The sequence below is a fragment of the Apium graveolens genome, chromosome 1 (assembly GCF_009905375.1).
Source record: "Apium graveolens cultivar Ventura chromosome 1, ASM990537v1, whole genome shotgun sequence".
Classification (NCBI taxonomy): Eukaryota; Viridiplantae; Streptophyta; class Magnoliopsida; order Apiales; family Apiaceae; genus Apium; species Apium graveolens.
In genome coordinates this window covers 204566194-204710372 of record NC_133647.1, presented here as the reverse complement: position 1 = coordinate 204710372, position 144179 = coordinate 204566194, and the positions used below count along the sequence as shown (strand labels likewise).

At 34.6% G+C, this 144179-nt stretch overlaps 4 protein-coding genes, 2 long non-coding RNA genes and 1 pseudogene across 9 annotated transcripts in view; 1 reads left to right on the top strand and 6 right to left on the bottom strand.

Annotated features, from left to right (window-relative positions):
- The window catches only part of LOC141679375 (disease resistance protein RPV1-like), a 19989-nt gene extending 5250 nt beyond the window's left edge, over positions 1–14739 (bottom strand). For 2 of the 3 annotated variants that reach the window (XM_074485883.1, XM_074485888.1), the window contains exon 1: positions 13917–14730. In XM_074485883.1, coding sequence (XP_074341984.1) covers positions 13917–14383 — 467 coding nt within the window. In that variant the 5' untranslated portion in view covers positions 14384–14730. Of the gene's footprint in view, positions 1–13916 lie in introns of all 3 variants that reach the window. The other variant, XM_074485876.1, reaches the window with a different exon arrangement.
- LOC141679399 (uncharacterized) lies at positions 8856–12544 on the top strand. Of its 2 annotated transcripts, XM_074485905.1 has the most exons (7): positions 8856–9344; positions 9784–9843; positions 11124–11294; positions 11600–11641; positions 11838–11934; positions 12175–12336; positions 12418–12544. In XM_074485905.1, exons 1-4 carry the CDS (start codon positions 9207–9209, stop codon positions 11618–11620), a joined length of 390 nt encoding a protein of 129 aa, XP_074342006.1. In that variant the 5' UTR covers positions 8856–9206; the 3' UTR covers positions 11621–11641; positions 11838–11934; positions 12175–12336; positions 12418–12544. The 2 variants fall into 2 exon arrangements, with proteins under 2 accessions (XP_074342006.1, XP_074342002.1); XM_074485901.1 differs by lacking the exon at positions 11600–11641.
- Positions 14740–15123: 384 nt separating the features above from the next.
- Positions 15124–18965, bottom strand: LOC141679393 (E3 ubiquitin-protein ligase RING1-like). Its single transcript, XM_074485897.1, has 2 exons — positions 17908–18965; positions 15124–15362 (listed from the first exon to the last, which is right to left on the bottom strand). Exon 1 carries the CDS (start codon positions 18896–18898, stop codon positions 17918–17920), a length of 981 nt encoding a protein of 326 aa, XP_074341998.1. The 5' UTR covers positions 18899–18965; the 3' UTR covers positions 15124–15362; positions 17908–17917.
- A 33138-nt stretch (positions 18966–52103) lies between these two features.
- On the bottom strand, positions 52104–62833 carry LOC141724531 (uncharacterized). Its single transcript, XR_012576726.1, has 8 exons — positions 62516–62833; positions 61996–62099; positions 61142–61216; positions 60890–60962; positions 53037–53117; positions 52615–52702; positions 52454–52530; positions 52104–52371 (listed from the first exon to the last, which is right to left on the bottom strand). It is a non-coding gene; the product is annotated as an uncharacterized LOC141724531 (long non-coding RNA).
- Positions 62834–66764: 3931 nt separating this feature from the next.
- LOC141718150 (fatty acyl-CoA reductase 2, chloroplastic-like) lies at positions 66765–89425 on the bottom strand (annotated as a pseudogene).
- A 470-nt stretch (positions 89426–89895) lies between these two features.
- Positions 89896–93663, bottom strand: LOC141679371 (uncharacterized). The gene is made up of 2 exons (XR_012558101.1): positions 93443–93663; positions 89896–90216 (listed from the first exon to the last, which is right to left on the bottom strand). It is a non-coding gene; the product is annotated as an uncharacterized LOC141679371 (long non-coding RNA).
- Positions 93664–101122: 7459 nt separating this feature from the next.
- LOC141718139 (uncharacterized) lies at positions 101123–101626 on the bottom strand. The gene has a single exon (XM_074520520.1). It carries the CDS (start codon positions 101624–101626, stop codon positions 101123–101125), a length of 504 nt encoding a protein of 167 aa, XP_074376621.1.
- Between the last annotated feature and the right edge of the window lie 42553 nt (positions 101627–144179).

Here is a 144179-nt window from a genome sequence, read left to right as displayed (position 1 = left end):
CCCGTATACATTCTAAACAATTATCCTCTGGAGATCAAAGATATGCAGAAGCAAAGTCAAATAAAACAGCTGGGTTAGCTGGGTTAGTAGATAAGATAAATAAATATACAGTAGCCGTGAGATAGAAGTAAAAAAGAAAACTACAGCTATCAAAAATTACATACTACAGCTGTATATGCATGGGAAAAGAAGATAGAAACATCAGCTAAAAGTCAATAATATTGTCCAAGATATATGGTAGGCTATCTACATGCAAGGCGGTAAAAGCGTGTGCTCTCTCTGGTCTTTGTTCAAAACCTAAATAAAAGGTGGGCTAGACACATGAAACTACAGTAAGCTCAGACTAGGAGAAATAAAATGGTCATGCAGCTAGCTATAATAAATATGAAGAGTGATGTATGCCATGATATTAGCTTGTATTCTATAGTCTATAAATAGGGCGTTTATGTATTACATTTATAATTACAGAGTGAAGAAAAACTATAGAGTGCAAGAAAAAGAGCTGAAGCTCTTTGCGAGAAAAAAGAAAGGAAAGAAGTTGTAGCTTTGTGTTTGTATTACAAAATAAAACCGAGTTACTATAAACAGTTGTGTTTAAACTATATAAAGCTTTTAGTTATATTTTCATAAAGCCCATTCACGTTTCCAACAAGTGGTATCAGAGCCAAGGTTACGTTTCTAAAAATGGCGAATATGGTGCAACCCAACATTCCAAAATTTGACATCCACAAATTACGTGAATTGGAGTATCCAAATGAAGGTGTTACTCGGTTCTTACGATAATTGGGAAATTGTTGAAAATAGGTTCAACGAGCCCGCTATTGCAGCCGCTGAAGCAGCATTTCCAAATGCCGAGAAGACGGCGTTAAAGGAGATCCGGAAAAAAGATAAAAAGGCGTTGTACACAATTATTCAAGGTGTTGATGAATCAACCTTTGAAAAAATTTCTGGAGCAAAAAGGGCAAAAGAAGCGTGGGAGATTTTGCAAAAATCATTCCAAGGAGTTGAAAAAGTAAAAAAAGGTGCGGCTCCAGGTGCTACGCGGGAGTTCGAAAATTTAAACATGAAGAATTCAGAAAATATTGGTGAATTTGTTACGCGTTTGAAAGCTGTGACAAATGAGATGAAAAGAAATGGTGAAAGTCTCGACGATGTTCGGGTCATGGAAAAACTCCTCCGTTCACTGACCAGAAAATTTGATTACGTGGTTACTTCTATTAGGAGTCAAAAGATTTGTCAACAATTTCGATTGACGAGCTGGTTGGTTCACTTCAAGCGCATGAGCAGCGAATGAACCAGTATGATGATGCAAGCCACTTGGAAAAGGCGTTGCAAAGTAAGGTGTCCATTGGTGATAGTTCTGGGAGTAGTGGTTCTGTACGTGGCAGAGGTGGCTTTAGAGGTGGCTACCGAGGTGGACGAGGACGTGGAAGGCAGTCTTTCAACCGAGGCCAGAATTCTGAAGGTTTAAAATCATCTGGTCGTGGTCAGAATTTTAGAGGCCGAGGAAGAAGTGGATTTCAACGAGGTGACAAATCTCAATTTCAATGTTATAATTGTAATAAATTTGGTCACTTCAGTTACGAGTGTAGAGCACCAAAAGTGGAAGACATGAGTCACTTTGCTGCAGCAAAAGAAGATAATGATGATGGAACTGCTATGTTCCTCACTTATAAAGGAGACGAGCAGAGCAAGAAGAATGTTTGGTATCTTGACTCAGGAGCCAGCAATCATATGACTGGCCATAAAGATTTATTTATGCAGATAGACGAGACCATCAGTGGAGAAGTTACTTTTGGTGACTCGCAAAGATTCCGGTCAAAGGGAAAGGTACAATTACAATTGTGTCAAAGAATGGTGAGAAAAAGAATATAAATGATGTTTATTATATACCTGCTTTGAAAAGTAATATCATCAGTCTTGGCCAACTTGTGGAGAAAGGATATAATATTCAGATGGAGGATAATTCTCTTACCATCAGAAATCAAGTTCGAGAATTGATTGCGAAAGTGGAGATGTCAAAGAATCTCCTATTCACAATCGATATGCAGACAAAGGTGCAGAAGTGTTTGAAGTCGGTCATTAAAAATGACTCATGGTTATGGCATTTGAGGTATGGTCATCTTGGATTTTCTGGCTAAAAATTATTGTCAAAGACAAAGATGGTGGACGGTTTTCCAGAAATCAACGAACCAGAATATTTGTGTGAAGCATGTGTCAAAGGGAAGCAACATCGACAAATCTTTCCGGTTGGAAAATCATGGAGAGCCAGGAGGCCGTTGGAGATTGTTCACACAGATATAGCTGGTCCGTTTGATATTCCATCACTTGGAGGTAATAGGTATTACCTAACATTTATTGATGATTTTAGCAGGAAAAGTTGGGTGTATATCATCAAAGAAAAATCGGAGGCTCTTGATAAATTCAAGGAATTCAAAGCACTTACAGAAAAACAAAGTGGTCAGTATTTGAAGACACTCAGATCAGACAGAGGAGGCGAGTATACTTCAAACTTGTTCAGAAGCTTCTGTAGGGCACATGGCATAAATCATCAGTTAACAACGACATATACTCCTCAACAAAATATCGCACTATTCTTGACATGGCAAGAAGCATAGTGAAAGCAAAACACTTGCCAAGAACTTTCTGGGCGGAAGCTGTTCTATGTGCAGTTTATTTGCTGAATCGCTGTCCAATAAAAAATGTCAGAAATAAAACTCCAAATGAAGCATGGAGCGGGAGCAAACCATCAGTTGGACATCTCAGAATTTTTGGGTGTATTGCTTATGCCCACATTCCCGATCAGAAAAGGAAGAAGCTGGATGATAAAGGCGAGAAATGCATCGTTACCGGATATGACAAAAGGAGCAAGGCGTATAGACTCTATAATCCCCTAACGAAGAAATTAATCATTTCTCGAGATGTTGAGTTTCATGAATCAGACTACTTGAAATGGAGCGAGGAAGAAAGAAAAGTTGCTGGTTTATTTTTCAATGATGATGATGATGACGACGGTGATGACTCCAACATTGAAGATGACGGAGATGATGATCAAACTCCTCCACCAAGTCTAAATCAACAAACTCCTGGATCGGCACCATCCACGGGAGGAAGCAGGAGTACTGGGGGAACACCACGAAAGATGCGAAGTCTGGATAATATCTATGAAGCAACAAGTCCGGTACAAATAACCTTTGATTATTCTATATTTTGTTTAATGGCTGAATATGATCCAGTTACATTTGAAGATGCTTCTGAAGAAAGCAAATGGAACAAAGCCATGGATGAAGAAATTGGCGCAATCAAAAAGAAGGATACATGGGAGCTCACAGATCTTCCAGAAGGACACAAAGCAATTGGTGTCAAGTAGGTCTATAAAACCAAGACAAATTAGGGTGGAGAAGTGGAGAAATACAAGGCAAAGTTGGTGGCTAAAGATTAAAAGCAGAGATATGGCATTGACAATAACGAGGTATTCGCTCCAGTTGCAAGAGTTGATACCATACGACTTCTGATAGCAATTGCAGCTCAGAAGCAGTGGAAAATATTTCAGATGGATGTCAAGTCAGCATTTCTCAATGGTTATCTTGAAGAAGAAGTCTATATTGAGCAGCCTCCCGGATATGTTCAGAAAGGCCGAGAAAACAAAGTCTACAGACTGAAGAAAGCCTTATATGGTTTGAAACAAGCTCCGCGAGCATGCACTACGCCATAAGTGGGCTACTGTAATTCAAATGTTACAAGGAGCGTTACATTAAATAAGAGATTTCAGGCCTATTGTAACACCTCCCTTGGAGTGTTACAATAGCTATAAAACTAGTGTTGCGGATAATTTCCGGTGTTGCACAACATGTAACACCAACAACTGGTGTTACATTAGATACTTTTTAATTTTTGAAAATATTAAAATAGAAATATAATCATAAATTAATATTAAATTATATTCTGATTTACTAGTAAATGATCAATGTAACATATAATATAATTTAAATCTAGAATTTCTCATACAAAAATTCAAAGACTTTTTTATTTTCCTATTTAATCAATAACAATTAAATAATAAAAAAAACTAAAATTTAAAACTAAAATGAAAAATATGCACGATTTTACTAAGTGAAATATTTAGGCAGTATTTTCCCCCCCAAATGAAAACACAAACTTCGACAAATCTCTTATCTCTTTCAAACCCTCACTCTCAGCCCCCTATCTTGGCGGCTTCTCTCTCTCTCTCTCCAAATTACACACACCCTCTGCCCCTTGCGAGTTTGACGACCTCGTCTTCATCTCAGCCGCCAACGCCCCTGTATCTCAGCCGCGATCCTTCGGAAACCCTAACTCGAGGTTATTTACTTCAACAAGCTCTAATATTTATTCTATGTGCTTAAATTTCACATATATTGTCTTCTCCTTGCCACTCTGTTTTTTTGCAGCACTTCTCCGACTTGCAACTGTAAAAATGATGATTCTGATGCTAATTCAGCACACATAAGTGTTTGAACCAATTGTTAATTGGATTGAATGTATATGTGTTTTATGAGAGAGTGAGAGAGTTTTATTGAGCTTATAAAAATGTTTTAATTGTGGAGAATGATTAAGTGTATCTAGATTTTGTGTTTGTGTGTGTTCTGAAATTATACTTGAAGAAATTTGATGACACTTAATAATTAAGTGTTATATCTATCTAGAAACAAAGGTTCTTGCATTTTTGTAGGGGGTGGAGTTTTTTATGTGTACATACATGACAAGACTTTGATTAATATGAAGACGTTTTAATTAGGTGATTACTTGTTTTTCTTTTGATGGATATACAGGTTATGTTTGGAGTTTATGATGGGCATGGAGGTGCAAAGGTTCTTGAGTTTGCTGCTACCAACTTGGATAAGAATGTTGTTGACCAAGTAGAGAAGATGGGTGATCAAGATATTGAGGCAGCTGTCAAGCTTGGGTATTTGAGGACTGATTCCGAGTTTCTTAAGGAGGGTTCTCATGGTGGATCCTGTTGTGTTACTGTTTTGATCAGGAAGGGAGAGCTTGTGGTTTCAAATGTTGGTGATTGCGGTGCTATTATTTGTAGAGGTGGAGATGGTGTGGCCCTCACATCTGATCACAGGCCTTCGAGGGAGGATGAGAAAAACAGAATTGTGGCACTCGTAAGCTTTTAATCGCCTTAACTTCTCAGTTTTATCATCCTTTGCTGTAAGGTGCTGGTTAAACTCATTAAAATGTTTACATGTTTATGCAGGGTGGATATGTAGATTGTAGCTGCGCAGGTGTTTGGCGAATTAATGAATCTTTGGCTGTGTTTAGAGGAATTGGAGATGAGCACCTAAAGCAATGGGTGACAGCTGAACCAGAAACAAAGGTTCTTGCAATTGAACCTGATTTTGAGTTCCAGATACTTGCTTCTAATGGTTTATGAGATAAGGTATTAGTTTATTACTCTAATAAATTTTTTATATAGTTTATGTTTTTCAAGCTAGGCCGCCTAACTTGTATTTTCAATTGACAGGTTAATAATCAGGAAGCAGTTGATGTAGTTCGTGCTAATGAGGCAAGCATGGATAAGCTTGGAGCACTTGAAGTGTGTAAAAAGCTAGTGAAATTATCTGTTTCGCGAGGCTCACTTGATGACATCAGTGTTATGCTAATCACTTAATTATTAAGTGTCATCAAATTTCTTTTTACTTGGCTTCTCTCATTATTGAGTTCCTACGCAGCTAAACCCGATTTGATTGTCTTCTATACTTGGTATCATTAGCTGGTTTTGTTTGTATTAATTCAAATGAATAGCATATACTGGCGGCTCTTGATTGTGTTTGCAACTATGCATACAGAAATACGATGAAAATACTAAGTAACAATATCAAAAAATATATATAGATTTGGCATCTCTGTAGTCTTTGCCCAAATTTGTTATGTTTTTTTCCTAGAGGGGGGAACAGGGAGGGGTCGGGAATGATAACTAAGGAAGAGAGGTTATCATTTCTGTGTATATGCTCACTATATAATGATTTTTCGTTAGAACAACAGTGCTGTTGAACAAGTCTTATATGTTAATATGTGTCTGATCATCGGTATGGCGGCATGTATCTTCCGACTTTTAGGTTCCATGTATTTGGAAAAGTGATTATATAAGTTTGATACATATACACATACCAATAAGGCAGCACCTAACCAAATGATGTGAGAAACGGCAGGTGAGACCAGTGTTCCAGATAAGTTCTGATGAAAACCTCCCACTATAAATCAAACTCAATTAAACTTTAGAGCTGGTAAACTGTGCTGAGTTACAGAGAATAAACTCCCAGTTATAATCTAAATAATCTACTTCCCTAATTTAAATCCATGTCTTAATAATAACTTCCAACCCTAAGTGATAATTACTAGGCATGTTGTTCAAATATAATGGATAATAACTATTTTGTCCAGTGTCAGGCTTTCTTCTTTTTGATTCAGTGTCAGGCCTACTACAAGTTCATCATAGTTATTAATAGATAATAACTATTTTATTCAAATATAATAGATAATAACTATTTTGAAAAGAAGCAGTCACCTTGAAATAGAATCTGATATTTGTTCAGGATGGCAGACTGTGGGTGAATATAGAATTGTAACAAAAACAACAACTAGAATGATAATTAGAATAAGTTTCAGTGGTTGCATCTTCCATTTTGTTGTCTTCTCATGGATAGGAATCTAAAAGGGCTTCTCAATATCTTTGACTTTGCTTCTTTGTGACATTCTTTTTTATACGTCCTCACTAATTAAGAAGCATATGTAGTACTCATTAGAAGCTAAACAATTGTCAGGGCAAGGAGCATTAAGTTAGGGAGTGGAAGCAAGAATTTACATCTTAGCTTCGATGTAGTGCACTTGAGACACAAAATACGAGTAGAAGAAAGTAGTATGTAAAAATCAGATATGCGTCTTAAAAACTAATTAGAAACCTAAGCCAAATGTGTACAAATTACAATATATTTACTTCCATTTTAAAGATAAAATGTATTCTAATATGCAAACATTGCTTAGAAGCAGACTGCTTAGCCCAATGCCGCCACAAGCATAACCAAATTGCATAAAGCATATTCTCCTGTCAAGGAATATATTTGTACCAAAGAGATTTTAAGGTTGATATTATACCAAAACAGTCCCTAAATAGCTTGAAAATGTAAGACGAAATGTCTCTCTTTCTTCTAGCAATTTGATTTATTAATTTCTTATTTTTTCTCATCTCATGAAGAGCAGAGGAGCACACTCACTACTGCTATGTGTTATACCTTAACAGAACTGAAATTTAAGCAGTCTTCTTTTTGATTCAGCGTCAGGCCTCAAGCACGAAGTAGGCTTGGCTTTAGAGTGGTCTGTTGATGAGCAGTACAAGTTGGAGGAAGGACTTGCCAAGTAGTTAGCCTCATCAAAATTAAATAAGTTTTGTGTGTGATCCTTACTTATTTTTCTTTTAGTATATTTTAATATAATTCGCGTAGCTAGCATCTATTACAAAATCCTCGTTTCCCCTTTCTATGTCCAAAATGCATTTTGTATTAATTCTTATGCAATTTGGTGTGACTTGTGTACAGGAGCAAGGAATGGTGAATGAGGGAGAACAAGTAGCTCTCTGCTGGTTATTTTGTATCCAGATCAGGAAAGTGTAGAAGAGCAAAAAATGCTTCTCTGCCTGGTTATTTTGTATAATTTCATATCACAGGATAGTCGACGAGTAGTTTTTTCCTATCCAAGGATAGCTTGGATTTTATGTTTTAGTTATTGGAGTTAGAGATGAGACTCTTATGTAGTGGTATGATTTGGAGAATTGAGACTGTTATTTAATAGTTTGATTCGAAAAATTGAGTCTCATGTATGCAAATTTGATATTTTATTTATTATATATGGGATTGTTACATTTGACTATTCTAGTGTAATATATATTTACATATAGTGTTATATTACATATGCTAGTGTTACTTAATTACAAAAAATTGGTGTTACAATAGATAAAACAGACTGTTACAATAGGTTTTGGGACCCTACCTTGTGGGTCCCACTTATGCAATCTTGATCAAGCTATTGTATCACTCATTTTGTGTTACATTTGGGTCTGCTAGTGTTACAGTAGGTGCCTATTGTAACGTTTTCCTCTCTGTTACAATAGATCAGTGAAGTGTTACATTAGGGTGTCTATTGTAATGCTCGTATACGTAACGCCCTCTGGTGTTACAATAGACCTATTGTAACGCTTTTGGGGCCTATTGTAACACCATTTAGGCATTACAATAGCCCACTTATGGCGTAGTGATGGAACACGCGAGTTGATGAATATTTTCAGAAAAATGGTTTCATAAAGAGCCCATACGAGCATGCCCTCTATACGAAGACAAATTTAGGGGGATATATTATGATCTTGTGCTTATACGTGGACGACATGATATTTACCGGAAATAACCATGGTATGTTCAATGATTTTAAGAAGGTTATGACTAATGAATTTGAGATGACAGATATTTGTCAAATGTCGTACTTTCTTGGAGTAAAGGTGAAGCAAAACAAAGAAGACATTTTTATGTCTCAGAAAAAATATGCGGAGCAGATTTTAAAGAAGTTCGGAATGGAGGAATGCAAGCCAGTAAGCACGCCAGCAGAACCGAGCATAAGGCTCAGAGTTGATTTAACGAGGGAGTCGGTAAATCCGACGTTGTTCAAAAGTTTGGTCGGCAGTCTGAGCTACCTAACTTTTACTCGTCCAGATATTATGTATGCGGTTGGATTGGTTAGTAGGTACATGGAGAAACCAAAGCAAGATCACTTAAAGGCGGCCACTACGCCATAAGTGGGCTACTGTAATGCAAGTGTTACAAGGAGCGTTACATTAGCTAAGAGATTTTTGGCCTATTGTAACACCTCTCTTATCGTGTTACAATAGCTATAAAGCTAGTGTTGCAGAGAATTTTCGGTGTTGCACAACATGTAACACCAACAACTAGTGTTACATTAGATACTTTTATAATTTTTAAAAATATTAAAATAGAAACATTATCATAAATTAGTATTAAATTATATTCTGATTTACTAGTGAATGATCAATGTAACATATAATATGATTTAAATCTAGAATTTTTTATAAATAAATTCAAAGAATTTTTTTATTTTCCTATTTAATCAATAACAATTAAATAATTAAAATATAAAAAATATAAAAAATAAAAAATATGCACAATTTACTAACTGAAATATTTGGGCGGTATTTTTCCCCTACCCCCAAATCAAAACAAATTCTCAGACAAATCACTCTCAATCTCAAACCCTCAGTCTCAGCCTCCTCTCTGGGCTTCACTTGTTCCCTGAAGGTACTCTCTCTCTCTCTCCCTCTCACTCTCCCCTTCTCTCTCTTCATCTCTCTCTTGTACTGACTACAACAACGATTACAAACTTTTCTTCTTTATTCTGGTTAGATTTCTCAATTTTAGTTTTTTGTTTGATTTAGAGTAATATTTATGGTTTTGAACTTCTTAGCATCTTCTTCTCTCTGGTTCGATTAGTAATTAATTTGTTTTTGACTGATTAAGGTATTTGAGTTGGATGTTTGAGTAATTAGGGTACTAATTAGGTATTTTGACTGATTAGGTGTCTCAATTACCGGATTCAGCTGTGAAATTAGTTATACACCATTTTAAGTTGATTCTTGTTGAATTTTGATCTCTCTGTATTGATGTTTTATGTGATTAATTAATTTTATTCATAAATGTGTATGGTGAAATGAAACAGATTGGATTTTATACTTGTTAGGCACTTGCGGAGGAGGCGAAAGCAAGATATCAGGATGTTATCTTTAAAATTTTTGATTTGGTGAGTTTAAATATACAAATATATAAAGTATATTTGTACTTTTTACTAACTCCAGATGTAGATATTGATGAGCTTGAAAGTCTTAGGACTAGGAAAAAAGAGCTAGAATATGCAATTTCTGACCTTGAAATTAGTGTGAAAGTGCTTCAGAGTGAGAAAATACGAAATGAAGATGAAGCAGCTAAAGTTCAGAGGGAACGTGTAAGCCAAATGACCGAACATTGCACTATTATAGTTTAGCTAACACATATGTTAAGTTTTGCTTAGCTATGAATGTCAATTTATCCAACTCATTGTAAGCCAGAAAATAGGACATCTATTTATTTTTTACTTTTATAGTTTCGATAACTTGGTTAGTTTTGTTTTTTTGCTAAAATTCATTTTTGGACAGCAAAATCGAAAATGCAGTGGCATACATACATGTATCTGTACTAATGCATATCTGTGCCCCCACACCGGATTAAGTAGTTCTAAATTTGTTCTCATATATATATAGAACCAGTTTTAACACTGTATCAGATTTTCTCTAATGCTTAGTATGGTGGGATCACTTGCAACAGTAATAATTTTTCTTGTAAAGATATTGCTTTTTCTTTCTCTAGATGCTTATGTATGAGTTTCCATTAAGCCATCTAGTTAGTGCCTTCTTTTCTTTTCAAAAATAATATTATCTACTGATTTTAAATTAATGCTGAGGATATTAGTGAAAAGCCTAATAATCTACTATGGAAATATCTTTGATGCTTGTTCAGATTCGATTGAAGTTCGAATGAAAGGTTTCTTTACCAGGACTTTCTACACCATTCTAGCAAACATTAGCATCAATAATTTAGACAATCTTGATCTTGATGATCTTGAGGTAAGCATTATGCATTGAGTTGATTTCTCACTAATTTCAGAATTATTAGTGTTGTCTAGTCCCAAGCGTATCCTACTTCAATTGCATAACAAGGATGTACTAATAAGACGTGGTTTCATTTGGTACCATGGATTCATCATAGGTTGGACATTGCAATGAACACTACACACATGTAGTCACGTAGTTCTGCATTCTTATACCTTTGACCATTAACATTTTACTAAATTGTAATGTATATTGCTTCTTTCTCGGAACTTCGTAAGATATGTAACACAGTTTCCCTTATTACCTTGTCCATGTCGTGAAATGAGCAGCCATTTTTTTGTGCTTTAATTTTTTTTATTTTTTAGTTACATTTATTTAGATCTGATTCTGAATAATCTTATAGAATCTCAGTTCTGATTTTCTGATAATTGTGCAGTTGTATCCTTCATGTATACTTGTCCTTCTATTAGAGAACCCATTAATCATATTTGGGAGATACCGAAAAGATTTTCCTAGTACTATTCAACTTAAAGGCGTCTTGGCAGATATGAGAAATTTCTCAATAGAATTGAAGGTTCAAGAGGCGAAGGACATACCTCCTGACAAGGTAAATTGAGAACTCATGTCTTATGAAGTAGAGTCATTATGTTTTACCAAATTTTGATTTAATGTGGCTTCTTGAGGTCATTTAAGCTATAATAATCATCCACTCTTCAGATTAAGCGTGATGGTGTCCAGAGAGGCTTGGTTAGTTTTTTTCTTTTTTTTTTTACAGTTATTGCTTATTTTTTCATTTTTTTAATTGGATTTCTCTTATTTCCAATTGTTGAATTTGTGGTTTTTTTTTTGTTTTTTAGAATATACAAGATATTTATGTATTTTACTGGGTTTATGTTTACTTTTATTTTTCAGGAATTTGTTTTGATTTCTTAAAGCAGGGTTGTTGGAATTTTGGTAAAAACCTATGATCTTGATGTTGTTAATTTTGGGATTTTATATTAGAGATGGGTTTTTATTTACCATGGTTGTTTCAACTACTCGATGTGATTTGATTGTTCTGTGAAAATATAATTATGTGAAGAATTTATAAAGTAAAAGGTAACATAAAAAATAATTATGACAGTTACAAATTCTCAATGTTCTGTATTAGGGTGTTCAAGAAAAAGGCAGTCGTGATCAAACCAAAAATCAAAGCTCTAGGTTCAGGTGTTGAGATTAACGCAAGAGCTGAATGTTTATGTGATAAGGTACGATTGAAAGATAAGCGATTTCTTTCAAAGAATTTATTTACTATTCAGAATAGTCCAAAGCAGAACATATTTTTTTTAAAAAAAATACAGAATATTCATGAAAACAGTCAAGGTGGATCTGCTCAGGTCTTGCGTTCCCAACAGATACTTACCTATAAGCTATAAAGCAAATTTGATTTAATTTTCTTTGGTTTCAAGATATGATAAATGTTGGTTAATAAATATGTATATTTTCAGCAACCAAATCCTGTAGGTAATAACGGACAAGACGTTAGGGAGAATGATGTTACAGAGAAAATGACAGGGCTTGATCATAATGTTACACTATATTTTAATGCTGAACAAGTATGTGGGAAGTAACAAACCAAAGCATCTGCTGATTTTTGTCATTCATTGCAGGTAAAGTTTAAAAACTATCAATTTTCATTCTTTCCTTTGCTAGTTTGTGTGCCTTTTTCTCATTTGTATTCCAATGTGCAGATTCAGGAACAAGGTCAATACACATTATCACTTGTTTTTAGCAGTCATTTTCTTAGGGTTTACGCCGCAGTCACCAAGCTTTGATAATGAATTTTACTGATCTGTTGATTCAACTATTTTGAATTACAGTTGTAACTTTACTGATCGATCAAATTGTTGTAATTTTAGTTGGTTTTTGTGGTATTTTAGATATGTATTGGAGATTTTATTTTGGTATTGGGATTGTTGTATACACAGAGCATATATATTAAAAATTTTAATATTAACCGTTGTTTTTTTCTATTCTAGTATGAAGTATATTTAGATATAGCGTGGCATTATAAAATCTAATGTTGGTTAATTACAACAAATTTGTGTTACAATAGATACAATAGAGTGTTATGGTAGGGAATGTGGGCCCCACTTATGCAATCTTGATCAAGCTATTGTATCACTCATTTTACATTACATTTGGCCCGGTTAGTGTTACAGTAGGTGCCTATTGTAACGTTTTTCCTCTCTGTTACAATAGATCAGTGAAGTGTTACATTATGGTGTCTATTGTAATGTTTGTATACGTAACGCCCCCTAGTGTTACAATAGACCTCTTGTAACGCTTTTGAGGCCTATTGTAACACCATTTAGGCATTACAATAGCTCACTTATGGCGTAGTGGGCTAAAAGAATTTTGAGATACATAAAAGGTACGCTTGATCATGGCTTATTTTACACGCATTCTCAAGATTCAAAATTAGTTGGCTACTCAGACAGTGATTATGGCGGTGATTTGGATGACGGGAAAAGCACATCGGGATATGATTTTCATATTGGTTCAACAATATTTTCGTGGTCATCAAAGAAGCAACAGACAGTTGCTCTCTCAACATGTGAGGTAGAATACATCGCAACAGCAGTATGTGCATGTCAAGCTATGTGGTTAAGCTATATTTTGGGCGAGTTAAATCTTGCCAAAGAAGATCCGGTTACTATTTACCTGGATAATAAATCTGCTATTTCACTAGCGAAAAATCCGGTGTCACATTGTCGCAACAAGCACATCAATATTAAATATCATTTTCTTCGTGAACAAGTAAATGATAAAATTGTGAAACTGGTGCACTGCAAAACGGAAGAAAATCTAGCGGATATTTTTACGAAGCCGTTGAAGCCACAGATTTTTTATAAAATGAAAGAGAAGCTTGGAATGGAAAGTCGGGTTTTAGGGGGAGTGTAATAAAATAATGTGACATGCAGCAGCTCTCTCTGGTCTTTGTTCAAAACCTAAATAAAATGTGGGCTAAACACATGAAACTACAGGAAGCTCAGACTAGGAAAAATAAAAGGGTCATGCAGCTGGTTATAATAATAATAAATAAGAAGAGTAATGTATGCTATGATATTAGCTTGTATTCTATAGTCTATAATAACATGCATGTATGTGCAGTAGAAAGAGTAACCGAACATCTCATAAAATGGTAGTATATTTTTTTAGATAAAGAACTCATAGTAAAGAGACTTACTTGTCTGCTTCTTTTTTCAAATGGAATCCTGCTAGATCTGCGAGTTCAGCAAGAGCAGATTTCCACTTCTCAATCGTATCAACAGAATAACGCTTCTTATTACTTTTAAGAGGTTCACAAAAACTCCCTTGCTGGTTTCGTAGATCTGTTGGATCAACGTAAAAAAACACGGGAAACACCTGATTTGTTTTTTCCTTCAAACTAAGGATCTCTACAAGCTCGTCAAGGCACCATCGTGATTTAGCATAGTTCTCCGAGATCACAACCACAAACTTCTTCGAACTTCTGATTGCACTTCTTAATGCTGGTGAAATTTCTTCACCCTTTTCCAGTGCAGGATCATCTTTGAAGGTTACAATTCCTGCTCCATCTAATTCTTTATAAAGATGCGATATGAAATTGTTGCGAGTGTCCTTGCCATAAAAGCTCAAGAAAACATCCCAGACACGAGATGAACTAGAAGCCATTGATTAATGAACTCGAAGAACCAAGGCTTTAACTTGATGCAGATGAGAATGTTTTCAACCGATAATAATGTAATTGCTATTATACTTTCAAGTCTCAAAATACGTGGTCTGTATGTCTTATCTTTATAAGGTGAATTTGAATTTCATTTTAAACCAAATTTAAGAAATAAATTTAGAGTTTGTCGTGAAACTTCTCCCATTTCCGCCACAAAAACTTTTACAAATTTCATAATAATTTCCTTGATGTCTCCGTATTCTAAAACTCGAACAAAAACTTTATAGTAATTTCGTAGTAATTTCCTTGATCTCTAGTCTCTTAAGTCTTGACAATTTCACAGTGAAATTTCCCTGAACTTGCCTAAATTTGCTGTACTCTGCTTTGCAAAAGACTCAGAAGATTTTTTTCTAATTATAAAATTAGAAAATGATTTATTTTTTAAAGTTCATAACTACATTTTAAAAATTTATAGAAAAGTGCTTTTTATCGGTATTTTCCTAGATTTCCATTCAAGTGAAAGTAGTTCACTAGCTTTAGAAACATTACATTCACGGTGTCAATTTAAAAGATATATATTAAACCGTTATCTTATAATTATTTGAACGTAATTATAAAGTAATATAACCTATGAAGATTCATGTTCACAAAACCGTAGCTGTGCCTCTACTGGTGGTTCTAAAGCTCTGCACTGAAGGAGTGCAAAGAACCATGCACAAAACTGAGGAATTAGTCACACAAGCAATTCAGATAATGAATCTTCAACATAACAGCCAAAACTTAAAATTCCCGAAAATTTCAATGTAAAACTTTCTGGCAGAATTGACGCAAAGGGAGGTATAAAAGTTGACATGTATGTAAGCAATGTTAATTGCTCCCCAGAAAAACTAAATTTAATATCACTGTCTACTTTGTGCAATAATAGCCCTATACTCATCTACACCATCACTGACGAAATCCCAGGCCTTTTTCTTTGTGCACAAGCTGAAGATCATATTAAGAGAATAGTTAGTCAATTTGATAATTATTCCAAAAATGGAGCACGAAAATATATAGAAACTATTTAATGAATAAAAATGGAAATATTGACCATGCTACTACAAAAATAATAAAGAAATATGTTAACACTAATCAAGATTCAATGCACAAATCCATTGGTGAACCCTCCATTCTATAACAGCCGTGACGATGAATCTGACCCAAAATAGTAAACCAAGATAACTCATACCAGCACTGTAAAAATGAAACATGGGAGGGAAACAACAAATGTAGTATATTCAGCTGAAACATAAATCAGGAATATCAAAGAGGTATAACGAAGCAGTGAACTTGTCCTTTGGTCCTCTGGAAGTATTTCAAATCCTATTCAGGGATTCCAATTTATGTGCCCTGTTATATTCCACTACTAGTGTTTTACTGGTTCATCAAGTGACAAGGAAGATACTTTAGATGTACAAGTATCTGTAATCTGAATGCTACTCGATGTAAACTCTGTAATATTTTAAAATTTAACTTGAAATAAATTTATTTATGATGCATTTAAATACATGTCTTAAATATATATATTTAACAAGCAAGATGCACACATCTCAACTGCTAAGGCAGGGGCGCAAGACACTCATTAAAGTGAGGCCAATTTGAATGTTTTTAGGAAATAAGTTGCGGATCGGGTTGATAAATTCTCTCTTTCTTCCTCCGTTCTTCTTCTAACACGCTATGCTTATTCTTTCCTAAGTGCCTTATGTTAAATACAGACAATGCAAGTATATATATCATATATGTTATGGTGACATTTTAGTTCAATGTAGTTTCTCATTTTTGTTCTGGAATACGATTATAGAGATTAGAATCACTAGTGCAATTATAGGTAATTAAGTTCTTCATTTAATATGTTCATTCGTGTATGTACTTGCTATTGGTTCAAAAATTACTTGCTAATATGCTTCATCTATTACTTGCAGATCGGTATCAGCATTTTTTTTTTTTTGCTAAACCGGTATCAGTATTAATATATATAAGAATTGTTATGTATATACATTTGAGTATTCTCAGTTTTAAAGTTTCTGTCAAGTGACCAACTCTACTTAAACCGTATACTCAACACTTTTTAAGTATGTAATAAAACAGTTTATAAGATTTATTTACTTTAAAGCATCTGTATGTATTCTTTTCATGTCATTAAATACATAATTTACCTATTGAATTAATATAGTTTCTGTAATAAACAAAATTTTAAAACATTTCAGGATATATGATAAAACATTAAAATAAGAAAATAAAACCCACCATTCAAACTAGAGCCAGAGGAAACACGTAGTCTAATACTCGATACTAATTCAAACGGCCCAACTATAATAATTATAATATGAACATATCAAATTTTGGAAATCTATATAAACAAACTTTGAAAAAAAATATCAGCTTAAAAAAGTTTGGAGGGAATCTTGTGGTTAAAAAATAACAAAAGACATATCAAGGAAATACGAGCATAGATAGTTCGAAATCTGCAAGAAAATAGACTAAATACAAATGTATGGTGGTTACACCTATATGATTTTTATTAATCATGAAACAATCTGAACTTTACCGGAAGTGAGTATGCACAGTTGCACCCAACAAAGGATAAATTCAGGTTTTATCATTCACAAGAAGGAATATTACACTGAAGAGTCGAAGGCCGAAATTCATCAAAATGAATTTGAAATTCCACATAAATAAGGGAAACAAAGATTGCCCATTCCCTAGATATAGAAGTTGGCTATCCACGAGGATATTTATAACCAACCTACTCTCAGAGGCATTGATCTGAATGCAACACGAAAAAACATAGGCAAATGAACAGGAAGACCTAAGATGTGAATGAACACAAGTAATTTGACAGAATCAAGGTCTCCAGTTTTTCAACACACAGGGTAATCATGGTATGACATATTTATATATACACATAATTCCTTTGCGGTTGATACCAGCTCAATGTTTTAGAAGAATTACACAAGATTCAGGAAAAGGTATTGATAGATCAAATAAAATGAAAACTAAGTTCAGCAAACATGAAAGGAAATGTAGACTTCCAGTCCGAAAGTAGGTAATCCAAACGCACATCTACTCTTGGAAATTGCACTAAACAAGGTCCTTGTGAATTTCGGAAATTTACTAATCTTAAAATCTTAAACAATCAATTGAGAAGACAGAGTAAAAGTTCATTTTCTTATATTCAGCTTTCTTTCACGGGATACATTTCTTTTCCGCCTCGATCCATCAACCAAACTAAAAAAAATTGAAATCATCTATCTATAGGAAAACAAGAAAAGCACACCTCATAAGCTCAGTGAGTTCCATGCTTAAATAAAATCAATAACAAACAGAAACACATTCGCATAAACTACAATTCAATGAAACATGCACAATTCATCACGGTCACCATAACTACCCCATAACTACCTTACGGGAATGCATTTCTCTATAAACATGAAATAGATGGGCAAACATAACAAACCACAAAGAAACACTACATATGACAAAAGCTTACCTAATTTGTATCAAGGACCACCAGAACCAGAACCCCCACCATTATTATCAGACCTTGACCTGCGAGGCCTAAACATGATACTAAAAGTCCGCTCCACAAACCCCCTTAACGGTGCACCTTCCTCATCATCCCCAGTATCAGTCCCCGAACCCGAAAGCCCAAACCTCACATTACCACTAGACTCATTTCCACCACCCGAACCAGCATTCCCCCTAGCCCGATTCTCGTAATCAGGGTCATCAGTAGGCAACTCATACCTACAAACCGGACAAGAATTATGCAATTCCAACCACGGTAACAAACACTCGGAATGATAAACATGCTTACAAGGCATCTGTTTAACAACCATATCTTTCTCGAAATCATCTTGACACACAGCACACTGTGCCAAATCAGAGCCTAACAACTTATCATCAACAACAACATCAGGAAGCCCTTCAACAGCAGTTTTCGAAGCAGGAGGGGTTCCGTATCGATTCGGGTCATTCTCAGCCAATTGTTGAATCAATTGCTCAAGCCCTTGTCCCATAAAATAATCCCCTAAATTAACAGGCAAACCCTCACCATCACCACCACCACCACCACCACCAGGATGATTCTCAAACACAAACTGAATGTTAGCCCCACCAGCCCTCAACCCCCCAACATAATCCTGAAAAAACGCAAACGGGTCGAACTCGGATCTCCCTTCCGGGTTGACCCGACCCGACCCACTCGACCCGGAAACCCGAAAAACCCTCCCAGTACTTGCTGGGGTTCCCAGATTTTCAAACGGGTGTCGAGAATCACTGAAAAAAATGGGAAAAGTTGAGAGGAAATTCGCCAACGGCTCAAACGGGTCAACATTCGGGTTCGGGTCATCGATTTCTTCAAGAAACCCATCGTTACAAGAGGGGCAAATAGGATCAACGTTGGGTATGATATTGATAGTCACGTTGTGACTACACTGATGGCAGAAAAAGAGTTGCAGAGTTGTTTCGGCGGTAGCCATAGTTGATTATAGAGAGATATAGAGACAGAAGTTGTGTATGTATAGCAAACTGAAAAACCCATGAGGCTGGACTTGTTTCAAATTTATATAGTACGTGTCGGTCTGTATTTTCATGTAAATTGCTATTTTGTACCTAGTTATTTAGTTTTTTTGCTTATTAAGTACCTTGTTTTGTAATTTTTTCATTTGCCTCCTTAATTGTTTTCTTTTCATACAGATGTAAACAAATAATTAAACTGAATATATTTATTTTAAAATTTTTGAAATATAAAATATCATGAATATTATATAATTTAGTTTTTCAATTACGATGTAATAAAATATTTCATATGTAAGAATGTTACATTAACCCTATTTTTTATTAATTTTTCATATCTTAATATCTTTTATGAAAACTGAAAAAAAACTCAAATCAAATTGTATACAAATGTAGTTTATAAACAAATGTTTTATGTACGAAGTTTGAAGGATAGTTTTGAATTATAGAGTCTATTGCAGATTTATTTAGCTTTTGAAATTAATTATAGAGGTGTTTGAAATGAATTTCTAATTAATAAGCACTTTAAAGTAAATATAATTAGAAAAATTGGAAGAATTTAGCTAAAATTTAAAATTATGTTAAATCTCGTGTTTTAGTGATAATCGTACTTGGCGACAAATTCAAGAATTATCTTAGAAAAAAGAATTATCTTAGGTCTAAAATGTTAAATTATCTTTTACTTACTTAAAAATTGGGAATGCATACGCATTCCTTATCTTATTTTTATTAATATAATATCCATTTATAACCTTTTTCACACTTCTTTTCTTACTCTTTTTCCTATGCTTTAAGAATATGACTAAGAATGGAGTTGAGCTCCCTTAACTATAACAAGAATCCTATTAATTAAATAATATTTAAGGAACACTCAAGGACACCATTTACATGTGCATTCTTTGTTATTAGATGCATAATATTTTATTTTCTTTATAGTGATATCGTTGATTTTTTTATATATATATATATATATATATATATATATATTAAGCAACTATTTGATGAAGAAAGGCTATATAATTTGCTATATTAAACCTATAAAGTAAATAATGATCCGAGGACAAAGCTAAAAACCAAATCACAGCAGCCATGCTACACAATTTAATAATATCAGATAGATTGGTCCCTTTATAAGAATTGAAACAATATAAAAATGAAAAGGACAAAAATGACTACTATTATTAGTAAAAACTAAAGAGTAACAAGAGAAACTTAATATAAGTAAAGATAAACGTTTTGATGCATTTCTAACTTCTTTTTCAATTATCCCCCGCCAATTAGTGAGACTGAGTTGATTTGAATGTTTGAACAAAGGTAAGGATCCTAACTTGTTAGTATTGAGTGTGCATTTTGATTATTGATAGGATTTTGATGGGAACATTAGCTACATGTTTATTAAAAGATGTATATATAGTTGTAATTCCTTCTGCTTGTTCCTTGACATAATGCAAGTCTAATTTAACATGTTTATTGCCTTCTTTAAGAACCGAAATTGGATTAATAGAAAGTGTAGCTTTTTATCACACTTCAACACAAGAGGAGGTAAAATTTTGATTCCATGATCTTTCAACAAAGAAGATAAATCAGGGCGTGGTTAGAATTGCAGTAGGCTAGAAGAGAGTTTCTTGGGGCTTGTTGTAATACCCCAGTTTCACGTCGAGCAGATTTGAGACTTTTTTAGTTTATAAGGCAAAATATACTACTACTACTACTACTACTACTACTACTAAGGAAACCAACAAGTCATGATCTTTTTGGGGGCTTGTGATGGCTTATTATTTACCTAAGTTGGATGCATTTGGCCAAGTAGGCTTTGACTTATTTCAGGCTTGCATTCGATACTTGAATCGATTTTTGAAAAAGACTCAAAATTTGACCCGGGTTGTCACATATGGCATCGGACCCAACTCTCGAAAGTTTAATTTGTCAAATTACCGGAAGTGAGGACACGAAGGCTTGTGATATTATCCACAATGGACAGAGATCCGGAGGTGGGGATTAGAAGCCATATAATATTATCCCACAATGGCCAGAAAGGAACGATCCGGACCTATGGGCTGTTTGTTCAGACTTGACGAGGACGTTGTGAGTTTAAGTAGGGGAGTTTGTAACACCCAACCCTACATCGATGATAATTGAGACTTCTATTTAGTTTAAAGGCAAAGTACTACTATTATATGTACCAACAAATCATGATCTTTTGAGGACCTGGGGAGGGCTTGTTGTTTACCCAAGTTGCCTGCATTTACGCCCATAGGCTTCGACTAATATTGGGTTCAGATTCGGGACTTGATCTGATTTTTAAAAAAACTCGAAATTTGACCCGGGTAATTGTCACACTTGTTGCAACCGATATAAAGACCTCTTGAGTTTGCATATCAAAGTACTTAATGAAGATACCAACTAATTAATAACATAAATCATAAATAACTCTACAACCAAAATGAATGTAGCTCGGTTGCATTTTCATGTAAACATCCTCAAATAAATTAAAAAGTATTTGAAACATCCATTTGACATGTAATCTATTTTTTTCGTAGCTGCAACTGCTAAAAGAGTTCTCACAGTAGTTAATGCGGTCACAAGAAAAAAGATTTCTTCAAAATCTTTCTCATACTTTTGTTGAAATCAGTAGATATAATGGATGGAGTATTTACAATGATAAAGTCATTCATCTATAATGGAGGTCTATGAGTTTTATAGGATTTTCTAGGTGTAGTCGATGGAGTTTACTGAAATGACTTAAGATAATGAGGTGTAAAATGCTTGAGATTGATGTTTATGGTTCTTTTGAATTTTCATAAATTTCTTTTTCTTTATCAGTTAAAGCATCACTTACTTTAAGGAAGACATGATAATAAAATGGTAGTATGGGTGTCATAAACATGCTAATATCAATAGAATGAAATTGAAAAATAATTCATTAAAATGAACTTCTTTTAATATAAAGTATTTATCGGTAATCTCAATATAGAGTGTACACCCTTTTTGTAATACATGATATCCTACAAACACACATGTCACTCCTCTATGGTCAGATTTATCAGAAATTGTTGAACGAATTATGGCAAAAGACAAATAATAGGTGTTAACAATCTATTTATTAGGTACACAATTGTTAAAAAATAGTTACCCTAAAAATAATAAGTAGACCGACCTAAAATCTTAAGGTCTTGACAAGTTTCAGAATGTGACCATTTTTTTCAACTCTTGTATTTTTTTGAGTTCTATTCACGCCTGAAGTTTGATGAATTACACGTTATTGAAAGAAGAATTTTTGACAAGGAGAACTAGTTTATTCAAGGGCATAATCAGGTCTGATCATTTTGATTGTGGTTGTGAATCGATTTTCAATATAATTCAATAAAGTTTCAAATATATCAAGAGATTTTTATTTTTTTGTGACAAAAAGAAAATCCAGCTATGCCTTAAATGGTTTGTTAGGTCACACACACTGTAGAAGGGGGTTGAATACAGTGTATACTACAATCAAATCGAATTAAGAACACAAGTATGAAACACAGAATAATCTTATTAATAAAACAGTATTGCAATGGAACTGTTCTTTCTCAGTGATGAACAAATATCACGAGAGCTGCTAGGGTTACAATGATTAATATTCTCGATTAAGATAACACATTTAGTTAATCCCTATGCTCTGTTTATATACTACACAATTACAAGATAATCTTCTAATTGATATCAAATACGATTCTGCATTCTAAAATATATCAACTAGTTATCTTTTCTTCCAAGTCTTCTATTCTTCAAAGAATTCTTCTCCATACATATCTTTTCTTGTTTTAGTCTTGATCTTCTTTCAATCAGCCGCCTTCCTTATCTGAAAGTCTTCTTAAGTCCTGATATTATCTTCTGATAAATATCTTCTGATATCTTAAGTTCTGATAACTTAAGTTCTGATATCTTAAGTTCTGACTTCAGTATAAGTACTGATTTCCAGTTAAGTCCTGATTTGTCCTATTAGTCAAGATCTGAAAACTAAACACAAATCACTATTAGACATGACATCACAAATATATCTAACAATCTCCCCCAACTTATAAATTAGCATAATATACAAGTTCAATGGATATTTGATGATGTCAAAAACATTAGGTACAAATACATATAAGAATTTGACTAGATAACTACAACTCATAGTCCTTGTAGCTTTTACCATCCTTAAAGTCTGATATCAGCTTTAGCATGTATATCCTTCAGAATTTAACAGTTGTAGTCCTTGACTTGGATTTAGTGTGTGATCTCTCGAATGTCAGGAGTTGTTCTGAGATAGTTCTTTAACAAACTTCTCTCAGCATATTCAAGTTCATTCTGCATCCTCCTTTTTGCATCTTTAAGTTCAGTTGTATCTTCTCCTGTCTGAAAGATAGCAGTCCTGAGATCATTAATCTTTGCTTTCCTTATTTCCTGATCCAATCTGATCAGATAAGCTTTGTCAGACTCCAGATTAAATTCCAGTCCCTTAATACCCAAAAATGTAGTGATTTTAGCAGTATTAGGCTTCATCTCAACTAGTTCTCCATTGTGAGCTCTGTACTTTGGATAATATGGTCTGTCAGACTTTACAGAGTAAAGTTTCTTCTGTCTTTGAATATTAGATTTTAAGTAACTGGCAGCACCATCTGTTGATCGGTTCTTCACTTGAAGTAGAAATAGCACATGTTGCAATTCTTCAAAATACTTCAATCGAATAGCATCCTTTCTTATTTGGAATACCGTCCCATCTGTCATGAAATATAGCATGATATCTTCTTTTAGCACAGAGTGGTAGACCATTTGTACAGACTCCAATTGATTTAGTCTTTTTGGAGTTGTCCCTATTGCTGGTTCAGAAAGAGATGTAAGATCTAAGGTAGAATTGTTTACTCTTCTCTCATCTGCATTACCCAGTCCTGTTTTATCTCTAACTTCCTTTCCTTGAAGCAATCTACCCTTAAAAACATTTTTTGAAGTCTTCATTGGTTGAGCAGATTGTTGAGCTTTAGTAAACCCATGTAGTAGAATTTTTGAAGGTTTAACATGAGCAATGTCAGAGGTTTTCTTTTCTTTATCTTCTGATATCAAGACAACTTGAGCTCTGTCAGAGGTTGCTTGCTTCATTGTCATATCAGAACTTACTATATCTTTAATCTGAACAACTTGAGCCATGTCAGAGGTTGATTGAGAAATCTTCTTTTTCTTCAGAGTAAGACTAGTATCTTCTTCATCAATTATTTCTTCATCCATGGTTGGCAGATAGATTTTTACAGAATCATCAACTTTAGCTTTGCCCTTGAACCTTGGATCTACCTCTACTTGTGATTTGGCTTTGGATTCAGATTTGGTTGCCTCAGAGTTTGTCTTCTCTTTAATCACAATGCCCTTAGGCTTTGGAGGTTTCTTTGCAGTAATAGAAGCTTTAGACTTGGATTTGACATTTTCTGCTTTAAGTCTGGCTTCTTCTTCCTTCAGACTTTCAAAGTCCATTACTGGATTGTCTTTGAGAAATAGTCTTTTTGAAATTTCTTCATCCAGCTTCTGTATTTTGGGGTCTTGATAGTAGACTGTTGTTTCCTTCCCCTTGAGCTTCAGTGTCTGCATAAACTTCTGTGATTCTTGACTTTCACCTTTTATCAGAACATCAGGCTTAGTCAGAACTTGTTTAGCAGAACTTATTCTTCTATCAGCATCAGAGCTTGATCTTTGTGTAGAAGTTCTTGCTTTCTTGGATGAAGAGCCTTTGCCTTGACCATGACCTCTACCCTTTTCAGAGTTTCCCTGGTCATCATTTCCATCATCCTTTTTCTTCAGTGCTAAATCAGTAGAGCATTTGGACTTAATCACTTTCTCCCCCTTTTTGGCATCATCAGGTAGAAGGAGAGAGAGAAGTAGTTCCACTGAATATTGGATTTCATTTAGTTGAACTTGCTTAGAAGCTTGATTCTTTAGTACTTAGCAATCTAAGCTTGCTGTTTCTCCTGAGCTTTCTCAATAGCCTCAACTCTGTTAAAGGCAGGCTTGAAAAATCTGTTTTTATCCAGTTTAACATTCATGTCTTGCTGAATCAGTGTTTCTTGAATTTTGTTCACCTTGGCTTGTGTTATTGAGTGTTGACCTTGAAGGTTCCTGGTACTCAATGCAGTAACTCTGAGCTATGTTTTGAAGTCATCATTCACCAGCATCTCATCAGCTTTAGCCAGGTGCTCAGCAAGAATATTTGCAGTAGGAACAAAATCAACTTTGTTCCACTCCTTGATCCATTCTCTTCCTCTGGAGGTTTCACTCCAAGGTACTGGTGCATCCTCTCTCACAAACTTTTTAATCAATTCAGCTTTATCAACTGTTTGGGGAGGTGCATATCCTGAAGGACCAGCTGCATCAATATTTACATTTGTAACAGCTTCACCAATATTGTCAGCATTTACTTCAACAGAACTTGCAGAATCTTCAGTATCAGCATCTTGTGATAGAAGAACTGTATGTGAAGCAATAGAAGATTCATCTGCATGAACATCAGCATCTAGCAGTGGAGTTGCTGGTGGAGTTTGCTGAGGAATGGTTGGAGCTTCCAAGTATAGAACCTCAGGCACATTCAAGTTGTGAATGTCTATTTCAGCACTTATACCTGGTGCATCTGTATGTAATGGATCATTAAGTGGAGACATAGAAGGTGTAGGCACTCTTTCTTGAGCAGTTTCTTCAGCTTGAATTGGCGACAGTGGAGGTGTAGATTCAGTGGCTTCAGCAAATTCTGGTTGTGTAGATGGAAGAGATTCAATCACAATTGGCTCCTTTGGGATCAGAGATTCCTGATCCCCTTCCTTAGCTGCTGCTTCCACATATTCTGAATCTGACTCAGCTATGTCCCTATTAGCTCTTTGTTTCTTCAATCTTTTCAAGGGTGGAGAGACTTTGGGAGCTTTGTCATCAGAATTTATCTTTTTAAGCCTTTTGAGGGGCCTAGAACTCCCAGTTTCTTGAGCTTTTTGAGAAAATACCTTCTCAGATACTTGAGCAACAGGTTCTGATTGGTGAACCTGTGCTTCAACTTCTGATTCATCTCTCAGAATCATCTTCCTTCTCTTTTGTTGTGTCTGAGGTACAGTCTTTATCCTCTTTGCTCTAGAAGAAGAAGGCTGCAATGTAGGTGCTGATGGTTGATTGGTATGTGCTGCTGTTTGTGGTTGCTGTGTTTGGGTGGTGGTTGGTTCTGATGGCTGTTGTGTGTTGGTGGGTTGAAAATCAGGATATAGCAATGAATAGGTTTCATAATCAGCATTTACCAGAGCTTGCTTTACTGATAAAGAAATTCTAAGGGGTCTCAAAACTCCCTTCTTGTTGTCAGCAGTTAAAAGATCAGTAAAAGCCCTTTTTGCTAACCTAAAATTTTCTATGAGTTCACTTGCTAGTTGTGGTTCATCTGATGTACAGTAACTGTAAATTAACTGACAGAACCTAGCAAAGTAAACTACATTCCTGTCCTCTTTCATTGTATCTCCTATAAAACATAACACAGTCTTTACATAATCAAAATGTGATTGGTTTAAGAGTGCATACCCAATTTGTTGTGTCAGAATAGGAATGGCATCAAAATTTGAGCACTTGTTGGCAAACGTCTTCGTGATGTAATCGAAGAAGAAGCTCCATTCCTTTCGAATATATGGGCGTTTGAGTTGACCCAACTTAGCCAAACTCTGTTCATACCCAAGATTAGCCATCATTTGCTGTAGCAATGGCTCCTCCACAGCAGAACTGAATTGACAGTTTTCAGGTAGGTGTAGAGCTTTTCGAACTGTTGCCGGAGTGACAATATACTCAACCTCCTTTGCTATAAACACGATGTTTAGAGTCCCATCCTTACCACCATCATCATAAAGTCCTGTTCACCAGAACGTCAGAACTTGAGTTCCAGATAAATAGGATGGTTGCGTCAAAGAGAACCCAATTTTACTATGAGATAAGAAATCCTGTATAAAATGAAGTTCCGAAGGAGCTTCACTCTTAGTGAGAATGGCAACATAGTTGGTGGGGACGAACTTTGCTCCATTAAAGATTATATCCTTGGGTGCCATTGAGAAATAAGTGAGAAAGAAGAAGTGCCTGAAAGGTGTTTGATAAAATGTATGTATAGAAAACCGTCAGATAGAGATTAAGATAAAAGAGAGAGAGGATAGAAAGAAATGTAAATAAAAGATTTTTAAAATATTTTATCTCTTTTACTTATACACTCCACTTGACATCAGTTATTGAGAAGTGGAATAGACGTTACACCTGTCAGCCTTGCAGCAGTTAAGACAAAAGTTAATGGGCACAGGAAATAAGTAATGATTGCTATGCACATGCAGTTTTTCAAAAAAAAAATGTTCCCACTAAACAGATGATTATTACTGTCTTTATCTCACTTAAACCAATATTCTGATAAAATATAACCGTTGAAGTATTGACCTAAAAATAAATCAAGGAAATAAATACTGCCACGTAAGCATCAGAACTTGATTATTATCAGAATTTAAAAGTCATCAGAATATGGCTCCTTTACTCAAAAAGTGAATGTTTATTTCTGTAATTTTTCACACAAATACGGATATGGTTTCCTCAGAACTTAATCATCAAAACTTCCATCAGAACTTGTCCTCAGAATTTAAGGTACTTGAAAATTCTTTTCAAAGCTATTAAGTGAGGTTCTCTTGGATCTGCTTGAAATCTTGCACAAAGATAGGTAGCATACATGATATCAGGTCTACTTGCAGTTAGATAGAGTAATGAGCCAATCATACCTCTATAGTCAGTAATATCTACTGATGTACCAGTATCCTTATCCAATTTTGTTAGAGTGGTCATAGGAGTGGATGCACTTGAACAATCTTGCATTAATCCAAATTTCTTCAACAAATTTCTGGTATACTTAGATTGACAAATAAAAGTTCCTTCTTCATTCTGCTTGACTTGAAGGCCCAGAAAATAGCTAAGTTTTCCCATCATACTCATTTGATATCTTGACTGTATTAGCTTGGCAAACCTTTTACAAAGTATGTCATTTGTAGAACCAAAAATGATATCATCAACATATATCTGCACCAAAAGCAAGTCCTTTCCATGATTGAGGTAGAATAAAGTTTTGTCAATTGTTCCTCTGTTAAATCCACTTTCCAGAAGAAACTGAGCTAATGTCTCATACCATGCTCTTGGAGCTTGCTTAAGGCCATAAAGTGCTTTATCAAGTCTGTAGACATGGTTAGGAAATTTTGAATCTACAAAGCCTTCAGGTTGTTCAACAGATACTTCTTCTTCCAATTCTTCATTAAGAAAAGCACTTTTTACATCCATTTGAAAGACTGTAAACTTTTTGTGAGCAGCATAAGCCAAAAATATCCTTATGGCTTCTAATCTAGCAACTGGTGCAACTGTTTCATCATAATCAATTCCCTCCTGTTGAGAATATCCTTTTGCAACCAGCCTTGCTTTATTCCTTGTAATTATGCCATCACTATCAGTTTTATTTCTGAACACCCACTTTGTACCAACAACAGATCTATTCTTTGGTCTTGGCACTAGGGTCCAGACTTTATTTCTTTTAAATTCATTTAACTCTTCCTACATTGTTTGCACCCAATCAGCATCTTGTAGAGCTTCTTCCACTTTCTTTCGTTCAGCCTGAGAAAGAAAAGAATGATAGAGACATTCATTTGATATTGCTATTCTAGCTCTAATACCTGCTTCAGGATCTCCAATAATCAAGTCAGGTGTTTCTGCTTTAGTCCACTTCCTTGCAGATGGAAGATTATCTCTAGAACTGGATGCTCCCCCATGATCCAACGCTGTCTCCATCAACATTTTCTGATGCTTCCCTTGAAATTATGCTCTCTGAGTTGGATTCTTCAGTGTTTGAGTTTCCAGAATTATCAGAACTTGGCCTATCAGAACTTGATGAATCAGAATTTGAGTTTCCAGAATTATCAGAACTTGGCCCATAAGAACTTCATGAATCAGAACTTGAAGAGCCTGTTCTAGGTTCTGATACCTCTTGAGATGTGGTTGGATCTTCAATATGCTCCCCCTGTAAAGGTGCATTTTCCTTTGGCGTAGTCACCACAGTTTCAATAACTTCAGAGTTTAACCCATCAGAGTTTGCAGTATCAGGATTTAGACTATCAGAATTTACAGAATCAGAATTTAAAACCTCATTCTCAAATCTCAGCTGATCATGATCATTAAAATCTTCAAGTCCAGTAATCTTCTTATCATCAAAAGAGACATTGATAGATTCCATGACAACCCTTGTTCTTAAATTGTAGACTCTGAAGGCTTTTGTGGAAAGTGAATATCCAACAAAAATTCCTTCATCAGCTTTTAGATCAAATTTGGATAGTTGTTCAGGATGAGTCTTAAGAACAAAACACTTGCATCCAAATACATGAAAATACTTCAGATTTTGCTTCTTTTTCTTCACCATCTCATATGGTATCTTTCCATGCTTGTTGATAAGTGTTGCATTCTGAGTAAAACAAGCAGTCTGCATAGCTTCAGCCCAAAAGTAGTTTGGTAATTTTGCTTCATCAAGCATAGTTCGTGCAACTTCAATAAGAGTTCTATTCTTTCTTTCAACAACTCCATTTTGTTGTGGAGTTCCAGGAGCAGAAAATTCCTGCTTTATTCCATGGTCTTTGCAGAACTCTTCCATGATCAAATTGTTGAACTCTGTGCCATTATCACTTTTTATGATTTTCACAGAGTCTTTGACCAACTTATCCAGTTGTTTGAAATGATCAATCAAGATAGATGCAGTTTCACTTTTTGTGGGCAAGAAATACACCCATGTGTATCTGGTAAACTCATCTACTATGACCATAGCATATTTCTTCTTTGCAATAGACATGACATTCACTGTACCAAATAGGCCATAGTTCAGAGTTCAGAGTCAGTCTTAGAATCTTAGGCCACAAAATCAGGAGTTCTTCAAAATCAGGAGTTCAGAGTCAGTCTGTTAGATATAGGCCACAAAATCCTTGTTTTCATTGTGGTAGTATATGGCATTCTATTTATACTTGTAAGGAATATCATAGTCTGTACAATGATTATTATCAAATAAAACCTTCTTTGAAGAAAGTTAGTATTGTTCCTTCTAGTATAAGTTCTGATGCAAAGTCTGATACTGTAAATTCTGATAAGAAAATTGTTGACATAAACTCTGATGCTAAATCCGCTGCAAATGTTAACAAACTTAATAAGGCCAAAGGATCCAAGAAAGTCTGGATCCTCAAAACTAACCATTAGTGGTCTTTGTGATTGCAGGGCAATAGGAAAAACATCCTAGTTCTAGACAGTGGATGCTCAGGACATATGACTAGAAATAAAGCCCTGCTATCAGAATTTGAGGAGAAAGCTGGCCCAAGTGTTTTTTATGGAGATGGCAACATGGGAAAAACTCTAGGATATGGCAATATCAATCTTGGGAATGTCATCATTGAAAAAGTAGCTCTGGTCTCAGGACTTAAACACAATTTGCTGAGTGTGAGTCAAATCTGTGACAGAGGTTATCATGTGGGTTTCTTTGAAGAACACTGTGAAGTTGTAAGCAAATCTACAGGCAAATTTGTTCTGAAAGGATACAGACATGGTAATATTTATGAAGCTAAGCTTTCAACAAAATCTGATGGTTCTACAATCTGTTTGTTGGGCAGAGCATCAATTGAAGAAAGCTGGAATTGGCACAAGAAACTCTCTCATTTAAATTTCAACAATATAAATGAGCTTGTCAAGAAAGATCTTGTGAGAGGACTGCCAAAGTCAGTATTTGCTCCTGATGACCTTTGTGATTCTTGTCAAAAGGCAAAACAAAGAAAATCTACTTTCAAGAACAAGACTGAGTCATTAATTCTTGAGCCTTATCACTTACTGCATGTTGATCTATTTGGTCCAGTGAATGTCATGTCTATTTTAACATAAGTAAATTCTGATATTGAGCTTAGTTAAAGTTTACTTTGTGTATCTTATTACTAAGTCACAAACTAGAATAGTGATTCTTAATAGTTAAGTTCTGATGTTAGTAAATCTGATGGATGTACTAAGTGCTGATAATCCTCACTTATCAAAAGAAAAAGAAAAGAATCGAAATAAATATTAGGTACTCCTTTGAGATCTAGAGAAAAATAAATGTGGAAGGGAAGACCCAAGTGCATTGCTGGTATTAAGTAATATGTATTAGAAAAGCAAATTAAAATTTTCTTGGTGACTTTTCACATTCTCTGATTACTGGAGAAATACACTGATAAACAACATAAATTCTGATAAACAGTCGTGACTCACTTTCACTGAGAAGCCACTGTAAAAAGGAATTTCAAAAGATGCATAAAATGAGCACAAAACAGTTGAGGTGGACTCATGTATGAACTCATTTTTTAGTAGACTTCAGACTAATGACAGATTTTGAGCAAAATTCTTAGTTATGCCTTATTTCTAAGATGTACTGAAGTGAATCAGACTTTACTCCTTGTCTGATATTTAGCTGAATGCACATACTTACACTCCATATGAATGATGAAAATTACTGTGGTGATCAATGTTGTTTTAGATGAACAGTTAATGTGTCAGTTGTATATATTCTGAGGACAAGTTATGATGGAAGTTCTGATGATTAAGTTCTGAAGCACGAAATCAGAATTTGTGTGAAGAATTACAGGAATAAAACATTCACTTTTCGAGTTATGAAGCCATATTCTGATGACTTTTAAACTCTGATAATAATCAAGTTCTGATGCTGACATGGCGGTATTTTTTACTTGATTTATTTTTGGTCATTACTTGAACGGTTGTATTTTTACAGAATATTGGTTTATGTGAGAGAAAGCAGTAATAACCATTTATGGGATTACTTGGTTAGTGGGACGGTTTTTCTTCTTGAAAAACTGTATGTGATACGTAATAATTACTGATTACCCATGCCCATTAATTTATTTTTTAACTGCTGCATGCCTAACAGCTGTAAAGTCTGTTGCACGACTTAGTAACTTCTGTCACGTGGGATGTGTAAGTAAAAGGGGTAAAAGATTTTCAAATCTTTTATTTTTATTTCTATTCTATACTCTCTCTCTTTTTACTTCTACTCTCATATTCTCTGACAATTTTCTACACAGACTTTTTCTCAAACACCTTATAGGCAAACTTTTTCTCACTTAATTCTGATGGCGCCCAAAGATTTAATTGTTGATGGAGCCAAGTTTGTACCGAATAACTACTCTGCAATCCTTAATAAGGATGAAGCTCCATCAGATCTACACTTTGTTCAAGAGTTCTTGGCACAAAGTGAGATTGTGTACGCTTTAACTGAACCCCAATCTATTTCTGGCAGACAAGTGTTGACGTTCTGGCGAACTGGGTTATATGATGATGGTGGTGCTGCTGGTTCTCCAAGCATAGTTTTCACATCAGGAGATGTTGAGCATATGGTTACTAAATCGGCTGTTCGCAAAGCTCTCTATTTACCTGAAGACTGTACATTCTCAACAGTGGAGGAACCGGTTTTACAGTAGCTTATGGCAAACTTGGGCTATGAGCAAAGCTTGGGAAAGCTGGGTAAACTGAAAAGACCACATATCAGAAAGGAATGGAGCTTTTTCTTTGACTGTATCACCAAGGCATTCGCCAATAAATGCTCCAACTTTGATGTTATTCGCATTCTGAGTCAGCAAATTGGGTATGCCCTTATACATCAAACTCATTTTGATTTTGCAAGTGTTGTGCTAGGTTTCATAGGGGGTAGGATGACAAAAGATAGGAATGTAGTCTATTTTGCTAGATTCTGTCAGCTTATATACAGTTTTTGTTGTGCTGATGAACCCCAACTAGCCAGTGACTCAATTTCACCCTTTAAACTTGCAAAAGGGCCTTTAATGACCTGTTAAATGCTGATAACAAGAAAAAGGTGCTGAGACCTTTACAAATTCCTCAGTCAGTAAAACAGGCCTTGGTAAATGCTGATCCAGGAACCTATACATCTATATATCCTGATGTAAAACCATCCCAAATTCCATCAGAACATCCAACCACTTCACAACAACAACCATCAGAACATACCACACTTACACCTCAAACTTCTCAACCTCAACCTACTCAACCCTCAATCAGAACATATTTCAAACCTTCACAGACATCAGCACATCCTGTGAATCCTTCATCTTCAAAGCCCAAGAGGACAAAGACTGTCCCTCAGATACAACAGAAGAGAAGGAAGATTGTTTTGAGAGATGAGTCAGACAGTGAGGAACAGGTTACGGTATCAGAACCTATTACTAAAGAAGCTGAGAAGTTCTCTTCTAAGAAGGATACTGGAATTGGGGATTCAAAGCTTCTCAAAAGGCTTAGGAGGATGTATTCTGATGAAACTCCCAAAGTCTCTCCACCTTCAAAGAGACAAAAGAAACAAAGGGCTAAAAGGGACATAGTTGAGTCAGTTTCAGAGGAAGTGGAAGCAGCAGCTAAGGAAGGGGATCAGGAATCTCTGATCTCAAAGGAGCCATCTGTTATTGAATCTATTCCTTCAGACTTTGCTGCAGATAAAGAACCTGCTCAGAACAAGGAATCTACAGCTCCTATGTCTCCTATAGTGGATCCAGTACATGCTAAAGACCCAGGTACAAGTACTGATATTGATATTGACAACTTGGTTGTACCTGAGGTTCTGTACTTGGAAGCTCCACCAACTACTCAACCTTCTCAGCACATTCCTTCAGCCACTCCAGTGTTAAATTTTGATGATCTTGGAGGTGGATCTCAAATTGCTTCTCATACAGTCATTTTATCGGAAGATGATGATAGTACAGATTATGCTACTTCTGTTGCACTACCTACTGATAATGTAGATGCAGCTGGTGCATCTGGACATGCACCTCAACAAGCTCCATCAAAAGCTGATCTAGTTAAGAAGTTTGTTAGAGGAGATGCTCCAGTTCCTTGGAGTGAGACTCCAAGAGGGCGAAAATGGATAAATGACTGGAATAATGTTGAATTTGTTCCAAATACAACTGTTCTTTCTGAACATTTGACAAAAGCTGTTGAGATGTTTGCCACTGATGATTTCAAGACACATCTTCAAGTTACAGCACTGAGTACAAAGCACCTTCAAGGTCAACACTCAGCAACTCATGAACAACTGGACAAAATTCGTAATAAATTACAGGAGGAAGCTGAGAAGATCAAAGTCAAGAAGCAGAGGTTTTTCAAGACTAACTTTGATCATTTGGTAAATATTGAAAAGTCTCAAGAGAAGCAGCAAGCTCAAATTTCTGATCTTTTACACAATCAAGCTGCTCAGCAAGCTCAGCTTAATGAAATTCAAAATTATGTGGAATTGCTTGTCTCCTTGCTACTTTCTGATGATGCCAAAAAAGGGGGACAAAGTAATTATGTCTAAATGCAAATCTACTAAATCACAGAAGAAGAAAGATGATGAAAATGAAGATCAGGGAAACTCTGAAAAGGGTGGAGGTCAACGAAAAAGCAAATGATTTTTATCAATTAAAGCTAGAATTATAAGTCAAGGAACAAGTTCTGATGTTGGGAGAAGAATAAGTTCTGACATTGGCAAAAGGAGAAGTTCTGCTGATCATCTAGAACTTGATGAAGAAATTTCAAGACAATTATTTCTTAAAAAAATCCAGGAATGAACTTTGAAAGTCTAATGGAAGAGGAAGCTAGACTCAATGCAGAATGTGTCAAGACAAAATCTAAAACTTCTGTTAAAAACAATTTCCAAAGCTTAAGGGTATTCTTAACTCCTGACTTAGAAGGTAAGGAGTTTATATTCTTATTCTTCCTGCAAAAAGAAGCCAGATGGTTAGAATTTCCACAGTTATAGCATTTCTTTCTAGGAGTATGAGGAATAGGCATATAATTATTGCTTTTATTCACACCTTCCTTTCCATTCCTATTTTTCCTAGGTGGCTTTACCTTATTTACATTCTTAATCTCTTTCAGCTTATACTTAAGCTGCTTCTTTGTCATTGAGCATATGTTTACTTCAGCTGGTTTATCCTGTTTTAACTTATCAGAAGTTGACTCTGCCTTAACTTCTGTCTCAATATCTTTCATCTTTTCAGAATCAGACTTTACAGTTTTAGCTACAAACTTAACAGGATTTACCTTTGGCTTATTAGTCTGTTTAACAATAATTGGCTTAATTTGTTCAGTTCCTGTTTCACTTTTATCATCTCCATAACCTAAGCCCTCTTTCCAGTTTCCACTACTTAGTAAATTCTGAGTTGTTCTGCCAGAGTTAGTCCAAGTCATGATAATCTCTTTTTCTTTTTCTAACTCAGTTTTTAGAGATTGATTCAATTTTAACACTTCATCTCTAACATAAAAAGCATCATCTCTTTCTTTCTGAGTTTGATGGAACATAACTAACTCCTTTTCTAAATAGTCATTCCTTTTCTTAAAAGCCATATTTTCAGAAGTTAACATATCACATGTTAAAGTCTGATCTCTATAGCTAATGAATATGGTTTTAAGATAAGATCTCAACTCAATAATATCATCAGTATGAAAAGCATAAGTTGTTTGAGGTACCTTTAACTCAGCAGCTTTAGAACTGCTATCAGCATTTGCCATCAAGACATAGTTCACCTCATTTTCAGAATCTGAAGTGTCTGTCCAGCTTTTCTTCTTTGCGACAAGTGCCTTGCCTTTCTCACCTTTTCTTTTCTTGCAATTAGGAGATATGTGGCCTTTCTCACCACAATTATAGCATTTGACATTTGAGTAATCTCCTCTGTCAGACTTTCTTGCTCTGCCTTCAGATTTTCTGAATCCCTTCTTATCAGAACTTCCACTTTTCCTGGAAAACTTTTTTCCCCTTCTGAATTTCCTGTAGGATATCTTTGTGATACCCCTCACCATAAGAGCACACAATTTCATCATCTCTTCATCAACATCCATCTCAGATAGACTTTCAGTTTCTAAATCCTCATCACTATCAGAACTTGATGACTCAGTATCAGACTTTGTGATGAGAGCCTTTTCTTTGCCTTTCTTTGAGACAACCACTTTGGAGGATTCCTCCTCAGCCTTAAGAGCAACTGTCCTTGACTTTCTTCCATGTCTCTTGCTTCTTTGATCCATCTCAAGTTTATGAGTCTTGAGCATGCCATAAATTTCATCAAGAGCATAGTTGTCTCTTATAGTAGTTGCCTTCAAATCCCAACTTTCAGGAAGAGCTAAAAGGAATTCAAGATTAGTATCTTCAAGATCATATTCCTTATCCACTAGTGACAGATTATTCAAGAGTTTGACAAATCTGTCATATAAACCAGTTAATGACTCATCAGGTTTTGAGTCAAAGTGCTCATACTCTTGAGTGAGTATAGTCCTCCTGTTCTTCTTAATTGCATCAGTTCCCTGACATCTTGTCTCCAAAGCATCCCATATCTCCTTTGCAGTCTTGCAATTAATTACCCTGTTTGACATGACATTATCAATGGCACTATGCAGCAAATGCCTTACCTTTGCATCCTTGGCAATAAATGAGATATCTTCAGCTGTATATTCACTATTCTCCTTTGGTACAGTCTGTGCTGGCAGATCTGCAACTACAACAGAGAGCTTGGTTGGCTTATGTGGTCCTTCATTAATTATGTCAAGGTATTATGGATCTGTAGCTTCCACAAACATAGTCATCCTCACTTTCCATATGGGATACTCAGAAGGTTTCAGTATGGGAACCCTAATAGTCTCATATTGATTATGGATTTGAGTCTTTAGAATTTCTTCAGTTTTGGTGGGCTTGGTTGGAGTTTGTTCTTCTTCAGACATGATTGTTTTAGATCTTTACTGTATATGTGTTAACAGATTAGCTCTGATACCACTTGTTAGTTCACACACACTGTAGAAGGGGGTTGAATATAGTGTATACTACAATCAAATCGAATTAAGAACACAAGTATGAAACACAGAATAATCTTATTAATAAAACAGTATTGCAATAGAACCGTTCTCTCTCAGTGATGAACAAATATCACGAGAGCTGCCAGGGTTACAATGGATAATATTCTCGATTAAGATAACACATTTAGTGTAAACCCTATGCTGTGTTTATATACTACACAGTTACAAGATAATCTTCTAATTGATATCAAATACAATTCTGCATCCTAAAATATATCAACTAGTTATCTTTTCTTCCAAGTCTTCTATTCTTCATAGAATTCTTCTCCATGCATATCTCTTCTTGTTTTAGTCTTGATCTTCTTTCAATCAGCCGCCTTCCTTATCTGAAAGTCTTCTTAAGTCCTGATATTATCTTCTGATAAATATCTTCTGATATCTTAAGTTCTGATAACTTAAGTTCTGATATCTTAAGTTCTGACTTCAGTATAAGTACTGATTTCCAGTTAAGTCTTGATTTGTCCTGTTAGTCAAGATTTGAAAACTAAACACAAATCACTATTAGACATGACATCACAAATATATCTAACATGGTTATTAACAAATTTCAGAAAATATCTATACTTTGAGAGATAATGAATTTTATAAGATCCTTAGATGTCCATATATTGAATTTTATAAAAAAAGTTTAATGATAGATTTCAAATAATTAATGTGAAACAAATTGGCTAGAAGTGGATGCCCAAGTCCGTGTTGCCATAAAAAATTTACAAGAGGAGTTTTAGGGTGGTTATGAATGGTGTGTGCATTAGCAGTCAAGTTATGTTTAACGGGGGTAACAAGTGGTAAAGTCTATTATGATTTTAATCTATTTCAACGATTCATTTTGTGGTAATATCCTTAAATAACTTCAACACTAAAAATAGGGACACACAAAAAATTATTAAGCACTAAACAAATGGGTTATCATCATATAGTTTTATTAGTATGTAATATGTTTTAGAAACATGTATGATGTGTCATATTAGTCAACAAATGAAAACCACGTATCATGTGATCTGTGGAACAAGAATCAATAATCCATGTAGTCTTACTATCATATATATATATATGCAAAGATCGTTCTAGAAATATGCAAGTCCAACTCCTCATTAGTTTTTCAAAACCCTTAACATGGTTATGTTGCGGTCGTGGAATTAGAAGAAACAATTTCTTCAATTATTTCACAGTAAAATACACTCCTAGAGAATATGTGTGATCTAAAACTTGAGCACTTGCTTCTAGCGAGGATTATTTTATTTTCACCATTTTTGATGATGCAGAGGTTTGACCTCCAGGTTTAAAAAGTGTCATTCTGGTGTGTCTTGTGTGCAGTTTAGAAAATTCTATAACTATCTAACATAAGATGAAAGACAGCTCTTTGAGCTTCTTCTTGTTCGAAACTAGCACATTTCACTTGTTGGGTTTAAACCCAATATGTGGTATGGGCTGGGTGATACAAGACATAATTAGATTGGGTAATAATTGTATGTGTTGACAATTATTATCATAATGAGGTTGGGTAATAATTGTATGGGTAGACAATTATTATTATAATCAGATTAGGTATGTCTTGTTAGCTAAGTTTGTGATGGCTATATCTACATAGTCATGTTATTGTTTTTATGTATGCTTAAGAGATGTAGTCATCTTAGGTATCGTGTGAGAGATATTTGAGTATTGGTTGGCTCAAGTATCAGTTTGGGACACCATTGATGTGTTATGTATTGATGTATTATTGATAATTATTTCGATTAATAATACAAGTAGGGACGTGGGTTTGCCATGTCAAATATATTGTTGTGTGTTTGTGTGCGTACTCTGTATTGGTAGAATTGAATCTCGAATATATGTGTATGTGTTTCCTCCTAACACCACTGTAAGAAGATGATTTAACATAAAGCATTTCACTTTTATGTGTCTTTTAAATCTCATTTAATTCATTTAGGAATTGAATCAATATGGCCTCTTCTTTTTTTGTATATTTATGATCTCAAATAATTTATTAAAATAAGGTTGGCAATTAAGAGGTAAAATATTGGAAGCATGTAACTCTTCCCAAATAATTTTTTAAGAAGTGTACTATTATGTGATTGAAAACTGATCTTATTTCATTTCATAGACCTCTTGTTGGGTTTAAACCCAATCTGTGATATATGTTTGGTGATACAAGACATAATTGAATTGGGTTATAATTGTTAGGTATTCGGGCATTAAAATGCAGCAGAAAAATAATATTTTTTGAATCCCTACCGCAAGATCTATGTATAATGACTGGATAATTATGGAGAATAGATGTTTACCTTAATACAACTTTCCTCCTGATTGTAATGGACATTCCGATTCTTGATGAACCACACCAGCCCTCCTTTCAGAGATTTGCTCTCCAAGGTATCCACATGAACGTCCGATCGTCCAACGATCACCGGAGCCGGTACTAGCCGATTTGGTTGCCCCTCTCTCTCTCTCTCTCTCTAGCCTCTCCAAGATGTAGAGCTGCTAGGGTTTTTCTCTAAAAACGTGATGCAACCTTTTTCACCCTAAAAATATACATGTTAATGTATATATAAGGGAGATAGAGGATTAAGGCCTAACCCTAAACCTAATGGGCTTCTAAAAGACCCATTCTAATTTTTGGGTTTATATTATTATTAAATTAGAATTCTAATATATATATAATTAATCATGTCTCACTTAATTAATTTATTAATTAAATTCGAACTAATAATCATAAAAATATTTAAATTCATAATTTAAATAATACTCCATTTTAAACGTTCCGTTGTGTGTGACCCTTTAGGTTATAATTACGTTGACAATAATTTTATTTTCCAATAATTAAACTATAAACAATGAGTAGCATCTAGTAATACATCATTGCTCCCCAAGTAATAATAATAATTGGTGATTCAATTAAATATTTCGTGAATATGTACAATGTAATATAATCCCTTTGGCCTTATATTATATATCAAACTTGAGGCATGCATTGTGTCATCCTCTACTAACATTTAATCCTTCTTTCCTTGATCAATGAGTAAACTATTAAACAAATCAGTATTTGAGCACGGTCATGCATTTTATAGTCTTACTCAATCAAGAGGCCAATAATATCACCCTTCTATAATAGGAGGGCTAAATCCCATCTAGATCATTCATATTTCTCAAACGATTCATACTATACCCAATGTCTACTTTCATGATTACCCGATCAAGGATAACTTTCAATAATATCAAAGTATATTAATTCTCCTATAGAAATATAATGATTTCAGGTCTAAGGACCAATACATCATTATCACTGTGAGATTAACTTATGACACTTTAAGCATGTAGTATCTCACAACGGGTCAATCTAGCACCATGTATTTAATACATGTGCCTGTGTTTTGACTTTAGTATCACCATACATATGATCAATGAGATGTGATCATCAGTCAATAAACACACTAGTCTCAACGTATTTATTATCGTCCTTTAACAATAATACTTGACTAGGGACCTTTAGAAATATCAATACTATTCTCATAATCTCATTTCTAAGTCACGTACTTAGAGATATAAATTTAAATATCATATTCCAAGGACATTTATTAATCTAATATTTTATCACAGAAAATAAATATATAATAAATTACTAAAGAATAATCCATAGAATCATAATTAATAATCCAAATGTTTCATAATATAAACATAATAGTGTTGTCTCTAGGGCACAAACACTAACAATCTCCCATTTGCACTAGATCAAGCCAATCACCGATGTATCCAATACCCATGGAACTAGTATGACCTTCGTGCTTTTGCTGCGACAAAGCCTTAGTCAGCGGGTCTACAACATTATCATCAGTATGCACTTTACATATATATATATCTCCTCTTTCATTAATATCTCGAAGAAGGTGCTATCTCCTAAGTATATGCTTTTCCTGGGAATGGGACCTTGGTTCTTTAGCGTGCGCAATGGCTCCATTATTATCACAGTAATGATCAACTGGATCTGTGATCGATGGAACCACACCAAGTCCCGTTATGAATTTCCATACCCAAACAGCCTTCTTGGCTACTTCACTGGCATCAATATACTCAGCTTCCATTGTAGAATCAGCTACTGTCTCTTGCTTTGAACTCTTCCAGCTTACAACACCTCCATTAGGGCAAAACACAAAACCTGACTGAGATACTGAATCGTCTCTGTCTATCTGGAAGCTGGCGTCAGTCTAACCCTTTACAATCACTTCTCAACTCCTCCATACACCAAGAATGAATCTTTAGTCCTCTGTAAGTACTTTAGAATATTCTTGATTGTTTTCCAGTAACCCTCACCTGGATTAGACTAGTATCTGCTCGTCATGCTCAAGGCATACGAAACATCAGGATGAGTACATATTATCACATACATTATAGATCCAATTGCAGAAGCATATAGAACTTTGCTTATATGGCCCTAATCATCTAATGATTTAGGGAAGTTCTCTTTTGAGATCAATATCCCATGAGACATATCCTCTTTTGCCTCTTGCATCCCAAAATGATGCAATACTTTTTCAATATATGTACTCTGACTTAGGCCGATTAATTTCCTTGATATATATTCTAACGCAAAAATACACGCAAGCATACGCGATCACAAGTAGTATAAGATTTAAGTCGAGTTCATTCCCACAGACACTGGTTTAGGTTAAATTCAGATTATGCACTTATGCAACAATGTATGATTATCGTTCACAGCTAAGACAAGTAACAAATTTGAGTTGATTAACTAATTATGAGATTATACTAGAAACTTAAACTAAGAGATTATAAGTGAATTACTTATATGAGAATAAAATATGGGATTCTAACTTCATTAAATACTTCATTCAAAGTCTATATTCTTTAACCCTAGCATGTGATGGTGATGACAACTAATCAGATAACATGAAATTAGTATACGCTAACTTTCATTGTATATATACCCTACTATCAAACATCCACAAGTAAGATAGAAGTTGAATAGACATCAATTATGCTTAGTCCCTATATGTTTATAAAGATTGAAAATATAACGGTTTAAGAGCAAGTTATCTATCATGATTATATAGGGTGAATAAGATGGTTAAAATTACCCACGAATTATGCATGTCAATTCATACATAAACCTATACTAGCATGGCAAGTTCTAAAGCTCTATATTCACTGTCACTTCAATAGAGATTAACAAACAATCTTAGATGTTAGCTACAGATCAAAGATGAATAAGCACAACCAAACTAGGAAATCATAAATCACCACACACCAAGGATTTAAAACAATTAACTATTGGAATCCATAAATAAATCTGTTAGCACCCCATGACAACGATTAGTTCATAATCAAACTCATCGTCACCACGGGTTCCAATGAAAACATGATAATAAACAATATAAGAGTACTAGGGTTCAAGACAAATCGAAAACAAGCATCCAAAGTATCAACAATATTGAAGAATACAAAAAGTCTTCTTCTCCGTAGCCGTCTTGTGCTCTCTAGGTCTTCCAATGCTCTCCCTTGGCTCCTTGTTCTTAAAAACATCTTTTTATTATTTTTTATATAAGCCTCTAGTGGAACTGGACCCTCAAAATCATCAAATTCAAGTAGAAATAGGATTCTGGTGCAGAAAGGCCGCGCGGGCGCTCGGAAAGTGGCGCGGGCGTGCAGGAAGTGGCGCGCGCGCGGAGTTTCTGGACTTTTCTGCTATTTCTTCTTTTGGCCGTATCTTGAGTTCTGCTCGTTAGAATTAGGCGATTCAACTGCCCATGCGAAGCAAATGAGATTCTCTACAACTGTATAATGGCATAGACTTCAATATATGATCTATTATCAGCATAAAATCCTTATAAATCCCTTTCATCCTCCAACTAGTGCCTTGCAATATAAAAACACAAAAACACATCAAACATACCAATAACTTGAGTCCAAAAAACCAACTTAAGCTTGAAATGAAGCGTTCCAAGTAGATATAAAATCCACTTATCATCTATCTCTATAGATCTTAATCCCTAATATATAGGTAGCATCGCCTAAGTCCTTCATCGAGAAACTATTTCCCAACCAAGTCATAACAGCCTGTAGAGAAGGTATGTCATTCCCTATTAGTAATATGTCATCTACATATAGTACTAGGAATGCCACACGGATCCCACTATCCTTCTTGTAAACACATTGTTTATCTTCATTTTGAATAAAGCCAAATTCTTTGACTATTTCATCAAAATAACGATTCCATCTCCTTGAGGCTTGCTTCAATCCATAAATAGATCGAAGCAACTTACGGACCATCTTAGTAAACTTGGGATCGACAAAACCCTCAGGTTGTATCATGTATACATTCTCTTCAAGGCTTCCATTTATGAAAGTGGTTTTGACATCCATTTGCCAAATCTCATAGTCGTAGTAAGCAGCTATTGCTAGCAAAATCCTGATGGACATGACCATAGCAACTGGTGAAAAGGTCTCATCATAGTCTATACTATAAAGTTTTTGAAACCTTTTGCCACTAATCGAGCTTTATAAGTCTGTACTTTACCATCCATGTCAGTTTTCTTCTTGAAAACCCACTTGCACCCTATCGGTTTTACCCCTTCAGGTGGATCAACTAAAGTTCATACTTTATTTTGATACGTGGATTCCATTTCGGATTTCATGGACTCTAGCCATCTCTCGGAGCCTGGACTTTTCATAGCTTCTTGGTAGGTAAGAGGCTCATCATAATCTGTGACCATTACATCATCATCTTGAGTCAAGAGAAATCCATAATATCTCTCTGGCTCATGGCGGGCCCCACTAGATCTACGAATAACTTGAGATTTCGGAGCAGGAACATCTTGATGTACGTTCTGCCCATTTTCTAACTCTGGTTCAATATTATTTTTTCCAATTCGATCTTCATCGAGATCTATAGTCCTCCCACTAATTTTCTTGGAAAGTAACTCTCTTTCGAGAAATACGGCGGTTCGAGCAACAAACACTTTGTTCTCGGTAGGATTATAGAAACTATACCCTTTACTTTCTTCAGGATATCCCATAAAATAATATTTATCCGAATTTGGTCCCAGCTTGTCAGCCACCAAGCGTTTCACAAATGCTTCACATCCCAATACTTTCATAAATGATATGCTGTGACATTTCTCAGTCCATATCTCATATGGAGTCTTTTGAACCGATTTAGTTGGAACTCGGTTTAGTGTATATGCAGCCGTTTATAGAGCATAACCCCAGAAACTTATTGGAATATCTGCTAGACTCATCATTGATTGCACTATGTCCAACAAGGTACGATTTCTCCTCTCAGAAACTCTATTCCTTTGAGGCATTCTAGGAGGAGTAAGCTGTGATACGATACCAAGAAATCTTTAAACTCAAGGCTTACGTATTCTCCTTCACGATCTGATCTTAGAACTTTTGTACTTCCCCTGTTTGCTTTTCCACTTCGGCATTGTATTCTTTGAACTTTTCAAAAAAATCGGATTTGTTCTTCAAAAGATACACATATCCATATCTACTGAAATCGTCAATAAATGTACTGAAGTAGTAAAAGCCACCTCTTGCCATCGTACGCATTCGACCACATACATCACTATGTATAAGTCCTAATCATTCGGTGGCCCTTTCACCTTATCCGCTAAAAGGAGCTTTAGCCATTTTGCCAATGAGACAAGATTTGCATTCTTCGTATGATTCAAAATCAAACTTATCTAAGTAACCATCTTGATGTAATTTTGAAATGCGTTTCTCATTTATGTGACCTAAACGACAATGCCTAAAGTATGTTTGATTTGAGTCTTTCATCTTAATACGTTTATTATCATTATTTATGTTATAAACAGGTATCTAAATTAAAAACATATAAACCATTAAACAAACGTGCAACCCCATAGGTAACATTATTGAATGAAAAGGAACAACTATTATTCTAAATCAGTAATGAAAAACCTTTCTTGTCCAAACAAGAAACCGAAATAATGTTTCTGCAAATCGCAGGAACGTAAAAATAGTTATCTAGTTCTAAAATAAGCCCAGTGGGCAATGATAAATGATAAGTCCCTATGGCTAAGGCAGCAACCTTTGCTCCATTGCCAACTCGTTGGTCGACTTCTCCATTTTCCAATGTCCTACTTCCCTGCAGTTCCTGCATATTTATACAAATGTGAGAATCACAATCAGTATCAAATACCCAAGATGTAGAAGTATACAAATTGACTTCTATAATATAAATACCTGAATCAGAGGCAGCTATAACATCCTTCTCCTTCAGATCCTCCAAAAAGCATGACAGTTCCTCTTCTAATGACCTAGTTACTTGCAATAGTGACAATCACCAACCTCTGGAACACCACCTTTAGGCTTCAAAGCCTTGGTCGGATCAGGTTTCGGATTGGCATTAGATTTAGATCCCATCTTCCTCTTGCCTTTCCATTTATCATTTCCTTTGGCCTTCCCCTTATTCACCATCAACATGGGAGCAGGGGACACCTTTGGAACATTGGTCTCAACAGTTTTCAACATAGCTAACAATTCGGTGGGGTTCTTATCTATCTCATTCATATTGTAATTCATCACAAATTGAGAATAGCTGTTGTTTAAAGATTATAAAATTAGATCAATTTGGTGCTCCATAGCAATCGGGGAACCTAATTTGGCAAGGTACTCCATATACCCTATCATTCTTAGAACATGCGGTCGAACCGGATCATGTTCTCCTTGCTTACATGAATGCAACGATTTGAAAGTATCAAACCTCTCCTGAAGAACCTGTCCTTCAAACATACATTTAATGTGCTCAATCATATCATAAGAATCTATATTCTCATGTTGTTTTTGAAGTTCAACACTCATGGTCGCTAACATGAGACATTGAACATCCATGTCATCATCGATATGTTTTTGATAAACATTTGTTGAGCATGGGATGCTCCTTCAGGGAGAGGTGTAGGGCGAGGGATATCTATGGCATAGAGCTTGCACTTTTGTTTGAGGACAATCCTCAAATTCCTCTGTCAATGAAGGAAGTTTTTTCTTGTCAGCTTGTCATTCTCAGGGACTGATCGTACAGAGAAGTTCTTTGAATTGTTTGCCATTTGAAATCTACAATGTTTAAGTGCATAAGATAAATTAGTCTACAGATGATTATTAAATTATGTTCAAGTGATTATTTTTATATATATTCAAAATATATATCTCCCACTATTTTTATCAAATTAATAGCCCTAACTATTAATTCGGAAAGAATATTTTCTATATACTTTCTAGTGAGCCAAGATCCAAATTTCACAATGTTTTAGTTCAGCTTTGGCTTTACTCCTAAAACATGATTCAATAAGGTAGATAATATTTGTCAGTTATATCAACTATATAACTCTTGGATAGTTTAGTGGAACAACATTTATTCATATTTATCCAATAAATCTCACTAAACTCTATGCCTCTAAGTTCACAATCCTATTGTGGTAACTTAGTTAAGTCAAACCCAAAAGTCTAAAAAGTATCATATACTTCAACACGCCATCCCACGATAAATGGGAGTACTTCGCTCTGGCGAACCCACTCCTTATCGATCTAGGGGTTAACGCGTTGGACATATTGGAAGGCATCTAAACAACTTAACATAAATACTAGGTTTTTGTTAGTATTATAACGATCATGATCCCATCATAAAGAGATTCCCAATTTTTCCTTGACTAAAATACTTCAAATCAATACTCGTCAATGGTTTGATTTCCAAGTAGTGGAGGAGTCACACCGGTCTCGCTTAAAACCCACAACCTTACAAGTTCAAGGAACCCGTTGTTGACAAAATCGTCCTATGTCGGAAATAAAGAAGATTTGTATTTCATTCCATGTTTCATACACGAGAATCTCATAATCGTTTGTAAATTTTAATCTTTAGTCGTCACAGATTTTATCATGTTTAGCAGGCATGGCCTGGGTGACGTATCTAATATATACATTAATACATGATTAATCTAATTAAAGCATGCATCATTAACTATTTTATACATACATTTATACATCAATATGTAAAGTCCGGTATGTAAATATGCTTGGTTATCGCCTTTATCCTATGTGATCCTTTCAAGCTAATGAAAGGATCAGGGTCAATCTATGGTGAAAAATATAAATATAATTACAAGTCTTCATTCTTCTTATCTTGATTGTTGCTTCTCTTCTGGATCATGCCTCCTTGAAGTACATTACATTAAAACAACCTATATTAATGTACTTACATAAGAAAACTCGAGTTACATTTGAGGTTAAATAGTTACAAGAATAATGAAAACGACATGCAAGTCGTATTTATAAAACCATAACCATAAATTTTAATCTAAAGGTCTTAAGGCCATAACCAGCACCATACTTAAGTAAAAAAATAAAGAACTTAGGAAAAACAAAATATAGCGGGGGTCCGGGGGCGGCTGCCCCCGGGCAGGGTCCAGGGCGCCAGACCCCGGCTGGGGTCGAGCTGCCAGGTCAACTCGAAAAAGAATTTTTTAATTTCGGAAGACCAGTCTAGTACAGAAATCTCAATTTCAGAACTAAAGATCATATCTTAACCAGCCTCAGCCACTACTGCACCTAATACAGTATCAACGGATAATGCACAAATCCATCAACGGATAAATCCATCAACGGATACATCCATAAACTGATAAGTCCATCAACGGATAAATCTATAAACTGATAAATCCATCAACGGATAAAATTATCAACGGATAAATCCATCAACTGATAAATCCATTAACTGATAAACAATTATGTGAATCAACGGAAGACTGGTCTAGTACAGAAATCTCAATTTCAGAACTACAGATCATATCGGAACCAGTCTCTACCCCTACTGCATCATATGCAGTTTCAGAAGTATGTATCATATACATACTAATCATTCCCCGTAGAACAGATCATGTCAATACACCATCTGTCCAACACTTTAGATCACTATCTTCAAACCAGACATCAAGCATAACATACAAATCGCACACTGATCAGTCATGGAAAAATATTACGTGCTAGTATCATCATATACGTAAATATCATGTGAATATACAGAAAACTCTATATAACAGCTCATCGTAAATCAACATAACAGCATGCATATTAAATCTCACACATAAACGGTATCACATACATACATGGAAGATCTGATTCATGCTTAATATATTGAAAAATAGTCAAAACACGTAACCAAATTATCTCATTATACACATAGCTCTGATACCATTGTTAGGGATTCGAGCATTAAAACACAGCAGAAAAATAATATTTTTCGAATCCCTACCGCAAGATCTATGTATAATGACTGGATAATTATGGAAAATAGATGTTTACCTTAATATAATTATCCTTCTGATTGTAATGGACGTTCTGATTCTTGATGAACCATAACAACCCTCCTTTTAGAGATCTGTTGTCCAAGGTATCGACACGAACGACTGATCGTCCAACAATCACCGAAGCCGGTACTAGCCGATTTGGTTGCCACTTTCTCTCTCTACCCTCTCCAAAATGTAGAGCTGCTAGGGTTTTTCTCTAAATACGTGATACAACCTTTTTCACCCTAAAAATATACATCTTAATTCATATATAGGGGAGAAAGAGGATTAATGCGTAACCCTAAACCTAATGGGCTTCTAAAAGATCCATTCTGATTTTTGGATTTATATTATTATTAGATTCGAATTCTAATATATATACAATTAATCAAGTCTCACTCAATTAATTTAATAATTAAATTCGAACTAATAATAATAAAAATATTTAAATTCATAATTTAAATAATACTCCGTTTTAAACATTCTTTGTGTGTGACCCTTTAGGTTATTATTACGTTGGCAATAATTTTATTTTCCAATAATGAAATTATAAACAATTAGTGGCATCTAGTAATACATCATTGCTCCCCAAGTAATAATAATAATTGGTGATTCAATTAAACCTTTCGTGAATAATGTATAATGTAATATAACCCCTTTAGCCTTATATTATATATCAAACTCGAGGCATGCATTGTGTCATCCTCTGCTAACGTTTAATTCTTCTTTCCTTGATCAATGAGTAAAATACTAAACAAATCAGTATTTGAGCACGACCATGCATTTTATAGTCTTACTCAATCAAGAGGCCAATAATATCACTCATTTATAATAGGATGGCTAAATCCCATCTAGATCATTCATATTTCTCATATAATTCATATTATACCCAATATCTACTTTTATGATTACCCGATCAAGGAAAACTTTCAATAGTAACAAAGTATATTAATTTTCGTATAGAAATATAATGAATTCAGGTCTAAGGACCAATACATCATTATCACTGTAAGATTAACTTATGACACTTTAAACATGTGGTATCTCACAATGGGTCAATCCAGCACCATGTATTTAATACATGTGCCTGTGTTTTGACTTTAATATCACCATACCTATGATCTATGAGATGCGATCATCAGTCAACAAATACACTAGTCTCAACGTATTTATTATCGTCCCTTAACAATAATACTTGACTAGGGACCTTTAGAAATATCAATACTATTCTCATAATCTCATTTCTAAGTGACGTACTTAGAGATATAGATTTACATATCATATTCCAAGGACATTTATTAATCTAACATTTTATCGCAGAAAATAAAGATGTAATAAATTACTAAAGAATAATCCATAGAATCATAATTAATAATCCAAATATTTCATAATATAAACATAATAGTGTTGTCTCTAGGGCACAAACACTAACAATAATTGCATGTGTTGACAATTATTATCATAATGAGATTTGGTAATAATTGTATGGGTAGAAAATTATTATTATAATCAGATTAAGTATGTCTTGTTTACAAATTTTCTAATGATTATATATACATTGTATTATTGATAATTGTTTGGATTAATAATACAAATTGGGACGTGGGTTTTTTGCGCACGTCATGTTTGTTATGTATGCGTACTCCATATTGGTACAATTAAATCTCGAATATGTGTGTGTTTTCTCCAAACAAGTGGTAGCAAGAGCCAAGGTTCGAGTTTTGATGAATTGGGTTGGAGGAAAGATCGAGGTTCAATTGGTATGGTGGAGGCCGTTGACGAATTTGCTTAAAAAGTTATGTGCGGTATGACAGTTGACTTGCATTGTGAATTAATTCATTTGGACTCGAGATATATAATGGAAAGGATCATTGCAATATCAATGGTTTGATGGTTTATCAACCAGGTGAAGAATTTGGATGATACTCGTGATGTTTTTCAAAAGAGGCTGAAGGATTATGAAAGTAAGGATCAGGTGACTCAATGGTGAAATGAGGCACTCGTGATTGATACACGTGTGTTTGTGGATGATTATACCGTTATGATGAAGAACGGTAGTTTGGAGGTCACTATACGGGTTTTGATAATTCTCAAAAGTTGGAAGAACGAGATGAAGGGATTCTTGTTCGAAGGGAAACATTGGCGAACAGACGTCGATGGCTTAAGATGACCATTAATTTGGTTGTGAAATCGTATTGGGATGAAGGAGACGATTGTTGCGTTTAGAACCAATATGTGATATGGGTTTGGTGATACAAGACATAATTTCATTGGATAATATTTGTATGTGTTTACAATTATTATCAAAATGAGATTGGCTAATAACTGTATGAATAGATAATTATTATTATAATCAGATTAGGTATATATTGTTAGCTAAGTTTGTAATGGATATATATACATAATCATGTTATTATTTTGATGTATGCTTAAGAGATGTAGTTGTCTTAGGTATCGTGCATGATATGTTTATGCATTAGTTGGCTCAAGTATCAGTTTCAGACATCATTGAGGTGTTGTGTATTGATTGTATTATTGATAATTATTTTATTAATAATACAAGTTGGAACGTGGATTTTTCGCGTCATGTAAGTTTTGTGTGCGTACTCCGTATTGATATAATTGAATCTCAAATATGTGTGTTTCCTCCTGACATCTCTTTGTTCAACTTGTACTTTCGAATAACTGTAAGTTAAATCAAATAGTTTTTTAAGGTTCAACCATCTCTAGATGAAGACATGTACATAATAGATTTGTTGATTACTAGTGAAACATTGTTAGTTATCCTTTCTATAATCATGTTATTGGAAGTTACCCACATTTTAGTTTTAACATAGTCAACAGTATGGACAGGGGCATTACTTGTCATGAACTTTTGAAAGATATGAATTTATTTTCTTTGAACGTCTCCAAGCTCTGTAATTTGAGGAGCCTTGAAGTTTATCGGTGTTGTCCAAGGAATGAGGGAACAATGAATACATAATGTCTTGATAAGTGATTCTTCTTGCAACCACAAGATTTGTTTCTCAACCATGATTACCAGTCCGGATCTCTCATTTTCTTGACGCACCAAACAAAAATATTAAAGGCTTTTTAAAAAGAAAACAGGAAAATCTGAGATGTTCTTGGATAAGAGGAAAAGATACGGCTTAGAAAGATTGTATCAATATTTGGTTTGAAGAAGACTACTTTTAGTTCAATTACATACTCGTGGTTCTGATAGATAAAGACATAAAGATTGATAAACAGATTTATGATAAAGAATGGGTAGAAACAGTCTCCCTACTTTCAGGGTAGGCGCATAATTGTTATTATTTTACCCTTCACATCCCCCGATCTATGCGGGTTATACTAGGTACGTTTGATTTGGTTTAATGTGTAGAAAACATTATAATTAAGTAGGTACGTTTGATTTAGTTTAATGTGTAGAAAGCATTCACTATAATAAAAACGTTAATAGACATCAGTTATTGACTGTTGTGAAAGATGCAAAAAACCGATGTCTATGTGGGTGTAGTAAAAGGTCCTTATTTTTCACATCGATTTTGGACCGATGTGAAAAATAATATTATACATCATTTCTAGATAAATAACCGATGTATTAGATATACTAAGACATCGGTTAGTAATCGATGTGAAAAACAAGAAATGATATCAATATTGCCTATACAACAACACTTTCATAAATTAAAATGATGTATTAGACATATAAGACATTGGTCATTAACTGATGTCTGTGGTTACATATTTACCTATTATATATATACATTAAAATACCAAAAACTAAAACAAGCAAAATGAATCACATCTAAATAACCACAACTTTCATTTTTATTATCAAACTAATACAAAGTATTCAAATATACATCATTGACAAAATCAAAAACATAATTCTCAAATCTAAACATTATCAAGTCCTTAATCACAACGATTTCTATGAGGTGATGTCTATTGATCATTTTCTTGTAGTGGTACCTCATCAACAATAAAGCGAATGTCATATTTTTTGACAATAGCTTGAATCTGAAATAGTATTACAAATAAAATGCTTGTATGAGTCCATTACGCATAAATGACTGGTTAAACAATGAAAGCAAAGCAAAAGATAAAATAACTTTATCAAAATAACTAGCTGGAGGTGGAATCACGCCTCCTGCCCCAATGACCGGCTTTACAACAAAGGCAGCAATCTGATAGAAATTATAGTGAAGTCAGCCAAAAAACATTTATTCTTTGTATTATATTATGATGACCTAAATAGGGGTTAGATACCGTCTCTGGTCCCTATTTTAGGATAAGCTCTTCCCAGTAGTTGGCTAACCTTGTTGAGAAATCTTCTTTTGTCTCACCTAGATAACGAATAATATTACAGTTATAGATGGAATAAAAGAATCATGTAAATAAAAAACTAAATTAAGTAAATTTTCATATACCTGGAAGATGATATCTCCAGTAATCGGGTAATAAACTTTTCTTATTTGGCCTTCCACGTGCATTGTTATAATACCAAACTAGCTTCACCTACAGTAAAAATTTAGTTTTAAAGCTCAAATAATAGCTTCTCTCTCAAAGGGTTCAAGATTTAAACTTTTAAAAAAATGTACATGGTTTCAAATGTACATGCCACCTGCCTCCATTCTGCCATCTTTCCCTCTTTGATAGATCTCCTTCTATAAAAACGATTAGAATTACACACTGTTGTGTAATAGTTACTAACACTTTCTTCAGTGTATGGTTATCTATTTGTTATTGCTTCTATTTCATTAATACAAATGAAATGCAAACTTCCATCTAGGAAGTTGTTATGCTAAATGTAAGATAAAAACTACATTAATTCACAAGACAATAATACCACCTGGGTATCATTGGTTTCTGAACCACTATTTGTGAAGAATACTTTTGACATCTTAGTAGTAGTAAACATTTCCAGAAGCTCCTTTGCGAGATCATGCAAAATTCGGACAGAAAATTAACTATGGTTAGAAAGCATGGTTAGAAACTTGAAAGTCATGCTTTACAAGGGATCAATAAGCAAACCAGTGTCGCTATTATTCAACGATTCCAAAAGGAATGATAAAATGGAAGGGTGCTAAGTTGTTTTGTTGTAGTATCAACCAAGCGAGGTTCACTCCTACCTGAAACTGATAGTTGCAGAAATATGTAAATTCTAAAGGATAGAACGTGTAAGTTCCAAATCTAAGTAGAAGAAGTATATGTGAAAGGCATATGTCATAGCCTATTTATTTATTCGAGGATTCAACTCAACTCAAATAAGAATGTAACAAGTAAATAATGGATCTACCGTCAAAGAGATCTCACAAAGTAACATCTGTCAAAGGATTCAGAAACAATGTTCATCTACAGACTTGATGAATTACTTCACTGGAAGAAGCTCAAGAAATTGATCAAGCCTCGGTGATATAAATCAAGATTGTGGATTTAATCAAGTGACAGAGATCTTGTTAGGGTATCAAAGAATTACAGGGATATAATCTGAAGAAAATCAAGTGATCAAAGTTAAGACATGAAGAAACGTCACGGAAGTTAGTCACTCATGAACCAGACAGTACATCGAGTGTCAACATTGAAGTGGTGGAATTGATTCATAATTTTCAGTGATTTTCAGAAGAATGGTTGCTGTTCAAGAGTAGTATTAATTCTCTATTAATTAATTAAGTCATATAATTTAATTAAGAAAATAAATTAAATCTGCAAAGATTAATTTATTGATTAATTGAATTAATTGATTAATTAATTCTGAATTAATATTAAGAATTTTCAGAATTATAATTGAATTAAAATCAGTTTTAATTCAGTAAGATAATTGAGATTGAACTGGCATGACAATCCAGATTATCATACCGAAAGTTCTATTAGTTCAACAGATTGTCATGCCAGGCCATTTAGGATTGTCTCACCGAAAGTTCTACTGGAAGGAAAATTGTCTTGCCAGTTCAGTTTGATAATGTTGTTAGTTCATTCAATAGTCTCACCGAAAGTCATGGTGGTTCAGCAGATTGTCTTGCTAGCTCAACAAATTGTCTCACCGATTGTCTCGCCAGTTCAGTTAATTTATGTTGATTGAATTATAAAAGACAGAAGAAGCAGAAGACTATCAACACTTCAACAACTCAAGAACAGAAAAGAAAAGCAGCCGGATAACAAAATATTTTATCTCTCTCTGCTGAATTCAAGATCATCAATTTCTAGTTTTAAAAGTTAAATCCAAACCACTAGAACTCATTCTCTTGTTCTTGTGTAACTATCTAGCGGATCAAAATCCCTAGAACTTAATCTCAAATTGCTTTTAGCATTTGATATTTTTTATTGCAAAATAGAAAAAGTTCATGTCGAATTTATTCTAGATTTGTGATAATTAATTTGAGATTAATACCTTGTAATCGATACCGTTGTTATAACACCTTTCAAGTTTAATAATATTTTTATTTAACTTGAATTTTGTTTCACTTTTTTATTCCACATTAAATTCGATTATTCGGTATAGTTTGTATTCAACCCCCCCTTCTACAAACATATTGGGACCTAACAATTGCTATCCGAGCCTTCTGATTAACGAACAAATTAAGATCCTAGACTTTTGTGATTTTTCAACTCCTTGAATTTTTATTTCTTCAAAAATTCATAATAAATTCACAAAAAGTTGGAACCGTTAAAATTCCACTTTTCGATAAAGAAAATTATATTATGTGGAAGAAGAAGATGATCTTATTTTTACAAGTTGCAAATCCCAAATATCTGAACTTATTAAATAAGGTTCCAAAAACTCTGATGGTTATTGAACCAGAGGTGAGAGAAGATGATGTTGTAATTACCAAAGTTAGAACCTATGCAAAAGAGCCTGAGGATTTTACTCCTGCTTAAAAGGAAGAAGCCTTCTTGGATGCCAGCCTTCAATTAATTTTAGTTGATTCCCTTGATCCCTTGATAAACAGACATGTGATGAACTGTAAAAATTCCAAACATATCTGGGAAACTATTGAGGTGATCAATGAAGGCACAGAGGAAGTTAGAGATCCTAACCTCTGAGTATGAACATTTTCAATCCAATCCAGGAGAAGGAATTACTGAAGTGTTTGAGATGTACAATACATTGATCAACAACCTGAACATAAATGAAAAATATTATTCATTCAGGGAGGTCAACAAAAAGTTCCTTTTAACACTGCCAACTCATCTTGAACATAGAATCATTGCCATAAGAGAAGCAAGAGATCTGAGTGAGATTTCTTTGGAGAGGCTCTATGGTGTGTTAAAAACCTATGAGTTGGAGCAGATTCAGCAGAAGGAAGTCTACGGGAAAGGTAGAATGGTCAGCACGTCTATTGCTCTAGTAGCTGAAGGTCAACAATAATAACATCAACAACAACAACAACAATCTCAACAGTCAGAGAGAATGGTACAGTCTTCCAAGGCTGAGGAAAATGTGATAGTAGCAGAATATGATCCTCCTACTACAAATCAATCCAGTGATGATTTTTACTCCTTGGAAGAGCTGGAGTAATTGGAAGATGAGTCGATGGCCCAAATTGTCAAGAGATTCTCCAATGTCAGATTCAAGAGGAATCCCAAGTTCAAATACAAGTCCATCTACAACAGATTTCAGACAGGTGGATCTTCATCCTCTAACACCAGTAGTGGTGGATACAAAACATGGATGGTTGATCGGAGCACCATTCGATGCTATAACTGCAATGAGTTGGGACACTTTGCCACAGAATGCAGGAAGCCAAAGCAAGTAAGGAGGAACTCTTATGATTCAAATCAGAAGAGTAACTCTGAAAGGGCTTACCTGGCAAAGGGAAGAAGCTGGGACGATACTGATAGTGAAGATGAAGAAGATGGAAATCTTACTCTTATGACTATTGATGGAAAAACTTCATCGTCAAGAAAAGAGGTAAAATTTACTGATGCTGAATTAGTTTATCATCTAGGAGGTTCCTTAGATTGTGCTCATCGTGATAATGAAATGTTAAGTCAACAGATCAAAGACCTTGAGAAAGAGGTCAATGAATTAAGACTTGTGCACATTAATCAAGATAAGTTAAAAGAACAAGTATCTTTTCAAGAGAATAGAGTTCACTGTTATAGACAACTCGAAACTATTCTCAAAGACAAGATCACCGGTTTTGAGACTAAGGTTAGAGCTTACTTTAATTCTTGTTCGAAGGCTAAAGAGTTCTACAGTAAGCAAGCTGTTAATCAAACATCTGGAATAGGTTTTGATTACTATGCTGCTATTGGAGAATTAGGCATAAACTCCCCTCCTCATGTCTGTGCTAAAGGTAGGGAAGTACCTCATGTGCTTAAGGGTGTTGATGAACCCCTCTATAAAAGATCAATTGATGAACCATTTGATACGACCTCCTCTATTATTCAAGAAGAAATACATGCTGAAGATCTTGCTAATGAGAAGGTTATTTCTAAGCCAAGTGTGTCAAAAGTTCCAGTCAAAGTTGTGAAAGCAACTGAGACTAACTCAGACACACATGAGTTGGATAACAAAAATGCCATGTCTACCATGCAAAATTTGCTTGTTGTTAATCCCTCTCATAAAACATGTGGTATTCCTAATTGTATTTCTTGTGCTTTTAATTTGATGTATGCTTATTTTAATGGTAAGCATGTTTCTAGTGATAAGACTACTCCTCGTCAGCATGTGAATAATAGGAAGCATGATAGGTCTAAGACTGCTAGTCCTTCTAAGGCTAGAAAGGAGACATTTGTGCCTAAGCCTAAACAGATTTTTGTTAAGGCTGTTTACAAGGTCAAATGTCCAGTCATTGAGAAAGTTGAGAACATTAAAGTTAAAAATGTTGTTTTGCCTGACAAAGGCCAATTCTACAAGTATGCCGGACCCAACCAAGTTTGGGTTCCGAAGAAGGTCTAATCCATTTGTAGTGCAGGGCAGTAAACAGGTGGAACCGGTAGTGTGAATTCTTGACAGTGGATCATCAAGACATATGACCGGAGATAGAGCCCTGCTATCAAATGTGGTTGAGAAAGCTGGCCCAGTGGTTACCTTTGGAGATAACAGCAAAGGTTTAACTGAGGGATATGGCTGTTTGCAAACTGGTAATGTTATCATTGAACTTGTAAATATTTTCTGTATTTTTTCTATATTTATATAATTTTTATTTGTATTTTCTATAATTGTAAATATTGTTTGAGGTAGTACAGTTGTTAGGAGTTAACAATTGTATGTTATATGAAATTGAATGCTGATATCTTTTTGATAGATAATTGGTATTTAATTCATTGATATCTTATGTTAATATTTTAAATAGTATGCAATATAATTATTGGTATCTAAAGTACTTGACAAGTATCGGTCAATGATATATTGTTAATATTATGTTACAGATAATTGTGAGCTTTTAACATGAATGAGAATTACTTAGACTTTACCCTAAGTGATCAATGCTTTAACAAAAACTCATTCATATTGAAAGACAAAATCTCTCTTTATCTTCTTAATACTGCTAGGTCATCAATCTGTGTCTTATCAAATCATTTATCTTTTTAGGCATAAAAACAGACTTGTGCACTCGAACAGTTTTAAGAATAAATCAAACTTCTTTCTACATTAGTGATTTCTTATTTCATGTAAAATCTTTTGAAATCACTATTGTACATCATTTCTCTCAAAAGATTAAATATATAATTTTCATTCATTATAGATCTTAAGTACATTTTATCTATATATTGCCATATATTCTATGATACAGGTTCAGTCTCCAATGGCTTTCTTTCATTGACAGTCATGAGGTTGAAAACCCACAACGTCTATCCCAGACTGTAAAGATAAACACAAAAATAGAACCAACCAACACTCTATTACCACTAAAATGAAGTATGAATGAGCATGAGGGAGATAGTGCCTTAGTGCACCACATAAGGAAGGTTCTGAAGTCAACTCGGCAGCTCTGTCTCCTACAAAGATGAGTAGTATTTAAACCGAGACAACTGCTAGCTCCCATACATCTTCTCAAAAAGATGTAATGGCTGAAAAGACACAAAAACAGTTACTAGATTCATCCTCTCAACAGGGTGCGTTTATTGAAATTTGCCTGTCGGCCAGGGTATCCGATGTAGTGTCACCACCTCAAATATAAAGAATTCTTGATGCACAAGAAAAGGTTACACACACAAAGGATGAGTTGACAGAAATAAGAGTTTCGACCATTTTAAGGTCAGATTCGATTGTTCAAGGTTCTTTAATGGACCAATTACCTTTACAGGTGTTAGGAGAGGATACTGATCTAATAGCCATCTGTCAGTGGTCAGTGTCTACCTCCCCAGGCTTAAATCCCCTGGATGCATCTGCGGATAGTGCATCTGACATAGGCGCAGATCGGCAACTTGTTGACAATGATTCAGATATTACCTGATGAGTCACAAGGAAATGTCTTCATAGACATTAGAAGGGAATTTTGATCTTTATGCTAAATTCGTTGGATCATTGTTTACCTTCCCAGAATTCAAATCTGGAACCCTAAAAGAGAAACTAGCAACTTGTAGATTATGACTCAGATTCATCTGACGAGTTTAACAAGGATGGGGATTTGCGAACTCCCATTGCACCACCTGTGACCTCCTTAAGGATGGCTAAGGTGATTTTCCTTGCAGGTACAGCTGAATTTTGGAGCTATGAGAGGAGTGATACACTTGTGAGAATGAGTGTAAACACGAGTGGAGAGAAGAGTGAAATACATGTGAGGTACACTAAATAGAATCACACACTCACGGTGAGGAAGAAAGAGAAACTACTTGTTATTTCTTTTCCAACCAAGTGAAATATGAGAACTCCTTCAGACAACAGAATACATTCCTTCTCTAAGGGGGAGATAAAAGCTTAATTATTAGTTTGGAGGATTCCTCAACTAAGGGGGAGAAATAACAGGGAGGAAGAAAAAGGTAAAGAATATGTACACTACACCACACCATTGTTGTTTGTAACTACGAATCCTATTGTACGGGAGAGGTGGTAAACAAAAGGTGATTTCCTTTAAAGTAGTTGATTCTCATAGGGGGAGAAACAAGAGAGATATGTGCTTCTCAACAGGAAATGTGGTTGTACAAAAGAAGATGAAACTACTTGAAGATATATTCAGTCTAGAGGAACATCTATTTGGAATCTGGAAAATGTTAAATATACTCCAGAACTTTTCTGCTATTTACTTTGCATTTCTGTTTAGATCTTTTTCTTATTTGTTAGTTGAGTTATCCTCTAGGTATTTGTTGTTATTATCTAACAAACAAATATGGGGAGATTGAAAGGCATATGTCATAGCCTATTTGTTTATTCGAGGATTCAACTCAACTCAAATAAGAATGTAACAAGTAAACAGTGGATCTACCGTCAAAGAGATCTCACAAAGTAATATCTGTCAAAGGATTCAGAAATAATGTTCATCTACAGACTTGAGGAATTACTTCACTGGAAGAAGCTCAAGAAATTGATCAAACCTCAGTGATATAAATCAAGATTGTGGATTTAATCAAGTGACAGAGATCTTGTTAGTGTATCAAAGAATTACAGGGATTTAATCTGAAGAAAATCAAGTGATCAAACTCAAGACATGAAGAAACGTCACGGAAGTTAGTCACTCATGAACCAGACAGTACATCGAGTGTCAACATTGAAGTGGTGGAGTTGATTCATAATTTTCAGTGATTTTCAGAAGAATGGTTGCTGTTCAAGAGTAGTATTAATTCTCTATTAATTAATTAAGTCATATAATTTAATTAAGAAAATAAATTAAATCTGCAAAGATTAATTTATTGATTAATTGAATTAATTGATTAATTAATTCTGAATTAATATTAAGAATTTTCAGAATTATAATTGAATTAAAATCAGTTTTAATTCAGTAAGACAATTGAGATTGAACTCGCATGACAATCCAGATTGTCATATCGAAAGTTCTACTAGTTCAACAGATTGTCATGCCAGGCCATTTAGGATTGTCTCACCGAAAGTTCTACTGGAAGGAGAATTGTCTTGCCAGTTCAGTTTGATAGTCTTGCTAGTTCATTCAATAGTCTCACCGAAAGTCATGGTGGTTCAGCAGATTGTCTTGCTAGCTCAACGGATTGTCTCACCGATTGTCTCGCCAGTTCAGTTGATTTATGTTGATTGAATTATAAAAGACAGAAGAAGCAGAAGACTATGAACACTTCAACAACTCAAGAACAGAAAAGAAAAGCAGCCGCAGAACAAAATATTTTATCTCTCTCTGCTGAATTCAAGATCATCAATTTCTAGTTTTAAAAGTTAAATCCAAACCACTAGAAATCATTCTCTTGTTCTTGTGTAACTATCTAGCGGATCAAAATCCCTAGAACTTAATCTCAAATTGCTTTTAGCATTTGATCTTTTTTATTACAAAAATAGAAAAAATTCATGTCGAATTTATTCTAGATTTGTGATAATTAATTTGAGATAAATCCCTTGTAATCGATACCGTTGTTGTAACACCTTTCAAGTTTAATAATATTTTTATTTAACTTGAATTTTGTTTCACTTTTTTATTCCGCATTAAATTCGATTATTCGGTATAGTTTGTATTCAAACCCCCTTCTACAAACATATTGGGACCTAACAATATGCCAAAAATTAACAGGATCAAGAAAAGTAGAGCACCAGAGGGATTTGAGAGGCCAAAAGTAGATACATAAATTGGATACCTAAGGCTGTGCACCAAAGACCAGCAAGAGAGTCAAGATACTTTTTCCCATTTGTGTCATGAACATAGGAACCCTATAAAATCAGTTAACAGTCAATTTACTTAAAAGTGAAACAACTTTTAGCCAATATTTGATGGTTAAACCTGTTAATGGACTTTCGTTGAAACCATGCCAATGTAAACAATGGTTGTTTAATAATAGATTCTTTTACTAGACCATCTATGTGTAAACGAAACATTACACCAAGCTTACCTCGGATTTAGCTATCACACGAGGTTTTTCATCCGTTTGCCACCCAGCAGTAAAAGGCGCCAACAAACCATGTTCCTTATATTTGATGATTACAGGGGATTTAGTAAAAGATTATATGTAATATGTACGCCCAATTATCTCTTTCAAGCACATCACACTTTAGGAAGATGCATGATCGACTATAAAGATTTAAACATTGTGCGCTTCAGAAAGGGTTTACAAGCTATGAGATTGGCAATTGTTGAGGTATTTAGCCCCTTTTATGCTAATTGTTGGTCACCCTTCATACTTCAACTTTTTTGAAGAATAAAATCTCACCCTTTTAATCACATACATGCAAAAGGATAGGTAAACACTAAACACCATAGGAATAATGATAATTAGTTGAATTCTAAATGCAAAAACCCGAGCATTAATAACTTAAAAACATCTCCATCTTTGTTCTTTAGGTTGCACATAAAAAGTGATATTCATCAAAGTTATCAAATCTTAAGGAACCACAACATTTTCCATCTGATTTCATTGATTTATCATATTTTTCTACAACTTAACGAACTCCTTATTACAGGTTACCAAGCTATTTATTAGGCTTCTTTTTACTCTTAACATCTAAACACTGTTTCTGCAATTCTTCACTTGTTATACTCAGATGGAAAGAGAAATTGTAACTTATAATCCCTACCCTCTTTGGCTACTATATTTTGGACCCCAAACAGGATGAATTGAAAAAACTGAAAAACTAAAGTAGTTAAGAGACACAATTGAAAGAGCCTATTTATTAGTATAGCAGCAACTATATAGCTAATTATACGAAAAATGTAATGAAAGTTGAACAAAATATAGAGATTGTGTACCACTGATCATCACGGATATCCTTCTGCATGGAAGAATCTGAAGCAATTTGCCTAGCCATTGTAATACCACAAGCCTGTGATAATCTTGTGGAAGCTGCAGCAGCCTGCCAACAAGGAATTAACACCGAATAAATATAGGTTCCATGGACGCACGCTAGAAAAACCGAATAAATATAGATGCAAGGTTCAGCAGAAATACAAGTACTACAACACATTCGAATTGGTAAACGATCACAAAGTTTTCTTTGTTATAAACACATGAACTAGGGATACAAAATAATTACATCACAACAAGACTGTAGAGCTGTACTTATCACTGCTATCTCTCCAACACATTCAAATGAATAATCTGCTCCTCCATCAAAACCCCACATCAAATTTCAAAACCCCAAATACAAAAACAACAAAAAACCCACATGAAAAAAACAATCAAGAACCAAATTCAAGCAACCCATTCCACAGAAAGAAAGAATTAAAAACCGAAAATTGAATTTTGAAAAGAAATTAGAATTACACTTACTAATTACAGCAGATTCGAATTAGGGTTCAACCTCCTTTGCACAAATCGACCAATGTTCAACCTCCTTTGCACAAATCGACCAAAACTTGCAGCTAATCGGCCATTTCAGTTGAAAGTTAGGGTTCAATTACTTGAAATCTAGAATTCAAATTAGGGGTTTCAAACATACATCTCTAATTAAGGTAGTATAAAATAGGGTTTCAATTTAGAAGGCTGAGAGTGAGTGAGAGAGAATCGGGAAAGAGAAGGAGATGAAGGAGAGAGTCGGGTGAGAGAGAAGAAAGAAGTAGTGAAGGAGATGAAGGAGATGAAGAGAGAATCGGGTTTCTAAGGGGGACATGTTTTTAGCAAAGAGGGGCGAAATATTTTTATTAAGGGGTTGTTTCCGTGTATTTTTTAAAAAGTACTTTAAACATCAGTTTTGATTTTAACTGAGGTAAAAACTGGTCTTTAACAACATTTTTAACATCGGTCTTTAATGACAGCGATGTCTATGAGGTGATGTTTATTTGGCTTTTTCTTGTAGTGATTATAATTAAGTAGCCGTTGTAGGAAGAAATGCTCTATGATTTGCTCTATGAAAAGAAAATGATTTATTCTGAATACATGCTTAAATGTTAAGGTTATGCTCAGCCATGCACACCTTGATAACATAAAACAGATTGGTCCCCTCATACAAATTTAGAACATAAGAGAAATGGAAAAGATAAAAATGACTCAACTACTCTAAGCTGTAAATACTAGAGTAATAAGAGTAACTTTATTATGAAAGTAAATATCGAGCTTGATGATCCTGATGCCTTCTTGCTTCTTCTTTCAATGGTTAATGATTAAAGGGAAGATGAATTATCACTCTCCTCCACTCCTATATAGATTTTCTAGAGAGTGAGGGCATGTGATGCATAATGCATTATTTTGAAAATCTACTTCAGGCTTCTCTCCTTCAACACATGCTTCCTGGTACCAGGGAAATGAATCCTTTTAATGTAATCATTCCAATCTATGGAACCTACATCAAATCCAAACTATTTTCTTTCTTCTTCAGACATGTGGTTCATTAATTCCTCAGTTTTGCTATTATCAAACCTGCATATTTTTAATGTTATAAGTACTTTATGTAATACGGATAAAGGCTCCTTGGTATAATTCAGTAGAGTTTTGAAATCAGAGAGGTACCTTCCCTTAAAGAGCGTGTAGGGTCGATAGAGATTAACCAAGTACTTAACATGTTCCTTTGATTTTCTATTAAGAAGTTCCTGTAGTGCAGACATCTTTTCATTACCCATGGTAGAATTAGTACAGTTCTCCATGTGGGACATCAAGTCCTAGGGTTGTTCACGAATCCAGCTTGTTCGTGAACAAGCTCGAGCTCGACTCGTTAAGAGCTCGTTCGGCTCGGCTCGTTAACGAACTCGAGCTCGAGCTCGAACAGAAAAATGTGTTCGTTAAGCAAATGGAGCTCGAGCCGGGCTTTGGGTTGTTCGGCTCGAGCTCGGCTCGAGCTCGGCTCGGCTCGGCTCGAACTCGCTCGTTAAAATTCAAAAAAATTCTAATATATCCTAAATATTTTTATATATGTATGATTTTTTTTTAAAAATCCGATTTCACTGTATTTTTTTTATCTTCCAACGATCATTTTGCATACCATATACGATATATTTTGACGTGATTTAAAAATTTTATATTTTAGTTTCTAATTTTAAAATGTGGCTTCATAATTATATTTTAGTTAAGATTTTTTTAAAATATTTTTTATCGATCCAACCGTATGGATGTCATAAAATATATATTTTAATGATATAACCAAAGTTTCACATCAAAAATAATTTTATTTGATTTTCTATTTTATGGTGAAGCATTAGTTTGACTATTAACACTAACTAGTGTTTAGTCCGGATTTGTTGTTTCGATTATTTTAAAAATACTTTATATCGATCCAACCGTATGCATGTCATAAAATATATATTTTATTGATATAACAAAAGTTTTAGATCAAAATAATTTTATTTGGTTTGCTATTTTAATAGTCAAACATTAGTTTGACTAGTCTTGGTAACTAATATTTAGTCTTGTATTGGTGTCTCGATTTATTTAAAATTATTTCTAATTGATCCAACCGTATGAATGTCAAAATAAATATATTTTAATGATATAACCAAAGTTTCAAATAAAAATAATTTTATTTGGTTTGTTATTTTAACAGTCAAGTATTAGTTTGACTATTACCGCTAACTAGTGTTTAGTCCTGATTTGTTGTTTTGATTATTTTAAAAATATTTTATATTGATCCAACCGTATGGATGTCATAATATATATATATATTATTAATATAACCAAAGTTATAGATCAAAATAATTTTATTTGGTTTGCTATTTTAACATTCAAACATTAGTTTGACTAAAACTAGTAACTGGTGTTTAGTCATGTATTAGTATCTCGACTTGTTTAAAATTATTTCTAATTGATCTAACCGTATGGATGTCAAAATAAATATATTTGAATGATATAACCAAATTTTCAGATCAAAATAATTTTATTTAGTTTATTATTTTAATAGTCAAGCATTAGTTTGACTATTACCGTTAACTAGTGGTTAGTCCTGATTCGTTGTTTTGATTATTTTAAAAATACTTTATATTGATCCAACCATATGGATGTCATAATATATACATTTTATTGATATAACCAAAGTTACAGATCAAAATAATTTTATTTGGTTTGCTATTTAACAGTCAAACATTAGTTTGACTAGTACTAGTAACTAGTGTTTAGTCCTGTAATAGTATCTCGACCTGTTTAAAATTATTTCTAATTGATCCAACCATATGGATATCAAAATAAATATATTTTAATGATATAACCAAATTTTCAGATCAAAATAATTTTATTTGGTTTGTTATTTTAACAGTCAAGTATCAGTTTGACTATTACCACTAACTAGTGTTTAGTCATTAATTGGTGTTTCGATTTTTTTTAAAATATTTTTCCTGGATCCAACCGTATGGATATCAAGATATATATATTTTAGTGATATAACCAAATTTTTTTTAAAAAATAAATTTATTTGATAAGTTATTTTCACAGTCAAACACCTATTGACCAGAATTTTTTCTGACTCGGCTCGGCTCGGATCGGCTCGTTTATGTTCGCGAACAAGCTCGTGTTCGGCTCGTTAGTTAACGAGCTCGAGCTCGAACACGATTTTTGTTCGATAAGAAAGCTCGGCTAGGCTCGTCAGAAAAAAATTAAAGCTTGGCACTGTTCGATCAAAACTCGGCTCTGCTCGGTTCGTGAACAGCTCTATCAAGTCCTCTATGGTAGAGAAGAACTTGAATACTGAAATTTGGATTGGATTCCCCATTTTATCAAAGCAAGGATTCAAGCAGAAATACTGATAAGCAATGTCAAACAAGTGCTGAAGAGTCAAAGGATTTGCAGCAGATGAAGCAATCTGGTAAACGTGATAATCACTTGAATTCTGATCATTTGGTATACTTCCTTTACAACCATGTTTTGCTAATGTTGAATTTATAACAATGTCGGCTGGTATCTGCATGTTTTAGAAAAGTTCACATAAATATTTAAACCTACATACCTACCTGAGATTCTATTAGAAGAAAATAAACCAGAGAGACCTAGCTTTCCCTTGCATTACTGGTTAAAAAACACTTCCAATATTATTCTATCAAGTAGCAGAAATAAATAGAAATTTTACCACATCCAGAATTATGTTGGGATTCGAAACTAGACCAGGCAGCTTGCCTTTTCCATAAGAAAACATAACTGGATCCATCATCCTAATCAGGTTAGACATATATATCAGTAATGACATAAAGTCAGTGTTTTAGGGCAAATTACATCATAGATTTATATTAGTAGGGAGTTAGTTTTTGTTCATTATTACTTACCTGTTTCCTTCTATCCAGCCGGGAAATGGTTCTGATAAGGTGCTCTCAATATATAACAGTCGGCCGAATGATGATCACAGGTAGCTCTCCTTTTGTATCTTCAACTACCATCTCCCACATTGCTTTGCTAAATGAATACGTGTTTGCCCATCCATATTTCTGTGCCCTGCTCCACCAATCCATATCCTTTAAACGTGGTTGTATTTTCTTTGTTTTGCGACATTGTTTGCTTAAAATTTTTCAATGCTCTAGCTACTTCTTTATTCATTTGTTTTGAAGTGCAAAATATTTGTTAACCACAATGGTTGATAATTTATTTAAAAAATTATTAAAAAACGAATTTAAATCTTTGCTGACCTCCTCATGCCCAATTCTCTAGTATTTTGACCATTTTCAATCTCTTTTGACGATTGTTCTAGTTCTGATGCAAGCCTTAGTTCAGCTTGGATATCCAAGTCATGGATATGTTTATGTGATCCGTCAAATATATCAGCATTGCTTTTTAGAAAATGTCCCTTGCCGAATGACTCTTCCATGATCTTTCCTTCTGCTTGTCTACAAACATAGGCTGTACCAAAAGAAAGATTGTCAAGGATTGTAACTTTACCTTGTTTGTAATCAACTTGCGTCGCTTTTGAAATGTTATTAACCTGATTATTACCTGTTGATATATGAACATATAACTTCAGATTTTTGCATTCTCTTAGCATAATTTACTATTCGTGCAGTTCCTCCAGTGTTAACATTTGCAGATATTTCAAACCTGGTAGATTGAAGAAATCAGATAAGAACAAAAAACAAATACGTACATAACTCACATAAACGCACATATATAATCAGGGCCGTTCCATTCCATACAGGGGCCGGGGCAAAATCAAAAAAAAGTGCCCTAATTTTCTTCCATAATCTATAACCAAAAGTACTCAGATAAATATGTTAATGTCACCAATTCAGCTTCAAACAACACCAATATAGTATCAAAAACTATAATTAAAAAGGCACAATCTAGAGCACCCAGTGCCTGCATTAAGGGGGTTTTAGTGCAATCAATTAACTTGATCTTTTCAAATGCTCAATGACTGTAATTCAACAAATATGATAGTCCCTTACTCGTATTTGGATCACGTTAAATATGATAACTACATAATATATAAGGGAAAAAATTGAAATAACTTGAGAAAAAAATTATCATTCGTAAACTTAATAACTCTAAACCAAATAATACATTGATAATTCAAATAAAATTATATTATTAAATATTAAAACCAACCTATAAATTAAAAATAAAGAAGCTGAAGTTTGTAAAATTTTGAAATAACACACACAAAAATTTACCACTAGAAAAGTATAAGGACATATTTATAATATTTTTGATTTTTATAGGAAATGTGTGTGTATATATATAATATATATAGAGAAAAGTTCTATGGAGACCCCGTTTTCAGTATAAAATATATTATTTTGTGAAGTATGTTTTACGAGTATCACTAATTCATTAAAATTATTGAAGATCATTTAAATTTAATAAGTAGAATGTGTATGTTCTGCAAACTGAACCAATGTTTTGCAAACTTAACATGTTTTGCAGAATAAAATATTTTTGTAATGTTTTACATGCAGTACATATATGATATTCAAGATTTTGAATAAAATAAGGATCTTTGTAGAGCATGATTCGCAAAATAATATGTTTTTCAATGTTTTTATGCAATATTTAACTTGCGGTCTCGAAAAAAAAATGGTCTCCATAGAACTTAATATATATATATATATTATTAAAATTTTCAGAATTTTGGGCCCATTTAAATGTATGGGCTCAGCGGTCGCCCTCCCTACCTCTGAGCCCACCCCTGTATATAATTGACCTCATTGACCTTTTTTTTTAAATAGAAAACAAGCAAGTTGATCCATTTTAGGTACGTAAGAGCATCTCCAAGGGCAATAGTTAAAACTATTAGCTAAAACATGGTTAGGTAAAATTTTGTTGAACTTGTAAGAAATTATGCTCAAGTGGTATTAGCTATAATCATTAGCTATATTCAATTTTTTTTAATTAATTTTAAATAAATATATATATATATATATATATATATATATATTAGAGACAATAAAATAATAATTATATTTAATAAAAAGAAATTTAATAATAATTTATAATTTTTTTACATTTATATCAATATTTTAAACTAAAATTATAAAACTAAAAATAAATAATTTATATTATTAACTAAAAGTATGATAACATATTTAAAAATAAATAAAATAAATAGATTAACAAACACTACTGACATATTAAATAAAATATACAACTAAAACATATCTTATATTAGAATTTTTATAAATTTAGTTAACAATAAAATAATATTTTTACACTTACCATTATATAAAATATTTAAGTTAAATATTGAAAAATATAATTTAATGTAATATGCTCATGTTATAATTAAATAATGGGTTAGAATTAGGGTGACAGCTGACGTGGATAATTATAGATGATGGCAAATGATTCAACAAATGTAGCGTGCATGTTTTTAGTTATCTAAAATTATACCTAACAGGACTTAGAGTTGGAGTGGTATAATATATTGACACGTAGACATTATACTTAACAGGTGCTTAGAGTTGGAGATGCTCTAACATTATTGTTGTAAACCCTTTTAGGTACATAACATATTATTGTTGTAAATCGAGGTCCGCTCTTTAGACATTCAAGAATTCATTCCCTTCGTTCTTTTTTCGATCTACTGATGTAGCAAAATAATTCTGCATTTTATGTATATGTGTATATGTCAATACACCGGCTAGTTTGAAAGGATAATCACTGATAGTACATATAGCTCACGCAGTGCCTTGCCCCGGACTCCTAGCTCATACAGCTCCTGGAAGGACTAGTCCGGGACTCATAACTCCACGCGGCTCCTGGGAAGACTAGTCCGGCGCACCACTAGTCCTGACTGGCCCAGTCCCGCAAGCCCAACCTTGACAAATCCCAGCACGTGAGACACTGACCCAAGCACATGATGGGGACAACTGTCACACATCAATCATGGGAATAATCAGGGCACGTATCAGAAGATCCTCAGAGCATTCCTCAGCCAGTCCCGCACTGACACGTGTAAAGCATCCACTCCCGCCAGGTGTCCTCCGCTCCCAGAACCAATGGCCACGATTTAAAGGTACCAACCCCAAAACCCTACCCTTGGGCTATAAATAGCCCAAGAAGTTGAGGTTTTGGGGTTAATTACTCTTTCACACTAATATACACACACAGTAACCTTACCTTCATATCTATCTTCATCTTCCTCAAAAGCGAGTTCTTACTCTCACGCCGGAGGCGCCGCGGGACCCAAACCCCCCTTCCGGTGTTGTTTTGTAGGAACCCCACCACAGCTACACTTCTACAGTGGCGAAGGATCCAGGCACGGCGTCGAAGGAGCGGCCCCGCCACCAGGAGTTATCATTTGGCACTAGAAGGAGGGGTCGAACATCCTTGGTCTCGGTGCCCCTGGATTCATCTTCATCAGCAAGCTCTTGAAAGAGTCCATTTATTTAACTAGTAAGAACCCAAGCAACCAAGCTCTCTCATAAACATGAATGTTATTATTTTAAGCCACGTTTGTGTGTGCTCGTTATTCTAGGCCGCGTTTGTGCGAGCCCATTTCGTTGATTTAAGCCACGTTGGTCTGTGCTATTGTCGGTTTTGTTAATTTGTTGGTGTTTGTTGTCATTCTGGGTAGTTTTTACGATTTTCGATAAGCAACCTTAGATCGATATCCTCTCTAGCATATTGTTGTTATTTGTTTTTGGTATTGTTGAGAAATGGCAAGACCAGGAAAACATACTTCTGGGAGACCATCTGCTAGTACTCAGGCCCAGCAGCCGGACCACTCCCTGGCCCTTGACCCATGAGTCGACAGGGAGACGCTCCAGGAGCAACAATTGCAACACACTCCCGTTGCAAACACCAGGGATGCCAGGACCCTCATTGAGCTGAACCAATACAAGTACACCAATGTCCCCGTGGCCGAAGAGCACATGGCCAATTTACATATGATGAACTAGCAGAAGCAATCAGACTCTACAGATAGGAGCAGACCCGGCTCCAAGAAGAAGCCGAACTAGAGGAGGAGCCGGAGGAGTCCGGGGACTCCGAGCAATCAAAGAGGTCTGTGTTTGACCGCATTGGAGCCAAAGGGAAGAAAAGCAAAAAAGATCAAAGCAATAAGAAAGAATCAGAAGCTGCTAAGCAAAGAAAGTTGGAAGAGATGCGGGAACAAATCAGGAAAGAGGAAGAAGCAAAACTTGAGCTAAAGATCCAAAAGAGAATGCAGCTCGAAGAAGAAAAGCTACTGGCCAAGTCCAAGACAAAAAGAACCCGGAGAGACCCTACTCCGGAGCTAATTTCTGACGATGAAGAAGAAGAGAAGCAGCAGGACCTAAAAGATATGATCTATGAATTACAAATAAAGATGGACAGAGACTCAGGAGTGGAGATCGGAGAAACACTCACTCCTTTCAGCCACTCCTTGGAAGCTATGCCCCGACAGCGGGACTTGAAACATTACAATTTCGACTCATTTGGTGGTCTAGGAGACCCGGAGGAGCACCTGAACTACTTCGAGCAAATAGCGCAGATATACTACTACAATGACTTGACGAAATCAAGGTTCTTCGCTTCAACTCTTAAGGGAGGGGCCCAGAGATGGTTCAGCAGGATCCCCTCCCGCAGCATCCATAGTTGGAAGGAGTTTCACGCTTCTTTCCTTCGAAGATTTCGGGCAAACAAAACGCATGAAATGCACATGTGTCACCTGGAGACAATCCGGCAGAACGACAATGAGTCCCTCTCTGCATACATGCGCCGGTTCCAGGAAGCAATCAACAAAGTCTCAAGCTTGGATGAGAGGGAAGCTTTGAGCATTTTCAGAAGGAACCTGGACCCAGAGCACAATGAGAGATATATAGTGGAGCTAATCAATAAGGAGCCAGAAAGCTTAGCAGCAGCTTATTCTATGGTTGCCAGGTTCATAAAGGAAACAGATGTACTCCAGGCAATGAGAATGACCCGGAATGGGGGGTCCAGGAGTAAGAACACTGATGACCGACCGAAAGGGGGTTACCATCAAGACAAGAAGTTCAAGCAAAGCAACCAAAGCCAAGACAGACAAGCTAATCCGGTTTTTCAGAGACTTGGTCCTAAACAGGAGCCGAACAGCGACCCAGGACTCGTGAAGCAACCCCGGGAGCCGAAGCAGGAGCCGTACTGGACTCCTCTCAATATGACCCGGGAGGAAATATTGAAAGAGATGAAGGACAAGCCTTTTTATTATCCTCCGAAACCAATGCAAACTCCTCCGGAGAGCAGGCCTTACAATAGGCAGTGTGATTATCATGAGACACATGGCCACAAGACTGAGAATTGCTTGTCACTCAAGTACTTCATTGAGGACCAAGTGAAAAAAGGAAACATGAATAAGTACTTAGTCCGGGACAACAACAACAGGGGGGACGCGCAGAAGAGAGGGAAGAATATAGTCAATGTAGTTCTGGGGGGCTCTCACTCCCCACCCCGAAGTCCGGACTTTGGCGAAGAAGTGCTCTCAATACAATCAGTCCCAGACCTGGTGATATCCTTCAGTAGCAAGGACTACGAAGGAGTCAACCCTCATCACAATGCAGCTTTGGTTGTCACTCTGGACATCTTTGATAATGAAGTAAGAAGAATGCTCATAGATAATGGGTCCTCAGTGAATATTCTCTTCAAGCACACAGTAGATAGAATGCAGTTAGGGAGCGTCCGCTCGAATGAGTGCCGGGAGGACCCACTTTACGGGTTCGGCCACAACTTAGTCCCGATCCAAGGAACTCTATATCTGCCAGTAATTTTCGGAACTGCTCCTAACCAAGTAACTCATGTCATTAAGTTCTATGTGATCAACGCCCCTTCATCATACAACGGAATCATTGGCAGATCAGCTTTAACAATGATGCAAGCAATAACTTCAATCTCCCACCTCAAGATCAAGTTTCCAACCCCGACTGGAGTCGGAGAGATAAAAGGAGATTATGGCGTTGCTGAAACATGCTACACCCAGGGCTTAGTCATGGCAGAAACTCATCAAGATAACAAAAGGAAGGCAACAGTTCTCCGCAAGCAACAAAGCATGAAGAAGCACCGACCCCGAATAAGGGAATAAGCAACAAAGGAAGTACAAGTCATTGACTCAGGTACGGAGCAACAAAGAAAGGCAACAACTCCGGAGGGACCAGAAAGCAACCAAGTCATGGTAGTCGACAAAGCAAATCAGGTCCCAGACCAAGCTAGTCCTACCATGCAAACAACCAAAGAATCTGAACAAGCAAACTTCTATCTGTAGAAGAACTCTGAAGCCCGAATTCATCAGATGGTTTCAAACAAAGAACAAGCAAAATTTGAAGCTGCAGTCGAAACAGAAGAAGTCCAGGTAGATGAAAGCAGTTCTAGCAAAAAAGTGAAAGTTGGGTCAGGACTCGAGGAGTCCTTTAAGGAGAGATTGGTGTCCTTGCTCCGGGAGTACAAAGATGTTTTTTCCTGGAGTCCAAGAGACATGCCAGGATTACATGAATCCATAGCAATGCACAGCTTGGATGTCAACCCTAACAGAAAACCAGTAAAACAGAAGAGAAGAAATTTTGCTCCGGAGAGGCAAAGAGCCATTGATGAAGAAGTGGAAAAGCTACTAAAAGCAGGAATCATCAAAGAAATCAAATATCCAGAGTGGCTAGCTAATGTGGTCATGGTTAAGAAGTCCAACGGCAAATGGAGAATGTGTGTGGACTATACTGATCTGAATGATGCGTGCCCGAAGGACCCATACCCTCTCCCAAATATTGACCATCTAATAGATGCCACCTCCGGACACGTCATGCTGAGTTTCATGGACGCCTTCTCCGGATACAACCAGATAAAGATAAACCCAAAGGACATCCCCAAGACAGCATTCATAACTCACAGAGCGGTATATGCTTATGTGATGCTACCCTTCGGACTGACAAGCACATGATCCACTTATCAAAGAGCCATGAACAAGATATTCAAGTCCCAGATCGGGAGAAACTTGGAATGCTATGTCGATGACATGATTTCAAAATCAACAACTGTACCAGGGCATGTGGAAGTTCTGAAGGAGTGCTTCGAAAACCTGAGGAAGAACCAACTCAAGCTGAATCCGGAGAAATGCACCTTCGGAGTAGGAGCAGGAAAGTTCCTAGGATTCATGATCAGCAACAGAGGCATAGAAGCCAATCCGGAGAAAATAAAAGCAATCCAGGATATGAAAGCTCCCAGGACACAAAAAGATGTGCAGAAGCTTGCAGGATCACTAGCAGCACTCAGGAGATTTGTCTCAAAGTTAGCAGAGAGGTGCTTACCATTCTTTGATTTACTCAAAGGAGCAACCAACAAGAAAGAGGTGAACTGGAATCCGGAGTGCCAAAAGGCATTCGAAAAAATCAAGTACTACCTCTCCCAGCCCCCAATCCTAACTAAAGCTCAACCAGAAGAACCTCTGTACTTATACTTGTCAACATGAGCACAAGCAGTAGGAGCCGCCCTAATCAGGGAGGAGAATGGAGCGCAACAACCAGTTTACTATGTAAACCAAGTCCTAAAAGATGCAGAAACAAGATACCCAAGATTGGAAAAGTTTGCCTTTGCCCTAGTCACAACTTCAAGAAAACTCAGGCACTACTTCCAAGGGAGAAAAATCAGAGTGGTGACAAATCAACCACTAAGGAAAATTATCCACAAACCAGATGCTTCGGGAAGACTTGTTAATTGGGCTGTGGAATTGAGCCAATACAACTTAAGTTTCATCCCCAGGACTGCCATCAAAGCCCAAGCACTTGCAGATTTCATAATCGAGTGCAACTTCCCAGAGGAAGAACCACTACAAGGAAAACAGGCTTTAACAACGGTTTATGTCCGTTGTCTGATACTCTATTTTTCCGTTGACTATTGAGCCGCCGTCTGTTAATTGGATCAGACAACGGGTATAAGATGTTGTGTGAGATTGTACACACAATGATTGTGGATTAAGCCCGTCGTATTACATCCAGAAAAGACAACATTTTTTGCATGTTTTTGTCGTAACAAGCGACATTACTCAAGGGTTCTCACAAACTCATAAAACCGTTGTGTAGGCTGTCACTGAGAGTATAACATTAAAATCAATCCTACAACATTTATTGTTGTATAAACTTTGTTGTGTACCTGGATAGACAAGAAAAATGAAAATAAGCTCATAGAACTCTTGTAATAAATTTCTATACACAACATTTTTATATTTTAATATATGACATGATCTGATACATACAACTGTTTACTTGTCCCAATGTGTTGTATGAATACCTTTGATACAATATATTAAAATTTTATAGACAATGGTTTGATGGTGGTGTTGTATGAGTTAATTTTGTACTAAGGTTTTGTTTATGAAAGCATTGTTTTACTATTAAAGATATGATGTTTTTAATGAAGTTTGGTTATTAAAAGCGTTGTCTTTCTCAAAATATAACAAGTAATTAAATAAATGTAACTTCACAAATCTGAAAAAAAGTTCTAAATTTAATCCATGATTGAAAATCATGGAAACATAGTTATACAAAAGCTAAAAGCATATTCATATCCCTGCCTTCATGAGTCTAAGATTTCTACAACTTAAAGAAAATACAGAGTCTATAAGGATTTGACGTTGGTTACTCAAAGCTCACACTTAGCCTTTTCAGCTTCACTTGGCGTCTCCCGTAAGAGCTATGTTGTCCTTGCAATATCATTACAGCATGTAGTAGGCAATTTCCCAATCTGGAGAAAACAATCTTCAAAATAAATCGATAACCACTCTAAGTTAATATTTTCTTCCTGCATAATAAGAAAATCAAAGAACTGATATCATTTCCTCTTTCTGTATGAACATGAGCTATATCACGCTTGACTCTTTGAAATTACCTCTGGAATAGTTATCAGAAAACAAGACAATTACAATAAAGATCTGCATAATCCAATAGGTTTGACATTGACCACCCTCCTGCTCATTTCTGCATAATCATTTTACAGCTAATACATATAATACATGAACTCATCAAGAGAAAGATAATTAACATATGTATACACACTCCATTTGTTTTTGACTTTATTTTCCTAGTTACTGTACTCTTGGCTTTTACTACATAATTAACATATATATTTGCCTAGTGCTGCTATTTTCCTATGAGTAGTAGCAGTAACAACTTACAACTCTCTATCTCTCTCGTTATCTTCTCTTTCAATTCTAGGCTATTGGGGAAACTTAAGGAGGCAGCTACCAAGATGGGTAATTGCTTTGCTTCTTCTGCTTCTGCAAAAGTTGATGCTACCCACACCTCCCATCCCCGTAATCATTCCTCCCATCCATCCTCATATATTTTTATATAAATTTCATTTTTTTACAACACCACCACTTTTGTTTTCTTCAAAATTTATTTATTGTAGTACTTGGGTTTTCAAATCCTTTGTTTTCGATTTAATATCTGAATATATCAATAAAGAAAAGAGATATTTTGTAAGTTAATTTTACCCTGTAAAATGGTTAGGTAGACTGCTGCAATATTGAGCTTCTTGCTTCAATATTCAGCCTCAAAGTTGATATGTGTATATGACTAGAATTAATATCTGATATAGATTATTAGCTTACAATAATACATCTTAAACATGAGTTTAATATAGATAAATTCTTGATGAGTTCATTATATTTGCAATAAAAGAAAATGTGAAAAAAATAGAGAAGCAAAAAGAAATGAAAATAATTACCTTGCAGTTCACAACATTGATCAAATGTCAAATCTGCTAAAACAGCAACATGTTTGTCACTTGAAGCTGCTCTAAATGTGAACTTCTTCTGAAGTTTTGAACTCCGTTCAGGGACAACACAAACACGAAGCTTAAGCACATTCTCACCTCTTCTGACTTTTAACCACAAGTCCTCTCTACGATGACTAATTTTCCCAAGTTGCAAGCTGAAATCAGACCTGCCTTTTGCCTTGACAAACAGAAGTTCATCGTTAGCATCCTCTGCAATACCTTCTATAATATCTCCATGCAAAGGCATCATTTCATCCCATTCTTCTACAACTTCTGCAACTGAAGTTCCTTCCTTGCCACTGTCTTCGTTGCTAGATATCGATCGATTATGTTGATTGTGAGGTAAAGAGTCTCTGGCCTCAGATCGTATTTGTTCTGAACTTCAATCAACCAGTCTACAAGTATGGCTCTCATTTTCTCATTAATTTCAGGCTGTGAATGTATGTAGTCAAAAAACCTGGTTTCATTCAACAAGAGAGAAGAGTTTGATAGGTCAGACCCCTTGCCTTTTATCTTGTAATATAGTACTAGACAAAGGTTCCAGAAGAAATGGGAAGAAGTCATAAACACTAAACTGTCAACAAGTTATAAAATTACGATGTGAATACTTATGAAGTGCATTCATATCTTAACAAAAGGCCTCAACTAGTCTGACATCCTTATACAAAAGCAAATATAGTCATATAAAGAGTAACTAACAAAAAATACATTACTTAAAGGCAAAAAAGCAGGCAACAATGTTATAATTAGACATCAATTAAAGGACTCGGACCAGTCTTAAACAACAAAGTTCTAGGCGGGATGGCTGAAACAGAAGTTTAAGATAATAGTGATGAACCTACGGGTTATGGCAATCAGTAGTGTCCTCGTTTACAAGAAGACTCCATTTCGTCCTTCCACAGCCACTGCACCCAAAATGTTTCACCTGCATAACTTTATGCCCCAACATAAATTAAAACTCAATCCTCAACTGAAGCCCCAAACTAATAAAAGAATCATACCTAAAAATTGAATTACAAAAGGAAGAATAGAAAATAGAAAATAGACCCAAACCGAAGAAAAGTACACATACATCCAGATGTGTGTGATGTCTAGAGATATATACACTTACATCTATCTGGGCGTGTATGAAGTGTATTGGTTCTGGTTGTAAGATTGAGAGAGGGAGATAGAGGGGGAGAGATGGAGAGAAAGAGAGAGTTCGATCTGTTTGTGATGTGAGATTGAATAGCGGCTGGTATGATGTTTAGGGATTAAGAAAAAGGGGGAAACCAAAATCTGAGAAGGAAGGGGGAAATGAAATATTGGCCGGTGGAGGGAAACAAATATCAGTCTTGATTGAGTAAAAATATATCAAATTTACAAGTAACTACATTTAAATAATAATCTTGTAAATCGAAAAAATCATTTTAAAAATTAATCTTATAAATCGGGAACGAGTCTCGTTATCAGGAGGGGTAATTTTACAGGATTTTTCTAATCCTTACATGCAAGATGAATTTCAAATTTTTTAGTAATTTTTTTTATGACTAAAATTGATATATCTTAACATTCGTATGGTTGGATCGTCGAAAAAATAATTTTAAAAATTAATCGTGTAAATCGGGAACGAGTATCGTTGTTGGGAGGGGTACTTTTACCGAATTTTTCTAATCCTGACATGCAAGATGAATTTCAAATTTTTTAATAATTTTTTCATATGACTAAAATTAATATATCTTAACATCCGTGCGGTTAGATTGTCGAAAAAAATATTTTAAAAATTAATCTTATAAATCGGGAACAAGTCTCGTTGTTGGGAGGGGTACTTTTACCGAATTTTTCTAATCCTGACATGCAAGATGAATTTCAAATTTTTTAATAAATTTTTCATATGACTAAAATTGATATATCTTAACATCCGTACGGTTGGATTGTCGAAAAAAATATTTTAAAAATTAATCTTATAAATCGGGAACAAGTCTCGTTGTTGGGAGGGGTACTTTTACCGAATTTTTCTAATCCTGACATGCAAGATGAATTTCAAAATTTTTAATAATTTTTTCATATGACTAAAATTGATATATCTTATCATCCATACGGTTGGATTGTCGAAAAAAATATTTTAAAAATTAATCTTATAAATCGGGAACCAGTCTCGTTGTCGGGAGGGGTACTTTTACCGGATTTTTCTAATCCTGACATGCAAGCTGAATTTCAAATTTGTTAATAATTTTTTTATATGACTAAAACTGATATATCCTAACATCCGTACGGTTGGATCGTCAAAAAAATCATTTGAAAAATTAATCTTGTAAATTGGGAACGAGTCTCGTTGTCGGGATGGGTACTTTTACTGGAATTTTCTAATCATGATGTGCAAGATGAATTTCAAATTTTTTAATAATTTTTTCTTATGACTAAAATTGATATATCTTAACATCCGTACGGTTGGATCATCGAAAAATTAATTTTAAAAATTAATCTTGTAAATCGGAAACGAGTCTCGTTGTCTGAAGGGGTACTTTTACTGAATTTTTCTAATCCTGACGTGCAAGATTAATTTCAAATTTTTTAATAATTTTTTTTTATGACTAAAATTGATATATCTTAACATCCGTACGGTTGGATTGTTGAAAAAAATATTTTAAAAATTAATCTTATAAATCGGGAACCAGTCTCGTTGTCGGGAGGGGTACTTTTACCGGATTTTTCTAATCCTGACATGCAAAATGTATTTCAAATTTTTTAATAATTTTTTCTTATGACTAAAATCGATATATCCTAACATCCGTACGGTTGGATCGTCGAAAAATCATTTTAAAAAATTAATCCTGTAAATCAGGAACGAGTCTCGTTGTCGGGAGGGGTACTTTTACCAGATTTTTCTAATCATGGCATGCAAAATGAATTTCAAATTTTTTAATAATTTGTTCTTATGACTAAAATCGATATATCCTAACATCCGTACGGTTCGATCGTCGAAAAATTATTTTAAAAAATTAATCCTGTAAATCGGGAACGAGTCTCGTTGTCGGGAGGGGTACTTTTACCAAATTTTTCTAATCCTGGCATGCAAAATGAATTTCAAATTTTTTAATAATTTATTCTTATAACTAAAATCGATATATCTTAACATTCGTACGATTGGATCGTCGAAAAATCATTTTAAAAAATTAATCCTGTAAATCGGGAACGAGTCTCGTTGTTGGGAGGGGTACTTTTACCAAATTTTTCTAGTCCTGGCATGTAAAATAAATTTCAAATTTTTTAATAATTTGTTCTTATGACTAAAATTGATATATCTTAACATCCGTACGGTTGGGTCGTCGAAAAATCATTTTAAAATATTAATCCTGTAAATCGGGAACGAGTCTCGTTGTCGGGAGGGGTACTTTTACCAGATTTTTCTAATCCTGACATTCGAGATGAATTTCAAATTTTTTAATACTTTTTTTATGAAACTAAAATGAGTATTTCTTAACATCCGTACGGTTGGATCCTCTAAAAAATCATTAAAAAAATTTATCTTTTTCATTAGCTATGAAAAAAATCTAGTACGAGGCAACACCCAACGGTTTTTTATGAAAAATTATTGTCTGAAATAAATTGTGACAACAGTTTTTTTGAAAAAAACCGTTGTCTTAGATGATCAACTTTTTTAAATCTTACGGCTGATATTAAATATAATTTTAATCAACGGCTCTAATTACACCAACTCAACAATCCAAGTGAATGTTTTTTGCCCAATCACATGGTGCCACCTCATCACAAGCAACACTTCAGAAATTTCAAGAATCAGACTTACAGACAACGGTTTTTTATGAAAAAAGGTTGTCTTAGATGAACATTGACAACATTTATTTGAACAAAAGCTGTTGTGTAAGCGTAGCAGCGTTTTTTAATCTAATGGCTGATAATAAATATACATTCAATCAACTGCTCTTATTACACCAACTCAGCAATCCAAGTGAATGTTTTTTCACCAATCACATGGTGCCACCTCATCACAAACAACTGTGAAAAAATCTTTTAAAAAATTTATCTTGTTCATCGGGAACGAATCCCGTGTTGGGAAGAAGTGCTTTTACCAGATTTTTCTAATCCTGACATTCGAGATGAATTTGAAATTTTTTAATACTTTTTTCATGTGACTAAAATAAGTATATCTTAACATCCATACGGTTGGATCGTTGAAAAAATCATTTTAAAAAAATTATCTTGTTCATCGGGAACGAATTTCATGTTGGGAAGTAGTGTTTTTACCAGATTTTTCTAAACCTGACATTCGAGATGAATTTGAATTTTTTTAATACTTTTTTCATGTGACTAAAATAAGTATATCTTCACATCCGTACGGTTGGATCATCAAAAAAATCATTTAAAAAATTTATCTTGTTCATCGGGAACGAATCCCGTGTTGGGAAGTAGTGCTTTTACCAGATTTTTCTAATCTTGACATTCGAGATGAATTTGAAATTTTTTAATACTTTTTTCATTTGACTAAAATAAGTATTTCTTAACATCCGTACGGTTGGATCATCTAAAAAATCATTTTAAAAATTTATCTCTTTAATCGGGTATGGAAAAAAATCTAGTACGAGGCAACATCCAACGGTTTTCTATGAAAAAGTCTTGTCTGAAATAAATAGTGACAACAGTTTTTTTGAAAAAAAACCGTTGTTTTAGATGATCAACTTTTTTAAATCCTACGGCTGATATTAAATCTACTTTTAATCAACGGCTCTAATTACACCAACGCAACAATCCAAGTGAATGTTTTTTCACCAATCACATGGTGCCACCTCATCACAAGCAATGCTTCAGAAATTTCAAGAATCAGACTTACAGACAACGGTTTTCTATGAAAAAAGGTTGTCTTAGATGAACATTGACAACATTTATTTGAACAAAAGCTGTTGTGTAAACGTAACAGCGTTTTTTAATCTAATGGCTGATATTAAATATACTTTCAATCAACTGCTCTTATTACACCAACTCAGCAATCCAAGTGAATGTTTTTTCACCAATCACATGGTGCCACCTCATCTCCTCTTAATGAACGTCTCTCATTATACCAGCTCACCAATACAAGTGACAATGGTTTTATGACCAAAACGCTTGTGTGATGTCCTGACATACAACAGAATAAAAACACTTATATGTCAAGTGATATTTAGACAACACAATGGAAGTACGTTGTTTGATTCCAGCTTAACTAATCCATTGAGAAAACACTTATCTCATTCCAACAATGGTGTTTCACAACGTTGTCTCCATTACTTTCAGACAATGCAAAATTAAACTGTTGTACAAACTACCTCATTTGCACAACATATCTTTAGAAAGGCTTGTCTGTGTCGATTACCTAGACAATAGTTTTTAAAGCATTGTAGGACTGATGAAATCTTTTTATTTAAACAACACCTTATCTCATAAAACGGTTGTCTGATACGATATGCTAGACAACAGTTTTAAACCTATTGTAGTAAAGGGATTCACACAACACCTGTTTTTGGTTTTTAAAAAACTGTTGTGTAAAATTTCTGGGCAACACTTTTTTTGTCAAGCGTTGTCTGATGGGTGTTGTCTGATGACATTTTTCTTGTAGTGAACCGGAACCCATGGACTTGGATCAGGAGCCAAAAAAGGAAACAAGACCGGGAGCCTGGACCTTGAAGGTAGATGGTTCTTCAACAAGCGAGAGGTCAGGAGCCAAACTCATACTCAAAAGTCCAGAAGGATTCAAGATTCAAACAGCCATATCTTTCAACTTCCCAGCAACAAACAATCAAGCAGAATATGAGGCATTGATCGCAGGACTAAAGCTCTCCAGGACCCTAAAGGTCCAAGATTTAAAAGTTTACAGCGACTCCCAGATAGTGGTCAAGCAAACAAATGGAGAATACGTAGCGAAGGACCCTACTCTGGCGAAGTACCAAGCACTGGTCCAGAGCTACTTAGCTTCAATACCAAGCCATCAAGTCCTTCAAATATGCCGAGAAGAAAATGAAGAAGCGGACATCCTATCCAAATTAGTCCGGAACTCATCAGATCTGGACTGCTCAGTTTACTTCGAAGAACTCCACAAACCAACCATTGAATCCGGAGAGATCTTGGAGACAGAAAGCAACCAGAACTGGATGACTCCCTACATCAACTACTTGGACAAAGGGGAGCTCCCAGAAGATAAAGGAAAGGCTCAACGATTGAAAGTAAAAGCAGCTAAGTTCTTCCTTGAAGAAGGACTACTCTACAGAAGAACTTTCTCATCTCCTATCCTGAAGTGTGTTGGCCCAGAAGAAGCAAAGTACTGTTTGGCTGAAGTGCATGAAGGGATATGCGGAGACCACATGTCCGCAAAGGCCCTAGCTCATAAAATCATAAGACAAGGATACTATTGGCCAACTATTCATCAGGATGCAATAGAGTTCGTCAAGAAGTGCAAGGAATGTCAGCTTTTCAGCAACGTGTCCCGGATCAGCCCAGTCCTACCATCCTCAGTCCTGTCACCTATCCCCTTCGCTGTCTGGGGCATTGACATTATGGGACCGTTCCCCCAAGCCAAAGGAGATCTCAGGTACCTACTACTCTCTATTGACTATATGACAAAATAGGTGGAAGCAAAAGCAATGAGGACAATCAATCAACAAGACTGCATAAAGTTTATGGACAATATTTTGATGAGATTCGGGATACCACGGGTCCTTGTATCGGATAACGGACCTCAGTTCATTGGATCAGAATTTGAGTCCTACCTCCAGGAGCGCGGGATCAAGCATAAGAAGTCATCGGTCGCATATCCCCAGGGAAACGGCCAAGTAGAAGTAACCAACAAAATCCTGCTCCGAGACATTGAAAAGAGACTCAAAGAAAGCAAAAGCAAATGGCCAAAACAACTACAAAGCTTACTTTGGTCCTATAGAACAATCCCAAGGACAAGCACCGGAGAAACTCCATTCAAACTAGCTTATGGGACAGAAGCAATGCTTCCTATTGAAGTGGGCTCTCCTTCCTACAGAGCAATAAACTTTGAAGAAGAAGCAAATGAAGAAGGACTCAGAACAAATATGGAACTAATTGATGAGGTCCGGGACCAAGCTATAGAAAGGATGGAAAAATACAAGGAGAAAATAAGAGAACACTTCAGTAAGAAGTCAAGAGTCAAAAACTTCCAAGTTGGAGACTTAGTCCTTCGAGACACTGAAGCATCAGATTCCACAAACATCAGAAAGTTAATGCCCAAATGGGAAGGACCATACAAGATCAAAGAAGCCATCAGGCCAGGAACCTACAAGCTCTTGAACATGGATGGCTCAGAAGTGCCAAACACTTGGCACGGACTAAGGCTAAGGAAATTCTACCAGTAGCACAACAAACAAAGCAACCAAAAAACCTGTAGCCAATATGGCAAGCAACCAAAATGTTTCTCCTTCTATATTGTATGAATCATCAATGAAAAGCTTTCTTTTTAACTTGCATATTTTTCAAAAGCAACCACTAGTCCGGACAAGCTATGAGTCAGGACTAGAGCAACCATTTTTACTTAGAATTAATTTTCTAATTAAATGCAACCACTAGTCCGGACAAGCTACAAGTCAGGACTAGAGCAACCATCTTTTACTTAGAATTAATTTTCTAACTAAAAGCAATCACTAGTCCGGACAATCTATGAGTCAGGACTAAAGCAACCATTTTTACATAGAAATAATTTTCTAACTAAATGCAACCACTAGTCCGGACAAGTTACAAGTCAGGACTAGAGCAACCATCTTTTACTTATAATTAATTTTCTAACTAAAAGCAATAACTAGTCCGGACAAGCTATGAGTCAGGACTAGAGCAACCATCTTTTACTTAGAATTAATTCTCTAACTAAAAGCAACCACTAGTCCGGACAAGATTATTAGTCAGGACTAGACCAACAAATTCTACTTGGAAAAATATTCTAAGGCAAAAACAAGCTACACAAACAGAGTAAATAACATCAAAGAAAGAATTCATTACAAATTCACCGGCCTCAAAGGAGCCCGGAGCAAATTATGAAAATTACAAGAATCATAAGTATCAAGTTCTTCCACAAATAGCAAAGTTCACAAAAATAAATTCAAGAGTCCGGAGCACTGGGAGGAATGAAACTGGGACAAGGGCCGTCAAATGGCTCCGGTGCCCCCAATCCGAGCTCAATTTCTTCCTTGGCCTTGATAAACTCGGAGACGAAGCTATCCCAGTCGGCCTCCGGATTAGTCTTTATGTGACGCTCCGCAACCAACCAGCAGCGAGCTATCTCCAGAGCACCAGCATTGGCAAGGGCCCGATCATACTCCTCAGATCTCTTAAATTCATCTATAACCTCAGCCTCCGGACGAACAACAAGCAAAAACAAAGGGAACCAGATAAGAAACATATCAAAGGTCCGGATAGAAAAGGAAATTACTTACAGCCTAGCCTATGCAAAGTTCTATGATTCATAAAAGTATCTCGGGTCATCTGGAAACCCAGAGATTCACAAAAAGCAAAAATTAGCCGGAGAGCATCACCCCGAACCACATCCCTACGGAAGCGAGTCCGGACCCCTTCCGAAGCTATATGGGGGAGATAGTGCAAGTCCAAACCCCGGAGCATGATCAACTCCCCATTCCAAAACTTCAGCGAAGATTGCTGAATAACGAGCCTATAAGAACCACCGTATCCACACTCCGGAGCCCGAAACCGAAGCTCGTACAAAGGGAACTGGCTGGACCGGACCAGGTGAAAGATGTGATGCCACAGCTTAAACGTGGGTTGAACTTTAAATTGATTGCAAGCGGCAATGAACCAAGTTATCCACTTTATTCCATTAGGTGTTATCTGCATCAGAGAGATCTTATATTCATACTTGCACAAATGCTTTAGAAACAGATGCCAGTGTGGATTCCATCCAGACCAGAGATGCTCCAGCCACACAGGAAAGAAGCCATCAGTCGGCCTGTGATGAGCCCTTTCATCAGGAGTCGGCCACCTCCACTCAATCCGAGGATCCAACTGAAAAGCAGCCCGGACAGCAGAATCCTGAGCTTTAAACCCTAACTCAGCATATTCATCCTTTAGCTCATAGTGCTCCTTAGCCACTATGCTATTCGCAAACTTCCAATCAAAGACTTCCCTATCATATGCCCCCGGACCGGCGTTCTGCTGCCTAGCATATCCGGACCTAATGCTCCTATAGTAAAAACTATCCTCAATTTCCTCACTCTTAGTCACGAAATACCCGAGGTTCTCAACCTAGAGCCCTTCCGGACTATACGGTACCTTCCTGGAGGAGATCTTAGCAACCGAAAGCTTCGTTATGGCCTCGGAGTCCGAAGTAGAAGCTTTCTTACCCATTTCAATCCGCTCAGAATTACCAGAATACTCAGAATCCGAACTAGATGGACCCGGATAGCAAGATATGAAAGCCTTGGCAAGAGCTTTAGTCCGGACCATAAACCTAAAACAAGTGACAAAGGTTAGTCTAAAATTCCTACAGTTTATTTATCTTTGAAGCTACATGGTCCGGACTGCCATATTATTCATTTTTATCGCAAGTTAAGACCAACAGTCCGGAGACCCAACAAAGAGCACAATTACTCCGGACTGCAAAAAACCCCGAAACCATGCAACCAAAACTACCCAATTACTCCGAACTCAAACATAAACGCAAACTAATTGCAAATTCCAAAACCTAACCTATTAGTCCGGACTAAGTATCCAAGTACGGACACTAACACAAAACCCTAATCCCAGAAACAATATCAATACAAAATCAAACACCAAAATATACACAAAAACACACATATACATACAAGAACATCCAACAAGAACCGAAAACGAAAGCATACAAACTATAGCATAAACACAAAACCAAACCAAACAATAAACTAAAGGAAAGAAAACAAGAAAAAGAAACTTACGAAGACAAAAATATGGAGTGATTGGGGACGACCAAGAAGCAACAGCGAACCTCCAAGAACTCTCTTGTAATATACGACGGCGAGGGCAACAACAAAGAAGAAAACAACTCAGAGAAAACAGAAAAAGCAAAGAGAGAAAGTGAAAAAAGGTAAAAAATAAAGAAAAAGGCAGGGACTCCTTTTATAGGCATGGTGAAAACCCAACAGCCCTGCCACGTGGCAAAATCGTGTCCACTCATCACAAATGGTTATTATTAAAGAGTCATTATTACTGCACGTCTTTTGAAAAAAGACAACTGTAATAATTCAAATCATTTGGGGGAAAATACCAAAAACGATTCAACTTCCAAGCCCGGACTACACAACTCAGCGCACTCCGTACTGGAGGGCAAGAAAAGCTCAACTCCAGCTAAGGGCAACAACCTTAGTCCTGATACGCTGAACTCAGCACACTCCGGACTAGGGGGGCAAGAAAAGCTCAACTCCTGCTAAGGGCAACCACCTTAGTCCTGATTCGCTGAACTCAGCATACTCCGGACTGGGGAGCAAGAAAAGTTCAACTCCAGCAAAGGGCAACAACCTTAGTCCTGATACGCTGAACTCAGCGAACTCCGGACTGGGGGGCAAGAAAAGCTCAACTCCTGCTAAGGGCAACCACCTTAGTCCTGATTCGCTGAACTCAGCATACTCCGGACTGGGGAGCAAGAAAAGCTCAACTCCAACAAAGGGCAACAACCTTAGTCCTGATACGCTGAACTCAGCGCACTCCGGACTGGGGGCAAGAAAAGCTCAACTCCTGCTAAGGGCAACCACCTTAATCCTGATTCGCTGAACTCAGCGCACTCCGGACTTGGGGGCAAGAAAAGCTCAACTCCTGCTAAGGACAACAACCTTAGTCCTGATTCGCTGAACTCAGCGAACTCCGGACTGGAGGGCAAGAAAAGCTCAAATTCTGCTAAAGAAAACAATCAAAAGCCCATGTTCTACAAACAACCCCAAACTTACTCCCCCATCCAGAAAATCTGCATAAGGGAGTGGGGGGCACATGATAGTACATATAGCTCCCGCAGTGCCTTGCCCCGGACTCCTAGCTCATACAGCTCCTGGAAGGACTAGTCTGGGACTCATAACTCCACGCAGCTCCTGGGAAGACTAGTCCGGCGCACCACCAGTCCTGACTGGCCCAGTCCCGCAAGCCCAACCTTGACAAATCCCAGCACGTGAGACACTGACCCAAGCACATGATGGGGACAACTGTCACACATCAATCATGGGAATAATCAGGGCACGTATCAGAAGATCCTCAGAGCATTTCTCAGTCAGTCCCGCACTGACACGTGTAAAGCATCCACTCCCGCCAGGTGTCCTCCGCTCCCAGAACCAATGGCCACGATTTAAAGGTACCAACCCCAAAACCCTACCCTTGGGCTATAAATAGCCCAAGAAGGTGAGGTTTTGGGGTTAATCACTCTTTCACACTCATATACACACACAGTAACCTTACCTTCATATCTATCTTCATCTTTCTCAAAAGCGAGTTCTTACTCTCACGCCGGAGGCGCCGCGGGACCCAAACCCCCCTTCCGGCGTTGTTTTGTAGGAATCCCACCACAGCTACACCTCTACAGTGGCGAAGGATCCAGGCACGGCGTCGAAGGAGCGGCCCCGCCACGAGGAGTTATCAATCACGATTTTGTTGAAATGGACATCTCGCTCCGATTTTGTTGAAATGGACATCTCGCTCCGATTTTGTTGAAATGGACATCTCGCTCCGATTTTGTTGAAATGGACATCTCTCATGTGAGGTCACCTGAAGTGTAATTTTATTTGATATAAAGGAACCCAAATTTATGAGGAAAAAGACAATTTATTGCAGTTACACAGAGAAGTTAAATTACAATTTGAACAAGCTATATATATATATATATCAAATCGAGTACCTTCCATCAAATTCTGTAGAGGCTGTAGAATGTATGATTATATCGACTTCTCTTGCTATAGAATTAGCTACATTCTCCTGAATACCAACATTAGTTTCACGCATATTTCCAACAATGGGAACCAACTTGCTCATGATAAAACTTTCAAATGATACTGCATGTTTTTCTCGCAGACACTTAAAGAGCTCCGTATTTATAATCTGTTACAGGCAATAAATTACATAAATTTTTCACAATCTTCATGAATAAATGCAAACAACAAAATGGATGGCAAACTTGTTTATTGACATACTTCATTCATTAATCTTCCCATTGTAGCATCCTCATTTTCGGCTTTCATAAGCAAAAAAATCTTATCCACCTCTGGCGTGCTCCTCAGAATCTTCTCGACAAGAACTACATATATAGCAGAGAGTGTGATAATATAAGAGAACAAATGAGCTGTTCTGACACTGAGAAAATAAAGATTTAATATTCAAAAGAAATGATAAGAAACTAACACAGTTCTCTAGCTACACTCACTAATGCACAAACATACTTATATTTACATCGGAAATTGACTTGGCTATGCCAAATTACGAGGAGAACATTAGCTAAGAATCAAACATTTACCTTTTGCAAACAATCCAGTTGCACCGGTGATAAGAAGCTTCTTCCCATTAAAAAAATTGACGATTTCTAGACCATCTTGCATTTTTGAACTTGGCTGCTCATTAGTAAGTGGTACTGAATCCTTTTCAACTAATAAATCACTTTTCCTCCCAGTCTTTGCGGACAAATGAAGACCAGAAGAAATGGTTTGGGAGATCTGATCTCTACAGAAAAACAAGTTGGTGCCTGTTTTCTTCTTAATATTGAACAATCGTTCCCTATAAGTTAAAAACAAGTTGTAGCCATGGATTGCAATAGTGTACTTGGAGAAGGCTAGCTAGCTACTTATTTATAATAGGAGTAAATCCACCCCGGACTGGGACCGTTATCAATAAAAAAAGGCCCAAGAACACCTCGTTTTAAAATAATTCAAAAATTTTATAATAGGAGTATATTAATGTATGCCTGCCATACAAAAAGTCACATGTTTTATCTCGTGATAATAATTTAATTATGGAAAAAATTACTTGAATATTTGGATTTATCAATCCCCGAATCATAAAACTTCTCTCTTTTTTTTTATCGTAGGTAACCCGCAGCCGCTACCTTTCGGGTGTGCAGTGGCTAAATCCTACGGAGTCACGTAATAGCGTGCAAACCACGTGAATCAAGATAAACCGCATTTAAGCGACATGCTCTGACTTAGGAGGCATAATCATAAATTTTCCTTTATATATATATTCAAAAAAATTGTAATTTAAAATTTTATTTGATAAATACCAATCACCCTATTCTTCTAGAAGGCGTAATGGGCTCAAAGATCATCTCTATCCACTACAAGAAAAAAGGCTAAAAGCCACCGGTCAAAAATCGGTTGCTTTTAGCTATAAATGACCAAATTCGGTGGCTTTTGCTATAAAATCCACCGTTCCCTGTCGGTGGTTTTTAACCTGGTCGAAATTCTTTCCAGTGGTGGAATTTATATAAAAGCGACCGCATTTTCGGTTGCTTTTATTCTAAGTCAACTTTCCATCTTTTCCCTTCAACATTTTGGTGAAAATTTGAATCTCCCTCTCTTGATTTTCGTTGAAATTTAAGCTTCCCGCTTCCAGATTAAAGACACCAAAGTCGGTGGCTTTTATATGGTCAAATATTGTAACCAAAAATGGCCAGGAACCTGCCATTTATTCTCAATTTTATAGAATTCTTACAAACAAAATCAGATTTATTTAATAACAAAGGCTAAACACAAAAAATGAGGAACAATTTTAAAGAAAAACAAGATAATAGTGCATTAATGCTTAATTACATTCATTCCTCATAAATCTGTTATAAACTATCACACAAATACCAAAATATTACATTAAGGTTGATATAAAACAGAATAAAACAGATTCAGACTAAGGTCCCGCTCGTCGTCCATCTCCAGTAAAAGCCTGGTATGCTCCCCTGGAACCCTTTCTGGCGTACCAGCCTACATAAACAAAACAAAATTAAGTTCAGAATCTGTGTAGTTCCATCAAATTTAAGTTCAGGACTTTGCATCTATCTCATAATATGACAAGCATTCGATACATAATACAACAAAGTTACACGTATTTATGGATGGTTCATACAACATTGTGCACTACATAGAATGTTCTTATCAGTCTTATAAGTTCTTGCAATATAATAGAGAATCATTCTATTCCACTAATTCCCTGCTTACTTGCATATGCTTACAAAACGCATAGATTAGAGACACATATCTTCACTGTGGTTACCCTATTCTTAAATATCAGTTCAAAAACATTGAAGAAGCATAAGCACAACAATGTGACCAAGTCTTTCAAATTCAGACAAAAGCTAGTTAAAAAGGCAACACAAAAGAAAGATCTCAACTTTAATTTAAAACAACAACATAAAATAATGAACAAAACACGATTAAATAAAAAATTTGGAACAATCACACCATCTATTCAGAAAAAAAAAAGAAATAAAACAAAAAAGAAAGCAATCTTACCGGTGAGAAAATTAACACAAACACTAACACATAAAAAAAATCACACCATCAATTCAGAAAAACAAAGAAATAAAACAAACAAGAAAACAATCTTACCAATGAGAAAATACCATTTTAAATGCAAAGCTGATCCAAACAAGAACCCGACAATTAAAAATTAAAAATGTCAACAATTAAAAATGTCAACAAGAACCCTATATATACTACTGCGCCTCTCAGCGGGACTCAAACATATAGCTCACCTAGTCAAATATCTTTGGCAGAAACATAGAGGTGATCAACATTAACTTATGGACTGCAGTCTCCAGAGACTTGGAAACAATAATATAAATATTTTTACATTATTTTCTTTAATTAAATTAAGACCGTCTCCACGTAAATTTGTAATTTTTAATCTGAGTGTATACTTAATGATGCAAATGTAACTTCATGAACTGCAGGCCATAAAAATCTTTGATTTTAGAAAAACCAAACAAGCGAGATGTATCTCTACTTCAGATACACAACAATTTATGTTATATATCTTTAGTGTCACAATTACAACATATGGTAATGGGAAAAAAGGTAAAAATTTGTGAACCACTATGACTTCATTGACCAATGAGTACTTTGTGCTTCTCCTACATTAACTTTGGCTCAGTTGCACATTTGCACATTAAAAGCCTACAAATGATGCAATTTAACATCCTAAGCACAAACAGTTAAAACATGTGTCCACACTACATAACATCTTTCAGGTGAAGCTAATATAAATACCAAATTCAGCCGCAAAGAAATAAACATAGCTATTTGTTTTTTTAATTACAAAAAATATAGCTGTCAGTTTGATATTCGTAACAATAAAAAAACTTGAACATATTAAAACAAGCTGACTGCTAATATAAATACCAAAGTCATCCGCAAAGAAATAAACTTGACACTTGAACAAATTGTAACATTTACTAGTAGAATAAAGTGTTTATTAATTTTATATATTACATAGTAATTATATAAGTAGCTGCAACTCTGTAATTACTCACTCATTAACCCGTGGTATGTGACTAGAAACCATTAGTTGCAGTGTAACATGACAAGTTGACAACGGGATTACAAACAAGGTAATTAAGTCGTGAGGCTGCCCTGCCTATTTTTTAACTCATGATTGTCATGTTTTGACACTTGAACAATTAATTACATTTGCACACTGTCAGTTGACCCGGTTCCTTGCATTTTTTTCCGTTATCACTTCTTTAAAAGAATTTAGTTTCTCAATTTTTTGAAACTGCATTGAATAAGAAATCAGAAGCTCTAAACTTGATCACAACAAATAAGTTACACAGATATTGCTAATAAACTTAGAGCTTTTTGTTTTGAGTTCTCTAAACATCTCACTTTTTGACATGCCTGAGTGTTTGTTCTTAAAAACCACTAAGGTCGGTCTCTAACTCTCTGATCAGGTGTCTAAGTCTTGGAGTTCTGATCCACTTCCTGGGAAATCAGATTGGTTTGTGCAACAAGCAGAAATGGTGAAGAAAGTTGTTGCTATGCAAGAAACAACAGCTAAGGGGTTAATAAGTGTATATTGTGACAACAAAAAGGTATATATTATTAGCCATAAGCGGTTGCTTTTATTGTCCGCAGGCATGAAAATACTTATCAGATGGTACGTGTGTAATTTACAGGCATTACACTTCTAATCAATATTAACAAGTACCTAAACAGCTTAAAGTCTAATCAACTTAATAAACACATAAACACACAGCTTAAAGTCTAATCAACTTAATAAACACATAAACACAGCCAATCTATACATAAACATATAAACACATCTTAATAATATGACTAAACACATATTATTAATTCTACTTTTCTGTCATAACGTGCTTTTGCTTCTACTCCAGCAACACCTCTTTATTTACTAACCCAACCACCAAGTTCAAAACCTTAGTACCACATTCAAAACAAATTGATCAGATTGCATTACCCTTATTTCATAGTGAACTAGTCCCACAATCGGATGGGGCTAGTTTGGATTTTTGGACACTTAAAAATAGTCCACAAATAGTCCACATGCTGACATATACAGCTTAAAAATCAGAACCACAAACTAACCTAACCTATCATTGACCACACAATACATTGGCATTACGCAACAATTAGCTCCTACACATTATTAATTAATAAGTAAATATAACGATAATAAACACAATTAATCAGACTATAAGAGTTATTCACTAAAAGACGGTCTATACAAATTTATCAATTACATAGACAACTTCACAATTAAATTGAACTGTAATAGATAAAACACATAAATTACAGTCTCTCATAACAGATCGACATAAATTACATACAGATATAAATAAAAATTCAACAATAAACAGTAAATTAAACATCAAAACTCCTACCATGATGAGATTTATTGATATATTTTACAATATTTAAAAAAAATTGAAGCTGCTGTACGAGAACGCGAATATGAGTTACGTATGTACGTATATATTATCCCAAACTTATAAACCCCTAATCCCAAAATCTCAAAACCCTAATCCCCAAATTTCAAAACCTTAATCTCCAAAACTCAAACCCTTAATCAATAAATCTCAAAAACCCTAATCCCCAAATCTTAAATCCTAACTGAGATTTAAAGAGAGAAGAAAGATTTTAATCTCATAGTCATACCAGAAGCCAAAATTGATATTCAAATCAGTAGGCTAACCTGTTTAATTCTAACCCGAGAGTACAGAGAGGTGGGAGCATCGATTTTCGCCGGATACACTCGACCCACCATCTTTTAACAATTACCCGAGATTTTCGCCGGATACACTTGTTCCAGTAGCTTAGCCGAGAGAGAAAGATTATATATTGGAGAGAGATAATAGTAAAAAGAGAATAAAAAGAAACGTGAGTCGGTGTATACACGTAACCAGTGTTCTAAAAATTCCCCATAAATCCCCAATTCAACCAGTTAATACCCTACAAAATATTAGACCGATTTGATCTTTCAAATTTGATTAATTCTTACAAATTTTTATTTTTTGGAGTATATATAATTATTTATTAAAATGAAAATAATATATTAATTTAAATATGAATAAGAATAGAAATTATAATATAATAAATATATATTTTTTAATAAATAAATAATATAAAGATAATAATATACTAAATATAATTTAATATTAAAATACATCCGATTAATCCTTCCGATTAATCCATGATTTTCAGTTAATCCTAAATCTGTAGTGCGACCGATCTTCACCGATTTCCGATTTTTACAACACTGCATGTACCTCTTTTTTTCCCCTCAAACTTGAACACCCTAACATATTATATAAATTGCATAAAAAATCAAGATAAAAAAGGATCAAATTGATTATTACCTTAACATAACTCAAATAAAATGTGATACATAAATTCGATCTGATGTCATCAAACTATGATCTGATGTCATATACAATATGTATAGATATTGTAAATAATATTCTAGTACTAATTAACAAAACATACCTAAATAAATTCGCTATGTGTACAAGATATTTAGTGAAAACAAATCATGAACAATAATTATTTCATTTTTTAAATTTTTTTCAATAATTTAATTCAAGTTATCTTGTATGAAGCGGAGAAAGTTAACAAATATATTAAACTACTTTAGTTTTTGAAGACTACATTTAAATTATTAACAATTAAAATTTAACATTTCATTTAAATTATATCAATTAATATTATATTTTTGTGAGAAATTAACAAACAACAATCATGATAAACAAATTATAAATAGTTCAAAATTATTTTCATTTGGTTTGCCATTTCAAAGGTCAAACATCAGTTTGACTAATGTAACTACATAATGTTTAGTCCTGAATTGGTGTTTCGATTTTTTTAAAAATATTTTTCATCGATCCAACCGTATGGATGTCAATAGATATATATATATATTAGTGACACAACCAAAGTTTCAAATAAAAATAATTTTGTTTTGTTTACCATTTTAACAGTCAGGCATCAGTTTGACTAGTACAACTAACTATTGTTTAGTCCAGAATTAGTGTTTCGATTTTTTCAAAAATATTTTTCATCGATCCAACCGTATGCATGTCAATATATATATATATATATTAGTGATATAACCAAAATTCAGATCAAAATAATTTTATTTGGTTTGCTATTTTAACAGTCAAACATCAGTTTGACTAGTAAAACTAACTAGTGTTTAGTCATGAATTAGTGTTTCGATTTTTTCAAAAATATTTTTCATCAATCCAACCGTATGGATGTCAATAAATATATATATTACTGATATAACCAAAATTTCAAATCAAAAAGTTTTTACTTGGTTTGCCATTTTAACAGTCAAACATCAGTTTGACTAGTACAACTAACTAGTGTTTAGTCATGAATTGGTGTTTCGATTTTTTCAAAAATATTTTTCATCGATCCAACCGTATGGATGTCAATATCCAACCGTATGGATGTCAATATATATATATTAGTGATATAACCAAAACTTCATATCAAAATAATTTTATTTGGTTTGTCATTTTGAAAGTTAAATTCGACTGGTTTAATTTCGACCGTTTTAATTTCAACCGTTTTCAGTTAAAATTGATTGTAAATACAACTGTTTAAATACGACCATTTGAATTCGACCGAGGCCGGTCGAATTTAGCCGTGTCAAAAGGATTCGACCTCCTGCGGTCGAATTTAACCCCCGTCGAATTTAAATCAGTTGTATTTAACCTTGTTTTCTTATAGTGTCGGTTGTAATAAAGGGAGTCGAATTTAGAAATTCGGTTGTATTTAGAAATTCCGCTCACATTCCAGAAGCCCCCAATACAACGAAGAACTCAGTTTTTGCAGCAGGCTATGAACACCATAAAATCTCAACCAAATCAAGCGTTTAATATCATAAATTAAAGCTAGAATAACTTACAATCTACTACCATTAACCGTATTAACAGATAATTTAAGGACAAGAACAAAAAATTAAATCAAAAATTAAACTATAATTTGACTTCATTAATCAAGACCCGATAATGTTATTTTGCAACAAGATCAAATAATTACACAAAAAACAATTCCATAAATAAATGGGGCATCCCGATATTCGTCGTCCATTTAAAAGTCTGGCAATCTCCGGCCAACAAAAGGGCCACTTTTAATAATTATTTTAAGTAAGTGGAACATTCTAACTAAATTAAATTTAGTGAAAATAATTTAGATTTAAATAATAATTTAGATTTAAATAATGAATAATATTCATAATTAATAATATTCATAATTAAATAATTAAATTTTGTGAAAATAATTTAGATTTAAATAATTAATAATGAAAGAGCGAGAAAAACTCATTGGAGTAAACATGTTTAAGGAGAGAACTACTTGAGAAAATGAAATATTAATTTAAAAGCGACCAGATGGTCGCTTTTATTTTCTAATTTTAGGCTTCATTTTGGCGGCAATTTTCCCACCAAATCTCTAAACCTTAAAATCGACCGCTGAAAAATAGGCGGTTGCTTTTGTTAATAAAAGCTACCGAATAAAAGCGACCGCTAACAAAATCCACCGATATCGGTCGCTTTTATGCGCGGTGTTTGGTCAAGTGAGATTGACCTTAAAAGCCACCGTTTTCGGTGGAATTTATAGTTGGTCGCTTTTGTTTGGTCGCTTTTACTCTTTTTTCTTGTAGTGATCGAGAGTAGAAAATCAAATTTCAGTTTTGATCATTGACATTAGTTATGGATGTTCATAACGATCGTTTTGGAGGTTGGAATTGCGTTAACCATGCAAATTCTTTCATTCGAGATATTTAATTAAAAAGTTTCGGATTTTAGAGTTGTGTTAACGAGAAAAATGCGTTCAAATCTAGGTAAGTCGCATTTGAATAAAATATGTGAATGAGTATTTGTTTATTTGAAATTCCTACTTCGTTCTTATCAATAATTTGATTTATAAAACTTTTTACACAATGTACACATGCTCACATACTCGAGGCTCTTTCTATAAATAACCTTTTCATTTTTCGGACTTGCGGTAAGTAAATCTGTTTGTTTAATTTCGTTTGGTTGTATTCTAAGAAACGGTAATTAATCTAGTAATCACTAAACGTTGAGTAATCGACTCGATTATTCGGGTAAAAATCATTTTTCATTCAAATTGTTCAGGAATCGACAAAAGTCAGTTTAAGCAGTTAAGAATCTCCAATACTTGAAATTAGTAAAATATTAAAATAATACAAATTAAGGTAGAAATTTGAGAAAAAAAAAGAAAGAAAACAAATATTTTCGTTATATATAATTACCAGTTTAGAGATTAAATTACAAAATCTCTTGATTTTTTCTCTCAAGTTGACCTTAATTTCAAAACTAAATTCTGAAAATTTTATTTATTCCAATCATACAATATTTTTAAATATATTTATATAATCTCATCAATATAATCATAATTTACAAAATCATCGCAATAAGGAACTTCTTTAATGTAATAATAATTATTGATTTATAAAGTTAATTATATAGTTCAAATGGATTTAACTTTTTCATCCAATTTATAGTATTAATTACTTAAGAGTTTGACTCGGTGATGGGCTCATTTACCGCTCTACACGTGACCATTCGATTCCAATATTATGATATTAGAGTAACTTTAAATTAACAATATTAACACTATAATAGTAGAAATTTTAGTATAAAATGAACTCCAACCAAACTCAGCGTGACACCTAATTTACCGTCAAAAATATATTTGATGTAATTTTAATAACAATTTAACATAATTCATAATTTCTAATATATCCTTTTTTTGTTAATAAAAATATATATATTGTCTTCATGTACTACTTATATCCTGTTATATCCACACAAGATATTTAATTTTGAAAAAATAAGTATATAATATATCTATTTAGACATTTATGTACTTTTGATACTTAAATAATATAAAAATTATATCATTTTATTGTTAGGGGTTGGAGATGGTCTTACTGTCCCACAATTTGCCTAATCTAAAACTGACCCAAGAAACAAAATGTCTTTAAAATTAAATAGTTCTACATTTAGCTTAGTTTAAGTTTGTCAAACGCAGCTTAGCATTTCACATCTTCTCCTATATCAAGTCACTCATTCCCCACAGCAAACAGAGGCACCTGATTAACCAATGCTATATTTCCTAGTCGATTGGGATCATGATCACTTCCATTTCCTTTATCAGAGAACTAAGGCCATGTTAGAGCTAGAGTTTTGAAGGGTTTTTGAACGAATAATTGTAATTTCATATATAAACTCTCGGAAATTTACGGACCTAAATAGTAAAAGAAACCAACTCTCTCTCACATGGAGAGAGAGCAAACCCGGTACATGCATGGGTAGAAAACTAACGGGGTCCTAACTCAGAGAGACATTTATTGAAAAGAAAAGAAAATCGACAAAAAAACAAGGAAAAGGGTTTTTCATCTATCAAATGGCTAACAACAGCCTCTAAAAAAGATGAATTTCTTTTAGGATTTTCCGGAGGGTGAGAGAATAGAGTGCACTATATATGGGAGATAAATTAACTTAGTAAACATATCTTTAAAGGTAGGAGTGTAAACTGATCCGGACTATGCGTATCTGGGCTTATATTCGACTCGAAAATATGATACATGTCTCATATCCGTTTTATAAACGCTCCAAATCTGGCGGAAAAATTAAGTTCGGATAAAATATGATCCCGGATCTGAGCACTCATATACCCGCTCGGATTAGGTTTCATATTATTTTTTATAAAATGATCCTACCCAAATATCCAAATATGATCCATGTCTCATATTTCATTAGACCCCATATTTAGAATATATTTTCAACCCTTTATATTTGTAAGTAAATAATCATTTTATATTTCTTTATATCTTGTACACGTTTTAATTTTATATAAAGTATGATTTTTATGGTTATTATTTTTATAGTATTATATTAATTTTATACCAATAATCATCTGAATAGTTGAAATAAAAATGATACTTAATGTTAGTGGATCATATTTGACTCGTATCCAGTGGATCATAAACTACCTGGTTAAAAAAATAAAAATACGATACCGGCTCATATTTGGTTTGGATCCGGTCCTTAAATACCTGAGATTAGTTTGTATCCGAATAATATGGTCTTGGACCCAAATCTAGACACACTAAAAGTAAAATGATCCGATAACATAGTGGTGTCCGGTTCTACCCAATCATTTTACAGCCCTAATTAAAGGAGATTATGTACATAGTTAAAGTAGAGTAGGAGATAATTTGTGTACGTAGAATTTATCTAATTTATTCATGATAATAATAAAAAAAATTTAAATGTATAATATTTTAAACTTAAAAATTAGTGTTATTTTATTAGCTAAATATTTTTTTTTATTTTAGTGTACATACATATATAATTACTTAAAAAAATAACACGCCCTGCTAATTTTAGGGCCCTGGTGCTGGTCGCACACACTATCGTCCGGCTCGAGACCCGTAATAATGAAAAATACGCTTGCGAGTAATCTCTTATCGTTAATCCATCTCTGAACTCAACCTCCACTCTAATCGAGGGCTACTTTGAGTACTTGAGGAATTCCTAGACATGGCTAGATCTGTATATTACTTCTTACATCCGCACTTTACCGATACCTGTGGGATTGACGAATCCAATACATTATTTGTGTGGAGCCTAAATAATATGTAAATATATAAATAATATTACTTTACAATCCGTGCCATCAACAGGTCCCAATACTATTTTATATTTTTAATTTATATTATTTGTGTTGATTAAATTATAATATAAGTAATAAAATATTGAAAGTAATTAATATAAAATTATAACCTCATTATGAAAATTTAAATTTGGAGGTATATAATTTTTTAGTTTAAGGTTGATAAGATCTAAACCATTTGCCTTACTTTTATCTTTATAAATAATAATAATAAAAATGTTTGTTATTGGTAGAATTCGAACTTGAGCGCTTATTTATATGATAATTTATAAATATAAATTATCATATAATTGTTTGTCATTGACGCGGTCCGAACGAGAAAATTTTGTATTTTATAATAACGGGAATTAGATATAATTTGGTATACCCTCATTATGTTTTGTTTAGTTATTATTTCAATCATGACCTTCAGATCTTATTGATCAAATGATCTGGACCACAATAAACATAACATAGTATCTAGACTGTACCACAGTCGACATAATATTCTGTTTTGATATTTACTAAATTATATTATATATAAAAATTAGAATATATAATTCAAAAAATATATTTTATTTTAGTTAATTCGGTTAAAATTGAACCAAAATTCTAGTAAATAGAACTGATTTTAATTCGGTTATAACCGAAAATCGAAATAACCAGAATTTTTTTAAAAAAAATAAACCAAACTGAACCGAAATTTAGTGGCTCGGTTCGATTTTTCCAGTTTCGGTTCGATTTTACTCATCCCTACTTGTCCACCAATTATATATAATATATTAGTAACTAAACCGATCATGATTTTAAAAATTTATAATTTTATTTAAAAATACGGACAAGGTGATTCATTTGATTTCTGAAATTCATTTTATTTCTTTTTTATTCTTCTTCGTATATTAAAAAATAAATTATTTAATATAAAAACAATTTTAAATAAATTTCAATAATTATATATGTAATTTCATAAGTATATATTAATATAAAAATTACTAATAAAATCAAAATATTAAATTAAATATAATTAAAATATTAAATAAATCTGATTTTCCTCCCGTTAATTCTCAATTCTTCTATTAATCCATCACCCATTTTTTATTATCGATTTAGTAACTGTTGGACCTTGATTCTTGGATTTTGGGAAAGGCCCCACGATGTCTATCCCCCACGGGTAGAAAGGGCAAGGGGCGAGTACCGAGTTTAGCTCCGTTGTGGGTTGGTGACTCTCGTTTCCATGATGTTGGCATGCTTGGCATTTTCGAACGAAATCCTCGCAATCTTTCCGAAGCGTGGGCTAGTATAACCCCCGCCTAACGATCTTGAGGGCTAGGTTCTTGCCCCCGAGATGCTCCCCACAAATTCCTGTATGTACCTCGAGGATTTCCTGATCCGCTTCCTCAGGACCTAGGCATCGTAGCAGAGGTTCAGTTAAGGCGCGCCGGTATAAAACCGAGCCTATTATGCAGTAGTTTCTTGCTTTAAACATGATTGAGCGAGCTTCACTTTTTTTCGTTGGTAGTTTATTTTCAAGGATATATTCGAGGAAAGGCTTTCGCCAGTCGGGATCGTTCTGGATGTGATTGACTGATGGTGCGTCGATAGCTGGGGATGTCAGGATGTCCACATATATTGGGTCAAGGTTGATTTGAGAGTTGGACGAGGCTAGCTTGGCGAGGGAATCTGCCCACTAATTTTCCGCCCTATCGACATTCGAGATTTTCCATGAGGAAATTTTTTTAAGCAACTCTTGCGTGATTGAAAGGTACTTGGACATGTTCTCATTATGAGCCTTGAATTCTACGCTTATCTGCTTGACCACCAGCTGGGAATCACCGAATATATCGATAATGGTGACCTCGAGTTCTGTCGCGAGTTTTAACCCTGCGATCAACGCTTCGTACTCTGCTACATTGTTCGTCGCTTGGAACTTAAATTTGAGGGCTTGTTGGACCTTAAACACTTCTGGGCTGATAAGGATTATCCCTGCTCCCCCTGAGTTGGCCGTTGAGGAACCGTCAACAAACAATAACCATGGTCGTATTTGATCTTCCTCGAGGTTCGAGTGTTTGGCTTTGAACTGGTACTCAGCCACGAAGTCTGAAAGTGCTTGAGCCTTTATGGCGGCTCGAGGCTTGTACTCGATGTAAAACTGGCTTAGTTTGATGGTCCATGTCGCTAATCTTCCCGTCATATCGGGTTTGTGTAGGATTCTTTTGAGAGGTTGATTTGTTAGCACGTGAATTTCCCTCGCTTGGAAGTAGTGTCGCAACTTCCTGCTGGCGATAATCAAAGCTTATACAAGCTTTTCCACCTGCGGGTAACGAGTCTCAGCATCTCGCAGTGAATGACTAATGTAGTACACTGGAACTTCCTTTCCTTCATCGAGCCGGACAAGAACCGCTGTGACTGTTTGGTCGGAGGCCGACAGGTAAACCCGCAGGGCTTCACCTAGGATGGGCCTAGTAAGAATGGGAGGATTTGTAAAAAATGCTTTGAATTCCACGAAGCTAGACTTGCACTCGATGTCCCATTCAAAAGCTGTCGATCTCGAAGCCTTTTTTATGATGGCAAAGAACGGGAGGTATCTTCTGGATGACTGGGGGATAAATCTCCGAAGGGCTGCTATGCACCCTGTTAATTTTTGTAGATATTTGATTGACTTTGGATCCTCCATTTCCAGGATTGCCTTTGTCTGTGCAGTGTCGGCCTCGATACCTCGCTGCGTAACCAGGAATCCCAGAAATTTGCCCAACGTAAGGCCAAAGGAGCATTTGCTAGGATTAAGACGCAAGTTGTGCTTTCGAGCATTCTCAAAGGTCTCGCGGAGGTCGAGTGAATGATCGATGGCGAGTTTGGATTTGGTTATCATGTCATCCACATAGATTAACATATTCCTCCCTACTTGTGATCCGAAGATCGTATCCATCATCTGCTGAAAAGTTGCTCCGGCGTTAATCAAGCCAAATGGCATAACTCGATATCCGAATACGCCTCTATGTGTGATAAATGCTGTTTGTTCCCAATCATTAGAATCCATTTTTATCTGATTGTACCCTGAAAAGGCGTCCATAAAGGAAAGAAGCTCGTTTCCTGCCGTGGCATCGATCAGTTAGTCGATGTTTGGGAGAGGGTAAAAATATTTGGGGCAAGCTCTGTTGACATCCAAGTAATCGACGTACATGCGCCATTTTCCATTATTTTTCTTAACCAAAATGACGTTTGAGATCCACGTGGGGAATTGAACGGGCTCGATGAATTTGGCCTCGAGTAGTCGGTCAATCTCTTGATCGATAGCTGTCTTCTTTTCGTCAGAGAATATTCGACATTTTTGTCGTACTGGTGCGACGTTTTTGTTGATGTGAAGTGAGTGTCGTGCTACTATCTCGGGAATTATCGGCATATCTTTCGAATCTCAGGCGAAGATGTCAGTGAATTCTCTGGTCAGGCTAATGATCTCTTGCTTCAAATTTTCGGGGAGCTTCTTTCCCACCCTGGTTATCTTTGTTGGATATACGACGACTACCTCGACCTCTTCAGTTTCTTCTGTGGGGAAGCAAAAATTCTGGATTGTGGTGTCAATTGAGTTTCAGGGGTCAATATCGAGCACTTGATTAATTTCTAGATCATTTTCCCCGTTTTTTCGTGGGGAAACTGTTGTTAAGTAGCATTGCCTCACAGTCGCTTGATCTCCAATCATTTCTCCAATGCCAAAGTCAGTGGGGAATTTCATCTTCAAATGGGAGATTGAAGTTATTGCTCTTAAGGCTGTGATTGTAGTACGACCTAACATGGAATTAAAGCTGGATGAGGCACTGATCACATGAAATTTTACGACCTTCCAGATCTGGCAAGGCGGTGAGCCGAAGAGTACTGGCATATCAATGGTTCCAACTACATGAACTTCATTTCCTGTAAAACCGTACAACGGAGTTCGAGAATTTTCAAGTCATCGTTCGCCGATATCCATTCGCGAGAACGCGTGATGGTAGAGAACATCAACTGAACTTCCATTGTCGACCAACATTTTTTTCACGGTGTTGTTCCCCACTCGGGTTGTGATGAAAAGAGCATCCTGATGACCTTCGATGAGTCCCGGGCGATAATCATCGTCGTAAAAGGAAATGACGGGTGTCGGGTTCGCGCGTGGGCATTGAACCGTCGATGGATTGACGTTAAAAACTTCCCGGACGTATGTTTTTCTGGAGTTGTGAGAGAGTCATCCGGAAGCTACCCCCCTGAATATGACGTCAATGATCCGATCATCCTCCCCCCGATGATGACGTCTGGGGTTATCCTCTTAATATACGTAATGTACTAGTTCTCCCCGACGGATTTTTCCCTCTATGAGGTTGCTGAGTTGAAAGCATTGTTCTATTGTGTTGTCGGTATCTTCATGATAGTCGCAATATCTGGAACAGGGGGGCCTACCGCCCTTCATGGGCCTTGGAGGTCTGTAATCAAGTTTTGTTCTAAAATTATTGTCTTTTCCGTGTTCAATTTAGTAAACTCTTTTTCTGGCCGGGCGCGGGGTTGCCAGTCCCTTTCTCTCCTGTCCCTCGGAGGGCGGTCCTCCGTACGCGGTGGCGGTGATCGCCGACGCTCATGGCGTCTCTCACGTGCGGGAGATCGTGGGCTATAACTTCGACGACGTTCGTACCTTGAGGAGCGACGGGGTGACTGGATGCAACTAACTGCTTCTTGTAGCATCATACGATATTCGATAATCTGGAACGCCGCTTGTAGGGTTTTTGGCCTTTTTTCAAAAATTTCTTCTAGGAGCAGCCCATGTCTTGATTTATCGATACTTGCCGTTAAGAAATTGACATCCATTTGCTCAATTAAATTTGGGATCTCAGCGATCTCTTCCCTGAATCTGGTTAAAAAACTGCGGAGGCTTTCGCTTGAGCGTTGATGCATTGTCATCAAAGAGGCTGTAACCTTGATGCCTTTGTAGTTACTCGAGAATCGGGCTTGGAACTTAGTCTTTAATATTGTCCATGAGTCGATTGATCGAGGGGGGAGATTACTATACCACCGCAGGGCTGTGCCTTGAAGGCATGTGGAGAAAAACTGACAGCGAGCGATTTCCAAATGCCCAAAAAATGCCATTCGACCGTCGAAAGTGTTGAGAAACGCTAACGGGTCGGACGATCCATCGAAATGGTCGAGGGCAGGAGTTTTCAGTGTCCTATCGATGCGTGCTTTTTCGAGGACCAATGATAGGGGACTCTCGGAGACGGTTTCAAATTCCGACTGATTTCTCATTATGGTGCGCATCTGGGCAATTTCTTCCTGCATCTTGGCAAACTCTTCATGTGGGATGGAATCTGTAGATTCGGTTCGCTGAGAAGCATCGGCAGACGATACTGTGCGCTGTCGACGCTCGTGGGGCTGTGAATATGTTGATTTAGCCGACGGTTCATATTCGTATTCGGGGTCATCCTCCTCATCATAGAGCTCTTCCTCATATTCTCGATTCTCGATTGACGTTAGCTGGAGTTCTCGGCGAAGGCGATGGATTTCACGCTTCCTTTCGAGCTTGGTTTGGAGCATTCGAGTCTCACGCTCTAACAGTTCCAGTTCTTCATCTGAGTATGGTGGTTCCTCAGGTTCATCTTTGTCTTAAGCTTTCAATCTTTCTTTCTTTTCAAGATGGAGCCGCATGTCGCTTGACATGACCTTCTTGCCCTTGGACGTCTGGACTTTGAAACATTGGTCTGACCTATACTTTCTCTTCTTATCTCGTTGATCTGCGTTCTTTACGTTCGCCGGTTGATCATGAGAAAGACCGTCTTGAGGAGGGAATAAACACTTCGGTTTCAACACTGACTGTTTGGGTGGTTCTTGACCACCGAGGGTGGAGGGGTCGGCGGCGATTTCTGCCGTCAACTCCTTCACCAGGGTTGGTCCGGCCGTTCCTGGATCAAGCTCGTCCACAATCATATTCCGGTTGGATCTGTAAAATAAAGCTACTTCTAGCGCCAAATGATGTGCCTAGAATATTATTATATTTAGACTATTATATTTAAGATATCACTTCTTTATTTTAATTTGTCAACCCCTTTAAGTGAGGTTATGCCTTTCTATTTATAGGGACCCAAAATGGGCTATTCATTACAAAGTGGGCTTCTTGGGCCGAGTACAAGATATTATAATCTAATTTATTATGGGCTCCTCTCCTCTTGTCCAACAAGTCCAAGGTCCAACAATAACATTGTTGATGACACAAAAATATTTTTTATTTCTTTTTTACTCCAATTAACTTTGGTGTTGGACCATTTTGTTACTTTATTAGTGCATTTATTCTTTCTGTTGGAGTCTCAGGGCAGAAAACAATTAAATTTTACAAACGACGAAGACAACAAAATATAGAAACGTGCAAGATGCATGTGCGACTCGTGTAATATAATATTACCTCCATTTATTCTTACAAGCACACCAATTGACAAATATTATTTATATGGGTACTATACAATTTTATAATTCATGCAGTTTACCGAGTCTTTTTAATATTTTTAATTATATAATTTAAGAACATTTTTAATTTTTTAGTTTTTAATTTTTAAATCTACCAATATTTGATTTTTTATTATGGAAAATATTTTTACATTAAGTTTCAATGTCTATAATGTTTTACACTAACGATGAGGAAGCACGTTGATAAAATGAGGTTTACATTAAAAATTAAAAGAACATTGAACATATATGATTGATATTAGCTATCAATAGTTAAAATTATTAAAAAGAACTCTCTGTTGACCTCGTTTTCTCCGCTCCTTCGGCATTCAGTAGTGTACGTTTGGGAAATGTTATATACATATATATTTATAATATATGAAAATTTATTAGTTATATAAATGTTTGGATAATTTACTTATACGTTAGATTTTGTTTTACGTAAATTAACTAAAATAAATAATTTTATATATAACTATCTTAATTCGTGAATTTTATATTTAAATAATATTTACAAATATATATATTTTAAAATTAATACAAAAACAACAAAATCAAAATAAGTTGAAAAAAGTAGCGTTACTAACATTCAACTTATTTGTAAATCCAACTTAAAAGTTGAGTCGCAAATACTGGTCGATAAATAATTACGGACTTATTTGGTAGGATCCAAACATGCCCTAAGTTCCCTTCTTTTTTCCATGGTTTTTTTATTATTTAAAACTTTAACAAGTTTTAAACAAAAATCTATTTTGCAAGAGATTTCTTAGTTATCAATGTTGTTAGTAGACTATTTTTTTTAGTGTTACTATTTTTGTTTGATGTCTTTGCGTATTTTGATGAATGTTTCCTTTCGTGCGACTAAAAAAAATATAACATTTATGTGAATGCAACTATGATGCAGCTAATTTAGGTAAATTGATTTTTATATTTTTTATTTGTATTTTCATTAAAATTATATGTTTTAAATACTCGTTAGGTAAGATTTTTTGTCTAATTTAATTCCTTTTTATCTTACTAATTTTTTTTAAAAAAAAATAGGTATTATTAATATATATTTTTTAATTTTTATTACTTAATATTATTTTATTTTATATTCAGTTTTTAAATAAATAAAAAGTCTATATAATCGTAGAAGATAAGCTAATAAGAAACTGAGCCACCATAATTCTTTTATTTTCAAAATTAGCGGATGATTAATTATATATATATATATAATAAAAAGTAGTATTTGATAATGAACTACTCTATGTAAGAAGAAAAACATGAATTACATATACGGATAGATAACTTATGGTTTTAAATTTATGGTTTTAAATGAACTTTATGTATTCTCTCTAATACTCATTTTGAATTTTTTTTAAGATTCAAAATTAGATTTTTCTTTATTTTTTACTAACTAAAAGGATGTTCATAGTTTGGGGTAGACTATGATGGGATTTAATCAAAAATATAATAAGATGCATATATATTGGAGAAATTATCAAATATACCTATATTTTTAAATTAATTTTCAAAAAATACTATCATTTTCAAGGTTATTTTCAAAAATACAATTATTAAGTTTAATTTTTAAAAATTTAGTTTGCAACATCTGCAGCGTTATAAAACTTAATTTCAAATTTTGAAAATATTAATTTTAAAGATGCATTAGTTGTGCTTCAAGTTTGCAACCTAATCAACTTCAAAATTAATTTTAATAAATATAAAATAAAAGTTACATAATAGGTTGCAATAGTTGTAAATCGTATTTTTGAAAATGAAATTTAAAAAATTATATTTTTAATTAAATTTAAAAATGACAGTATTTTTAAAATATTTATTAAAAATATTGTATTTTTTAAAAACACCCTATATATTTTTGGCTAATATTTAAATTAAGGACATGTACTCTAAATATCTATTTTGATTTGGATGCGGCAAAATGTATAATTATACTTAAAACCCTTTTGCTTTTCTAAACAAAGCGAATAATATAAACTAATTTATACTATATAATTATAAGCTGAACACATTTTATTCGATAGTTGGTCAATTGTGGGGTAGGCGGTAAATAACAAGTGTGAAACACACATAGATGTAAAACGTTCGATGTAATAATAAAATAATAATATTTTATTAATATTTAAACTGCTCTCATAGGGTTTAGGGTTCGAATCCTCTCAACAGCTTATTATATTTAATTTTTAGATTCTTTATTTTTAACAATTTCTACAGGTTTGAGATTCGAGTACCGTGAACAACATATTTTATAATATATTATTTATATTCAGTAAAGTCTCAAATTATTATAAAATATATAATATTATAACTTATTATATATGTTCTTCAATTTATTTTTCAATTATATAAATTTATATTAATATATTAATAATTTTAAGATAAATATATTATTAAAAATTAGTATGAACTAAATTACCGTTTTATATAAGTTATATAAGCTATCGCCGCCACTAATGGATAAAATACTACATTGGTGATTGGGGTATTATAAGAAAAATAATAATTAGATAAAAAAGGATATGTAGTAATTAATTGTATATTACTATAAAATAGATAATTTTCTATCCCATAAAATTAGTTCATCATGCTGAACTTAACTGAGCCAAATTTTGTGAGAAGTGGGCCTAGTTTATTTTTAAAGATAAGATGTGTCCAATTGAGTTTCATTATCTAACAAAATTTCATGTTTAAAATCGGCTCGTTAATATATAAGCAAAATTTAAATAAAATTGGCAAATAATTGAGTTTTGAATTGCGTATATTTTTTAGTTTTACAAGTTATATAGAGATTAAATACAAATATTTATTTTGTAATAGCATATATTCACATGTACGTGTTTCTTAATTCACATCATTTTATTTATTAAGTCCGGTTATAAGAACATATTCAATTTTAATTTCTAACTTTAAAAACCGAACATTATTATTTAAATTATCAATGTCAAAATTTTGTAATGTTTTAATATTTTATTTAAATTTAATTTTGTGAAATATATGTTATTTAACAAGTTTGAGCAAGTTTATAACTATACCAGCCTGTCCAAGTCTAATTGACTAAAAACTCGGCTTAAATCGTACTCCTTGAAACTCATTTTTATATTTAGAATCGATTTCAGTTGCAAAATCATGACTTCGTTGAAACTTTGAGACTGCTTAGTTGCCGTTGTTATACTTTTTACACTATATGCTTTCTGCTTGTGTATTCCGCGTAGCAAACGTACTACAAGTACAGCTATAACCACTTATATAACTCTTATAGCGTTAATTTATAGCTCATGGCTAAGTAAACGTATTAATAAACCATTTCTTGGGAGGAACTAATAAACTGTACATTTCTTGGGAGCTCATGGTGAATTTTTTATTAGACACAACTCCACCTTCCCCGTCATATCCGATCCCGTCATTTCTAGAAGCTTGGTCTGGTAGACAAAGTTCAAATTAACCTGCTGGAGAAGGGGCTTAGTTCAAATTAACCTGCTGGAGAAGGGGCTTAGTTCAAGTTTTTTCAAAAATGACATAGTGTGTGGTTGGGAGCAATGTAAATAAGCTTATATGAGCACAAATCCCATTTATGTATTGAGCAGACTGTTTGGCTAAATCTGAGAACGTTCATATTTACATAAAAAATGTGAAAAATTAGAAAATTAGCTGCGTATTTTCACGTTTAGCGCTTCTTTTAAATCTTTTTGTCTTTCGTAAATAACCTTGCTGAGAAAAAAATATTTCATAGGTTAGCCTTTTTATAAATTGTAATAAAAGCAACAAAATTAAATTTTGTTGCGGATCTTCTAGTTTTTTTTTATTTTTATTTCATAAGCTTCAACTTCACAACAACTCATTACTAAGTACTCACTCTTTTACTCTTTTTTTGACAAATATGGTTATAGCGTTATAAATGAATGTCTGTTCTCATAATTTTTTAGGGTGAGCGAAAATCGAACCCAGGACTTGGAGCGACGAATATAAAATGTTAACCACTTGAACTATGCAAGTGTGCCCAAGTACTCACTCCTTTTATACTTTTTGCACATACTTTTTTTTAATATATATTTTTTATAACATTATAAATGAAGAGTTTCAGGAAATTGTCGGTATGAGCGAGTATCGAACGCAGACGATAAAGGATAAATTCATTCGGTGTCACTAAAGGACCCTAAAACAACGACGGTTGATGACAAGTGGATCAGATTGCCTTGGCTAAGATTTACCAGGTAATACCAAAGAACATTCTTCTATCTCTTGCTGACAAGGAGACCGCCAGAGAGGCCTGGGAAAATTAAATTAATGTGCCAAGAAACATAGCGCGTTAAAATGACAAAGGTGCAAACACTGAAGACTGAATTTGAATCCATGGTTATGAAAGACGCAAAGTCTATTGATGATTTCGGCATAATATTAGGTGGACTGGTTACAAATAAATGGGCATTAGGAGAAGAGATTATAGAAAGTTATGTGGTTAAAAACTTTTGTGTGCGACACCATTGATGTTCTTGCAAATTGCCTCCACCGTAAAGCAGTTTGGCAACCTGGAGACTATGACGCTAGAAGAAACGGTGGGATCTTGGAAGGCTCATGTGTGATACCCCATATTTTCAGAATTATTATTATTAATAATTGAATATGGTTATGTGATGTTCAGATTTAGAAGGAATAAAATGGCGGATATTTTATTCCTATTTGACGAATTGGTATTATTAAATGGTAATGTGCTAATTGTTAAGTGTTATATCGATCCTTATTAATTTCTGAAAATATTTACTTAAATGTATTATTTTCAAAAGTTTATTTGAAAGCCGATTTTATTGATATCGGTAAATTGAGTTCATTTAGTAATATTAGGGATTGAATGAATATTCTGTCTGCTATGTGTTGTATGTAATATTAATTGTGTGAGACTCAGTTGTGATTGAGAAGTATTTGTATTATTAATTACTGAGTCGTATCGTTTTGTTTTTGTCTTTAAAAGTGATTTTATTGAAAATTTAATTTCATAAATATTTATATTATCTTTAAAATTATTTTTATGACTTTATAATTACAATAATTATTTTTGGGATTTTATAAAATTTAGAAATCAATATTTCATCAATTATTTAGCCCTGCATGATTTTCTGATTGCATTTATTTGTAAAATCCGTATTTAATTCCAAAATTCTTCAAAAATTACGAAACTCATATTTATTTAAGTTTGGAATATTCTGAGAATTTTAAAATTATTTTGGGAATTATTAGAATTAATTTTAACTGCGCGTTGAATCTTTTAATTGATAAAAGCGGGTATAAATTACCTTTCAAGAATTGTTTTAAAATTTCGGAAATTATGTTTTATTAAGATTGGGATATTTCTAATATTTTAAGATTAATTTGAAATTGTTTGGTTAATATTTATTCGCACTTTACTTCGTTATACCAAATAAATCGTTACGGAAATGGGGTTATACAGAGGAGTACTACACGTGTTCTGCAACTAATCAATCAAACGGGACACGTATTTGTTCCAGTTGATATGTGTACACACCAGGGAAATTATAACTTCATTTTTTTAAGCATCTCAGTCTCTCCTCTCCTTCATCTCGCTCGATCTCTCCCTGTCTCTCGACCTCCTCGTTTCTCCCTTTCATCCTTCATATATCTCTGTTTAACTAATTCCCTGAATCTTCTTCTTTTCTTTCCGTTTTCCCGGCAATTTCCGGTGAGTTCCAGCCGGTTATTTCCGGCGATTCCTTCGATTCCTCCCCTGTTTTCGGTTTATATACATATGTATATCATCTGTGTTGTATTGCGTGTGTGTTTAAGTGTGTGTGTTAGTGTGTACGTGTGTGTGTTTAAGTGTGTGTGTGTTCGAGTGTGGGTGTGTGAATGGCGGTGGAAGGCGGCGATGCCGCCTGTGCGGTGTTCTTGGTTGTGGTTCTGTGGCGCGTTCGCGCGTGTGACTGCTTTGTTTAATTGATTCTTGTTCTGTTTTTGTTACAGATTGTGAATCGGATTATTATAATAATTTTAATGATTTTCTGCAGGATTTTGATTAATACTTATGATATTAATTATTCGCACGGAATTATTTTTAAGGATTAATCGGCGAAGTTCTTGCGTTGAAAACCCGAGAATTAATCGGGTACCCGCGAAATTTTGCCGCCGTCCGCGATGAATTTCGACGAGCGGACGGTGGACGGTGATGATATTTATCTGAGTCCTAATATTTTAACATAATATAAAAACACGAATAATAATTAATAACTATATTTAGTTGGTGTTTGGGAATTTATGGATTGTTATTAATTAGTTGAATCGGTGATTGGGATTTGTGAAGTGGATTTCGGTTGTTATATCAGTTGAATTAATTGTTGGGTTGTTTGTTGTTGATTTGACGTCGAATTGCTTCGACGGGTAGGCCGATAAACAAAGGAGTCGCTGCCCGATTTTCCGGGAAATTAATTCTGAAAATACGGAAACGTAACCTATAATTATCGGAGACGTCAAACGAGGATATGTAATTTTACGAAACCTAATTACGTGTTGGGACACGATATTTTATAAATAAACCGTTCATCCGTTTAATACGAAACGAACACCTCTAGACTCAGAAAAATATTCCGATTTCAATAAAAGTACTTTTGAAACCTAATTTCTTTTGTATTAAAGGACCGTTTGATTTTTATATCATTCTGAGTCAATTTTGATCGATAAATCATATTTTTGGACCCGATTTCAGTTTTAAACGTACCGAGTCGAACCTTTTGACGAACCGAGTTATATGTGATATGAATTATGTGATACGTGGACTATGTGCTTACATGCTATGTGAATTATATGCATATGTGGGTCAAGAGTCCTGTGTTTGTCTGTTTTAATTATATATGGGCTATCGTATGGGTAGACGATAGGCTGTTGACGCGTAGTTCGTCGAGTGATTATCGATTAGATGATTAAAGTTGTATCTTTTAATTATAGATACGGATCGTTCGAGTAAACAGGACAGGGTGTTGGATAAAGAATGAGATGGAATGGCATTGGATATCTGGCTTCTAGCAATCGCAGGAGCAGCATATCAGTAAAGTGTTGTAAAGAAAAGCGGTGATGTTTTGAGACAGAATGTCAGAATAGATGCATTTTTGCGAGTGTGACTAACTGCTAAATCTCAAAGGCAAGTACCCCTAACTTCATTTATCGTTCAAGTGACGTTTATTTCGAATCATATTATGCAAGTATTCCTATCATCACTTATTGTTCAAGTGATATTTATTTTAAATCTTATCATGAAAGTATTGCATTCCAGATTCAGTTAGAATTGATAAATATTTTACATATCGCTGAATTAAATAATTTTGTTTATGCAATTACTCATCTGCTATTCTATGTTCAGAATAGTCAAGTGATTTTACTTATCCAATTATCGGATTTATAAATGTTTTGAATTTTGAGAAAAGTGATTTGGTTGCGAATATTCCTACCCAATAATTGGGGGAATAAAATTATTTTGGGTGTTGATTATCATGACCCCATTTCAATAAAACGTTTTAAGATTGGATCATAATTGCGTAAGTGACCGGGACGGACGGTCCAGCGGAGGGCTATTTCTAAGTGCCATATGAAATATTATGACATCATTTTGCCACAGGCGAGTATTGCCTTTTATTTGAGTACTAGTGATTTTGGGGTCACGTTTCTATGAATCATGATCTTGTGCTATCACACGGGTTGATCAGCATGTGATAGTACGTCCGTCGGAGGATGATCCCAATCTAAATTAACATATCATTTTTTGATATTCATAGAATAAATGATTTATCAACTGTTCTATTTTGGATTAAAGTTATTCTTTCTTAGCACTCAGTTTCGAGAAAATTACAGTATTTATAAATGAATTCGAAGTTCAGATTGTTGCTGCAACATTTGTTGCTCAGTGATAATTAGAATCTTGAATGAATTGGGATCTTCTTAATTATTCAACCCGTCCTTATCAGGCTGGTTTAGCAGGCTAAGTCTATGGAAACTTAGTCGATAATGATGGATACTGAATAGTTTGGAATTTCTTGAACGTTGATAAGTCTTAATTTCAAGAGTTCGGTTTTTAATAAAGTTTATGATTCAATCCATAATCATTGTTTCATGTTATTATGGTTTATGATATTTCCGTAAACACTGTTTTATGAGTTTTATTCTCGTCAAGATTCAAAGTATTGCTGAAGCCTTTCGCTCAAAAATATCAAAATGGTTTTGAATACAATTAAGGAATCAATTCTGGAATTCCTCAACTATAATTTTACGAGTCAGCAATTATGCTTTTAAATGTTCTCCGCTGATGCAGATATCGGTTTTATATCAAAAGACCCTATATATGTTATAATTAATTTGCTGAGAATTTCTTTCGCTCATACTTGCCTGTTTTTAAATCTAACCTCCAGTGAGGATTAGCTTGCGCGGTTTAATTGCGTAATTCGAGGAAACAAAGAAAAAGCTCTTGGAAGGTGGTTGGTCCAGGGTTTGCGGACTAGTGTAAGTTTTATTGTATAAAGTTATTTATATTATATTATATTATATTATAGTTGTTTATTTTATAGGTGGGCCTAGTATACTTCTTTTCGAAGTTATACTAGCGGGTTAAGTTTTGAGTTGAGAATTGTTGAAAAGAGTTTTAACAGAAAGTGAAAAATTTATTTGTGGAATTTGGATATCTTGTTTCTAGAACCGTAACCTTAAAATATCTTGGATTAGTTGGGGTCATTTATGTTAAATATCTTTCGCTGGCATTTATTTATTGATTTAACAGGTTAATGTGGATTGAGATTTTATAGTGACGACCAAATCCTCTGACCACGGATTTGGGGGCGTTACATCATGAAAAGCGACTTAAGAGTCAGACGGACACGAGAGGGAATCAACTTTTGCTCACGGGGGAAGAATGGCTTGAGAGAGAGAAGGATGAAAGAAAGTTACTCCTTACAAAAGAGAAGTGAGCAAGGCGTACCTACAAAGGAAGTAGTGAAGTCAACACAGAGACCTCGATGGAAGAACTGCATACGTAATGTGCGAGACAAAAGCAAGGTTCGTTGTTTCTGTTAGTTGTTCGGGTTTATGATGATAAGTTTATTCAACAACAATTTGTAGAATCAACAGAATGAAGCAATACTATATCCGAGATTCAAGCATTGCAGTTTGCTCAGATATTTCAGGAAGTTATCCCAGGTTTAGATAACGGTTAGGGTTTTATGTATCTTGTTTGACTCAATAATTATCTCTATAACTTATCTCAAACAAACCTTATCTTATAAACCAAGTTTGAATCTTTCAAGACATATCCTTTACTTGGTTTATCTTTTTCAAATAACTAACATATTAGTTTCTCCAATATTCATTCAAATATTTTCAAACAAACTTGTTTTCAAATCTTATCTATCTTATCTTTTGTTTAAAAATAAATCTGTTAGAACTTTGTCTATAAATACAACTCTTCATTTCAGATTTGTAACTAACGCTTTCACGTCATTTCTTTATCATCTGAAAAACATATTCTTGTTCTATACCTGAGATACATATCCAGAAAAATAAGAAGCTTAGTTGAGTTGTAAACTTTCATATTATATTATTGTATCTGAATCGTGTATTATATCACTTGTCCCGGGTTGTGGGAGTTTGATTACACCAGGAAGGCCTAGTAGCTTTGTGCTAGGTAGCTGTGTGCTAGGGAAAGGTTTCTATCAAGTGGGCCAAGTTTGTAATCAAGGAAAGTTTGTAAGTACTTTGTTTTTTAAGTGGATATAATACATTCTCTATGTTAGTTGGCATAGGGACTTGGATGTAGGCCATAGACTAGGTGTAGGGGCCGAACCAAGTGAAAACTTCTGGTGTTTTTACTTTCCAGTATTCAACATTCTACATTTTCATTACTGTTATTTATATTCTGCAGTTAATTGAGACTGTCCCATTCATTATCACATTTGTAAAGGGACTGTCCCATTTGTATAAGAGACTGTCCCATTTGCCTTGACAGTTAAAATATTATATTATCTATCGAGCCATCGAATTTCAGTTGGTATCAGAGAAGGTGCATTTAATTCTCTTTTTAGTGTTTATTTTGCTAGCGATCCATGGCTCAACCAGATAGGTATTCAAACAATTATCCACCACTGCTTCATGGTGCTGAAAACTACAATGACTGGATGTTCCGGATGAAAATCTTTCTCCAGCATGATGCATTTGAATGAGATACTGTAGAAAATGGTTTTACAACTCCTATAAAGGATGGGAAGCCGAAACCTCTCAAGGATCTCTCTCCTGAAGAAGTGAATGCAATGAACTCCAATGTTAAAGCTATGAACTCACTTTTCAATGGCATGGTAACTACAGAATTAAGAAAAGTATCAGCATGTACTACTGCCAAACAGATCTGGGATACGATCAAAGTCAGCCATGAAGGCACTTCTAAGCTACGTGAAGTAAAATTAAGTGTGCTCATGAGTGACTATGAAGGTTTCAGGTTGGAAAGAGATGAAAGCGTGCGAGATGCTCAAGGGAGATTCGTGACATTGATGAACTCTATCTCACTTCTGGAAAGGATCATTCCTCAATCTGAGATCAACAGGAAAATTCTCAGAGCAATGCCAAAGAAGTTTGTTCCAAAGGTTACCATTCTGCAGGATTCAACACTGCTTTCGACTATGGACACTCCAACACTATTCAGTGAATTGGAAGAATTCGAAAATCAGCTACGCAGATATGATGAAGAAGAAGAAGCTCCTTGTAACGACCGGACAATTTACGTTGTATCAGATCATATTTATAATAAAATATGTGTATTAATATGTCATTTATGTGTGATTATCTATTAAACCCTAATTGTTATGTATTACGTGTATTCCGTATTATTCCTGTATTTTTAAGGTATTTTTCAAATGTTTTATATCGTATTCGTAGGGTTTATTTCAAAAGTTTTATGACCCAAACAATGATTTTAAAGCCAGTATTTCAAATAAAATAATGGGCCTTATTTTTCATCAAACGGCTTTTACAATCGCAATATTCTGAACATCTAGATATTTTATAAATTTTCTCGTTTTGCGAAAAATGACTTTTCCGGGCCCCATTGGGTGTTAAAAACCCCACAAAAATCACATTTTTATTTTTATAAAATTATAGAACTTTTATTTATACCATTTCTTTGTATTTTTGCATTATTCACAATTTTTGGGAAATTTTTGCATATATATTGCATATATAAAATATTTATAAATTAAATTTTAATACCCAAAAATTATAAAAATTAGGGCCAAATATTTTTATTAGATGTATAATTAGCCCCTTAATTTTATTTAGGAGTATTATTTTTCACACTATAAATAGCCTAATTATCAGTTAATTATTATTAATTAATTATTAAAAATTCTGCAACTTTCTGGAAATTCTCTGAAGAACAAGTCGGGTCGGATTTCGGGTCGAGAATCAATCACTGATTTTGAACGTTTCTGAGCACCAAATCGATCGATGTAAGTATCCAAATCGATCCTCACGAGTTGTTCTTTCGGTTTCTGGTATCAAAAACATGTTGTGATGTGTTAATTTTCAATTTCAATTTCTAGGGTTTATGCTAGAATTAGTACTTTTCGGACTAACGGTTTAATTATTATCAATTAAACACTGATAATACCAATTTATCATTCACTATAAATAATTATTACTAATTTTTAAAACCCTAAAATAATTTTTAAATCAATATTTAAGAAAAATCAGAATTAAAATGAATTTATTATAATTTATTGAAAATTATTTGATTAATTATCAAAATAATTTATCATTTTAAAATAATAAATAAATAAATATAAACTAATAAATAAATAATAAATAAATAAGAAAATAATTCAATTTGATTTTTAGAAAATCATTCAGAATTATTTATAATATAAATCAATTAATTAAATAATTAATTAATCAATTTATAAAATAAATAAATCTGATTTTTAAAATAAATAAAAATAAAATCAAAAATCAAAATTCAGAACAGTTGTCAGAAATTGGTTTCTGACAAAAACAGATCAAAACCGGGTTTTAATCCGGGTTTGAATTCGGGTAAATGGGTCACCAAGAACCCAGATTCCGGTGGCTTCCCGGTCACCGGAAAATTATCCGGCCACTTCAATTCAGGCCACTACAGGGATGGTTTGACATAATTTTTAGAGGGTTTTTATTCCATACGAACATAACAACATAATCCCCAAGTTTCCAGGCTTCAATCATCCCCATGTAATAATCTCCGGCCAAAGACCCGAAGAATTCCGGTGAACTTCTACAGTTTCCGACGAAGTCAATTTCTGGCTAAACTAACCACCGTTTGTACTCGTTTTTACTGGGAATCAATTCTAAACTTACCATTAAACATTAATTAACGAACAAAACACATCAATAATCCCGGAAACAAGATTCCGGCCAAAACCGACTCAAAGCCCGACCAAAATCCGATTTTCTTAAATTGTACATCAAAAATTATGTTCTATATATGAAAATAATGCTTATAACACACACAATCAAACCCCTATACTCTATCATATCTCAGTTATCTCAAAAATAAAAAATGATCAAACAAAGAAATACATAAACCCTAGATATAGTCTTATCAATTCAAGCAATCGTCTGTACAATTAATTAGCAGGAATCGATCATAAACCATCAAATAAAGTTATTCTTAACATCAATTTCAACAGGTAACCCTAAAATCGAAAAGTACTAATTCTAGCATAAACCCTAGAAATTGAAATTGAAAATTAACACATCAAAACATGTTTTTGATACCAAAAACCGAAAGAACAACTCGTGAGGATCAATTTGGATACTTACATCGATCGATTTGGTGCTCAGAAATGTTCAAAATCAGGTATTGATTCTCGACCCGAAATCCGACCCGACTTGTTCTTCAGAGAATTTCCATAAAATTGCAGAATTTTTAATAATTAATTTATAATAATTAACTGATAATTAGGCTATTTATAGTGTGAAAAATAATACTCCTAAATAAAATTAAGGGGCTAATTATACATCTAATAAAAATATTTGGCCCTAATTTTTATAATTTTTGGGTATTAAAATTTAATTTATAAATATTTTATATATGCAATATATATGCTAAAATTTCCCAAAAATTGTGAATAATGCAAAAATACAAAGAAATGGTATAAATAAAAGTCCTATAATTTTATAAAAATAAAAATGTGATTTTTGTGGGGTTTTTAACACCCAATGGGGCCCGGAAAAGTCATTTTTCGCAAAACGGGAAAATTTATAAAATATCTAGATGTTCAGAATATTGCGATTGTAAAAGCCGTTTGATGAAAAATAAGGCCCATTATTTTATTTGAAATACTGGCTTTAAAATCATTGTTTGGGTCATAAAACTTTTGAAATAAACCCTATGAATACGATATAAAACATCTGAAAAATACCTTTAAAATACAGGAATAATACGGAATACACGTAACACATAACAATTAGGGTTTAACAGATAATCACACATAAATGACATATTAATACAAATATTTTATTATAAATATGATCTAATACAACGTAAATTTCCCGGTCGTTACACTCCTCGTAAGAAAACTCTTGCACTTAATGCAGATGCAGACGAATCTCCTGATGATTCTGATGAAGAGATTGCTCTTCTAACCAAGAAGTTTCATAAATTTCTTGCCAAATGGAATGTCTCCAAACGACCTATGAAGTCACAGTTTCCAAAGAAGGACTTCAAATCTAATCCGAGCAAGGAAGCTAAAATGAATCAAAGCAAGGATACTTGTTTTGAGTGTGGAAAGAAAGGGCACTTCAAAAAGGACTGCTACAAGCTGAAGAATAAAAAGAAGGCATTAATTACTTGGAGTGATGATGAATCTGACGTAGAGATCGATTCAGACGATGAAGTTGCTCAACTTTGCTTTGCAGGATTTGAGGACAACTCTAGTGACAATGATGCGGTACAAACTATAAAGTATAATTCAAATATATCTTCATCAATGTTGAATTTACAGGTTCAGGTTAAGAAGCTAAAAGAAAATAATGCTTATTTAAAACAAGCATTAAGTGAAGTTCTTAGTGAAATGGATGACCCCATGAAGGAGGAATCTTTGGTTGCTGAAAACAAATTTTTGCTTGAAAAGGTTTCAAAACTTACTGAAGAAAATCAATATCTCAAAAATGAGATTGAGATGAAAGATGTATGCCTTGAAGCCTTGAAGAAAGAGTCAATCTCTGTTGATCCAGAAACTGCTAAAGAAGACAGTGCTCCTGATCCTCTTATTCCGGAATTAAAGCAGAAAATTGAACAGCTTGAAAAGGATTTAACTAAATGTTTCCATGGAGAAGGAACGTTGAATGCTCTTCTTGGTGAACAAAAATCTTCTCTTGATAAAGGAGGTTTAGGATGTGAATCAATCAAGAAACGTGCATTTCAAGGAGGATACAAGCGAGCTCCTATGAAGTATAAGATGCCTTATGAGAAATGTCGAGATTGTGGCAAAGCTGGTCACCCTACATCTGAATCTAGATTATGTGGTATCAAGGGCCACTCCTCTAACTCATCTGATAAATCGTCTGCTAGATATAAATCTGCTAATACATCTGTTAATATTGTTCAGATGTGGATTAAGAAATCAGATAGACATCTATATAAGATTTGTGATACTAACCAATCGGGACCCAAGGTCAAGTGGGTACCGAAGAGATAAAACAATTTTTGCAGGTTTGCTTGAAGGTCCATGTTCCGTGAAATAAATGGATCATCGACAGTGGTTGTTCACGTCATATGACAGGAGAAAAATCCAAGTTTCTGTCTCTAGTTGCCAAGGAAGGTGGCTTAGTTACTCTTGGAGATTCAAACACCGTCAGAATTATTGGAAAAGGCACCATTGGTAATGACAGGTTGGCTATTTCTAATGTTCGTTTAGTTGACGGTTTGAAATACAATCCCATTAGTGTAAGTCAACTTACTGATGCTGGTCATAAGGTTAAGTTCGATAAAGATGTATGTTATATTGGTACTAAGACTAACGAGTTTGCTTTAGTTGCCAAAAGAAAAGGAAATATTTTTGTGTTAGATTTCGATGAACAGCAGGAGGAAATTTGTCTTGCTACTGTTCAAGATCAGCAAAATCTTTGGCATCGACGTCTAGGTCATGTTCACATGGATCTTCTTCGAAAGATATGTTCTCATGATCTGGTACGAGGTCTACCCAAGCTGAAGTACAAGAAAACAGAACCTTGTTCAGCTTGCCAACTTGGAAAACAGGTGAAAACTTCCTTTATTGCTAAGAATAAAGTATCAACTTCTGTTCCATTGCAGCTCCTTCATCTAGATCTTTTTGGTCCAGAAAGGTATGTAAGTTTGGGAGGTAAGTATTATGCTTTTGTTATAGTTGATGACTATTCTCGTTTTACTTGGGTACTATTTTTATGAACTAAGGATGAAGCTTTTGTTGAGTTTAAGGATCTTATTACTAACCTTGAGACTAAGTATTCATTTAAGCTCAAGACTATCCATAGTGATTATGGAGGTGAATTTGAGAAGGATTTCATAACCTTCTGCAAATCGAGAGGAATCATTCATGAATTCTCAGCTCCTCGAACTCCCCAGCAGAATGGAGTAGTTGAACGCAAGAACAGGACTTTAAAGGAAACTGCCAGAACTCTTCTGCATGAGAGTAAGCTTCCAAGGAAATTTTGGGCTGAAGCGGTACACACTTCCTGCTATGTTTTAAATAGAGTACTTATTCGTCCTATTTTGCTTAAAACTCCGTATGAATTGCTTAAGAAAAGGACTCCTAACATTAGTTATTTTCGAGTATTTGGTTCCAAGTGTTTTATCTTAGATACTCAGAATAATCGAGGCAAGTTCGATGCAAAATCTACGGAAGGAATTTTCTTGGGATATTCTACAACAAGCAAAGCTTATCGTGTTTATAATTCTGTCAAGAACAAAGTAGAAGAATCCATCAACATTGCTTTCAATGAATCCTCAAGGAATATATCTTCGATTGATGAAGACACTGCGGATCTACCGTCTCATTCCCAAATGAGACAGTCTCATTCTGAAAAGAGACAGTCTCATTCTGACAAATCGAAGAGTCAAGATTCTCCAGGTCCATCGCAGTCTTCTAACAATTCTTCAGGATCTACTCAAGCTTCAGATGAATCTTCTGGCTCTTTAAAGACTCCTGATAGTGTGTCAAATGTGATATCTGTGACTCCTTTAGATAAATCTTCACAAGCAGAAATGAGTCAGTCTCTTTTGAATGAGACAACTCCTATTCATTTCCAGGCAGACAATTCTAATGAGGAAGAGATGAGTAATATCCAACTTCCTAAGTCTTCTAGGACTGTGAAGAATCATCCACCAGATAATCTTCTCACTGATTTAGATCAAGGAATTTCTACTCGAAGCAGATTTCACAATCTGTGTGCATTTTGTGCTTTTGTTGTTGAATTTGAACCGAAGAATGCTCAAGAAGCAGTTGCAGATGAACACTGGTCTCTTGCTATGCAGGAAGAACTTAATCAGTTCGAGCGTTTTGATGTTTGGGAACTCGTCCCACCTCCTCAGGATGCCAAGATCATTGGTACTCGTTGGGTTTTCAAAAATAAGAAGGATGAAGATGGAAATATCATTCGAAATAAAGCTCGTTTGGTTGCTCAGGGATACAACCAGCAGGAAGGAATCGATTTTGACGAGACTTATGCTCCAGTAGCTCAGTTAGAAGCTATTCGAATCTTAATGGCTTTTGCAGCTCACAAGAAGTTCAAGCTTTATCAGATGGATGTCAAGAGCACTTTTCTAAATGGCTATCTCAAGAAAGAAGTATACGTGAAGCAGCCTCCAGGTTTTATTCATGAGAAGTACCCTAACTATGTTTACAGGCTCAAGAAATCTGTCTATGGATTGAGACAGTCCCCTCGTTGTTGGTACGAGCGTCTCAGTCAATTTCTTGTGAACAATGGTTTCATTCACTGTACACTCGATCCAACTCGTTTTATTTTTCATAAACGTGATAACTTTCTTTTAGTTCAAGTTTATGTAGATGATATAGTTTTTGGATCTTCTAACGAATCTTTGTGTAAGTGGTTTTCTGATTCCATGCATAAGGAATTCGATATGAGTTTGATGGGTGAATTGCAGTACTTCCTAGGTTCGCAAATTAATCAGTCTAATGCAGGAATATTTATTCACCAAGGCAAGTACATAAAGAATTTACTCAAATGATTTGCACTTGATCATGTCACACCTAAATCAACTCCGATGAGTACTTCAGTTAAACTTACAAAGGATGAACAAGGTACACCTGTAGATGTCACTAAATTTCGAGGTATGATTGGTTCATTGTTATATTTAACTGCCTCACGACCTGACATTATGTATAGTGTATGCTTGTGTGCTCGTTTTCAATCTCAACCTAAAGAATCTCATTTGAATGCCTTTAAACGTATTTTTAAATATTTGAAATGTACGAGTGACTTGGGATTATTTTATCCAAACTCCTCTTCCTTTGATTTAATCGGTTTTTCAGATGCTGACTATGCAGGGTCACAGGTTGATAGAAAAAGAACAAGTGGTGCTTGTGAATTTTTAGGAGATTATTTAGTTGCATGGCATAGCAAAAAGCAAACTTCAGTAGCTCTTTCTACAGCTGAAGGAGAGTACATTGCAGCTGGAAGTTGCTGTGCTCAAATTTTGTGGATGCAACAAATATTGCAGGATTTTGGTATTTTTTATTCAAATATACCTATTTATTGTGATAATACCTCTGCAATTAATATCTCTAAAAATCCTGTCATGCATTCTCGTACTAAGCATATTGATGTTCGTCTCCATTTTCTACGAGATAATGTTTCTAAAGGTAATATTGAGCTTATCTATATTTCTACTGAGAAACAGTGTGCAGATATCTTCACTAAGCCCTTAGCTGAAGACAGATTTTGTATAATGCATCATGAATTAGGTATGTGTTCTCTGTAATTTATTTTGTGATTTTATGTGATTAACTATGAATTATGTCATAATACTTAAATATATGTTGTGTATCTATTATTTGTTTTGGAATTAAGTTCCGTGTTAATTATTACCTACATTCCTGTTTGTGAATTTGTGTTTATTTTTTATTTGTCCGCGTGTTTATGTGTGTATAAAGCATTAGATTTTGTAAATCTTTGATTAGACTTCTCATATCTTTGGAACTCGTGCATGTATTACTCTTTCAGTACATCACTTCTATCTTGCACCTGTTCACTTCCTCTTCCATCTCTAACTCTTCAATTCTCACTTTTATTTAAACTCATCTTCTTAACCTTTTCGATTTTTTATTCACCTACTCTTTTAAACATAATCAAAACCTTTTTCATCTCTCTTCTACTTTCTCAATCTTTATCCATGGCACGCAAATCGACTTCATTCACTCGTTCTCGATCCGCCACACAACGAACCCCAACCGATGCAGCTTCAGGCTCCAAGCGTCAACGGGTCGGTAATTTCGAACTGGAAGTGTCAAGCGGAACAACCGATAGTTCTTTTGAGCGACATGCAAAGGAGAATACTTCGACGAAAGTAATGTCAAAATTGATTTTGAAGGAACGTCTTTGTGATCTGGATCTTCTCAATAAAGTCGGTATCGTGGACTTGTTTGATTCAGTTGGTTGTTCGTCATTGCTGTCGCCCCCAAAGGTTATTTATCCTGAGTTAGTGAAAGAGTTTTACGCCAAGCTTCGTATTTTGGATGACAATATTGCATTCTCAGAAGTCCAAGGGAATCCGATTTGTTTTAAAGCATATCTACTCGCAAGGCTTACAGGCGTTTCTGACAAGGGAATTTGTCCGTCGACTACTCATCAAGCTTTTCAAGATATCCCCGGCCTTCAGTACGAGGAACAGCTCAAGGTCATTCTTGGTGAAAATTTTGTTTCTGTCTCGGTCAAACCTTCGGTAAATGATTTAACCCCAGTCTCTCTTGTCTTGTTTCGTTTATTTCATACGAATGTTCTCCCTCGTAAATCTGGTCGTGATAGAGTCACTTTCCAAGATTGTGTTCTCTTGTCTGTTTTTGTGAAAAAGATTCAGTGCAATAATGCTTCTTTGATTATATCTAATATGAGTCATTGTGCCAAGCATGGTTCTATGCATTTACCATACCCTGGTCTTTTGTCTCAAGTATTTGAATACTTTTGTTCCTTGACTCCTGCTTCTGTGTCTGACAAAATTTCAGTTGTATTTGATTTGTTAGTGTTAACATTAAATGGTTTAAGTGTTTCTGAGTCAAATTAGTTAGTTTTTGATGATTTTTCTAGGAATGTTGGTGGTATTCCTAAGTCTCCAAATTATGCCTCAGACCCCTTTGATCAGCCTACCAATACTCTTCTTAATTTTTTGTTGATTAAATTAAATAAAAATTCTACTGCTTTGGCTAATCTTAATCAACATTTTGTTTCTGTCAAAACTCTTGGGTTACTAACTTCTAAAGTTAGTATTTTAAATGCTTCTTTTGAGATGTTTAGGAAGTATGTTTGTTCATCTTTGGATGATATCAATGCAAAACTTTCTGTATTGCATACCTCTGATGTCAAGTTAGCCAAGACAATAGACTTTGAGTTTGGGACTCTGCAAGAAGGAATGGTTTCCTCTGCTAAGGCATTGGAAAATGAGTTTGTTAAGTTGTTTTTCAAGCTTGGGTCCGAGACGAAGTTTGTGTCACAGCAACTGTCCGCTATGCAGGACAAGAGCAAGATGTACTGGCACAAGAAGCGCGACTGGATTGGCAATTGTACTCTAGAAGAAATCACTGCTCCTCTGCCACTTCCTGAGATCCCTCCACCTTCGGTTTTCGGCATGACCAGAGAAGAATACATAGAAAAGATCTTTGACTGGCTTCGTGAAAGGGACGGGAAGGCACCAACTAAAGATGCTTTTGATAGGCTTTTCTCAGAATATGGTTTTGCTCCTGTCTTTCTATCTGCCAAGGATAAAGCTTCGGGCTCGGGCAAAGGAAAAGGGAAGGCTCCAGTTAACATTGATGATGATTCAGATTGAGAGCCCCTTTTATGATGAAGGGGGAGAAATAAACATTGTTTCATTTGGTTTTTCAGACTATGTTTTTGCTGGGTGTTGGAACTTAGTTTTTGATGGATGGTTTTTTTTGTGTGTGTTTATCTGATATATTTCCTAGATTAAATTGATAACAACTGATTGATTATGTGATGTTTTAAGGTAACAACTGGACATCCTGTTTTATGGATGGGTTGTTAGGTTTTTAAGTGATTAAATGTTTGAGACTGTCTCTTTTATGCATATTGTTCTGGTGTCTCATTCATTCTTTAGTTGTCTCATTTTCATATATTACAAACTGCAATATATTTTGTTGTATCTAACTCTGTTTTATAGGCCTTTAGTGTTTTTGATAGGGGTAGCATTTATGCTTTCTTCGTCATCATCATAAAAGGGGGAGAATGTTAGTTGTTCGGGTTTATGATGATAAGTTTATTCAACAACAATTTGCAGAATCAACAGAATGAAGCAATACTATATCCGAGATTCAAACATTGCAGTTTGCTCAGATATTTCAGGAAGTTATCCCAGGTTTAGATAAGGGTTTGGGTTTTATGTATCTTCTTTGACTGGATAATTATCTCTATAACTTATCTCAAACAAACCCTATCTTATAAACCAAGTTTGAATCTTTCAAGACTTATCCTTTACTTGGTTTATCTTTTTCAAATAACTAACAAATTAGTTTCTCCAATATTCATTCAAATATTTTCAAACAAACTTGTTTTCATATCTTATCTATCTTATCCTTTGTTTAAAAATAAATCTGTTAGAACTTTGCCTATAAATACAAATCTTCATTTCAGATTTGTAACTAATGTTTTCACGTCATTTTTTTATCATCGGAAAAATATATTCTTGTTCTATACCCGAGATACATATCCAGAAAAACAAGAAGCTTAGTGAGTTGTAAACTTTCATATTATATTATTGTATCTGAATCGTGTATTATATCACTTGTTCCGGGTTGTGGGAGTTTGATTACAACAGGAAGGCCAAGTAGCTTTGTGCTAGGTAGTTGTGTGCTAGGGAAAGGTTTCTTTCAAGTGGGCCAAGTTTGTAATCAAGGAAAGTTTGTAAGTACTTTGTTTTTAAAGTGGATATAATACATTCTCTATGCTAGTTGGCATAGGGACTTGGATGTAGGCCATAGACTAGGTGTAGGGGCCGAACCAAGTGAAAACTTCTGGTATTTTTACTTTCCAGTATTCAACATTCTGCATTTTCATTACTGTTATTTATATTCTGCAGTTAATTGAGATTGTCCCATTCATTGTCTCATTTGTAAAGGGACTGTCCCATTTGCATAAGAGACTGTCCCATTTGCCTTGACAGTTAGAATATTATATTATCTATCGAACCATCGAATTTTAGTTTCAACTGCTTTGCTTATGGGCATTATGCTGTAGAATGCAAATAACCGAGGCATGACAAGGAAGCAAAGGAGGAGGCGCACTTAGCACAAATCCCTAATGATGAACCTGTGTTACTTCTAGTCGAAGTGAAAAAAGAGAGAAGGTGAGTATGCCGATTAATGAAGAACGAGTGATACCAAGATGGAATCAAGGTGATAAGGGAAATTAAATGGAATCTAATTTGTGATTTCTAGACAACGGAGCTAGTAACCATATGACTGGGAAAAATTTAAAGTTTGATAAGTTTGATGAAAGTATAGTAGGTCAAGTCAAGTTTGGGGATGGCTCGATTGTACAAATCAAAGAAAAAGATCCATTGCCTTGAAGTGCAAGAACGGAGAAACCATGATGCTAAACAAGATATATTACATTCCTTCTTTACGCAGTAACATAATTAGTCTTGGGAAACTTGCACAAGTGGGATATAATGGTATTTAAAGGTGAATATCTGTGGGTTCATGAAAAGCAAGGTGGTTTACTTATGAAAATCAAGCATTCGATGAATAGAGTGTACAAGATTATAATCTATAGTAGTGATGCTAAATGTTTGATGGCACGCTGTGAAGAAGAAAGTTAGTTGTAGCACTATCGCCTCGGTCATGTCAACTTTAAGGCCATGAAGACTATTTCTACGACCAACATGACATTGGGGATGCCTTAGATTAAACAACCAGGGGATGTATGCACTGGCTGCCTCATGTCAAAATAAATCAGAAAATCATTCCCAAGTCAGTCAAAATTATCAGTAACGGCACCACTCGAATTGGTATACGGTGACCTTTGTCGTCCGATTTCGCCATGTACTTCTGGAGGTAGCAAGTATATTTTTGTTTTAGTTGATGATTATAGTCGTGTCATGTGGACTTATTTTCTGAAAAATAAAACTGAAATGCTTGATGCTTTTAAAAAAATTCCTCTGTTGGTTGAAAATAGTCCAGAAAAAAATAAGAACTTTCAGATCGGACAACGATGGGGAATTTAATTCATAAGAGTTTGCTAAATATTATGACGAAGTTGGGATCAATGGATATTTCTCTGCCCCATACTCGTCACAAAAAATATCATAGTTGAACCAAGTAACATGACACTAATTGAGATGTCACAAAGCATGTTAAAAGAGATTAAGATGCGAAACTACTTCAAAGTCGTTCGACACTCCACTTATTTGTTAAATCGACTTTCGACATGTGACGTAACGGGAATCACTCCATATGAAGCTTGGTCAAAGAAAAAACCTTGTGTAGATCACATTCGGGTATTTGGTTGTTTGGCCCATATGAAAGAGCAAAATATAAATTTAAAGAAACTCGATAACAAGAGCAGGACTGTTATCAATCTTGGTAAAGAAACAGACACAAAGGCGTATAGATTATTTGACTCAGAGACAAAAAGAATTCACGTGAGCCGAGATGTTGTCTTTGAGGATAGAAAATCATGGAATTGGAGTGAGAATAAAAATTCACATAAAATGTAGACTGGGAGTTTCACTGTGTTTACTGGTTGTCCAGATGAAAATATTGATGGTGACATCGATGAAAGGACACCGAGCTTTTATGAAGTGAATAAAAGTAATGGAGATGAAGACAATAATTATGCGCCAAGCTCCAGCACATCAAGTAACAGTTCTGAATCAGATGAATCACCTATGAATTTTAGACCTCATAACGAAGTCGATGTTGCTACTGAACCAATCGAGTTGGAGGATGATGCGTTGTATCTTATGGGGATAGACGAACCAACAAATTACTTTCAAGCTGTCAAAGGAGAAGAGTGGATAAAGGCGATTCAAGCTTAAATGGAACCTATCGAAAGGAATGGCACATGGGAGCTAAGTGAACTATCAACGGGACGTAAAGCTATTGATCTTAAGTAGATATACAAAATTAAAAATGATTCAGCCGTGAATGTCATCAAATGTAAGGCAGAAATTTTGGGTAAAGGATATTGAAACAATATGGTTATTATTTGCACTTGTAGCGGAGGATAATAGGGAGGTGCACCACCTCGATGTTAAAACAATATTTTTGCACGGGGAGATCAAAGAGGAAGTCTTTTTTAACGGGTTAAATATCAAAGTGGTTACTCAACTAAAAGCCATATATCAGTTTCATCATCAAACATAATGGGGTATCATTTGAATCACTAAAGTCGTAATAAATATCAAACGGATACCTCAAAATAGGTGTTCGAGAATTAAAAATTATTTTTATTGAGTTCTATACATTTTTATTGAATCATATTTTAACCAAATGAAAATTTATGAATTCCTAGTATTTTAGATGATATAATGAGATTTTTAAAAATTTATCTACTAATGATTTTTATTTAAATAAAAAAATATCACTACAAAAATAAAAATAAATAGTAGATCAATTTTTAAAAATTTCACTATATTATCAAAAATACTAGAATTCATACATTTTAATGTGGTTGTAATAGAATTCAAAAAAAATGTCTAGAACTTCATAAAAATAATTTTTAATTTTCGAGCACATTGTTATCCGTTTGATATTTATTATCAGTTTAGTGATTCAAATGATACCCCGTTAAGTTTGATAATAAAACTGATATATGGCTTTGAGTTGAGTGACCACTTTGATATTTAACCCCTTTTTTAAGCAACCTGAAGGATTTGTTAAACATGGAAAGGAGCATTGTGTGTTAGACCCTTGAAGGTGCTGTATGGACTTTGAAAGGTCTTGGTTATGTGACGTGTGTGTATGAACAAACTATTTACATAAGACATGTAGGAAAAAAGCTTTGACATGAGTGATCTCGGAAAACTCACGTATTATCTGGATATTCAGGTGAAGTAAGATAAAAGTTATATTCACTTGAAGCCAAGAGGGTACGCATGGAAAATTCTGAACAAAGCATGAATGCTTGATTGTAATCCAACAAAGGTTCCAATGCATCCAAAAGTGATTATCAGCAAAGAAAAAAAGGCATAACAGTTGATCCTACAAGTTTCGAAAGCATGATTGGGGGGCTGAGGTACTTAGTTCACACCAGACCTGATCTGGCCTACCCGGTTGCAGTTGTAAGCATATTTATAGAGAAACCCACGTTGATATATTAGAACACAGCAAAACACATTTTACGTTATGTGAAGGGAACGATAGGCTTTGGATTAATCTACACTAAGGATGATGATAACAATGTGGTGATCGGGTATTCGAACAATGACTTGGCTGGGAATGTCGAGGATAGGAAAAGTACAGGCGGCATGGTAATTTATCTCAACAAGAGTCTGATAAAGTGGAATTCACAAAAATAAAGGTGTGTTGCTCTCTCTTCGTGTGAAGCATAATTCATGACGGAAACAACATCTTCTTGTCAAGCAATATGGTTGAGAAAATTATTATCACAAGTTATTGGGCTCAATATTCAACCCGTAGTTTTGTTCATTGATAATAAGTTAACCATCAACTTAGCAAAAAATCCAGTCTTCCATGATAGAAGCAAGCACATAGATATTAGTTTTCGTTTTATAAGAGAGTATATTGAAAACGGTGACATAGTTGTGGAACATATATGCACTGAAGAACAAAGATACGGCTCTCTTACTAAAGCGTTAAGTACTATCAGATTTGAGCGAATGATGAATTTGCTTGGTATAAGGAATTGTATTTAGAAAAGTTTAAATTAAGGGGGAGTTTGTTGAGTCTTAATCTAAAATTGAGAGTTAGTTTAATTAATTATTTTTAGTTGATGCTGCTATGTAAAGTCTGTATGGACGTGGTCTGGAGAGTTTGTAGGAACAGTGCAGAATAAACGTGCATAATGTTAGTGTTTGACTTGGTCTGGTCGTTTGTTATGCCGTTCCTATTTTATAGGACATTTTCTTGTTTTGTTCAGTATATTTATTGTAAAGTTGTTAATAAAAATTAAGCTGTTTGAAACCGATAACAAGGCACTAGTGGATGCATGCACGAATATTCAGGGATGTGTATATTTTTCATTATTTTAAGTTGTGTTGAATTATTTAAGCATTATGATGAATTGCTAGTCGAGTTTGTTTATAGGTCTGCGAATGAAGTGACTCATGGATTGACATGAGCTACTTATTCTATGTCAGACATCCAAGAGTGGGCCTACTACCGCTCCAGATTCTATCTAGATATTGATTCAATTTAAATATAAGCAAGTATGTTTAATTCAAAAAAAAGTTAAGTTGTTTAACGATTATTTTTTTTTCTGTACCCAAACTAATTGATTATTGTGTGGTGTTATATCTTTGTGCCAATAATCTTCACATTGACATGAATTTTAGTTATTTTTGTTCAATATTTTTAGTATGACTTATAATATCCATCCAGTAAACAATGCCCATTCTCATGTAAATATAAAATTCTAATTCACCAGAGATAAAACCCCTACTTCAAAATTAGAATAAGATTTTCTGATTTTATTAAACAATTTAACATATAAAGAGCTTTCAGTTTACGTTACATATGCAGTTAGATTAAAAATAATGAATCTTAAAACGCATAAAATATTAATTAATACAATTTGAGGAGGATGGAGTGATGGAGTGCTAAAAATTAATTCTTCAAAAAGTATATTTCGATAAAAAGCAAGTCAATTTTTTAATTGATGTCCATGTATTCATGTAATAAGCCTAGAAACCCGTGCTTGTCAATATCCAAAATCCTATATGTACCTAGGTCAACATAAATTTGGTTAATACTGTGGGTGGCTCTTTGGTTAAAAAAATTTAGTTAGACGGAACAACTTGTCAAACCAAAAAAGTTGGAACCAAAAATATGAGAACTGCCTAGACAAAAAAAAGAGAACTGCAACAATAAGATAGTGCAGTACTGGCATTCTAATCATAACCAACCAAACATGTCCAATATATCGAGCAGGGGCTGCTGAAGGTAATTAACATGTATCTATTATGACCCTAACAGGGAGATTGTTTATACGAAAAATTCAGATTCAATGCGAAATAAATGTACAGACAAGTATATAGAATGATACGTCACTAAAAAAAATGGCTAGATAAAATCGGTAAAAACTGGTTGTATTTAAGTAGATACAACCGGATCCTTTTGTATTTAGCTAAATACAACCGGTTTTTAGACCGATCGTATTTACTACAGTAATATTTAGTAAACCGGTTGAATTTAGTACTAAATTCGGCCGACTTTTTTGGTTGTATTTATTTAAAAAAAATTAAAAAAATCCGCCCAAAAAAAAAATTAAAATTCCCTCTCAATTTTTTTTTAAATTGAGAATCCCGCCGAAAACTAAATTTGACCAAATTTTGCCAAAAATAACTTTACTAAATAAGACCAAATCTGGACGGAATACTCTACATAATTAGACTAAATTATGTCATTTTTAACAAAACCGTTTTTTTTTTAAAAAAAGCAGCAGAAACTACTGCTGCTCAATTTCATTTCTGCTGCTGCTCAATTTCATTTTACATATTTATAAATTGTTCTTTTGCATAAAGTAATTATAATAAAAATTCCCGCACATTCTACATTCAAAAAAACAATTAGCACTAAATGAAAAATAGCAATGACTATGACAATTCACATGAACAATCTAACAAGAGACAACTACTTAACCAAAGAGAGAGGCAACCTTTTCAAATACCATCCGCGAACTTAAATATAAAACATAAATATCCACAACTTAAATATAAAACACAAATGTTTATAACACAAACGAATAAAAACACAATTCGATGATTACTATTATAATATACTAACACAATCTCTTCTTTGAGCTAAGCATTTCAACAAACATTTCATCAAACACCTTGTGTGCCAAACAGTGTTGTTGAAATTCGCATTGTTGATAATGCTACTGCTGCGGCTGTCTGTGTCGCTGCTAGTCACGTATACTTTCACATCCGCGTATCCGCCTTCACATACACAATACACACTAATTAGAAAAAAATGGGTTACATCGAGAGGGAGAGGGAGAGAGGGGGGAAGAGAGAAAGATATGAGAGACAGAGATGCGAGCAATACACATACATATAATCGAATCGGAGCAATGGATACAGAGGAGAGACAGAGGTTGGATAGCGATTTGGATAGATGGGGAGGTGGACGTGCACAGGAGTATATAAAAGATTGAGGCGTAGGGTTTTAAGATTTTGGTTTCTTAGGATTCAAAATTGGGCTTGCGATTTGGGCTTTTAAATTCGGCCTATTTCAGTGTTTAAAATGGTACTTAAACTTAGACATAAAACTTCAACTTAGATTAAAAATAATTAAACATCCTTGTAATTTCATGAAAACTATAAAATAAAAATATGACAATCTTCAAATATTTAAATTAACTGCTTTTCTTCCCTAAACACTTTATTTTTGAAAATTTTCACATCTATGTAGTTGGATTATTCAAAACCAATTCAGTATAAATCAGAAACTCAATTAATGTTGAATTAACTGCTTTCTAAAGTTGACTGATCATTCATAAATATTTTTTAAAAATCAAAACATCAATATGGGACTAAACACTATTAAGAAGTGCCAGTCAAACTACTAGTTGACTGTTAAAATAGCAAACTAGATACATTTATTTGTTTCCAAAATTTTATCATATTACTAAAATATATAGATCTTGACATCCTTCGATCATTCATAAATATTTTTGAAAAATCAAAACATTAATATGGGACTAAACATTATTAAGAAGTACTTGTTGAATTACTAGTTGACTGTTAAAATAACAAATCATATACATTTATTTTTTTCTTAAAATTTTATCATATCACTAAAATATATAGATGTTGACATACATCTATATAAACTCAGTTAATAAACAAGTACCTTCTCAACAGGATGTTGTCATACCCTGCTTTCCTGCAAGTGAAGACCCTTACCACAGAATCAAAGATAAATGACCACTCCTTCCTTAGGTTGGCCCTGTTTAAACTTGACAGGTTGATTCTTCTACCATAATTGATGAAGTTCATAAACTCAGTCAGCTCATCAGAAGTTGGTACCTCCGCCAGATTTTCTGTTGGCATCCCCAAAGCTCTATTCACATCTTGGTCATTGAACTCTATCAGTTGACCTCCAATTGTGCATGTCACCACCATAGAAAGAGAGTTGTCATTAATATCAGTCCTCACTACTGCTGTAGTCCAGAATTCATGAAATACATCTAGATACAGGACTGGATTTGCAGTCAAAGCTCCTGCAAGATAAGAATCAGCCAAAAGTTTCACAAACCCCTTAAAACTGTCAGGAGCTTGGTTAGCATCAGTAAAAGAGAGGTAATTATTTAGCAAAAAAAAAGAGAGGTAATTGGTTCCCTTCTCTGGAATAGAGGCTCTTGCAATATTGAGTACCATTGTTGATTGATGAGAATGAATGGGTAAGAATTTTTTTTAAGAAAGGAGTAAAACTGAGAGAAAAATCAGTTTTTGCTCTAAAGGCTAGGTCACTTGAGATTTCGAAAATTGTAAGTATGTATATGTATCGAGAAGTCTGGGTATTTATAGTAAAAGCAAATGACTTGTCGAGAACTCAAAAATAGACGTTTGGAATTTGTTTATCGAGAAGTCATTTTAAGAGTTGAAAAACATATCGAGAAGTCATTTTAAATTACTCTTATAGAGAACTAAAAATTGACTTATTGAGATGTCAAATAAATACCCAGTTTGTCCAAAAATGGACAGAATTAATTCTAACTTTTATTTGAATAAATTCAAAGTAAAATTAGAATAAATTTTTCCAAAAGTATTTTACCAAACTAATTTATTAAATTAAATTATTTCAGTTCTGAGTTATTGATAAGTCAAAAATTGTAGTTGTAGAGAACTCTGTGAATTAACACTACTAGAGAACTCTACAAGGACTTATCGATAAGTCATATTTAAGCCTATCGAGAAGTCATTCGAGAAGTCAGTAAATTGATTTGTCGAGAACTCACTCGAGAAGTCCTAAAATGACTTATCGAGAAGTCAATTAGACTTATCGATGTAATATCCGGGACATGACGTGCAATTATTTTGTTCAATAAATGATTTTTATGTGATTTTATGTGAGTTTTGGTGAATTATCTGATGATTGGTGATATTATGTGAATATTCATATGTGGTAAAGTCTAGGTTTGTTAATTTTATTATGTCCAGAATAAAATATAGATAATTAAGGTATTTTTCTGGTGATTTTTGGAGTATTATATGATTTTATATTGAATTATGAATTTATTAACTATTTTCCGAATAATTATAAAATTATTTTATAAAGTCGGAACTCTTCCGAAAACTCCTTCCTAACCTAATTTGGTAATTCTGGACATTTTTCATGTTTTGACTTTTTCGATCCGGATTACGGTTTGACCCGTGCGTGGCCCGGCGCAATATTTTCGATACGCTAACCCTTTTCGATAACATTATCTTCGTACAATCATTTTATAAAAGCCCGGTTTTGATAATTATCCGAAATAGGATAATGCTTATCCAAAACAGGACAGTGCTTATCCAAAACAGGATAGTGGTTATCCAAAACAGGATAGTGTTTATCCAAAAAGGATAATATTTATCCAAAACGAACATATTTATCGATTCAACACGATCCAGAACGTATTAATATTCCGTAAATATAAATAGCCTTTTCTTATTTCATTTTCACGCGTAAAATCATAATCAGGCAGTACAAATCCCTGAAAACCAGAGAAAATCTTATTAGAATACCGTATTCTTGAAAATCAATCGCACAAACGAAGGCGTTATCGAACTCCGATTCGGGCGTGCAATATATCAAAACGAAGCTCTCGAAAACCTCTTTCTGAATCAACCATCTATTTTTGCCCAGAAATCATGGTATTTTTCTGATTTAATTATTTTAATTCGAATTAATTATGGATTAAATTATGAAATTTTGTTCTTGATGTTTTTTGTATGATTTGATGGCATATCGTGTAGATCTTTTCTTTCTAGTCATTTTGGTATATTATATGTCAAATTGGGAGATCAATAACATGGTTAAATTTGAGTTTAATCTTCGAATTAATAAAATTAGGGTTATATTCATATGAATGTTCTTGATTGATTTTAGGTGTTTCTGAGATGGGGTTTTTTAGCTGTTTTTGATGATTTCATCATGTTCCTGATGAGATTTGCAAACGATTCACATATCTGAAAGTACCAAACGATCCATGTAGCAGCCCAATCGACTTCGCCGGAAAAGGCTTTGAGTTCGCCGCCGACAAAGTTTCAGACGAAATTTCTGATCAACACAGGCATCTTCTGTTATTTCTGCATAACCTGGCATGTTTCTGGATTCGAAGTCGACTTCCCGGCGAGCTCGGGGTCGCCGACAATGGCGACCGCCGGCGTAGGTCGGAGAAGATGACCAAACATTCAGTTTGGTCCCCAGACTTTTGCAAAAGTTACATAATCAGTATTTTGGTTTTAAAAACTTTCAAAAACCGGATTTCTGTTTAGTATATTTTAAAAATGATATTTATATTATTTTAAAAATCAGAAAATTGTTTATTTAATTATTTTAAATTCAAAAAAATTATTTTAATTATTTATTTATTCATAAATAAATATGATTTATTTTATTAATTAATTTTAATTAGTTTTTAATTTTTTTAATTAATTGATTAATTTACTATTAATTGATCGATTAATTTCATTAATTATTAATTAATTTTATTTAATTTAATAATTGGATTTAATTATTTATTATTGATTTAAAAAACCTGAAAAATAGTTTCGAGCTTTAAAATATTATTTTAAATTATTTTCAAGGCTCAATAATTATTATAAAATTATTTTAAAGTTAAGTTCGGGTGTTCGGACCCTATTATTTATTATAAAATGATTTGGAGTTCAATTTTAATTCCGAAAAATATTTAAAAATTCGTATTAAATACTTGAAAAATCATTTTGACCCCGAATCTTCTTTGAAAGATTATTTGGATTGAATATCTTACGTGCTATGTGTTATATGTGGCCTGATTGCTGTATAAAATGATTGTTTGTGCATTGTTGGACTGTTTCTGCTGTAACTTTTAATCCGTACATCAGATTTGGGTAAAACGAAGGGTAGATAGAAGCTTGTATCGAATAGAATGAGATGAGAAGTGGTGTTGATAAGTATATGTGATGTCTAACAAAGGAAGCGAGACGTAGAAAAGGAAAGTAAGTGATTAGTGAGTGGGAACCAATTGACAAGGGTTAGTGAAGTGAAAGCGAATTGATAAGGCAAGTGTCCCTGAACTTTCTTGTAGTATACTTGTGAATACTTTTGAACTCTTTTGATTATGTTGCAATTATTCCCAGTAATTCATATTCTATATTATAAGTACTTTGAAGTACTTAACCCTAAACCTTGATTCTTATTGATCTTGAGCCGCAAGCCTGATTCTTTGTAAACCATTGATTATTTAATTCTTGGATACGAACCACACATATCCGATACTACTCCATAAATACATATCTACCACATACTGATCCTTGATATGAGATTTCATATCAGACAAACCTTTATGCCTTGTATAACAGAAGACCATTCCTTGTAACCTTTGCACCCTTGGTCTTCTACACTCTAATTTTTTCCCTGAATTGAAAGTCAATCTTCTTGTTTACCTTGTTATACCTTTATGGTACTGTGAATCATCTTATGCTTCAGGATAAATGTTGTTCATGATTCAGTTTATTGAATTACATTATTTATCATGTTATTATTATAGAATTGGATTTGTTTAAATATAGACCAGATTCGTGGTCAGACCAAATTCGTAGTCATAATAGGCCAATATGTGCCTTGGATCCAGTATATAGAGCAAAGCTGGGAGCCTTGCTCGGGGTTAGTGCGTGACTGATCAGCAGCCTAACCTTGGTTTTTAAAATAAAAGTGAATATCTGATTCTAATCATTGCTTATTAGGAAACTTATTTCCCTATATCACTTCAATTGATCATTATACAATATCAGTATTGTCATTATGACTTGCTGAGCTAGTTAGCTCACTCTTGCGAATCATTTGATGTTCTTTTCCAATTAAGAAGGAAACTGGTAATGGCGAGGATCCCCATTGAGTGTGCCAGCTAGGTTTACAGGTTGAAGTAGAATGAGCTAGCGGAAGTTATGTGGCTTAATGTGTGCTAAATGTTTGTAATAAAGTTTGACTTCAAATGTAAGATAAATAAATTTAGGATTTGGTTCATTTGTAAAAAATAAAGTTGTGGCTTGTGGACATACTTTAAACCGTTGCGATCCTTGATTATGGTAAGTAGGATTATTGCATATATTATTATATTCATAAACATGTTTAAATTGGTGTGTGTATATGTCGTGGGCCCCAAATTTCTGACCCGGGTTTGGAGGGCATCACAATCGAGACATCAGTTCTCTATATACTTTTGCTCAATATAATTCTTCCTTGTGTTAATTTTACACATTAAGGATGTAAATTAATAATTGAACAGTTTACTTAAAATTAAAAAAAAATCCAAGTTGAATTTTGAATTTTGAAGAATAAATATGCATAGATTCTGAAATATTTATAATTCATATTTCAGTTAATTTCCAATTAAATCAAATAAAGACTGATTTATTAGTAATTAATCTGCTACAAAACATTAGCTGAGTTCTTGCCTTAGGATGAATAATTCAATATTCCAATTTCGCCTACAAGTTTAGTAAAAGTTGCTTTATCCAAAGATTTAATAAAAATATCATCTAATTGTTTTTCTGTTGGAATAAAAATGAGCTCAATGGTACCATTTGTAGCATATTCTCTAATAAAATGGTACCTCACATCAATGTGCTTTATTCTAGAATGATTAACTGGATTAGCCACTATAGATATAGCACTAGTATTGTCACATATGATAGGAATTTGGTGTAACACTCGGCCATAGTCCATTAGCTGATTTCTAATCCAAAGCACTTGAGAACAACAACTTCCTGTAGCCATGTATTCAGCCTCAGCTGTAGAAGTTGATACAGATTGTTGTTTCTTGCTATACCAGGATACAAGTCTTTGTCCAAGAAATTGACAGCTTCCACTAGTACTCTTCCTGTCAACCCTGCATCCAGCAAAATCTGCATCTATGTAACCAACAGCTTCAAAACCAGTTCCCTTAGGATACCCTAATCCCAAGTTTGGAGTTCCCGTCAAATATCTGAAAATCCTATTTACAACCATCAAATGTGAGTCTTTTGGATTGGCTTGAAATCTTGCACATAGACATGTAACAAATATGATTTCTGATCTACTTGCAGTTAAGTAAAGCAATGATCCAATCATCTCTATAGCTTGAAATATTTACACTCTTGCCCTTTTTATCTTCATCCAGCTTTGTTGTAGTAAACATAGGTGTAGATGCAGGTGAACAATCAACCATACCAAACTTTTTCTATAAATCTTTCACATATTTAGTTTGGCTGATGAAGATCCCATCACTTTTTTGACTGACTTGAAGTCCAAAAAGTAACTCAGTTCCCCCATCATACTCATTTCATATTCACTTTGTATAAGCTTGGAGAATCTTTGGCAAAGCTTCTCATTTGCAGAACCAAAGATGATATCATCCACATAAATCTGAACTAGGATCATATCCTCACCATGTTTCTTGTAGAAGAGAGTCTTGTGTATGGTACCTCTAGTAAAACCATGCTTCAGTAAGAATTTTGAAAGTGTGTCATACCAAGCTCTAGGTGTCTGTTTTAGTCCATATAGAGCCTTGAGTAACTTGTACACAAAATTTGGAAATTCTGGATCTTTAAACCCAGGTGGCTGTTGCACATAAACTTCTTCTTCTAGCTCACCATTCAAGAAGGAACCCTTGAAATCCATTTGATACACTTTAAAATTTGAATCTGCAGCAAATGCTAGAAAAATCCTTATTTCTTTAAGTCTTGTAACTGGTCCAAAAGTTTCATCATAATCAATTCCTTCTTCTTGTGAGTAACCTTTTGCAACTAACCTGGTTTTGTTTCTGATAACTATACCATTTTCATCCATCTTGTTCCTGAACACCCGTTTTGTTCCAATAATGCTTCTATTATTTGGTGCAGGAACCAATTCCTAAACTTTATTTTTTTTCAAACTGATTTAGCTCTTCCTGCATGACAGATATCCAATCAGGATCCTGTAGAGCTTCATCAATTTTCTTAGGCTCTACTTGAGACAGAAAATATGCATATAAGCACTCATTAGCAGTTGCACTTCTAGTCCTCATACCAATATTAGGATCACCAATTATTGCTTCTATAGTGTGACTTCTATCCCACTTTCTTGTATGAGTTTGTTGACTTTTACCTTCATCATTTTCTTCATTATTGGTATGACTGCTAAATCCTTCTTCTCTTTCTCCCCCTGAGTTTGTGCTATCAAATTTAGGTGTTTAAGATGAGCTTCCATTTATATGATTTTCTTGTTCAGTAGACTCGTCATTTGTCATCTGTGGTGCATTAACTTCATCTTCCCCATCAGAATCACTATCAATGTTGAGGTTTTCAAATGCAAGGGCTTCAGCTTCATTATCATCAAGGCATTCCAAGCCTGGACACTTGTCATCATAAAAAATCATATTTGTCCTTTCCATAATCTTCTTTTGGTCAATCAGATAAACTTTGTAGGATGTTCTTTCCAATGAATATCCCTGAAAAATTGTTTCAAAGACTTTTGAGTCAAATTTTCCCACATACTCAGAGTTGTCTTTCAAAATATAACACTTGCTTCCAAATATATGAAAATGCTTTACAGTAGGCTTTCTTTTAGACATGATTGAGTAAGGAGATTTACCATGTGCCTTGTTAATGAGATATCTATTCTGAGTGTAACAGACAGTATTAATATCCTCTTTCAGAAACTTGTTGGTAACTTGGAATCTCGCAGCATTGTTCTAGCAGCTTCAACTAATATTTTGTTCTTTCTTTCAACTATTCTATTTTGTTGAGGTGTTCTAGCAGCTGAGAATTCTTGAACAATGCCTTTACTTCTGCAAAATTCACTCAATGTTATATTTCTGAATTCTGTACCATTATTACTTTTCAATCTTTTTACACAATTATGATTTTCAGCCTGTTTTTCTATCTTCCTGATATGCTCAATTATGATGTGTGGAGTTTCATCTTTAGAGTGCATGAACTCTACCCAAGTATATCTTGAGAAATCATCCACCATCACAAGTGCATATTTGTTTCTTGAAATTGATAAGACATTTACTGGTCCAAACAAGTCCATGTGAATATGTTGCAATGGTGCACTTATAGAATTCACAGTTTTTGACTTGTGACTTGATCTTTTCATTTTTCCATTCTGACAAGCTTCACAAACTTTAACTTGAGCAAACTCCAGTTCAGGCATATCTCTTACTAACTCCTTTTTGACCAAGGTGTTAATTGTCTTAAAATTCAAGTGAGACAATTTCTTATGCCACGACTTGCTTTGTTCTTCTGATGCCTTAGTGTAGAAGCAACAAATTTCATCCTTATTTGTTGAGTCTAAGTATGCAAAAAACAAGATTCATTTCCTTGCTCCTTTCAAAGCAACTTCACCATTTTTCTTATTGATAAAAGTGCATTCTTCTTTGTTGAATAAAACTTCAAAGCCTTTGTCTGCAAATTGGCTAACACTGATAAGATTCACTTCAAGACCAGCTACCAGTTCTACATCATCAATGACAATATTTTCATAAATAATCTTGCCATATCCCATTATGAATCCTTTACTGTTGTCTCCAAAGGTCACCAAAAGGCCAGCTCTCTCCTTAAACTGTGAAAGCAGGGCTTTATCACCTGTTATATGCTTGGAACATCCACTGTCTATGATCCAGATGACTTTCTTCACTTTGCCCTGCACACAATGAGTTTTAACTGTGTTTAAAAACCCAAACATTGTTGGGTACTTTCTTCTTGTTAAGTGATTTAGCAGAAGTAGAATGAGTAGTTTCAGATAAAATAGAATTCATTGAATGTTGAAGATTTTCCCTTTCTATTGTAGACCCAATTCTTGTTTCTTTCAGGTCTATTCTCAGTTTGTGACAATTTTTCATCACTTTCAAGTTGCAAGGAATCCAGTCAAACTTGTCACAAAAGGAGTAGGGATCATTTGCATTTGCTTCATTGTATTTGCAGGCTCCTTCAGTTGGCTTGCTAACTGCCTTTTTATGAAGGTGAGTTAGGTGATTCACAGAGCCACATTTTTCATATTTCTTTCTTGGAGCATCTGCAACATAAGCAAAATTGTTGCTTTTGTAAATCCCTATTTTCCCATTTATATTTTTCTTTTTCTTTCTTGCATCTTCAGTTTTGGTTTCTTTAACAGGTGTCTTGGGACTTTGTTTGTCTATGAGTTTCTCTTCAGTATTGGAAGACTGAGTTGATTATGAAGTTTTCTTCTTTTTGTCCTCATCAGCAATTTCTTGCTTGATAATCAATTCTTCTTCACCGAAGTTGACTTCACATGCCTTGAACATAGGTGAGGCAACCTTTTTCAGCATTGCTGGAACATTTTCATTTTCTGTTATTTTTCCCTTGTCACCTATGTCTTTCTTTTTGCTGTTCAAGGCATTATAGTCAAGAACAATAGCAATGTTTGCACATGGTTTGTTTTTCTCATGATACTATACAATTAACTCAGATGCATTCTTGAAGGATTTCAACTTAACTTCATTCTTTTCCAGCTTCTCCTTTGGCACTGCTTCAATTTCATTTGCACACTTGAGCTTGTTCTTGAGATAAACATTCTCTTGTTTTACAACTTCAAGCTCCACCAACAACAATTCAGTTTCTTGCTTTTCATTCTCAAGCTTCTCATTTATCTTTGTCAGTCTGCTAACTTCTTCATTCGCAGCAACCATCCTTCTGTGAATATGAAATATTTATGTGCTCATCTTCTCTACAGTTTCCTTATATTAACTCACATTTAAATCAATGGTGGTAAGAGTTGGTACCTGTGATTTAGATGAGGATGATTCTCCTTGCTCCAAAGCCATGAGTGCATAATTTTCAAATTCTTCATCTTCATCATTTTCAGAGTCATCCCAACTTTTTCCCTCTGCAATATAAGCTTTACTTTGGTGTTTCTTTAGAAGAGCTTCATACTTTGCTTCCAGTTCAAGGTAAGCTTTATCCTTCTTTTCTTTCTTAGGTTTCCTGCATTCTGTAGCAAAATGGTCCAATTCATCACAATTGTAGCACCTTATTTTAGACCTGTCAACAGATCCAGTTTTGTAGACATTTTTGCTTTCAGAAGTGTACTTTCCTTTTCCTATCCATCTATTGTCTTTGTTGAAAGACTGTCCTTTACCTTTGGAATATCTTGGCTTCTTTACTCTAATGTTAGAGAATTTTCTAGCCAAATAGGCCATTGACTGATCTAGCTCATCCAGTTCATCAAGAGTGTAGAATTCATCTTCCTCCAATTCCAGAATAACTTGTTCCTGTGAATCATTTATTCTTTCCTCACTTGTTGAGGCAGCTGGAGTTTGAGATCTTGGCTCATGATTAGATATTTGAATTTCATTGACAATTGCAGTACTTGAGCCATCTACTAAATGTCCTTGACCAGATCTCAATGATTTCCTTTGAATCATTTGTAGTTCATATGTCTTAAGAATTTCATATAGAACTTCCAGTGTTATTCTACTCAAGTCTCTCCCTTCCCTAATTGCTGTGATTTTCTGTTCCAAATGATCAGTGAGAGTAAGCAAGAACTTTAAGTTCACTTCTTCAGCTTCATAGTATTTTTCATGGAGCTGCAAGTCATTAATCAGCTTATTAAATCTTTTAAACACATCAGTTATACTTTTTTTTGCTTGGCCATGAAACCTCATATTGTAAAATCAGTATCCTTCTTTGATTAGAT

Excerpts from the sequence above, each read along its gene's own strand:
- LOC141718139 (XM_074520520.1), bottom strand. The coding sequence starts at position 101,626 with ATGACGGGAAGATTAGCGACATGGACCATCAAACTAAGCCAGTTTTAC.
- LOC141679393 (XM_074485897.1), bottom strand. The coding sequence starts at position 18,898 with ATGGCTACCGCCGAAACAACTCTGCAACTCTTTTTCTGCCATCAGTGT.
- LOC141679399 (XM_074485901.1), top strand. The coding sequence starts at position 9,207 with ATGCACAATTTACTAACTGAAATATTTGGGCGGTATTTTTCCCCTACC. Across the intron at positions 9,345-9,783 it reads GCTTCACTTGTTCCCTGAAG|GCACTTGCGGAGGAGGCGAA; the intron begins GTACTCTCTCTC and ends TATACTTGTTAG. Across the intron at positions 9,844-11,123 it reads TCTTTAAAATTTTTGATTTG|TTGTATCCTTCATGTATACT; the intron begins GTGAGTTTAAAT and ends ATAATTGTGCAG.